The 144,179-nt window shown below is 48.2% G+C and overlaps 1 protein-coding gene and 1 long non-coding RNA gene across 3 annotated transcripts in view; one reads left to right on the top strand and one right to left on the bottom strand.

Annotated features, from left to right (window-relative positions):
• Window positions 1-2,486, bottom strand: part of LOC144148867 (uncharacterized) — a 3,263-nt gene extending 777 nt beyond the window's left edge. The window contains exons 1-3 of one of the 2 annotated variants that reach the window (XR_013318086.1): window positions 1,957-2,486; window positions 834-915; window positions 275-361 (exon numbers count right to left, since the gene is read on the bottom strand). This is a non-coding gene — a long non-coding RNA (uncharacterized LOC144148867). Of the gene's footprint in view, window positions 1-274; window positions 362-833; window positions 916-1,619; window positions 1,697-1,956 lie in introns of those variants that run through there. The other variant, XR_013318087.1, reaches the window with a different exon arrangement.
• A 45,265-nt stretch (window positions 2,487-47,751) lies between these two features.
• LOC144148770 (homeobox protein SIX6-like) lies at window positions 47,752-135,991 on the top strand. The gene is made up of 2 exons (XM_077680282.1): window positions 47,752-48,650; window positions 135,586-135,991. Exons 1-2 carry the CDS (start codon window positions 48,010-48,012, stop codon window positions 135,989-135,991), a joined length of 1,047 nt encoding a protein of 348 aa, XP_077536408.1. The 5' UTR covers window positions 47,752-48,009.
• The last annotated feature ends 8,188 nt before the right edge of the window (window positions 135,992-144,179 follow it).

The raw sequence follows: 144,179 nt of genomic DNA, 5'->3' as shown, positions 1-144,179 counted from the left end.
AAACGTTTCCGCGCCTTCATGTGGAATCACTAGTACACGCAACAGAGCGAACGTCGCACTAAACCCAGGAAACGTGCTTTCACGATGCTGACGCCACCTACGTCACATTTTTGGCTGTACTTAAACATCCTCCTCCCCCCCCCCCCCCCTTGTACTGGCAGTTTCATTTTGAACAAGGATCCCACGTGGAAGCCGAAACGTTTTTCATTTAAGCAAAGTGTTCTTATCGGTGGTTTCTTCCTCGGCTATCAGTAAAAAGGAATCGCCAACTTACATTTTTTCTTCGTCCAGATGTGTTGTGGGAGAGGATACATCTAGAACTTGCACCGATCTTCAAGTGGCATTCCCAGGAGGTCTGTACCTGTAATGACTCGAAGGGTTATTTGGGTTAAAATGTAATAGGCTTTAGAGCTGGGCAGTTGGTATACATTCATAATGAAAGAACACTTCAAACTTGACAAGACGAAAAAAAGAACACAGCACAAGCACTCACTAACAACTGGAGATTTCTTACAGAGATATTTTAGAAAAAGAGTTCTTCTTGTTGGCTCTGCAAAACCACGCATCTTATAGAATAGCTAGAGTTGCTGAAAAACTACAAAGCTCCATGCTGAGGAAATCGTTATGTGAATTCATAACGTTCATGTAGTAACGAACTGATAGAAAGAGTCACTAAACATGAGGCAAAATAAGATGCGAAATATAACATCATAACACTTGAAGAAAGGCCTCGCATTTTTACAAGTGACTCATACTTTTGTCTGTGCAGGCCTGGGTGCCTTCTTTACAAAGAATATTTGGATGAATGTGTTTTAGTTATCGCATTTTCATACCGTTGTTTCCGCTGAAATCAGACTTCATTTCAACTTGTGTCATACGCAGGGGAGTCCTGGTTGTCAGCTCAAGGAACACTGCCTGCAAGAAAAAACAGTAGTGCTGAGAAGTCATAGCATAGGTAGCCAGATGCAACCACACTTTTTGAACAGCCAGGATCCGATGGGGGGGCAGAACCCATTTTTACACCTGCACCTGTCTCTGTGTAATTCGTCACAATTTCTGTATCATCAAAAAACAACAATCAAGCAGCCTGCATGCTGGCTCATACATACCACCATTCTGTAAAGTCGCTTTACTGCACTACACTAGGATCACGCGAGACAATCATTTTCCCTGCAATACCATGCGAATAAATAAACGACTGATTTGTGCGAATGAGAATAATGAACCGCTTAACATGGTGGAAATGGCCCGCTGTCTCAAAATATCTAACACCAAATTTACCCACTCAAGGAAAAGAATGAAAAAAATGAGGAGTGTTGTACATACGAAAACGTTTTATTGTGCCGTAAGGCAAACTTTCACAAAAAAGAGGCTTGTGCTGGACAAAAGTGAGTTTAGAAATTTCGGGCAGCATTAAGTGGACTACTCTTCTGTAGCACACACCTTGTGTTTATCCGGATATATTACTACAAGACCAATAAACTAGACACCATTCCGAATATATGCAGCGAGAAAAATGAACATTTCCCGACGGCTGAAACAAAATGATAATACCCAGAGAATAGCGCGATAATATAAGACTTTAATGGGAAAAAGTTCAATTATTCAAATAGAGCTACCTGACAATTACATGGGCCAATAACTCGTCAAGTGCGCCCGATGCAGCGAACAGCGTAAACAAAACGCTCAACACACGACGAAGGCGCGCAAACAGAGCAGAAAGCAGGTCACGGGCGCCGTTATCTGTGCTTTCCCGATCGTCCGCTCTAGTCTGACGCAACGAACGCAAGCCAGTGAGTTCATTCAATTGCCGTCGCGGACAACAGAAAACGTCCAGCGAAGCAACCAGTCAGGTAACGAAAATCCCCCTCGAATGCTGCAATTTCAAATTGAAAAGTCCCCAGCGAAAAGATACATCCAATGAAAGCACGGAAACCGTTAAGGGAATTTACTCACCGAGTTCGCTTTCACTGGCGCCGGGACATTGGTCCAACATGCGAACTTGATACTGGTCGTAGAAGAACGGGCCGTGAAGCGCTGCCAGTCACAAATGGGCTCGCCGCAGCCTCCGCGACTCACGCCGACAAATGAGTCTTGTAACAGCAATCCTCGCTTCATCGTAGGGGTATCACAGCGGTTAAAAGGCTCGAGTGGCGCGAAAACGCGGCCACCGGGCCTGCCGGCGCCGCCATTTCTCTATATCCCGTCATGCAACGGAGAAATCAACGGCCGCCGGGAGAGAAGGCGCGACGAGCATCTCTTAGAGGTTACAGGGCGTTTTATAGGTTACAACGTAGAGGTTACATGTCAGATTTTGTTGATGTAACCTATAAATCATTATTGTAACCTATAAATCGCTTTTAACCTCACGCTTGTAACCCTTAGAACGGACTGGGATAAAGAAAACATCAAAATGAATCCATTGTAACCTTTATTTTATAGGTTACTTCCGTTTAGAAGTTACATTATGGGTTACCAGGATTAGAGTGTAGGCCAGGCCGTCCGAGACGATCACGGTCATTCGAGGCCCGGGAGCACGTTGGAGTCCTCCAGGGCGCGGGTCGCCGATGGTGTGATGTACAACTTGGCAGGTGCCGTTGTCAATCACGACGTCCAAACGTAGCTGGTTTTCTTAGGCGCGGCTTCTCTTTTTATAACCGTGCCGGCGCGGAGGGGGAGAGCACAACACACAACGCGCCTGCCGCCGTCAGCGAATAACTTCACTCTTCTCCCTTCTAGAATCATCGCCGCTCTTTAGCACTGGCAAGGCCACGCGCACCTCCTCGAAAGTACTGGAAGCTTCGACGAAACCGGAGCGGCGGGGGTTTTATTTTTGTTGTTTTCTGGCCGGCCAGCCGGCGTGAGATCGTGTTACCGCCTCTTCGTTCGAGAAACCTCCAGCCTTGTCTCGGGCGAATAGAACCGAGTGTAAGAAGAATTAGGCGCTGTACAATAAAAATGAAAAATTTATAAGGTACTTTTAGACGTCGTACGCTCGAGTTTGTGACACAGCCCCCCAGTTTCAGAATATTATGCAATAATATTCCCAAAACTCGCAAAGTCGTGCGTACGCGTCGTTCACAGTTAGTGAACAAAAGAGGCTGTGCCTACTAACACAGAATCGAGTACAGCCCAATGTTCTTCATAAGAATAATGACAGGTACAGAATTCGCGTACAGAACCGTGGTTTGGCGCAGATTTCTCAACAAATAAACATCCTATAGGGACAACTCATAAGTTTGAGAACAATAAAGTTCTAGCATTCGAATTAGCCAGTGCCCATAATAAATGTCTGGCCAGTAGTCCTTACAAGTGCGAAACTCATGAAAATACAGCGTGCACTCCAGTGCAAAAGTCTCGTAGTCTCAAATACAGTGAGTGTACGTCAGTACACAGCATACAATGCACTGGTACAATGAAACACGTAAGAACCATAACTAATATGTTGTTCACAAACAATAACATGCACCCGCAACGTTCACGAATGTCGCGCACTAATAACGTCAATAATACACAGCAAGTGTACTGTAGAACAGTGAAAGTAAAATTTACGCAGAACGCAAGTAGTACGTGAATATACACTGTACAGCCAAAGTGACAAAATAAGTACAAGTTTCGCGCACAGTACGACAGAGAAACAATGAAAAATGTTCAGGTATACAGTAGTCGACGTGAAAATACAACTCTGTCTTACACAATTCCACTCACATCCCACGTGCATACCTAAATTGGCATTCTTCATGCTTAGCCCGTGTCTATCGGGCGCTTCCGCAACTGCGCCTGCGGAATTCTTCTCTTCGGAGATCCTTGCCAAATGTCGCGCGAAGCGACAAACTCTTTCGTGACCGCCGTGATAGCGGTCTCGTGAAAACGTTTCACTGCCTGGGCCTTCACCTGGTGAACGACCGAGTGGCTAATAACGGCTTGGCGCTTCTTCCCACCTGTCCGCTGTCTGCAATGCCGGCGCACACGTTTGCTCCTAAGCCTGCGCCCAAACCTGCACTCTTTGTTTCGGCAGCTCAGCTGCTTGCACAATTTTGGGAGGCCGGTTTTCATTGACTTGCTTTTTACAGGCCCTTCGGCACTCCTTTTCCTTCTGTGCGGCTCCATCCCAGGGGCCGCAGACTTTGGGCGCCGGAAATGTGCTGGCTTCGGTTTTGTAGGTGCTCGAGTTGCGACGGGCACGGCTTCGTCTCGATCCGAGGCATCGAATCGGGGTTCTTCTTTCGAAACAGCGGGTGGTTCCTCTCCCACCGCTGAAGTCACAGGATCGTCGCCGACGCTTATGTACGGCGAGTTCCCTCCGCGGAGTGCGGCTCCGCTTCGCACGGGGGTTTCAAACTTGACCTTAGGGTCAGTCTCTTTGCTCCTCGAGCTGTCAGTTACGCACGCGGCGCTAGTCTGCCCAGAGAGTTCATAGTCTCGAACTAGGTCTTCCTGCACAACGAACGTGCAACTACCCCTGTCTTTCGGAAAGACAACGGTTTTCTCGGGCACTCTCCCCGCAATATTGGGTACCCCTTCGTCTAGAGGGTTCGGCCCCGACGTAGTGATGACATCCACAACCGGGATGTTATCTCCATCCTCAAGCTCCGCATCACCTGTAGGATCATCGTCCTTCCAGGTCTGAAGTGGTGCGCTTTCGCACAATTCTGGAGGTATTTCCTCCCTGATTGCGGATACTTCCGCCTCTTCGCCTCCGGAGCTATCCTGGCATTCTTTTGCCTTCTCACGGTTAGTACTTTGGCCACTATTCTCATCTCTCGAATTTTCATCATTGAGTTCATCTTTCCGATGGAACTCATTTCGCACAATCTCTGTGCTCCTATTCATGTCTTGAGACACGGCAGCCACAGCTGCCTCTCCAGCCGACTCATCGGGGTGTGGCTCCTCAATAAGTGGCTCTTCCACCTCCACGGGTGGCGGTTCTTCTGGGGCAGTTAAGGTTATCGGTTCGTCGGGATCTCTGGCTCGGTCGATGTTGCCGAGGATGAGGTCGTACATAGACCTCTCCATGCAAAGGGCGGTTACGCTTCCCGTGTAGTAGGGAGTCTCCACCTCGATCTGAGCTACCGGCAACTCTCGCATTGAGCCATCCATAAAGAACACTGGGTTTGTTTCCCCAGTGAACTCCTGTTCTCGGACTAAGTCCGTTCGCACAATAACTGTGCTGGTGCCGGTGGAGCGCAAAACGGTAATGGTTTTGCCTGACAATTTTCCATCAGCCACCGGCACTGTCTTCGACCCGAATGCCGTAATGGCACCCACGACTTGAATTTTCGTGCCCCTTTTCCGCTCCTCAGAGCCATCAGTAACATCGTACTGTCTGGATGCCTTGGGAGGTGCGCATTTGCGCAAATCTTGGCGCCTTTCATCGTTGCTGCTCCTGCATGTCGCAGCCTGATGTCCAGCCCGCCCGCACTTAAAACATCTGGAAGCACTACTTCTCTTAAAGCTGCTCCAGCAGTCCTTGGCAATGTGCCCAAACTTGTTACAAGAGTAACATTTCAGCACGGGTTTTTGGCTGGTCCTACTTCGGTCCGCTACCGCGTTTCCGAAATTTACCTTAACCTTTTCAAGGTTGGTACTGAGACACAGGCGCCTATTCTCTCCTCTCATGCTCCGATCTGCTGATGAGCAGTCGAGCTTCAAACGTTGAGCATCAACATCTGCTCCTGTTAGCTCCTCTTTGCTTGCTTTCTCCTCTCGTTCCAACCGAAGTTGTCTCCGAAATTGTTTCTCTCTTTTCCTCTCAGCCTCTTCTCGTGCTGCCTGTCTTGCTCTCTCAGCCTCTTCTCGTGCTTTTTCTGCCTCTTCTCGCGCTGCCTGCCTTGCTCTCTCAGCCTCTTCTCGTGCTGCCTGTCTTGCTCTCTCAGCCTTCTCATTTTCTTCTTTTTCTTTCTGCGCAACCCACTTTCGTAGTTCGGCCCCTGACAGGCCCAGCTGACAGCCCAACGATACGATTTTCTCTAAATCCATGATTGCAGATGTATCGCAATCTAGCCACAATACTCTATCGTTTATCTAGGTATGTCTACGCCGAGAAAGTGAACAAGAGCCACCGCTTATAAAGGTAGTAGCAACCTATGCGAAAAAATTTCCAGGCTCTTTCTCCTCCCTACCGCTCACATCAGACGTCCTGTCGCGGACGCCAGAAATTGTCACCCGCTGCCTTAAATTTAGGGTGAACTGTCGGAAGATATGGGGAGTCGACTCAAGAGAGCCAACAAACCCCACCGAATCGACAGGGCACAGGTGACAAAGGGGGTGGCCGTCTGATGTGCGGCTTTCGCCGAACAGAGCGGCAAGAATGAGCAAGAGCCTTGATCGGAAAACAGCACAAAGACTTATATTCAGACAGGCAAGTTACAAACACAAGCACGAGGTAACGGATCGATAATTACAGGCAACTTAGACGGAATTCAAATACAAGAAACAGTCCAATTAGACAAAATGATACAAACAGGGGCGCTAAAAAATGAATATTACGAATCGGAGCAGTTAACTAAAAAGAAACGAACAGTTCGATGCATATGAGAGACAGAGTCCCAGCATATTCACCGACCGGGCCGGACGATGCGCCGCTGTCGGAGGCGAGTCGGCTACCTGGGAAGCGTGGCTTCGCTGTAGGCCAGGCCGTCCGAGACGATCACGGTCATTCGAGGCCCGGGAGCACGTTGGAGTCCTCCAGGGCGCGGGTCGCCGATGGTGTGATGTACAACTTGGACGGTGCCGTTGTCAATCACGACGTCCAAACCTAGCTGGTTTTCTTAGGCGCGGCTTCTCTTTTTATAACCGTGCCGGCGCGGAGGGGGAGAGCACAACACACAACGCGCCTGCCGCCGTCAGCGAATAACTTCACTCTTCTCCCTTCTAGAATCATCGCCGCTCTTTAGCACTGGCAAGGCCACGCGCACCTCCTCGAAAGTACTGGAAGCTTCGACGAAACCGGAGCGGCGGAGGTTTTATTTTTGTTGTTTTCTGGCCGGCCAGCCGGCGTGAGATCGTGTTACCGCCTCTTCGTTCGAGAAACCTCCAGCCTTGTCTCGGGCGAATAGAACCGAGTGTAATAAGAATTAGGCGCTGTACAATAAAAATGAAAAATTTATAAGGTACTTTTAGACGTCGTACGCTCGAGTTTGTGACAGCGGCCGTTGATTTCTCCGTTGCATGACGGGATATAGAGAAATGGCGGCGCCCGCAAGCCCGGTGGCCGCGTTTTCGCGCCACTCGAGCCTTTTTACCGCTGTGATACCCCTACGATGAAGCGAGGATTGCTGTTACAAGACTTATTTGTCGGCGTGAGTCGCGGAGGCTGCGGCGAGCCCATTTGTGACTGGCAGCGCTACACGGCCCGTTCTTCTGCGACCATCATCAACTTCGCATGTTGTACCAATGCCCCGGCGCCACTGAAAGCGAACTCGGTGAGTATGTAACGGTTTCCGTGTTTTCATTGGATGTATCTTTTCGCTGGGGGCTTTTCCATTTGAAATTGCAGCATTCGAGAGGCATTTTCGTTACCCGACTGGTTGCTTCGCTTGACGTTTTCTGTTGCCCGCGACGGCAATTGAATGAAATCGCGGGCTTGCGTTCGTTGCGTCAGACTAGAGCGGACGATCGGGAAAGCCCGTACGTAACGGCGCTCGTGACCTGCTTTCTGCTCTGCGCGCCTTCGTGATGTGTTGAGCGTTTTGTTTACGCTGTTGGCTGCATCGGGCGCACTTGACGAGTTATTGTCCCATGTAATTGTCAGGTAGCTCTGCATGAATATTTGATTTTTTTTCCCATAAAGTCTTATATTATCGCGCTATTCTCTGGGTATTATCATTTTGTTTCAGCCGTAGGGAAATATTCATTTTTCTCGCTGCGTATATTCGGAATGGTGTCTAGTTTATTGGTCTTGTAGTAATATATCCGGATAAACACAAGGTGTGTGCTGCAGAAAAGTAGTCCACTAAATGCTGCCCGAAATTTCTAAACTCACTTTTGTCCAGCACAAGCCTCTTTTTTGTGAAAGTTTGCCCTACCGCACAATACAAAGTTTTAATGTGTACAACAATTCATTTTTGTCATTCTTTTCCTTGAGTGGATAAATTTGGTGTTAGTCATTTTGAGGTAGCGGAGCATTTTTACCATGTTAAGTGGGTTTATCATTCTCATCCGCACAAATCAGTCGTTTATTTATTCGCATGGTATTGCAGGGCAAATGGTTGTCTCGCGTGATACTAGTGTACCGCAGTAAAGCGACTTTACAGAATGGTGGTATGTATGAGCCAGCATGCAGGCTGCTTGATTGTTGTTGTTTTTTGATGATACATAAATTGTGACGAATTACACAGAGACAAGTGCAGGTGTAAAAATGGATGCTGCACCCTCATCGGTTCCTGGCTGTTCGAAAAGTGTGGTTGCATCTGGCTACCTATGCTATGACTTATGAGCACTACTGCTTTTCTTTCAGGCAGTGTTCCTTGAGCTGACAACCAGGACTCCCCTGCGTATGACACAAGTTGAAATGAAGTCTGATTTCCGTGGAAACAACGGTATGAAAATGCAATAACTAAAACACATTCATTCAAATATTCTTTGTAAAGATGGCACCCAGGCCTGCACAGACAAAAGTATGATTCACTTGTAAAAATGCGAGGCCTTACTTCAAGTGTTATGATGTTATATTTCGTCTCTTATTTTGTTTCATGTTTAGTGACTCTTTCTATCATTTCATTACTACATGAACGTTATGAATTCACATAACGATTTCCTCAGCATGGAGCTTTGTAGTTTTTCAGCAACTCTACCTATTCTATATGATGCGTGGTTTTGCAGAGCCAACAAGAAGAACTCTTTTTCGAAAAGAGCTCTCTAAGAAAGCTCCAGTTGTTTGTGAGGGCTTGTGCTGTGTTCTTTTCTTCATCTTGTCAAGTTTGAGGTGGTTTTTCATTATGAATGTATACCAACTGCCCAGCTCTAAAGCCTATTACATTTTAACCCAAATAACCCTTTGAGTCATTACAGGTACAGACCTCCCGGTAATGCCACTTGATCGGTGCAAGTTCTAGATGTATCCTCTCCCACAACACATTTGGACGAAGAAAAAATGTAAGTTGGCGATTCCTTTTTACGAATAGCCGAGGAAGAAACCACCGGTAGAAGAACACTTTCCTGAAATGAAAAACGTTTCGGCTTCCACGTGGGATCCTCGTTCAAAATGAAACTGCCAGTACAAGGGGGGGGGAGATGTTTAAGTACAGCCAAAAATGTGACGCAGTCGGCGTCAGCATCGTGAAAGCACGTTTCCTGGGTTTAGTGCGACGTTCGCTCTGTTGCGTGTACTAGTTATTCCACGTGAAGGATTGGAAATGTTTTTGCTTTCTCTTTTGCAAATGTATGTCAGTTTATCTCGTAGCCCAAAGTTGCTGCCTGTTCTGGGTGAGCATGCAGAAACATTTCGCGAGATAAACAGGAACACGGCACGATTCAAATTCGGGAAGGTTGGCCGGTATGACTATAGTGGCTTCGCATTGTTCTGAACAATGCGGCCAAATTACTCTGTGTAAGGATTACTGAAATGATGTGGAGTTATTTGAAAGGCCATCAATCACTCCTTCTCTGGTGTGGCCTTTCATTTCATTCTCTGGTCTCCGTCTTCATTTTCGTGCAATATATTTTTCGTACTTCACATGCCTGTGGTTTGGTGTGAGGGGCTTATGATTGCACTGGCTTTTGTTCTTTTTCTTAAATTTTCTGTAGATGGCTCTTCAAGGTGGGGAAATCCAAGTGACGGCCCCTCACATATATACGTCCATCTGCGGCAGCAGGGGACAAGTTATTCAGATGACCTCAGGAAATCATCAGCGTGCCCTGATTTTGTGCCTGCTTATGTACTACGCAAATTGCGAAGGTTATCTCTGAATTTTTTCAAGCGCCTTTTTTCATGCAGGAAATTATAGATCCCATTTAAAGTTTGTCCAAAAGACAGATTGCAATCGGCCTAGAAACTTGTTAGTTCTGCATAAAAAACGATAACTTGGCGTGGGAATCACAACTCAGGTGGAACTGTAAAGAGGAACCTAAGAGGGAAGTATAAAGATGGATTCGTAAAGACAAGTGAATTTCAAGTGTAATATTAGACTCTGAGTGAAACAGAGAATGTAGGGAACATAGCCATAAACACTGCTTTGTTTGAAACAGTGACTTTGTAATTATTGTTCTTTGTACTTTCCCACATTCTGCGTTTTTTTTTTCTCTGGGGAACCATGACAATAACACTGTACTGAGGAAATGCACCTCTGAGAACCATCTTATAAATGTAGCTCAAACTTGAATTCGTCTGAAATTGTTCAATTGCAGCACCAAACAATTCGAAATACTTTGCATACATCCGTGAAAATATTGAGTTAAAGAATCTGTATATTTGGCCATGTTTGTGAAGCTGTTCACGCAACATTTATTAAATAGGTTTAATAACGATATATGAATAAACCGAGTTTTACCTGGAAGTCTAAAGCAATATAGGAAACACCAGTTCGCCCAGGAATCCACACTCGTCTAATACTCATTAAGGAACGATAATTACATTGGGGTGGTTCACAGCTTTGCTTTTTAATAAATAGCCCACAGGTGTTTCATAGTAATAAATGTGAATGTTCAAAACTACTGATGCCGAACTTCTGGAAATGTGCTCCTGTTAAATGCGCAAATATGTGTGCATGTACTGCAATTCTCTTTTGATAATCATGGCCTAATTTGTCAGATAAGAATTTTTGGCTTAAGGCTACGTTATCATAACTTTGGCGTCCTTTTGAAGTATGCTATCAAGTGCATCTTTCCACTCAAGCTTGGTTTCACTAAAGCCTAATGTTGTTTAACTAAAGCTCAATTTAGCAAAAAACCTATCATGCATGTTTGATACCGGTTTCTTAAACGGCACAAAGCTGATGCAAACATCAAATTTAGTTATGCCTGTTTATAGGACTTAAGCGTTGCCAATACTCACGAAGATTTTTGGGTGACAACCTGGGTAACGATTATCGAACAGGTAATGCAATGCATATATATTAAGAGAACATTTTCAAGCTTTTTAGCACCGCAATTTTAGGAATTATTAAATTAACTTCTCTTTTAGCCCCAGACGTGTGGCCGGCAGTTTATTCAAGGGAAGATCAAAAGACACCCGACGCAAAAGTTTAGACGACGCAATGGACAGGATGGTTGCACATATCGCCTTACAATAACGCGATATTTGCTTACCACGCGGGAAAGGCGCCTTCGGGGCGTCGCCACAGCGGCGCCGGCAACAGCCCGCCTAGCGCGCAACATGACACCTTCCAGGTGTATGGCCTTGGACGGCGGTAGATGTAACTTATATAAAGGTATACATGCTGAAAGCGGCAAAGTAACCCATAACTGAGTAACCCTTACGTGTATACGTATATGAGGGTTACGAAGATATAGGTTACATTTGTACCTTATAAATTATAGGTTACAAAAATTCGAAAATGTATGCCTCTATTAAGGGTTACCCAGCTTAGAGTGTAGGGCGTAAGGGAACCGCCCCAGTGAAACAGCACTGCAAGTGCAGATATTTCTCGCAGTCCGTGCGGTCTCCTCCATTTGTTTTCTCCAGTTATAAGTGATACACTTGTACTCGGCTAATAACGTCAGCTACAAAATCATAGGAAAATTAATAGAAATTCTTGATTTTTGTAAACAAAAATTTTCAAACTAAAAGACGGAAAGCAATAAAAATGAAACAAAAAGCGCAACCTATTTGTCCTAAACCAGTGGTTTGTTCAATACGATTATAATAGCATTTTAGATGAAAACTTTTTTAAGGTTATGCAATTTTGTGAGACATATATTGATAGCTATGGTGAAATTTCGACGACCATATTTCTCTTGCGAAGCATTTCCATGTGTTATTTCCCTGCAGTGTGTGCAAGAGCGAATGATGGAGAATTGTTGAGGTAACTGTGAGAGTTGTCAAGTGAGAAATGGAGTGTGTTTGGTTAAGGCGACCCGTATAGTATTTAGCACACATCTTTGTATCGCCTATTAATAAATGTTTTTCTAACTCCTAATTGCAGTTTTAAATGCAGAGCATTTCTTTAACTCACGATGTCACCCGTTCTACTTGTCCATCGTCGTCTGCACCCCTCCCCCTACACTATATAAAGAAAAATAATAATTACCGGCGCCTGGTTTCGATCCCACGACCGTGCGGGCGGAACGCAAGGTACATGGTGCTCTACTCACTGCGCCACAAAGCCGACACAGAATGGAGGGCTACGAACGCGCCTTATATCCTTGACTCATTCAAACTACGTCAAGAAGCTGCTGATACAACGCATTCACTACCTGTGGGCGGAACGCGAGGTACATGGGGCTCTTCCCACTGCGCCACAATAATCATACCCACCTAGTAATAAATGATGTCATCCCACCTACTAATAAATGATGTCACGTGACAACGTAATTACGTCTCCTCCTTTAATTACAATACAACAACCAACAGCAACAAGTGCAACAACATTAACGTAACGCAAACTACTTCACGTCGTGCGCCCCCGGAAATGCTCTGCATTTGATCGTGCCCCTCGCGAGGGGGATGTTTAGTTTCCTGCCGCAGCAAGAACCAGGCGGCCTCCTGCGCAGTTTGTGGCACATACCCATTTGGGGGATTGGCCAGGATCGTTTCACTTACTACATGCGCTCATTGGGCGTACAAAGCACAATCATGAAAACTGATCGGCTTCGCATTAGGGGCATTTTTTTGTGGTGCTGGGTTGCTTGATGAGGTGCAAAGTCAATCGCTGCTGTACTGGCCCGCCAACGGTTTACCTCGTGCGCGAAAATTCCCGCTGCAGTTTAGTGCATATCCAATATGGCCGGTTGGTTTTTTTTTTTTTTTTCAAATCAGACTCGCAGCAGGAACCACACTGCGGCGTATGGGCAATAAGGCTTCGAGCTAGCATGGACTGTTACTGGACAGCATAGACACTTACAAGTAATATACAGGGTGGTCAAAATAAAATAGACAGGTTTTTTTTTTAAATTACGCGCTTAGATTTACGTGTAGGCCACCTCTACAGTGAGTTTATGCTTCCACGGGGACACCTAATTATTTGGTAAATACTACTGATGTCGGGGGCTTAATTAACTGAAATTTAATACGTAACTTTTTAGTGGCTGCAGTATGCAGGCATGTTTGTATTGGAAAGTTAGAGGCAATCGTGTTTCTAAGCAGTTTCATTTGGCAAAAGTCTGCTCTCGCATCCGTACTCCGAGACATCGCATTGCGAGGTTTGATTGCCGTTCGCATGATTACGCATTCTAAACAGCGAAGACCAGCACAAAGCTCCTCCCTTTTGGGACGTGCCTGCTGTGTACAGTGTTTAGATTGACAATGGGGTGGAGGCACAGGAAAAAGTTATAACTGGCACCCTTTCAGTCTTGGCTGGCGCTATCGCAACGCTATCGAAACACACAACAAAAGGGAGGAGCTTTACGCCCGTCTTCACTGTCTTGCATGCGTAATCATGCGAACGGGAATTAAACTTTGCAGTTCGATATCTCGGAGTACGGATGCGCTAGAAAAATTCTGCGAAATGAAACTGCGTGGATACGCGATTGTGTCCAACTTTTCAATACAATAATACCTGCTTACTTCAGCCTCTAAAAAGTTAATTATTAGGTTTTAGTTAATTAAGCCCCCTACGTCAATAATTACCACCTACTCCTGCGACGCCCTGGGCGCAAAACCTCACTGCAGAGGTGGTGTTCACGTAAATCTAATCACCTTATTTAGAAAAAACCTGCGACCTAATTTTGGTCTCCCTGTATGCGGTTCCGTAAGCTCCTCAGCGGCACCACGTGCACCGTTCCACATGATCAGGGGCCCATCTGCAGGTGGTTGTGTTTATGTGCACCCAACGCATGCTTCTAGGCACCCATTAAAGAGAACCGGTGAACGCGGAAGCTGCTTCCAGTTACCAAAGCCGCGATGACGACGCAGCGCGCTCTTGTCCGTCGGTGTAGGCTGAAGCTCATGACAAACCTTTAACGGCCGACCTTGGAGGTAATGAAATCACCGGATGTGAAGCGTTTGAGTCCGCTTGCACGATGCAAAGGTGGCGTAAGCCACTGCTGCATTTCGTAGCGTTTGAGTGTCCAGGAGTTCATATATAATAAGGCGTGCCATCTCTCCGGGATACTCGGAGACGAAACGCTGTTCAAATCGAAGTCAGCGGGATTGAGGATGGTAGGCAGGCTGAATAAAAGCGCCGCCAGTTTTGTTTAACAGAAGATGCGTTCTGTTCCTTTGTTGAGTTTTCAGTGGTTACTTTTTTTACAATATTTGCGCCGAAATATCATGTGCAAGTCCCTTGTAGTGACAAAAGCACCGTTTGGAAAGGCACAGCGTTTCGCTTTGGAGCTATTCGGTTGACGACAATCGTCTGCCTATACTCGAGAACAAGTTAAGAACAGCAATAGCTGATGTATGGTATCACTCCGCCTAAGCGACGGATCCTGACGTCACCAGGCGCGCGCGTTTGGACAGGATATTGCCGTGAACGCGTGGTATCACCTGCCTTTTCCCACGTAGTTTATTTTTCGTCACTGCAGAAGTTTTGAAACTTAGTCCACAATGTGGTGCACAAAATCCGGGAAACGGCGCCTGCCGTGTACAAATTATTCGAAGTAACGCACTACTTGCGCCTCACGGAATAGCATCCTGCTGCGGCGACGAGCCACAGCGGAAAATTCCGTTGCTGTCCTTAAGTTGCAACCGAGTCTAGTCAATTTAGTGTTCCAGCACCGCACTGAGTGCAGGCCGACTAAAGCCTGTAGAGTTGTGACAACCTTGTTGATGCATATAAAAAACTAAAACATGTCCCGCCACATGTATTCGGGAATCAACATGAAATGAAGGTAGCACGTGTTCTGAATTGAAGTCAAGTAATGACACAGGTAGTACGTAGATACCGGGGCTGCTTTGGTGTTTTTGTGCTAAGGACAAAATAACACTCCCTCAAGATTCTCCCATACGTCACTTTGCACCATGGATGCGTATATCACAAAGGAAATATTAGGCATACCCGAAAAATAACTTTATTTTGGCAGGTTGCCAGAGTGAAACAGCCGGAAAATGTTCTCGACATTGTGTCGTGCGTCACCAGCAAGTACAGTGCAATGACCTGCAGCGTTAAAGAAGCCATGAAGAGAAAATGCAAGTTGGTTTTTTCCAAAGATTTCATGTTTTATAGTGCCCCCAGCGCTTGTCCGGATACAAACGGTGCTTTATTCACTGAGGAATTAAACTATTTAGGTTAAAATTTTGATTTTCCAGCTCAATCATGCGTTTTCGTGGTCCCAAATGACATAACAGGAACCGACCGCTCTGCAGCGTATACCTTCATTCACGCATCCGCCGTACAGGGTAGAGATGGTAGAGACATGTATACGCTGGCGCCGCCATTTTCGGTTGCTCGCTCGCCGCCGAAGCAAGTCATTGTGTCAAAACCGCGCTAAAATTATCGCCGCAACGTGGTTTTCTGAAGAAGTTTGAATCATATTGTCTGTTTCGCGTTGCTAGGTCTCGTGGGAAACGAAAAGAATAACGCGTTGAGCCCGTTGGCCCAATTGCGGCGGCACGGGACCGTTCAAAGGTTGTCTCCACCCTGTACAGCGATGTTGATTTGTTCCCGCGTTTCTTTACGTTCTGTAACCTAGATGGCGCCACCATACCATGGAAAGCGTTTGGTTTGTTTTTGCCCGCATTTAAACCTGGCTTGCTTTTGTTCTGGGAGAAAATATTCGTTCCCTGAAACAGTGCTCGCTCGACAAATGGGGTCACGTAAGACACCTTTGCTTGCGTCAATCGGCCGGTGTCGTCTGAGACAACCCCAAGCCCCGTAGTGCTGTGCAGCTAAACCAAGCATGTTGTGCGCAATACAAACAGCAGAACGCATCAGTACTTCTATGTTTACATGTGATTTCGTAACTTCCACTGTTTGTCCCATCATTCTTATTGCTTTGTAAAGAATGTGCCCTAAATTTAAGCGCAAATCGCTCGTTCGTCTAGTTTGTATAAGCTCTACCTAAGTTGCGTCTGCTTTTGCCAGCCTCCGCCAATCGCAGAGCTTAGCTCATGTAACATCATAGGTTCTGTTGTGGGAAATGAGCTGGTGGGTCGCATGACCATTCCCGTTTTTCCTAATTATGTAGCTTATTTGAGCGAAGTTTACGTTAAAAGTGGTGTCAGTATGATTCTAACGAGACAATCTTTTGAATGAACTAAACTTGTGTTTTCTCTTCATGGCTCCTTTAAATGTCGGCGCGTTGTTTACGACGTTTATCGATTCTGCAAACTAGTTTTTAACTGATTGGCACTCATCGCTATTCACGTGACTAGACATCTCTGAATATTGCAGTAAAATAGCAGTTACCGTCTTTTTCCGTAACCACACTGTTGCTCTAGGGATCCATATTCTGAGACGTTTACAACAACACTGTGAACTAACTGCAGTTTATCACCACTAAACAATAGCGAAAGGATAGAATGGTCCCAGCAACCAATTCTACGACTATCATTTTTTTCCGATATAGCAACATTAGATCAGGGTACTCGTGTTCGCGACAAACTTGGCTCTGCCGCCAGAATAATCTGCTAACTGACCACAAGACAAAATTCTGAGAAGCGTTTTCTTCTGGAAGATTTTGTTTTGAGGGGGGAATTGCATTACCCGCATTACGAACCCGCTGTAATGCGGATAAAGGGTGCGGAATGGGGTAAGTGGGCAATTATCCTGATGTCGCTTGTGGTGGGCAAGTTCCTGTTTTGTTCATTCAAAAAGTAGTTCATTCGAGTGTGGTTCGCCATTTGGTGATGTGCCAAACATTTCTCTTTATTTTGCAGGTTGCACCGACATAAGCGACGCTCTAGTTTGGGCGCATGTCCAGGAAAAAAGGGTTCGCCTCCTCAACCCCGCCTCCGTTTGCACGCCGGGCTGCTCCTGTAAAAGAGCGAGAAAACGGATAGCATGTCAGCATCCTGTGTGTCTTCATAGGGCGTACAAAAATGTGTACTCCTCGGTTAATTAAAATACGCCGGTCACCTAGAAAGCTGAAACTAAAGAAAAGCAATTGTATTTTTATTTTATTGCTCATTTTCAGTACTCATTTTGCGTTATCATGTATCTTGGTGCTAAAAATGCTTCACTTTTTTTTTTTCATTGAACCCAGAACATGAAAAGTACGCAATGACGCCACTAGAGCCAAATACGTTCTTCCGAACTCAACCGAAGCTCATGTTCCCCACGTAGGGTAAACTTCTCTCAGGCTTGCATGCCCAACGTAACAGAGGCTCCAGTCCCATAATTAGGTTATCGACTCCAGTCTCGAGCAGAATTAACATCTTCCTTCAAGTGCGTTATGCACTTCCTTGGCAAAGTAAAACCGACACGGTGGCTGCTTGGTATTACGTGCGAACATTTTCCGGACTTCTATAACCAGTGAGTGATCTGCTAAATTCGTTTAGTCATTTTCGACATGATTTGATTTTTTATGGGGTTTCTAACCCAGCTGGAAGTCCCGCTTACCCTTTCAAAAAAACAATATTAGGGAATAAAAAATAATAAGCAACAGAGGAAGTTTAATTGCGGCGTTGTCGGATTACAATTAACTTGTTTGCGAATTGAAGGTAGCAGGCAAATTTGGAAGTCAGCTAAAATTATTTAAGGGGGACTTCTGTGTGACGGTTTTAATATAGTCAAGCTGGAAAGCCACTGCAGCGATGTGAAATACTGTCTCTGAGTTCGGACTTGCATCGAGATCGAAAATGCCGTGGGATCGAACTTGAACCTCACCAAAGTCCGCACATTCACTCAAACTTTTCGCCCCTCAACCAACCCAATCGGCAAATCCCCAGCATCTGCAGTCCGCGCATCTGACCCTTATCACGTGGTACAAATAAGGTCCCCTGGCGATTGACTTTCCCGTCACGAGGTGGAAATCTGTTGCGTACATGCATCGTATCCATATGTTTAGGAGCGCCTGCAACCACAGGTGTACTTTTAAAAACCACACGGAGTCTGAGTCCCCGAGCCTGAGCCTAAGTCTCCAAAATCCAGCTAAGACTCAGGTTACGACCTGCGTGCTGAGCGATGTCGAAGAATTTCAATTTGTCTTCATAGATGCTGATTTAGCCGGCCAATAACGATGTTGTTCTCTCTCTCTCTCTCTCTCTCTCTCTCTCTCTCTCTCTCTCTCTCTCTCTCTCTCTCTCTCTCTCTCCCCTCACTTAGCGATTTCAGATTAGGGGATGTTATACACGTCACTCGCTTGAACGCGTTCAAACCTTTAGTTTGCTAGCCGTGGAGGAAATTTACAAACGGCTACTCTGTAGGCTAAAGTCTCTCGCATCGCATGCTTCGAGGGTAGACATTGAATCGAGCTTTCACTTGGATTTGTTGAAACAGCCTGAAGTTCCAAAATAAACGGCTCCGTGTTGACCAACGAATAAGAATGCGCGCCAGACCAAAAATAACGTGAGTAATTGTTCCGCGGTTACCATACTTTGGTTATGGCATTCTTGTGTCTTCAAGGCGAAGCAATGTACAATACATTGCAACACGCGCAAAGGACTTCGAGCGGTGAATTGTTATCCGCATTCGAGGTTGCCTCGACAGATGGCGGTAACGTGCCTTTGGAACTGCGTTTCTCTTCGGACAGAATTTCTCGTAAAATAGCAATGCCGGATGCGTGATACCAAGTCCAGAGGAACAGATCCTCTGTTCACCTTAGCGTCATCTTTTTTTTTTTTTTCGGTAACTCAACAGGTGATCTGAGGTGACTGCGAGAGGGAAAGAGGTTCCCAGCCTGCACCACATATGTATCGCAGGTGGCTCAAGAGGTGCAGTGCAGTATGTTCGGTTTCAAGCTTACCTGGTTTAAGCTTTGAACAACTTAAAACTGCCTTGTGAAAACAGAACGAATAAAAATTTCGTCAATCGCTATGATCCGCACTTTCTAGAGGGTGCAAAATGACAAAAAAAAAACATTTTACAGTCTCCACAGTCAAAACAAGAAACTTCGCGAGCCAACTGTGTGCGACTGCCCGAACACGCTGGAAATTGTTTGAATGCATTGTATTCAGATTACTCAGCCCAAGCGGGTTGTTCAATGCGCTCAACACAGCCTATCCTTTCATATTAACTATGTATTTGCTCCCGAGGCGCGTTCTAACAAAGATTTATTTTAGGTGTAAAAAAATGTTACCGCATTGTGTAAAACCCTTGATGTAGCTTCAAGAAAGCCGATGACATAGCTATAGCCTGTTAGATTTTTAGTGCGGAGGCATTAAAGGCCAACACGTCTTGGTTGGCCATCACGGTTGTTAGCGCGATCCGCCGGCAGGTGTAGCGTGGAATCTTGCGGAGATGTTTGAAACGCTTTTGCATGACTAAAGCTTAAGGCGTTTCACCTGGATACCAGCCCTGTACCAGTTGATTTGGTTGTCGGTACTGCGCGTTGAAAACACATTTGGCGACGGGGAAATTTTGGTGCAGGCGGTCTATAAATTGCAAATTGAGCGAAACTGAGTTGGCGTCGGCGTAAGAATCAGAGAAGCGGCTCCTCCCACATGACTGCGAAACGTTAAGTTAGCGCTACTTTTCGCAATAATAATAATAATAATAATAATAATAATAAAACTGTGGTTGATTCATTTGCCACAGGAGTCGGTACAACACGAAAGTGAAATGTGCAGCGAAATCTGCAGCGATAGGAGCATAATTTGTGGGTCGGCGGCTGTCTTGTGGGTGTGCTTGGTGATCGACGTCCTGCTGGCGGGTCGCTTCGGCAAAGGTGCGAGCACTTTGGTCCTGCTTCGTGGTGTGTACGGCAGACAGTTGCGTTGCGACGAGCTCTGCTTGTGGAACGCGAGAGGCAACGTGCGAACGCGTTCCGCTTCCCGCTGGCGTTTCTATTCGGACCAAATCAGTCACGTTCGCGGCATTCACCCATCGGCTCCGTCGTCATTTTCGTCGCACAATGCAAGCTTTTTTTACAAGGAGCCATCGCACTGAGTAACAACGCAGCTTACGCTGCCCGATCAAGGCGCCAACTGTCGGCGCTCGTTAGCGTCATGGTGCACTACTTCGCTTCACCTCTCCTAGACGGCAGCATCATCCGCGTCAATGAAACTTTTTCTGCCGTTTCTCCTGTGTTCATTGTGCGGGCGTCTTTTCCGTGACGGATATGACGTCAGTGAGATCTTGGTTTCGTTCTAGCGCGAGGCGTAAACGGGTCTCACGGTGTTTTTTACTACGCATGACGTTCTGTCGCGAGGCGCAAGTGGGTGTCCTGGTGTTTTAGTACCGTGACTACGTGACACGACGGTTACGACGACCACGACATAAGATGTCGACAGCCTGAGACCCCAAGGGCTTCGCCCATAAAAAATTCGAGCCCTCCGCCCACTGTAAAGATGAAAGACCAGCGAAGGTGTATTGGTGGGAAAATATATTATATTGACTTGTGTATGGTGACTTACAACATTGATCGAATAAAGACATGCACATAACTTTCTTGCACTTAATTCTAAATCAATTCTCATATAATTTGTTTGGGGATTTTATCGATAAGACAAGCTGTGATGCGGGTTGTTGTGTGGATGAGGAGGTCAAGTTTAACTGGCAGAGAAGAAGGGAAGCACGTGACGTCAGACAAGGACAGACTCTATTCACGGGGCAGAATTAGAAAAAATACCCAAATTAGAAAACTACACAAATTAACTAGGGGCTAATGTAATCCAATGACTAGATGTCCGCCAAGACAATGTTCTTAACTAAAAAAAGTTCCCGCTCACGGCTGGCAGTACTTGGTGGCAAGGAGCTGTGGCGGTACACTTGACTGGTGTGATGTCTGCAGGCGCTGTCCCCTTGACGTTGGCGCTGTCCGCCGCAAAGTCGGGTCCCGTGCGCTAGGCTCGGGGCGCTGCCGCGGTGCCCTTGTCAATGCCGGTGCTGCGACTGATGAGCGCTTCGACCCGGGTGCTCCGTGGCCAGTCTCGGCTGAGCTGCCTCGATGTCCGCGGGGAAGATGCGGCTCGCAACGTAGGTTCCCCGAACGTTCTCGGGCTCGTAACGGAGGTTCCCCGAACGTTCTCGTCCGGCAGGTCGCTCCTCGAACCTCGTTCCTTCCGCTCTCGTGCCACGATCCTCTTCCTCCTCCTCCTCCTTCTCCCTCGCCCCCTTCTTCCGCCTCCGCACACCTCGTCTTCTTCGCTTCCACCTGCCGACCCCTGTCCGGTGAGCAGCGCCTCCTCACACAAGCGCAGAGCCGTTTTCTAACCTACATATGCTGAGCTTCATGCCATTAAACAAGCGCTTCGCTGCATTCTCCGCAAGTAGCTAGCACAGTGGGTTGTCTTCACAGATTCGAAGACTGCGCTACGAACTCTTCGACGTTCCCGCTGCTTCAACATTCACGAACATATATTCCGTGATGTCTCCTACCTAAATCATCTAGTCTGCGTCGCCGGGCACCGCGTGATACTGCAATGGATCCCTGCACACTGCGGCATCATAGATGAGGCAGCCAAGAGAGGATTACGACTGTGGAACGTGACGAACATGTTCTTCACGAAGCACGATGCCTCGAGACTAGCAAAAGAGCTTGTTTTCGGGGAAAGAAGCACCTTTTGGTCTCTCCCGGAAAAACAGCACCCATTCCTGCATCATGTCGACGGGTCTGGGATCGATCAATCCGGGTGAGAGAACCTACAATTACATCAGGGACTTTTTGTCAAACCGGACAGCCGCCATACATCTAGACAGCCTTGTCTCAGATACATTCCCGCTAGGCAGTCGTGGCACTCCGCAAGGAGCCGTACTGTCACCATTACTCTTTAACCTTGCAATCATAGACATGCCGAAGAAATTAGCACGGATCCCCCACCTGTACCACAGCCTCTACGCAGACGATATTACCCTCTGGATGAACCAGGGGAGTGATGGGAACATTGAAGAAACACTGCAAAGAGGCATAGAGGTAGTGGTGGAGGAGGCCAGGAGAGCGGGTTTGGCCTGCTCTCCGGCAAAGTCTGAGCTACTTGTTATTCCCCCGAACCAGAAAAAACGGCTTCGCTCCAGCATCAAACTCCATATTGAAGGTAGAGAGATCCCGGAGGTCCCGGTCGTCAAAGTCCTAGGGCTGCACATACAATCCACTAGACTAAATCACAAATTTATCCAAACAATAGAACGGCACATAAACCAAACCATTGGTTTGCTCAAAAGGGTCACCAATAGGAACTCAGGTTTGACCGAGCAGAACAGGGTTCGCCTAATCCAAGCCTTCGTCGTGAGCAGAATACTTTACTCGATTCCATACCTTAAACTAACAGCTGCCGAAACCAACAAAATTGATGCCCTCATTAGACGCGCCTACAAGGCAGCAGTAAATGATGTTGAGGTTCGATGTTGATGATGATCTGCGTTGGTGCCTGATGGTTGCGGCACTGATGACACGACGACGATGGTTGATGGAGGGTTTTCAAAAAAACTGTATATTTACACAGAAGATATATACAGAATATTGACAGACTGAGTTGACAAACAGAGTAAGAAATAAAATGGGGTTCTTAGGTCAGCTAAAACTTTGTGCACGCGGCACCCCCGTCAGCGACGGACCCTGACCTTAAAACTACCCAAGTGGTGAGATCCTCCCTAGCCTGACCTGGCTAGCCCGGCAATACGCCGGCCGTGCATAGCACATTAAAACCTTGAGGATTCGACCCCGAGACCTCGTGTCTCGTGGTTTTAATGGGTTACTTAGGCCCCACCCCCGATACACGGGCCAATCAGTATCTCCTGGACACCTCATAGGATGGATTAGTAAATCCGGGCCTAAACCACGGTGGGCAACGCCCCCCGCAACCTTCAAACGCTGGTCACTCTCTCCCACCAGAAAACAAGGAGGAGATCAAAAGTAAACCAAACAAACACAACCACTCAAAAACCCGAGGAAACACGTGCATGCGCCCGGGGCACGCTTCCACGAACGCTGGTCTGCATCGCCTGTTCCCACGCATCTCGTCCGAGACCGGACAGCTACTCAAGCCAGCTGAAACCCATAAACATCCGTCTTAACGGCCCGGCGCGTCCCCAAGATTCTCCGCCGTTGACAGGCGATGCCCCGTTAATTGGACCGTGGGCCAGAAACAGCGCGTACGGACAAAAGGACGCGGCGGCCGGCTCAGGCGTCGCCTCTGCCGCGCCCATCCCGGGCCGCAACGCGTGCTCCCTCGCCCGCCTCCGCTCCGAGCGCGCACTGGCCAACAAAAGGAAAGCTATCGCCGTAAATCGGCCACTGTCTAACCCCAGTTGACAGCTCCCCGCTCCCCGTCTCCAGCCGCTCGACGGACTAAATGGTTTTACAACCTGCTAATGGAAACCGCGGTGAGCCCCGAGCCAGCGGCCGCCATGCCCCCGGGGTGCCATTTGAGCCGCCAGGCTACCAATGTTTTCCTACGGCTACACCACGCACTTCGGCCAAAACAACGCGACCGCGCAGCTGCGACCCCAGAAAATGTGTCTTTCCGCGAACGGCATGACCCAGAGACCGCTTGCTCCTAACGAGCTGGCTGCCATAAAGTCATTCATTCCACCTTCCCGGAACCGCCGCTTCCCACGCGTTCGACAGATTCCGCGTCGCTGACGCCTGGATCCCTTACACGCCCGTCACAAGATTCACGTAGGGGCCCACTGGTCACTACGTGAATAACACAAACAGGATCCAGGCGTGCAAAGTGACAGTGAAAACAGTTCACATACTTGTACCCGGAAAACACGCTAACCCGAGCTTGCATGCACACACCAACCCTTCGACAAGGACAACCCCCAAAATAATTAGAGTTCCAAGCGAAGGCAAAAAGTGTCCGGTGTAGCACCACGTTCGCTACACAGCGTACAGTTCGCTGTGCTCCGCTAGCGAAACACACACACAGCCGGTGCCAGTCCGCAACGTCTCGTTTGCTGTCTTCTTCAGCAGCACGACCAGTCATTGTTGCGACACGAAGCTCTCGATTGCACAGTAGGGGTCCCCCGCCATGCACCCGCATGCGAACACTGCCACTCCCTTAAGAACAGCGCAGAAAAATCGACACCCTTCCGTCCTCGTCTAGAGCTGCCCCTCGGCGCAACTCTGCCTCGAGCTCAACCTGGCCACCGAAAAGCCACACCTCACCGAAATACCCCCAGGCCACCCAAAATGAGCGCCTGACAGCCGCTGGGTATTCCACCTGCGCCGGAGAAAACTCCCCGCGCTTGTGCATGAAGCTACCCCTGCCTCGACAATGCGAAACCTCGCGTGGAAAGCCCTTGCAAGCGAACAAACGCTTGCCCGCACTGAAGCTGTCGGTCTCTCCTTCACTGCAAGAACAGCTGAGCTCGCTTGCCCGTTCACGCGATCTTACCGGCGCGACACGATGCTCAGTTTCGAGCGGCTTGTGCCCTTGCTCCGCCGAGCCCTGTACGCGCCTCTCGTCTGCTTGCTGCAGAACAATGCCCGAGGGGCATTTTGCACATACCCGCGCGTCCTGCTCGACCCTGTCGCTCTGTTTCTCTCGCGGAACCGCGACAGCTGGCTCCTCCCGACACTCCGTGTCGTCGAGATCATCTCGCGGGCGAAGCGCTACCGAAGCACACTGCCTGCCCACCGCGTCGCTCTGCGAGCGGTGATGGCGATCACTACGCTTCGCGGCCTCAGATACGGCGACCGCGCCGTTAGTCTGCCCCTTCTGCTCGATTACCTGGATTACAGCCTCATGGTTGTGTATGTCTACACCCTCGTTAGCGTACTCCTGAGATTGCCCGTGGTCTGGATTTACTGACCGGTCCGAGCCAGCATCGGGCGGCGACTCCTGAAGCCGTGGTGCGACTGCACCAACTGCGGCGCATTCGCATCCCGCCTCTGCCGCTGGGACAGCAACAGCCGCTGCTCCATTGGCACTCGGCAGGCAATGCTGCGTCGCGTCACCCTTCTCTTTTACGGCCTCGTCGGCCGGCCCTGGCTCCTGAGCATTCGCCAACTGACCTGAAGGCTCCGCTCCCGGGATCGCAATCCCGCACCGGCGTGAGACCAGACACTCGCGTGCGGTCGCTCTATCCTTTTCGCAGTCTGAATTAACTGACCACCCCGCGGCGGGGTCGGGCGGCGGCTCGTGAACCCCTGCGGCGGCCGCAACGGGTACGACGCACGCGCGTCCCCCCGCCTCTGACACGGCCGCCTCATCGGTGCTCGGCTGACAATGCGGCGTCGCCTCACACAGCTTTTGTTCCGCCGCTCCCCGCCGCGGCAACTGCCGGGCTCTTTCGCGCTGTTCCATTAGCTCAAGCTCCCGCTCTAAATGCCTAATGTTTTCCCGAACAGCCCTGAGCTCTGCTTCCATCGCTTCGACTGAGCGATTATTGCTCGCCATGATTAGCTATACGAACTGAATCGTTAATTACGCTAATTCATGCCCTGACTTAACGGCAGTGATCGCACACGGGTGGAGGCAAAAGGGACTCACCCCACGACGCGCTGAGACAGACGCCGTCGTCTTCCAGGTGGCCTCTCTCCGCTAATGCTCCTCACCGCAAGATCACGGCGTTCAGTCAGTGTCCGCAGTCACACACCTGGTGCGCTGCTTCCCCAGTAGTAGCTCCGACGCCGGCGTTGTGTCGACGCCTTCGTTGCTCCTGCTGGTCTTCTCCGGCAAGTTGACAACTCGCCGTCCCGCTGTCTGCACGGGCTTCCGGTAGACGATGTCTTCCCCCGGTTGCAGATGCGCCCCTTACTTGTTGATCTTCAGTCGTCGCCCTCCTTGTCGTCGCGCCTCGCAGATCCTGTCGGCTGCGCCAGTAAATGATGTTGAGGTTCGATGTTGATGATGATCTGCGTTGGTGCCTGATGGTTGCGGCACTGATGACACGACGACGATGGTTGATGGAGGGTTTTCAAAAAAACTGTATATTTACACAGAAGATATATACAGAATATTGACAGACTGAGTTGACAAACAGAGTAAGAAATAAAATGGGGTTCTTAGGTCAGCTAAAACTTTGTGCACGCGGCACCCCCGTCAGCGACGGACCCTGACCTTAAAACTACCCAAGTGGTGAGATCCTCCCTAGCCTGACCTGGCTAGCCCGGCAATACGCCGGCCGTGCATAGCACATTAAAACCTTGAGGATTCGACCCCGAGACCTCGTGTCTCGTGGTTTTAATGGGTTACTTAGGCCCCACCCCCGATACACGGGCCAATCAGTATCTCCTGGACACCTGATAGGATGGATTAGTAAATCCGGGCCTAAACCACGGTGGGCAACGCCCCCCGCAACCTTCAAACGCTGGTCACTCTCTCCCACCAGAAAACAAGGAGGAGATCAAAAGTAAACCAAACAAACACAACCACTCAAAAACCCGAGGAAACACGTGCATGCGCCCGGGGCACGCTTCCACGAACGCTGGTCTGCATCGCCTGTTCCCACGCATCTCGTCCGAGACCGGACAGCTACTCAAGCCAGCTGAAACCCATAAACATCCGTCTTAACGGCCCGGCGCGTCCCCAAGATTCTCCGCCGTTGACAGGCGATGCCCCGTTAATTGGACCGTGGGCCAGAAACAGCGCGTACGGACAAAAGGACGCGGCGGCCGGCTCAGGCGTCGCCTCTGCCGCGCCCATCCCGGGCCGCAACGCGCGCTCCCTCGCCCGCCTCCGCTCCGAGCGCGCACTGGCCAACAAAAGGAAAGCTATCGCCGTAAATCGGCCACTGTCTAACCCCAGTTGACAGCTCCCCGCTCCCCGTCTCCAGCCGCTCGACGGACTAAATGGTTTTACAACCTGCTAATGGAAACCGCGGTGAGCCCCGAGCCAGCGGCCGCCATGCCCCCGGGGTGCCATTTGAGCCGCCAGGCTACCAATGTTTTCCTACGGCTACACCACGCACTTCGGCCAAAACAACGCGACCGCGCAGCTGCGACCCCAGAAAATGTGTCTTTCCGCGAACGGCATGACCCAGAGACCGCTTGCTCCTAACGAGCTGGCTGCCATAAAGTCATTCATTCCACCTTCCCGGAACCGCCGCTTCCCACGCGTTCGACAGATTCCGCGTCGCTGACGCCTGGATCCCTTACAGCAGCATTACGTCTTCCCCCCGGCACGTCCACTGCCAAACTGGAAGGGTTAGGCCTTCACAGCAAGGCCAGCGAACTAGTTGAAGCCCACCTAATGGGACAGTACGAACGCCTCGCTCGCACACCCACAGGGAGATACATACTCAGCAAACTAGGAATAGGATATCACACACTATATCAGGACGCGAAAACAGTTCCCCCTAGTATTCACTCTCATATTGTAGCCAAACCGCTTCCCCGCAACATGCACCCCACGTACCACTCCGAGCGCAGGAAACAACGAGCCCGCGCCCTGCACAAGAAGTATAAAAATGATCCGCAAGTCGTGTACGTCGACGCGGCAGAGTACAGACACAAGGAGGCTTTCACCGCAATCGCCGTACAAAATTACCCCAACACCAGCATTCTCGATTCTATAACAGTCCGAACGCCCATCCCAGAACCGGCGGAAGAGGCAGCAATAGCGCTCGCCCTTTCACTCACCCCCACACCCGCAACGATCATTACCGATTCTAAAACTGCTCTCCAAAATTTTGCCGCTGGTCGTATATCCCCAACGGCGCTCAAAATTTTGCTCAGGAACCCCCCGCAATCCCCAGTACAACTGATCTGGACCCCCGCGCATTCTGGGCTCGAGGGAAACGAGGCGGCCCATGACCTAGCCCGAGGATTTACTATCCGGGCAGGGCCGAACCCGTATCCTTACCACGGAGCCCGGTCCGCGCGGGACCGTCTGATCGGTTTTCACGATATTACCACCTACTACCTCCTCTCCCGCCGGATCTATCCTCGGGCGGACAAATCCCTGACATTAGAGCAAAGCCACGTCTGGCGCCAACTCCAGACGGGAGTCTTTCCCAATCCGGCCACCATGACCCATGTCCACCCCAGCCTCTATCCAACCTCGGCGTGCCCCTTATGTGGCGCCCATGCCAACCTGGCCCACATTATGTGGGCATGCCCCCAGGACCCCTTCCCCGAAATACCCTCTGAGGATAGGTGGGAGGCCTCGCTTCGCAGCCCCGACCCGGACCTACAGGTCCGCCTGGTCAAGAGGGCGGAAGAGGTCGCCAGAAGGCGCCAGCCTATGACCACCACGGGACCACCAACCTAAGACAAGGAGAAGACGTCCAGGACGGGGCGGACCTTCGGCCCGTTACCTGCCACCATTCGGACTTCGATTCTCCTCGAGACACTTCCTCAAAATAAAGTTTATCTATCTCTCTCTCTCTGGCACTGAGGTTACCGGAGCGACTTCCACGTCGGCTAGAGAGTTTACTCCATCGATTACGTCTCAACGTAGCGCTCACAAATACCTACCGGCATCGCCTTGGCCTAACTTCGAACACGTACTGCGACTAATGCGGTTCACCGGAAACAGTCGCGCATATTTTACTGGACTGCCCTACATACGGTCAAGCCAGAAACGACATTGTACAGAAGATCGAGTGCCTCAACCAGAGAATTCCCCAACTTTAAATGCACTTCTCGGACCATGGCCATCACCCTCGTCTCAGAGTAAAGTGCTAACCGCATTATTTTCATACCTCAATGACATCGGTGTCACTGAGATGATATAGGACCAGAACATCCTTGCATTGTGCAACCGTCTATAGACTTTTCACGTGTCGCACTGACGGTCCCCAGCACACACGCTACCTCCTTTTTTTACTTCTATTTCCTTCTTTCTTCTCTGTCTTCCTCCTCACTTCCTACTGCAACTTTGTTCCCTCCTGCCCAACCCGCCGAGTAGCATGCGGCCACAGCCAATGAGAGTCCGAAGGTGTCGTCATAATGGCCTCACTACGAAAGATTCTTTCAAAGCCCCGACGAGGCGCTAGTGGCAGCTGTTGTAGGGCCGAGAATTTCGAGGGCCGCAGCGCGGGGCGTGCTCGCGCGTCTCCGTCGAGCGCTCCTGCGAAGAAGTTTCTTCCTCCTCCTCATCTTCTGAAAAAAAAAAAAAAAACAGAAGGGAGGAAAAAATTGCGGTGCACAGACTTGTGGCGGGAGCCTCTTCTTTCTTTGCAGGAGCGCTCGACGGAGACGCGCGAGCACGCCCCGCGCTGCGGCCCTCGAAATTCTCGGCCCTACAACAGCTGCCACTAGCACCTCGTCGGGGCTTTGAAAGAATCTTTCGTAGTGAGGCCATTATGACGACACCTTCGGACTCTCATTGGCTGTGGCCGCACGATGGTCGCAGCTATCGTCCGATTGCATCTAGTTCGCCAGTCGCATGTCGTGAAGCGGTGGACACATGTCCGTCCGAGCCATCTGGTTTCCGCCGCGGCGCGTCAAAATATCTAGCAGGTTGGATGGGTGCGGGAGCGCGGCGGGTCATCCGGCAGCCAAACTAGTTCTCGTGGCGGAGACGCATGCGGGGACGTGTGCTTTTCCGCTCCCGTGTTCGACCCTTAAAGGAGCCATGCAGACCCAACACAAAGGTTTGGGTTATTCGAAAGATTTCGTGTTTTATAGTGCCCCCACCACTTGTCCGAATGCAAACGATGCTTTATTCACTGAGAAATTGATTAATTTAGGCTAAAATTGTGATTTTCCCGTTAAATCGTGCGTTTTCGTTGTCTGCAATGACATCACCGGGCCTTGTTTACCGTTAGTGAACCTAGATGGCACCACCAGACTGCGGCAAGCCGTTTTCTGCCTTTGGTTCGTTTGTGAACGTATTTGTACCTGGCTTGTCTTGTTCATGGAGACAATCGTTTCGTGAAACATGGTGCTCGCCCGACAAATACGGTCACGTAACACATCGTCGCTTGCGTCAATCGGTCAGTGTCGTCTGAAACAACCCCAAAGCCCCGCAGTCCTGTGCAGCTAAACCAAGCATAGTGCGCGCAGTACCAACAGCATCATACGCATCGGTACTTCTATGTTTACGTGTGCTTTCGTAACTTCCGCTGTTTGTCCCACCATTCTTATGGCTTTTAAAAAAATGTCCTAAATTTAAGCGCCAACAGCTCGTTCGGCAAGCTTATAAGCTCTGCCTAATTTGCGTTTGCTTTTGCCGCCCTCCGCCAATCGCAGAGCTGTCTGGTATGACATCATCGGTTCTGTTGCGGGAAATGAGCTAGTGGGTCGCATGGCCATTCCCTTTTTTCCTACATATGTAGCTTATTTGAGCGAAGTTTACGTTAAAAATGGTGTCAGTATGATTCTAACGAGGCAATCATTTGAATGAACCAAACTGGTGTTTTCTCTTCGTGGCTCCTTTAAGCCTCCTCCGACGCGGATACGACGCCAAAACCGGTCCTGTACGACCGTCATAACGATCAGTCGCGCGCCAATCGCGTGCTCTATAGTCATGCATGCATCTCGCGCTTTGATCATTCAGCAACATCAATCATCGTCGTCGCCTCTCTAACGGTGTTGACTGCAGGACGAAAATTATCACCTCCACGGTCTTAGCCATGGGTCTTCCCTTAAAACCCCATGCCACAACGTAACGTCTTCTGAAGCCAATGTCAGCCCTCTCGCACCACTCGCACGTCGCCGTTGCATGGGGAATGCTGTGTGCGTGAGCATAAAAGAAGCGCGATGAAACGGACTGGAGAGGTCGTCTGCATATGCGCACAGCAGACCAAACAGGATGCGCCTGATGCCATGCATGGTTACTCGTAATGAAAAGTTGCATACACTCCACGCCTAATGAACCCATTGGTCAGTTTCCAAAAGCATTTCTTCGTCAAAGCGCGTACCATGGGTCGTGCTCACAAAGCTAAATAACGTACGGAATCGGTTTCTTTTAGGAATAACCGTTCATCATCTGAGTATAGCCAAAAGATGCAACAGTGTTTCTCCAGATACTGTTAGCATTTCCGGTAATAATCTGTTTTGTGAAATACTCCAAAAGAAATGCGACCTCATTCTAAAATCAGGGAATGCGAATCAAGAAGTTAGCGCCCGTTGAATTCTGTTCTTGCTGCCTTGTTCCTAAGCAACCTGCCTCAGCCTCCAAAAGCAAAGCACTGTCCTGGGAATTTTCCTTTCTGATGTTCAATTTCTCAGCCTTGTACATCTCTAACGACGTTTTAGCTTCCATTTTTTTCTCTCCATTCTTCAGTTTCAACAGAGTCCTTCAATGCTCTGGTTTCAATATGTCTTGCCTCTTTTTTGGTTCCCTTGGCTGTTTTGGATTCTCCACTGTTCTTTCCGTATTTCATCGTTAGCCTTCTGTTCTTCCTTAACTACTGCGCGTCCACGCTGTGTCCAGCGGCAACTATGATGATGATGATTGCTATTGGTTTCCCCTTTGAAGCGGGGTGATGACATGTCATCTTACCATAAAGGACTAATATACCCATGTTTTACACTCTTGGTTTAATACTAGCGCTGCTTACGGCAGGCACAAAAAGCTTATTAGGCGCAAAATACTTGCTTTCCCGTTACAGGTGGTAACTGTCTTAGGCTATGTTCCCCTATCTGCTTTTCGCCCACCAGCATTCTAATCTTCTTTTCGTCCCCTCGACAGCCTTGAAGTTAACTTCCTCTGTGATTCCCTTAAATCCTAACTTCCTCTGGGATACCCTTAAATACTACGTCAATGGTAGCGTCATTGAAAACCATTATTCCTGATTTTCCTGCACTTAAATTTAACCCGAGGTCAGTGGCTTCCTCGCCGCTAATATTTATTAGCCGCTGCATATCGGTTTGGTTATCTGCTAAAAGAACAACGATAATGAGGCACAGCGGCAACTTCCGTTGCCGCTGTGCCTCATCACTGCAGCCGGATGTTACTCCGCGTGGTTCAGTTAGTGCGTGACTGGGAATATTTTGAACGTGGCACGAGACGCTTCCATGATTTTTTTTTGGCTTAATATTGTCGCGAGAAGACGATGAAGAGGGCGACGCAGCGTGGATCGGTAATCCCAGCCTACGACGACGAAGAAGATCTGTCTGTGCGCTCTGCCTGCGCGGGCTCTGGCTTGGCCGCCATGTAAATAATCTGTAAATAGATCGTTCGACTGTCTCATCGTTCATGTCGTCTGTCCTGCCGCCACGTTACAATATGCGTATAAATTAGTGTAGTGCAGCGACGACAAGCAAACTACGTGAGAAAAGGCAGACGATATCACGTATTCACAGCAATTTCCTTTCATAACGCGCGCGCCCGTTGACATCCGGGTCCATCGCATAGGCGGAGTGATACCGTACATGAGCTGCCGCCGTTCCTAACTTGTTCCCGAGTATATAAATATTACCTATACTAAATAGCGCCCATAGTTTCGAGTAACCTGCACTCACACCCATTTGAAGAACAAAAAAAATAATAACGAGATTAAACTCTGTGATGATGATGATGATGATGATTTCTATTGGTTTCCCCTTTGTATCGGGGTGATGACATGTCATCTGACCAAAAAGGACTAATATACCTATGTTTTACACTTTTGGATCAATACTAGCGCTGCTTAGGGCAGGCACAAAAAGCTTATTAGGCACAAAATACTTTTTTTTTCTGTTACAGGTGGTAACTGTCCTAGGCAATATTCCCCTCTCTGCTTTTCGTCCACCAGCACTCTAATCTTCTTTTCGTCCCCTCGACAGCCTTGAAGTTAACTTCCTCTGTGATACCCTTAAATCCTAGGGCTTCTGAAAGCCCAATATTCCCTTCAGGTAGATTTGGATGGATACCCTCACATTCTAACACGATGTGCCGCATAGTTTCTGTTTCTTTTCCGCAGACCACGCATACCCCATCATTTTGTGAATACTTCCCCACAAAACTCTTAGTTCGCAGGCAACCTGCTCTAGCCTCAAAAAGCAAAGCACTGCCCTGGGAATTATCGTAGAAATTTTCCTTTCTGATGTTCAATTTCTCAGCCCTGTACATCTCTAACGACGTTTTAGCTTCCATTTTTTCCCTCCATTTATTCGTTTCAATCTGCCTTGCCTCTTTTTTGGTTACCTTGGCTGTTTTGGATTCCCCACTGTTCTTTCCGTATTTCATCGTTAGCCTTCTAGTCTTTCTTAACCACTGCGTGTCCACGCTTTTCAAGTATAGGTACCTAAATACTTTAGCTGCCCACCTTCGTTGATCCATTGCCCTCAACCTCATCTCAAAGCATATTTTACTCTGAGCTTCTCCAACTTCAAACGACGCCCAGCCCATATCTCCCTGAACTGCTTCGTTAGTTGTTTTTCCATGCGCACCTAAGGCCAAACGTCCTACCGTTCTCTGGTTTACTTCAAGGCCTGATAGAACGTCTGATTTTAAGCAGAGTACAGCATTCGCAAACGTGAGACCCGGAACCATTACTCCTTTCCACATTCCTCTTACTACTTCATATTTGTTATACCCCCACAGAGCTCTATGCTTCATTATAGCTGCGTTTCGCTTTCCCTTAACCTTAAGTTGCTCCTCGTGAGTACTTAAGTAGTTATCCCCTTCGTTTATCCACACTCCCAAATATTTATATTCCTTCACTCTAGGTAATTCGCCTTGCTGGATAGACACTACGTCGGTGGTAGCGTCATTGAAAACCATTATTCCTGATTTTTCTGCACTGAAGTTTAATCCGAGGTCAGTGGCTTCCTGGCCGCAAATATTTATTAGCCGCTGCATATCGGTTTGGTTATCAGCTAAAAGAACAATGTCGTCTGCGTATAACATTCCCGGAATATGCTGTTGTACCACTTCGCCTTGCAGCATATGGGTTAGGCTAAACCCTACTTGACTTTCTTCCAGTTTCTTTTCTAACCCTGCCATGTAAAGCATGAACAGTATTGGGCTCAAAGGGCATCCCTGTTTCAGTCCCCGATGGATGTTGACCTGCTGGGCGCATTTCTGTCCTTTCCAAGTAAGGTGCACTCTATTGTCTTTATAGATTGCTATAAGGAACTGTACTAACTCGTCATCTAATCCCTGGAGTTTCAGCATACTCCACAGCCGTTCTCTGTTTACGTTGTCATATGCCCCTTTAATGTCCAAGAACGTAAGCCATAGTGGTCTCTTCTGTGCTTTCGCAATTTCAATGCATTGCGTTATCACTAACAGATTGTCATCCAGTCGCCTGTCTTGTCTAAATCCATTCTGCAGTTCCCCAAGTATTTCATTTTCTTCCATCCATGCTTCAATTTCTGATTTTATCGCCTGCATTACGAATCTATACACCACTGACGTTACTGTGAGTGGTCTGTATGAATCAATACTGGCTTTGTCTCCTCTGCCTTTATATATTAAATTCATCCTACTCAGTCCTCTGGTATTTGTTTGGTTTCTATCACCTTATCTATTGCCCTCATAAATGATTCCTTACTTTTAGGTCCAAGTAGGTTTATCAGTTGCATTGGTATTCCGTCCGGGCCCACTGCTGTCTGGGGGGAAACCTTTTGCTCTGCTTTTTTCCAATCAAGGTTGCTCAAACTTATTTCCCTTTCCGCAGTCTTTTGTGGCGCTGATGTTATCGGTGCAGGTTTCCCTACCACTATTGTCCTAAACTTCTCACTAATCACTCGATGAATATGCGCCAACGCGTGCTCTCCTTCTAAATGTTCCCCCTCCTCATCAACCAGGAATTTTTGATGGTTATCGTTTTTTGAGCTTAGTGATTTTACATGGTTCCAAAACTTCTTGGATGCGCTTTTGTCCTTCTTCCGTATTTCTGCCATCCATTGTTCGCTTTTCTGCTTGATCTTTGCTTGCACCATTTTCTGCACTTCTAGTTTTTTCCCACGGTAGACCTCCCACTTTTCCTTCACTACCTCCGGTTCCATACCAGTTCTTTTTGCTTCCCTATGTTCTCTCGACGCCTTTCTTCGCTGGTCAATAGCCTCTTTTATTTCCTTATTCCACCAGCTTCTCGGCTTTCTCTTCCCTTTCCATCGGTTTCGTTCCTTTGCTTCATTCATCTTACCCTTTATCAACGCAATCATTTCGTCGTAATCCCAATTGTTGCCTGGGTATTTATTGATTTCATCTTCCAATCTATCAGCGATGATCTTTAACTGCTCATTATTCAAATTATTTCCTCCTATTGTACCTATTTCTGCATTTGTCCGGGTTGCGCCTCCAAAGTGCAAGCTAAACCGCTTGTGGTCGCTTCCTAAGCTGTCTGTTCCATTTTCATCTATCCTCATTTCCCGCAGCCTTCCGTATACTGTCTCGGATACTAAACTGTAGTCTATGCTGGACTGTCTGTTACCGCTTTCCCACGTTATTTGTCCGTCACACTTGCTTTCCGTGTTTACTATTACAAGCCGGTATTCCTGGCATAGATCTATCACTAGAGAACCGTTGTGGTCTGTGTATCCATCCAAACCTTCTATATGGGCATTCATATCTCCAACTATGATTATTTCGCCCGAATCTTTGAACTCGTTTATATCTCTTCTCAAACAGTTTACCATTTCCTCATTTTCCTCCCTAGCACTACTTCCGGTCCACAGATACACCACTCCTAACCATGTATTTTTCCCCTCTATGGTGCCTCTAACCCATAGATGCTCTTTACACCTTTCATGCACTCTCTGCCAGTCGGTCCCTTGTTTAATGAGCATGCCAACACCTCCCCCTTTCTTCATTCCTGTGGTCCTGTTGCAACCTTCCCAGACATAATTGTCTATGATAGGTGGGGCTTCTAGGTCCCGGAGGTGAGTCTCGGCTAAAGCGTACACGTCTATTCCTCCCGTTCAAGTTGCTTTTGAATTTCCACCCACTTATCTGGCTTTCTGCCTCCCTGCATATTTATGTAGCTGATTAAATATTTATTGCATTTGTTTTTCCTTTTCCGCGTACGGGGCCTGTGTTTGTCTTTTACAGAATTGTTTGCTCCATTGTTTCCACCCAAATGGCTTCTGTCCAAGCTCTCAGTTACGTCCGTAGGTTCTCCGTTTAGCTCTAGGCCTGGGTGCCTCCCAGCGTTGAGTGTGCATGTGTCTCTTGCTTCCCCTTTGTCTCCTAGTTTGCCTTCCTTAGCTGCGCGGGGCCCCCTAAAAAAGCTACCGCTCTCCCCCCTAAGCGCCACCCCACCTTGTTTCCTAGCCTGGGGCTGAAGTGAATCCCGTCCCACTGAAAAGCTTGCCTATGTCCGATGCCGCTCACTACCCTGTTCACGTCTATCACTTCAAGCCCAAGTTCCCTGCCGCACCTCACGATCTCGCTGTTAGCAGCGAGTACTACCCGTTCGGTGTGCACGCCCTGCTTCATCACCTCCGGCACGGTGCAGACTGCAATGCGCACATTTGGGGCCATCGCCCGCAGGTCCTTTACCCCCTTCGCTATCTCCTGGCCAAGTTTTCCCTCCTCTCCCTTTAGAACATCGTTAAGCCCCGCGGCAATCACCACAAGGTTTCTAGCTTTACTAGACAAGGCCAGCTGCCCCTTCGCTGCAGTCATCACCGTCTGCATCGTTTGACCTGGGAAACACCCCCCCTTCACACGCTTATCCCCCTTTACCCTTTCCACTATGGCAGCGCTGCTCCTCTTCATGTTAGAGTCACCCGCAATGATTACCACGTTATCATCTGCCACGTGCCGCTCTTTACTGGTACCCGGGTTATCGACTGGTTTTGCTGTCCTATTTCGCAGCACGTGGGAGTAGCTGTTGCCTATTGTTGCTTCCACCCCCGGTGTCCCCTCGGCGCATGCCTCCGCTTCGCTGCATGGGCCGAGGTGGTCGTCATTTGTTGGCGAAATGACGCTCCTTTCTAGCTTCCTCTCAGCTGCTTCTAACTTTCCCTCAACGGCCCTCCGTACATCGCGTTCGTTACTTAGCGCTGCCTCCAGTTCTGCAACCCGCTTAGCTAACCCCGAGTTATCCGCTTCTACGCGTTCTAGCCGCGACACCACTACGCATAACCGACACGTACCTGCCCCTTCGTCTTCCTCGCCGCCATCCCGCTGAAACTCCTCTGCGTCTACGTGCCGCGGACAGCTACCACACTGTACCAGCTTTCTACGCGTCATCTCGGCTGCAACCCCGACACAACGAGAAAGAAACCGTGCAGGTAAATACTCAGCTTCGGCTGTCCTCCGCTGTCTCTGCCGTTTCGCTGTCCTTCACTGTAGAAACACGCTGTTGTCAGAGCACCAGAAAAGCACGTCCGAACAGGTCGACTGCGCACTTGCCGGCCCCCCCCTTCTGCCCCCCCCCTTCTCCTCCCCATCTCGTGGTGCTCGTATGGCAGGAAAACGGGTATACCTTAGACGTTCTTATAAAAACGTGGACAAGCCATGTGCAAAAAGGCTAAATATGTTGTCGACGAAATATCTGAACCTGACCGGGAAGAACCTAGCGGTAAAGACTATCCAAAATATGTCAAATTAGGCACAAGCCTGAAAGGGTTAAATGAAATTACGAAGAAATGAAAGTTGATCTCTCCCGGTCTTCCGGTGCGTGAGATGTGATAATGAACCTCCCGCGCAGTAATCCAACATAGCGCTGCCAACGAATAAAGTCGGCATTCATAAATAATGAGGAAGGCTTTTCAAAATGGCGAGAAGTCGTGTAGCCCGCGGTAAAAAAAAAAAAAAAGAGAGAAGTTCTTAGGCATAGCGATAATCGTTGAGATGGAGACCTCTGTCATCTTCAGGCGACGATATTTCATGACTATAAGCATTGGGTAAGTTGGAAGGCCGCGGGGTGACTAAGGAAGCATTACGTATACCGCTGAAGGGAAAACCGGGCCAAGAATAACATACAGCCACAGCCACCCTGCTAAGCGCAAGAAGAATTATCCATCCTTGAACTGCGCACTGTTTCGTCCAATATTGAACCTCCCACCCCAGCCAATACGCAGTTACTGTACCCACAAACACTTAATTAGCCTCCATTACACAACGGCCTCTTTAGTTTCGTAGGAATTTCTCGATTACACGGGCAGTGTAATCGAGATCGACACATACGCGACATCAGTCTATAATAAAGACCGAAGACCCAAAACTTCGCAACATACTACCCCTCCTACCCCCTTGACTCACTCGGCGTCTGGCCTTCGTTCTCCAATAAAGGTGCTACGACAACACAGACGTGTTATTTTTTTAAACAGCGAAGCTGTTTAGCCAATCGTAATTTTTCGTGTCCGCAGTCAAAAATACCAATTAACGGCATGCCGAGAGCGCGCACGCGAGCGCGGGCCTCGCGGCGACCGCCCGGCAGTTAAGCAAACCAAGAAAATGCCTCGCGCCAACTGCCTAGCGTCCCCTGCGCACGTTTGTCAATCCAAGTATACCCACTTAGGGAGATTGGCCAAAAAGAAAACTGCGGCGTTCACCGCAATTGTGGTAACCCTTGCTCGGAACGAGAAAGACTCCAGCATCCGCAGTAATAGTGGCAACATTTTCTCGAAACGAGAAAGACACGTCATAGCGCACGCCGCTCCAGGGTGGTGTCCCATGATTATCACTTCCAGAAAAATGAAAAAAGCTCACAAGAAGCAACAATAAAGAGTAAAGTTCGTTGCGGCAGCGAATAAGGAGAAATTCGGCTGCAGTCGTGGAGTTAAACATTCGCGATGGGCGTGAAGGTTGCGTAGAGCTTCGCTACATTCAAGTCTTACGCGTTAATGTGAGCTTAATTCATATTTTTTTCCTTTTATTATTACTACTAGCATTTAACCCTCCCCACGCATTCACCAACCATCTGAAGTAGCAAGCCCAACATTACGCAGGGCTGACCTCTCGAGTCTCATTAAAGAATTCCCTCTCTCGCTTTCTCTTTCTCAGCGCTGCCGTGAACAACTCAGGTGTATTCACGTGTCACTTTTACCAGTCCTTCATCTTCGTGAAGAAGAAATGGGGATTGCACACCACAACACGAGAAGGTTTCTATCTGTGAAGCTGCATTGAGCAGCAAGGCACCAAAAGCTGCGCGGAGGTTCACCACTGCCTCGACAGGTGGCGGTAGTGAACCGAACGCCTCAGGAGTACGGCGTTTGCTAGCAATGGATGGAAGCCGTTAAGAAACGTTGGCAAATATCTCATTCATGTTGATTTCACCCATCTTGTGGCCGCTGAAACGCGGGATTACTTCGCCGTTTACTAACGTTGCTCGCAATTAAATTTTCAGTCTCCTGCAGGATGCCTGTACCGGCTAGCGACATCGTTCGAGACTCTCGACTGCACACCGTATCACCTATCGTCTCACTTAGAAAGTCAGAGCCGTCGATCCCGATTGAACGTAAAGCCGTATACATCACAAAACCATGTGAGTACTGATTTACTTCGTACTTGTTGGCTCGAGAAACATCCACGCGCTGTTCCGAACGCTGTACTGCCTTACTGATCTACATAATAACCCACTACAGTGTTTACAAGAAACACAAGGAGAGTTTTTCGGCTTCACAGCCTGAATACACGTCACTTTTAATTCAACTTGTTTATTATTTATACGTTTACTTATTTGCAGGTTACTGCTACCCTGAGTGCCAAGCTTTGAGCAGGTGTGCGCGGTGAAAAAGAAGAAATAAATAATATGCAAGCACGAGAATACACTACTAGGAGAGCAGCGCTCTGAAGGGGAAAAAAATGGAGTAACGTGCTTAAGTAACGGCTGCAATATTCCTCGAAGTAAGAAAATATATCCAGCACTAAACGCGCTGCCTAATTCCCAAGGCTCGCTTTCGTTCTTGGGGCGCCAATACGAGCGGTCTGGTCCCAAGAAAACCCCTTTCAGTAATTGTATCAAAATATATATGCAAAATAATAACAAAATTCGTCCGTCCGATCAGTATCTTCTGATTACTTTGCAGGTTACTTCCTAACAATTCGTAAGGTAATGTAAACGATATATTAGCAGGCATTAGGTACCGCTAACCTCGTATGGGTCATTTTTTTACAGGGTTACCGCTCTTTTTTTCTTCTTTTTTTTTTTTTGACGCATTGCGCAGTGCAGTTTGCAACATGTTGGAACTTTCGATGACGACGAGGACGACGCGACAAGATGGCTGCTCACAGTACGGTTCTCTGTATATAATGTAAATATATTGGTTTTTCCCAGACGACGGCCTCCTCTCTTGCCTCCCTGGACGTTCTTTCACATGGTGCCGAAACCCGGGACGAGGAGCTGGCTTCAGTAGGTGTTGCCGTCGAGGAACTCACGACTGAAGCGCTTGAACCCTCATTTGCAGGTCGGTATGCGGTAATGAGATCTCCTGCAGACAGTATGCAGAACGACTTTTTCAAAAAATAAAATGTTGAACCCCGCGGAAAAGTAAGCAAAACTGCGTCCGACATTATTAGGTCATCATTACGAGACAAGCGCGCCCGTCTTTCACAGAGTTGTGGACGCGACAGGAGTGCGTACGGCGCTATACCCACGACCAAGACAACAAAACGGCAGCGTCTCCAACGCCACCAAGCTGCGGCCACAAAAACAAGCTGTTTGAACGCGTTGTTCGTAAAATCAGGGACACCTCGACAACCGTTCAGCTTCCCGTCGGCTTTATAGGGGAGCAGCAAAAGACCGCGCATCAAGGAAGAAGACCGATAAAATTGCTGCCGCCGATATGATGATAGATTAGGACGGCTACTAGATGTGTTCACAAATAGAAGAAACCTGCGGAGCGTGGTTCTGCGAAGGTTCGCACTGAGCAAGATGTAAACACTCACGGTTTCAACCGGGGCATCGAGTGGAAAGGCAAGACGTCAAAGAAACTGCATCTAAATTCAGTGCCTATATACCCTGAACTACACAGAAAGATACGACTGCGAACCGTCGCCAGATGTGATCATCATGAACAAACATTGGCCGAAGGAGGCGAAAGGGAAGACCGAAGATAAGGAAAAGGATAAAAACAGACATCAGCTGGATACGAAGGACCGGAAACCTAATACAGCATAATCGGCCTGCTTACCTCGCGGGCTTGCCTTTGCGCATTCTCCGCAGGTTACAAGTAAAATATTTCTGTTCGCGATTTTTTTAGTCGTATGTTCGTGCATTGTACCCACAACAGCCATACAAATGTTTTCATTGTTCACGGTAAAAATAAAATTCACTAAAGCTATTTTTGTGCAATATATGTAGAACGGCGCAGGCCCGCATAACAGCTTCAGATATGTCTCAACTGTATGATCAGAGGCATATAAGCGCGCTTTTTTTTTTCTTGGTAAGCTACCGCGTACGTTAAATCGAGCTAAAGAACAGCCGCACGTCGAAACTGTAACTGTATCCTTTCTTAAACTGTCAATGAAATCTTTCCGTCAGCCATTTTCCTAAACTCCGCTCCCGTGCTCTTATAAGGACGATGTTCTTCCTTGCGAAATTTTCAGCGGACAAGCTGCAATCCCAAAACGATGCTTCCCCAAGATATGGCAATTCCAGACGCGGGTATCCTAAAGCGTTGCTTCCCACATATTAACGTCTTTTTTCAAAGTTAAGGTACCCTCTTTGACAGCAATACGTGAAACAGCGAAAAATACACGTGCGACCGCGAAGAGGAAGCGCTTTACTACTGCACTCTTAAAAAAAAGGTCGGAGCATTCACTAATGGAATACTAACAAGTTACTTGTCCCAGTATACACTAGGTACTTAGTAACTGGAGGTAGTAAATGTAGCACTTGTCAAAATTACTAACCGAAGCAGGCAGTAAGCACCACTACCCCCACTACTAAAGTCCCAGCGATAGCACTTTTCTGAGCTACATGCGTTTACTAACTGGCCACGCACAACCTAGTCATAAGCACGACCTTAATCTAGTGCTACCACTTCCTATACTCAAGTTAATTTACTAACCATGCCGTTGTTAGTGCCAGAGACTACGTACAAAACCGCGGGGTAGTAAGTAAGGTTCGTAAGGAGTTAGTAAATACGGCCGTTACTACCTTTTTACGACCTTTTTTATTAAGAGTGTGGGTCACTTTTAGGACTGGAAAGATCACGCTGACGAGCGTTGGCGACAAAGGTTCTCTTGTCTTTTCTATATTACTTCGCACTGGCCGCGGTACTCGGGTCCCCGGATCGTTTCCCCCTGCTGTTGGTTCTTGCTACTCCCCATGGGGTTTTTTTTTGTTTTGTTTTGTTTTATCCTCCCTATTAGTTTTAACTCATCATTTCTTCTTTCCGTTTTACAGTAAAGCTGTCTATGTCTTCTTCATATTAATTTTCAGGCCCACGGTTCTATTCTGTTCGCCCAGTGCGGAAAGCATGCTTTGCCATTCGTCCCCCGAGTTACTTAGCAAGGCAACGTCATCAGCAAATCTGAGGTTACTGAGGTATTCTCCATTGACCCGTATACTCCCACCTGTTCCCAATACAACGTTCTGAATAACATTGAAGAGATTGTGTCTCCTTGTATGACACCCTTCCTTATAGGTATTTTACTGCTCTGCCTATGGAGGATGATGGTGGCTGTAGACCCATTGTAGATATCCTCTAGTATTCTTACATAATGCTCATCTACCCCCTGGTTCCGTAATGCCTGAATGACTGCTAGGGTTTCGACCGAGTCAAATGCTTTTTCATAATCTATGAAGGCTATATATAGGGGTTCAGTATACTCAGCGCACTTCTCTATCACCTGATTGATCGTGTGAATATGGTCCATTGTTGAATAACCTTTACGGAACTCTGCTTGTTCTTTAGACTGAAATCTAACGTTGCAGATATTCGGTTAGCGATTACCTTGGTAAGTACCTTGTAGACGACTGACAGTAAGCTGGTCGGCCTGTAATTTTTCAGGTCCTTCATGTCACCTTTCTTATGGATTAGGATGATGTTCGCGTTCTTCCAAGATTCCGGTACCTTTGCGGTCATTAGGCATTGCGTATATAGGTTTGCCAGTTTTTCAAGTACAATTCATCCGTCATCCTTCAAGTGGTCTGCTGTTATCTGATCCTCACCAGGTGCTTTGCCCCCTTTCATTTCTTTCAAAGCCTTCCTTACTTCTTCGGTCGTTACTGGTGGGATGTCTATCTCCTGTGAACTACTGTCTCGTTCGGCATTATCCTGGATGTCCCGGCTACTGTACAGATCCCTATAGAACTCCTCGGCCACTGTGACTATTTTATCCCTATTTGTGATGACATTGCCTTGCTTATCCTTAAGTGCATACATCTGATTTTCCCCACGCCAAGACGTCTCTTCACTGCTTTCAGGCTACCTCCGTTCTTTACAGCGTATTCGATCCTCCCCATATTATACTTCCGTATGTCAGCTGTCTTACGCTTATTGGTTAACTTCGAGAGCTCCGCTAGTTCTATTCTGTCAGCTGCGGTAGAGATTGTCATGGTTTGCCGTTTCCTGATTAGATCTTTCATCTCCTGTGAAAGTTTACCAATATCCTGTCTAGCCATAGTGCCCCGACTTCTACTGCAGACTCCGTGATAATGCGTGTAAGGTTGTCGCTGGCTTCCTGTGTCGTAAGCTCGGCTTCCTCGGTAAGAGCGGAATATCGGTTCTGAAGCGCGATCCTGAATTCTTCTACTTTACGTCTTACTGTTAGCTAATTTATCGGCTTCTTTCGTACTAGCTTGTTGCGGTCCCTCCTCAAATCTAGCCTAATTCGAGATCTTACCATACGGTGGTCACTACACCTTACCCTTCCGAGGACTTCCACATCCTGCACGACTCCAGAGTTATCAAATAATATAAAGTCTATTTCATTTTTGTGCTCCCCATTCGGGCTCTTCCAGGTCCACTTCCGACTCTCCCGTTTACAGAAGAAGGTATTCTTTATGCGTAGGTTATTCCGTTCTGCCAACTCAACCAGTAGGTCACCCCTGCTATTTCTACAGCCAGCCTGATTCTTGCCTACTTTAGCATTGAAGTCCCCCATAACTACGGTATACTGTGTTTACTTTAGCCATCGCCGATTCCACATCTTCATAGTAGCGTTTCACTACTTGGTCGTCGTGGCTGGATGTGGGCGCGTAGCCCTGCACCACCTTGAGCTTGTACCTCTTATTGAGCCTAATTACAAGACCTGCTGCCCTTTCGTTAATGCTATAGTATTCGTCTATGTTGCCAGCTATGCTTTTATTGACTACAAATCCCACTCCCAGTTCTCTTCTGTCCTCTAGACCACGGCAACATAGGACGTATCCATTTTTCAGCATCGTAAAGGCTTCGCCAGCCCTCCTAACCTCGCTAAGCCCTATTACATCCCATTTAATGCCCTCTAATTCCTCGAACAACACCTCGAGACTTGCTTCGCTAGATAAGGTTCGCGCGTTAAACGTTGCCAGGTTCAGATTCCATTGGCGGCCTGTCTATGTCTAGGAGCCGGCAGATCGTCTCCGGCAAAGATCGATGTTACAAGAAGAACACGCGGTCGTAGACCACGTTGCGGCGCCCACTCGAATCTCTGGCATCGTAAAACTGTACGCCACACCTCCATCCCATGGAAAAACTAATCAACATAAATGTCCCTCGGACTTCATATTTTAATATACGACGGCTTGTATTCCCCTTGAGAAGTGCTTCCTGGCAATGCAAATAGGTTTAGAGGTGAATCCCACATTAAGGGGATCGTTGTAAGCTTGGTCTTTGTAAGATGGCTTTCCACATTCAGTGTTGCGCAGTGAAGCACATCCATCTTCGATGGGAGCATCATTATGGAAAGTAGCTCTAACTCTTGTTTTATAGAAACAATTTATAATACAATTAGCGACTACATCGACCCTAATGTTAAGACGAGTTTTATTTCTTTCCAAAATTACACAGTTCGCAGTGAAGTTGAAAATATTGTGGAATTCTCGTCTGCTTCTAGGAAAAGACACGGGCATTCCCACGTTTGTCCGCCGGAATAAAACTCTAGTCCTTCCTATACTTTCATCCGGGTAATTAACCAGTAATTAACCAGGCAGTATGATCGGTCGGAAATGACAAACAAGCGTGTTTTGCTTCGTGCGACCCTTGGACTACGATCCGGCCAAAGCGTATTGTCGCTCACCTCGAGGATCGGCACCACAGATTATCCTTTTGTAGCGTAAGCTACACTGGCCGGGGTTGAGTAGTTTCGCGTGGACCCTGAAGGGCCGTGCTGCGCAAGCGCGGAGAACAGTGGATTGGATCGGATTGAATTAGATTAAATTTTTGCCAGAGTAGAAGGGCACTGTTTTTTTTTTTTTTTGTCGTGCCATTATATGCACACCTCCGGTCAGAAGTAGCAGGTCCAGGCGTAAGTGGGGCTAACCTATGCAGCATCCACTGAATTTTTATCCTTCTCTCTCTCTCTAGCGAACGTTCACGTTGCGAATACTGAGTCGGGTGTTCTTCGGGAATGGCTTGTGAACCCGAACGCAGGAGGAAGGTGGCGTAAAATGCAGACGTCAACGCTTTTTGCACGCCGCGTCGCACCTACAATCCTTGTACGTGCCAAATGTGACCCCCTCCACATTCTGCAGGACATCCAGACGTAATATGAGCGGACTGACTGGTTTGAAGACTCATTAATGTCACAAATTCACAAATCAACCCCGGGAAAATGTCGTTTGTGGCAAACTTTCGGAGAAAAAACAACGATGCACTGGATTTGTCTCTAATTATCTCATCAGATTAGGGTTGAGAATTCTGTGAGTCATTCCCGCATATTTTTCGTTTTTTTTTTCTCCCCCACGAGACGGGCGCGCTCTAAAGGGTCTCGTTGACTGTCCATCGTGCCATCTTCATCACATACAAGTCCTCAAAGCGGCATTTCATAAAATGTCGGCGGTTACAATTTGTGCACGTGGCGCGCAAAGAAGCCGAACGTGGATATTTACCACGAAATGGGCGAAATATTTAGATCTTTACGACTGAGATGGCAGTGTGACGTCACTAGTGTGATTCGATCGGACAGCAGCCGTTAGAGGTCGTACGACGTGTTTTTGTTTCTCTTGTTCTGAGGGGTACAGATGAAGTAAGGCTGGTTGGTGAAATAAATGACAACCGCGTCAGAAGTAGGAACTCAGAAACTTTGCTCGTGTGTGCCTGTAAGTTTACTGTTAACAACTCATCAACATAAAATGGAATTTTGCGACACCACTGGGATTGGGTGATCCGAATATAAAGAAATAACGGTAACGTATTAAACTGCAAACGTCTACTGTGCCCAATTCATGCTGTCATTGCAAATAATGCTGTCAGTATCAATTACCTCATTTGGGCACAATCCGTCTCGAACAAATTGCATTTAATGAACACCACAAAATAGCATTGAAGAATATCTCAATAATTGTTACGTTTCCAAATTTGGTCTCAAAAAAACTGTCCCTTGTTTCCTTATTCCCTCGCATAGCCAGGTTTCGATCACGCCCCGCACAGAATAATAAACAGCTCCGCCTAAACACAATTTCGGAAATACATGGAACAGGCCGCCTAACGCGATTTCGGACATATATGAACCAGGGGAAGGGCAATTGTGGACATATATGTAACACTTATACCTAACATAATTCTGGGCATGACTGCCCGATATTCGCAACTTATTTTCGATGTGCAATGCTGCATATCTGCTTAACATATATCTGCATACTCCGCGTAATGCATGCGAAATTAGCAAAACCTGATGTGTCACGCGTCATTCTCCTTTAAATCGCAGCCAAATAATCTGGTAGACCAATGTCATTAATTAACAGGCGGGGCTTATTTGTACAACTTTTCACGCTTAAAAAGTTACTTGCATTAATCACGAGTCGAGTCCCCAAATGCAGAGTTTATTTCAAGTGCCTACACGCAAGCTATATTTGAACGAGAATGTCTTCAAGTTGGACTAATGTGGGCGACGTTGACAAGAACACGCGGGTGGAAACGTCCGCACTATATATCCATCAGTCTCTACAATGTTTGCCGCATAATGTGACATATGAAAGGGAGAGCAGCAGTGTGCCGACATACTTCAGAAACGATTATGGACGAGTAATATTGTGTTGCGCACGGTGAAATGCATAGAAAAACCTCGATACTTACTATGCCACTAATGAAAGCGTTTGTTCTCTGGAACAATTAGTTACAAATGCTGAATGCTGACGGCACGCAAACACGAAGTCCCGATTTTTCACGAGTGTATTATGGACAAAATTATGTGAGAACGCGCTAAAACAGCTAAGTCTGCTTGGATGACACACGCCACACTTTTTCGTTTTTGTCCTGTCAGACTTTAGTTAGAGCGGAATGTGCTCGCAGATCGACATCGCACGCCGCTACGACCTCAAAATGAGTAAACTTACACGCAATAACTGAATATCCAACAGTGCTTACCTGCTTTACCAGCCGTTGTCGGCCAAGTTGTCGTTGAACATTACTTGCCGCAAGTAAGGGGCTCTGCGAACAGCCACCGCCTCAATTCCACCCACCACGTTCCGAAGAAACGCACGCTTCCAACGGCGCCAGCGTCGCCGCTACACCAGAGACATAACCGCTCACCCGCACGCCGAAGCACTCCCACCACCGGCCGAAAGCCGTCTGCGACGTTCCCGCGGCCGCGACTCTGAGCAGGCGAGAGCGACAGCGGTCACCCACCGCGCATGCGTCGTGAGCCGGCGACGCGCGCATGCGCACTGGGAACACCGTCTGCTCCGCGCGCAGCGGCGTTTTTTTTTGAGGCGGCCTCCCGAGCCTCCGCTCCCGGGGGGAGGGGGAGGCGGCCAGGAAAGAGGTATTTCTCGCACCGCGGGAAAGAAGGGGTCTCGCGCAGTGATATGCCATTGGCGGGGGGGACGGTATCCACGGCGACGCCGCGCGCTGAGGCTCGCCAAAGAGGGCGGCGCCACCGATCCCCGATGAGCCGGCTCGCCTCCCCAAGCCCGGCCCTATCATCGCCGGCACAGTGGAGCGCGCGCCAGCGGGCCGCCTGCATCGCCGCCGAGCGCGCCATGAGCTGATTGGCCCCGCCCGGTGCGTGTGGTGGCCGACGGCGGATCCCGCTCGAGTGCAGCAGTAGCAGACGACGAGGTCGCGATGGCGCTGGGGCCCGCGCCCGCTCCGGCCGCCGTGTTTCCCCCCGGCGCGGCCGTGGGCGGCCCCGCGATGCTGATGCTTCCGACGCTGAACTTCTCGGTGAGCCAGGTGGCGGCCGTGTGCGAGACGCTGGAGGAGAGCGGCGACGTGGAGCGGCTGGGCCGCTTCCTGTGGTCGCTCCCCGTGGCGCACCCAAACTGCGCCGAGCTGAACAAGAGCGAGGCGGTGCTGCGCGCCCGGGCGCTGGTAGCCTTCCACGCGGGCAACTTCCGCGAGCTGTATCGGATCCTGGAGGGCCATCGGTTCGCCAGAGGCTCGCACGCCAAGCTGCAGGCTATGTGGCTCGAGGCGCACTACCAAGAAGCCGAGAAGCTGCGCGGCAGGCCTCTGGGACCCGTGGACAAGTACCGGGTGCGCAAGAAGTTTCCGCTGCCCCGCACCATCTGGGACGGAGAGCAGAAGACGCACTGCTTCAAGGAGCGGACGCGGTCGCTGCTCCGCGAGTGGTACCTCCAGGACCCCTACCCGAACCCCACCAAGAAGCGGGAGCTCGCGCAGGCCACGGGGCTCACGCCCACCCAGGTGGGGAACTGGTTCAAGAACCGGCGCCAGAGAGACCGCGCCGCAGCCGCCAAGAACCGGTGAGTCGGTTCCCTTCGTAATATGGGCCCCGCGCGGAGCATTTGTATGCGCGGCCCGACTCGTTTCTCCAAGCAATAATCGCAAATTATGTCAGTGTCGCCTCCTCGCTGCAAAATGGAACGCACGTAAATTAGTTTCCGTGTGACGGCTAGCTTACGCAAGCCTCTTCTTTTTTTTTCGGAGCCGGGCGACATTTAGAATGTTAACACGTGGCCTTTTGACCACCGTTACCGCGGCGCACACAAATGCCGAGGAACGAGCAATTGCCGGATAACGGTGATGACATTGCTCAAGAATTATTGAGGATGACAAAAAAGAAAATGTCGCCACGAAAAAAAATATTATAAGGGTGACAAAACATTGTCGCCAGTAAAAGAAATGGTTTTGATGGACTATTTTGAGCGTCGCGGTCTATTGTTGCTTATTAAGTGAAATGTAAAAATACAAAACTCCTTCGCTCTCTCTCGGTTATTTGCAATTAGTTCGTAGAGACCTGGTTTAATTAGGAGCCTGAACATTCAACAAAAATTAAACACACACGAAGCCTTAGCACAGCATTATAACCATCACCAGTAAAGTACAACTTGTATTGCGGCAAAAATGTGAAATAGAGTATTGCCCGCCGCTCCAGTTGAAGAAACACAACCGTACCGAAGATATGGTGAATGGTGGAGCTAAATTAGGGTTGCATGCGACATTATCAAATACGTTGCGTTTCTTTTCTCTTTCTTTTCATGGTTCTGAAGTTATGGCATGTTGTATCGCGCGGCATGCTGAACGTTGTTGTACTCCGACTTGACGCAGTGTTCAAGTTGCTCAGCGACTCTTGCTGGGTATACCCCATTTTGAAACGTAAGCAACAGCCTCCTAAACCTTCAACGGAAGAAGCTCTTTCGTTTGTTAAAAGATCACGTTATCAACAAACCTAGTGTATAATCAGAAACGCGGGAAAAAAATGAGCTTCCTTATTCAACTTTTAGCACTGAAATCGAACTCAAGCCGTTTGTGTTATAAACGTGGAGCGGGATGTATGCGTTTCTTCTTTGACGTGTCGTGAATGACGGGCAGGACCAATGCAAGCATGAGTGCCGTTAGATTCGTTAATAGACCGACACCAAATAAATTGTGTCCGGCAAGCGAGAAACTATTTTGCTTTTCATTTTGTGACAGCTATCAGCATCAATGCCCGTACATCCTCTCTCCTTGGCTTATGTATCACACTGCCCGCGGATACTGCTACGTCTGTGGGCGCATGCGCAGTACTGTTTCGTAAATTGAGGAGACCCAAAGTGGGATCCTTTTTCGGAATTTCCGTATTGCATTAGCAAGAGAGGGGCTTCACACCGCTGAAGTATACGGGACCTGAAGTCAAAGCACAACTTTGCGCAGTTTAAGAGCAGTAGCCTTTTGTAACTCACTCCGCTTCGTTCCAGCCACAAAATACGTTTTTCAACAAAATAAAAACGCAAAATATATTCAAAATATTCAAATTTCGCGCTACAGTGGCGTATTATGTGCCCGCTCTGTATTAACTACACGTCGGAATTCAAAAGATACAATACAATGGAAACCGAGGCCCCCTACAATCGGCCAGCCATGTTTTTCGACACTGGAACTGGTAGGCAAACGCTATCGCGCAAATTTCAGTGACGTCATGTTTCTTGGCGATGGAATTTCAGGCAGCCGCGATCGCGCAAATTTCAATTACGTCATGTTTTGTGGCGCTGGATTTGGTAGGCAGCCGCGATCCCACAGATTTCAGTGACGGCATGTTTCTTGGCGCTGGTTTTACTAGGCAGCCGTGATCGCGCAAATTTCAGTGACGCCATAGGTAAACCACCCGGAGGTGTCTGGAGAGTCGCCGCTGCTTCACATCTCGCTGCTTAACGTCTCGGTTAATTGTTGCAAGTTGGCGGTAAAATTTATGTCGTTGTTACCGGGACAAGGCAGTCTTTTTAATAACTCAGACTTAAATTTCGTCTCCGTGGCCCCTTCGTCTCCGTGGCTCCGTGGCCCCTTCGAATGCTTTCGATAGGCCACCTCCGTCGATTGTCGGTGCGAAAGGGGAATCGATGGAAGCGCCGAAACTGCAACAGGTGTTAGCCACCCCATGTGTCCCGAGAAAGGTTTTTAAAGCGAAGCTTTCCATGTCCCACTCATGGCGCATGGCGCGTCGTAAACGCACTGCACGAAAGCCAACTTTCACTGACGACGATGATGATCGCGGAATAATTGGAAGGAAAAAGCGCTTTCCGCGGTCGGTGTAGAATCTGGGTCTCTCGCGTTGTGAAGCTGTCGTCTAGCCGACGTCTATTCCAACACGGTCGAAGCAGTTTGGATTCGGAGAGGTGTGCATGGACGCGCATAAGTACAAAAATTGTGTACCCCTCCGTCACACGACGACGGGACTTAAACGCGAAGCTTTCTTCGTGAGAAATTAATTGGCAAAGGGTTGAAGTCAAAGCCGATGCGATCCAAACTCCAAACTTTGGGTGATTCAAAGTTTAACTAGTCAAAGTCGAAGCCGTACGCGGGTCAAGGAACAAACTCAGACGACAGCCACGGAATCCCTCACTGGAAAGCTTCGCGTTCAACCATAGACGGAGCCAGGCGTACGATTTTTGTCCCTCTCTCTCGAACCCAGTTTTTGTTAGAAGGTTATCGTCGTCGTGCAGTCGTTTTCACCTTCCCCCAGTCTCATACCGCTGTCAAACGGCAAATCTAATGACTTTTAGAACGAATAACTTTAGCTGTGAGTGCCATGAGTTCGGCGCCACACGAGAATACTAAATGACATCCATGCGAATGATATTCGGTGATTGAATGTCTTCGGGGAGGGCATTTGCAGTAGTATTTGAGCCTAATAATGGAGAGTGCCTTAGCAACCTCAGATTTGCTGATGACGTTGCCTTGCTAAGTAACTTCGGGGACGAATTCCAAAGCATGCTTTCCACACTGGACAAACAGAGTAGAACCATGCATAATTATTATACAGAAAACAAAAGTAATGATCAATAATCTCGGGACAGCACAGCGGTTTGAGATAAGTGGCGAGGCAGTGGAAGTGGTTAACGAATATCTACTTAGGCCAAGTTGTGACCCTGGATCCCACCCATGAGGCAGAGATAATTAGAAGGGTAAGAACGGGCTGAAGTGCATTCAGCAGGTATTGCCAGATAATGAATGGCAGCCTACCATTGTCCCAGAAGAAGAAAGTGTACGACAGCTGCATCTTACCGGCACTCATGTACGGGGCAGAAACTTGGACGCTGACTAAGAGGGTTCAACTTAAATTGAGGACGACTCAGCGAGCAATGGAACGGAATATGATAGGAGTAACATTAAAGGACAACAAGAGAGCGGAGTGTGTCAGGGAACAAACAGGTGTCAATGACATATAATTAGTAGAAATTAAGTAGAAGAAATAGACGTAGGCAGGGCACGTAATGCGAGGGCAAGGTATAACCGTTGGTCATTAAGGGTAACAGAGTGTATCCCTACAGAGAAGGCAAGCATGGCAGGGGGCGGCAGAAAGTTAGATGGGCAGATGAGATCAAGAAGTTTGCTTGGATAAATTGGTCGCAATTAGCTCAAGACCGGGGTAATTGGAGATTAATGGGGGACGCCTTTGCCCTGCAGTGGGTGTAGATAGGCTGGTGATGACGATGATGAATAGCCTCAGCGGCAGTGGTTTTTCACTAAATAAGCTTGTTTCATGACAAACCGTGAGGCGATGTGTCCAAAGCCTACCGCTATTATTCCTTGCATGTTGTTTTATACAGACGAATAAAGAACACCTTTGCAAAGCTCCGCCATGTTTTATGCTAGATGCGGATTTGTTACCTGTCTCGGCTTGTGATGTTAATTCACCTAAAAGAAATCTAAACTTAATAAATCTAAAAAGAAAACTTGTTTCGTTTTATGAAGTTAAAGGTTTCAAAACAGCATAGACTGTTTACATTGTTATCCCGCACTTCTGAGACTTTCCCAATCGTCACTACGAGGGGTGTTGTTTCGGCGTCAGAACACCCCCCGAGATTTTTTTAACGCTGTACCGCCCCACTTCCCCCTTTCGAGCCTTTTTTTTTTTTTACCCCTGCTATCACACTCCGCACACATATATACTTAAATGTGAAACGAAAATAAGAAATGAGATTGTCGGTAAGTTGACAGACATGGTTCTAATTCTGCAAACCAGACGGCGTCGCTAAGCTGAAGATATATCGTTGCGTCTCCGTTTGCATGCACCGGACTAAGAGCGCGGATATAGCGCGGTAAATTCCTGCAAGACGCTATCATTTACGTAATAAAGCAATGAGACGCAAACAGGTTCAGCAACAACACCTCCGGGTCATATCAGAAAACGCTTTCGTGCCTTCGCTCAGCATTTTGATATCCATAAGTCTCAAAGCCTACAATTTTGTTCGAATTTCGTTAGAATTCTGTTGATTTTGATATATACGGCGCCGCTTCATTTCTGCTTCTCAGTCTACTTTCTGTCTCGTGCTTATTTTGTGCGGGTAAGCGCCCATACCTCGACGCTTTAAAAATGCGCTCGAAGAAGCGACCCAGGTTTACCTGTGCGGGTTTTCCTGAAAAAAAATTAATATTTTATTACTAGCAATTAATTATTACGTTATAACTGTTTTCTAATAATTAGGCATAATCCCCCGTTTCGAAAAATATTTTTCACTGTGCCACTGCTCACTGCTGTCATTACCAAACGAATCTTCGCCTTATGGACACGCACGGCCAAAGTGAACGTCATTTACGTCTAGTGAAATTCGCTTTGAATGAGATTAGATTTGGCGCGTGACTGGGTGCATTCAGTTACCGCTTAACAGCATGGGTGGGGCGCCCAAAAGACCGAGCGACTTATACAGAACACTAAGAAAACGACCGATCTATTCTGTCCAGTACTTGCAGCATATTGTACACTTCTCGTATACAGCAAAATTATTCGTGAATTCAGACTCAGACACTCAAAGGCAAAGACACTCAGATGTGTCTTTATTTATCTGTTTTATATTTTAAGTGTAGATCACTTTAGGGGCTCCCATTGTCGTCGTAGCTTGCTGTAACGGTCGATGTCAAACGATTATGATGCTTAGCGCGCCGACGCAACGCAGGCAAAGAGGCGCGCCGTAGTGGAGCGCTCCGGATTAATTTTGACCCCTGAGCAGGGCCGGATTAAGGTGGGGGCTACGGGGGCTGCAGCCCCGGGCCCCCAGCTGTCAGGGGTCCCGCTTGATCGTATGAAAAAAAAATATCTTGAGTGTGCTCGCTCCCCGTATTGAAAGTTGAAGGTAGGAGCTTCAACCTCAAGTTTACACGGAAGCTGACTAACTCGTGACAGGTGGGAAAGATTGGGGGGCACCTCACCTTACGGTTGACAACCTACGAGTTCATTTCAATTTAATTTATTTATTCCTACTCCTCCTCCTTGTTTCCCCGAGGTTTACGACAAGATGTCTTGGACGAAAAGTCGTGGGTACACAGCTTGACCTGGCCTAAAAAGCCACATAAAAAAGGCCCCGAGCTCGGCTCTGGTTTTTTTCGGCACAGGTCGTTTTGGTGGTATTTTTTGGGTACACGCACATTTAAGCACGCGGATGTTTCGGCGAGCGCACGTTTCGGTATAAGACAGGGTCACGCAAGCGAATATTCAAATAATGTCTGAAGAACATTGTAAACTGTTTAAGCCTGAGGGACGTTATATGTAATTATTGACAAATTAAGCACTGCCCTATGGGCTCATACACAGTTTCTGCCAGAAATTTCAATGTATAGCGCTTGGCAAGGAAGTTCATTGCGATTACTACCCGTTCAATAAAGCTTGGATTAGTTAAATCGGATAAGCGTGATTGATATCGACTCGATATTTCTCGCTGAATGGTCAGCGTATATATGGTTATTTATATGTTCAAAGGTTGTGTAGGCCACTCGCGGGGTCATTGGGCTACAGCCCGAACCTCTGTTCTGTAGCCTCTGCAGGCTGTCTGAGCAACAAGCGTCGCGGGGACTACATATCCACGCGACTTCATTCGTAGCGTAATTCTCTAGGCGTCACTCCGTGTGGGCGCAGAGGCCGCCGGGCCAGCCCGACCCCCTAGCGGCTCACTTCGAGCTGGGGAATCAGCTGGCCCAGGCGGTGTGAAGAGCTTAGGCGTGGACGTCAAACAAAGCAACAACAACGTATGTTTCCTTTCGGGATGACGAAAGCTGTGCCCACTTAAAAATGCATCCTGCGTGCGGTCCCTTCGATGCTGTCTTAAATACGGACCTCCGCCGCGACTCGGGGACTGTAAGCTGTTTGTCCCCGTGGGCGCTTTTCGCTTTGGAATGAGCCGGTGGACGGCAGGGACCAAAGGGCGGCCCGCAGCTTGGGCGCGGCGGCAGGAGTAGATGAACCGCCGAAGGAGCGCGGGAGAAACAGTGGACGCAGCAGACGTGTTGAGGACTCGAAAACAAGAGGTCCACCCATACTCGCCTCTGTCGTAGACCCCGAATCTAGACGAGAAGCTTCAGCGTGTTTCCACTGCCAGTTACGACCGAACAACGACCCGACCGATCGACAACGAACTAATGCTGGAACTGTTGCGCGGCACCGACGGGAACAGCAGCGCAGGGGTGAGCAGAGACATTATATCCCCATTAAACGGTTGTCTGATACCATATCTCGTTCTTTGGGTCTCCAACCCAAAGGGGACCTGTTAATGGGTAACGGCTTGCAGACTAGCAAGATCATCACAGCTGGGCAACAGGAGTTCATCGCTGCTGAAAGCTCGACGGCCATGCGCAAATCCGCGCACGAAGCGGACCGCTCCTAGCCCCAAAAAGCGACATTTTTCTGCTTATTCTGCTTTTCGTCTTTCTGCTAATCGTGCTGCGATAGGAAGGTTGCGTGGCGCGACACGTCCGAGCCCCCCGCCTCCCAACCTCCTTAAAACGCGGCGCGTGTTCTAATCACCGCGTGCTTTCCCGTCTGTGCGGGTAACCTACAGGCTTTCGGCCCGTAAGATGTGGCGGCTAACTGTTTGGCAGATGTCTTTGAGTGACAGCTGCCTGTGCGGAATTTGAGCCCGCCCATAAGTGCAGGTGAAGAACTTTACAATAAAACTAAAACCTTACAGGGTTAATTAAATATGCTTCTTGTAAGAAAATACTCTTCTGTACCATGGCGTGGGCAGGCCGACACGGCGCTTCGAATAATCGTGAATCTGTGATGGACCGGCAATCAAACCATAGTAACTTTTACGCCTGATAAAATCCGTTATATAAAACTAGGCATCAAGCCAAGAAATTAGTTTCCGGAAAGCGTAAAATTATGTATAATTTATCACTGATCAGATAGCATAACATGGGCTTCAAAATTTTCACATAATAAAGCAGAATCATTATCATCATAATCGTCATCATCATCATAATAATCATCATTAGGGCCCCAAAGGACGCAGTAGCCCCGAGCCCCAAAGTTTCCTAATCCGGCACTGCCCCTGAGGATATTTATCGTGGGCCGAAATCTCGAACACCCATTTTTTTTTTTTTATCTCAAGAGCTTGTATGGAGCAGAGGAAGTTTTCTTTCAAATAAAACGAAGCCGCCGCTGCTACGCCACTCAAGCCACATCACAGAACCGCAGTGGACCGTTCTACCGATGCCTGTCTGCTAGCATAAAACTGTACTCCGTCCTAAGTTCATTGAGGTAATTAGTAAAGACTCTAGCCTTTCTAGGGCTACGTGATCCCGAAAACTTTGGCATGTCTGTCTGCATGTCCCTAGATTCACCCGCCCAGCCAAAAATATAAAAGAACGTTGGACCGAGTAGTTCGCACAGGCAAAAACTTTCTTGAAGCACCAAATCTGTAACCACACTGTACACACATGTCAACCTTGCCGAGCAAAAAAGAAAACGATAGGCATACCTGAGGTAAAACAGCCATACATAAGTGATACTTGTACTGTTCTTTTAATTAAAATTGCATGTGTGCTCGATTGTTGCTGCAGCAAATTGAGAAATACGCGTTGAAAACAATATTTCTACCCGAGGTATAGAAAAAGAGCTTGCGGAATCGCTAGCAGGAACAGAATTTTCACCAAGTGTCAAGGAAGGCAGGTGGGGTGTGACCTTCTGACTTGAACTTCAGTGGAAATCATGCATTTAGAAGTGATAGGATTAATTACTAATTGGTTCATTTTGCAGAGTTTTGGTTCATTAATTACTAATTGGTTCAAGACATTGCAGAGAGCGAGACTAAGTTTAGATGTTAAAGAGAATATGAACTTGTCCGATGCTGTGATAGTGGCATCATCCGCATATAAGACACAGTGGGCTGACTGCAGGGTGTCGGTAAGGTCATTTCTATAAATCAAGAAGAGTAGGGGGCCAAAAATTGACCCCTGGAGCACCCCTTTGCTACAAATTCTTGTTTCACCAAACGTACCTGCTGAATATGCTACGTATTCCATATATCAAGCAAGAGTTTTTCAAGAATTTTAGTGACGGACCAGTTATGCCGTACGCTTCGAACTTACTGAATAAAATGTTGTGTAAAATGGACCTTTTTCCAGTAGCGTAGCCCTCTTGCGGCGGCCGCCCGAACCACAATTGGGGGATTATAGAAGAACACACCCTATTTTTTCCGCCTGCCCTGCGCAGTTGACGAGGCCGTCTCGCGCTCTACGCATGGTTTTGGTGGCAGAGAAAATTTTCGTTGGCAGCCGTAGCGCCTACCTGTCGGCTGCTTTCAGGGCTCAAAAAACGGAGCAGCACTTAGCTTAGTCGGCGTTTGCAACTTTCGAATCAAATATGGCGTCGTTTCGTTTACAACCCCCCAATAATGGCGGATCGGTCGCTGGGAGCGAGCAGCGCATGCGCACAGCGCTACTGGAAAAACGTCCATTGTATCGAAGGCTTTCGTAAAATCTAAAAAAAAAAACGGAGCCAACGAGCTGAGAATTACCTGTTGATCGTTTGTTATAGTCTATTAAAGAAATCAGGGCCAAGTTAGTAGAGCTTCCAGGTCGAAAGCCGGACTGGCAAGGCTTCAATGAGCCAAATTTGTTTACATAGGTGTTGAATCTATTTTTATATATTTCTTCAATTATTTTGATGAGCGAAGGAAGAACAGCAATCGGCCTGTAATAAGTGGTACTTTCTTTGACACCGTTTTTTGAATACGGGAATAATCATGGATTGGTCCAGCTGTTTGCGAATGACCCGGATTCGATGACGAGGTTTATTATATGACATATCGGAACGGAAAGGAATCTATAGCAGCTGCTTTCAAGTGGCGCATAGAAATGCGATCTAAACGTGGGCTGGTGTCTTGAGGATGCGAAATTGTCAAATGCACTTCTTCCGGGGTGGCAGGAAGGAGATGCAATGATTGGATTTTTTTTTTTTGACGTCGTTGACTTACGAAAAGACGGAGGTTAACGCAAACGGGAAGTGTTCAATGTTGATGGTTGAGGAAAAATGATGACAGAAGGCGTTGGCAGTGTCAACGGGCTGGTGATACACGATGTAATCGAACTTGATTTTAGAAATGGGAGAGTGTTGTTTAGATTTCTTCAAGAAATCATTGAAAAGTGTCCACTGTTTCTTCGAATCATGTTTAGATTGTGAAAAGGAGTTTTAGTAGAACCGTTTCTAAGCCTGTCTTAATAGGGCGTTGAAAAGTTCTTGTAACGCAAGCCATGGCTTGCGTTATAAGGTTGTTATTAAAGGGTTTACTTTTAATTTTTTTGTACAGATTATCTGTCTTGCGTATGCTTTTGAAGAGGCCCTTAGTCAGGGAAACTTGTATTTTTTTTACACATCGTGCGGTTGTAGTGCAAATTTTAACTGCGTGGAAGAAAGATGAGCAGAAAGAATTAAAAGCTTCGACTGGATCACGCACATGACTGATAACCGGCTAATCAGTACCACTGATGGTTTCTATTAATTTTTCTTCGTTGAACCCTGAAGTGAAGTAACGTACCTTAGAAAAACACGGTTGAGTGTCAAAAGTAACTGAGATTGGAAACTGGCCGAAAATATCAATTTGTATTACCCCAGTTATTGGAATAGGTGGCAAGTTCGACAAAACATGGTCTAAGGGCTTCGGTTCCACGGTTCGCGTGACCAGTGGGTAAGCTAATGAATGGTTCGTACGCAAAGCCTGTAAAACAGCCCGTGTAGGTGGCGTATGCATTAATAGAATAAACGTCCAGTGAGTTAATATTCATATCACCCATAATTGTCACCTTGTTATTTTCCATGGACAATTTATCGAGTGTGGCACCAAGGGCATTAATGAAATCAGAAAGCGGAGATGAGGGGGACCGATAGCTACAACAAAATTGACGTCGTCGACAGCAAGTTTCAACTTAAACCAATTCACATTTACTAACATCAATCGATAGGTGGTATCTTCGTGTGTGCAGTCGATATTTGGACAAATGGAAATGGCATGCTCGCTGAAGCCCCGCTCGTTTAGACAGAGTAACGCCAGATTGGTGTCAAGTGCAAGTATGAAACTCTGTCGCGAGCCCATGCTTCCTGGATTTGGAGAGAGAGAGAGAGAGAGAGAGAGAGAGAGAGAGAGAGAGATAGATAGATAGATAGATAGAGAGAGAGAGAGAGAGAGAGAGAGAGAGAGAGAGAGAGAGAGAGAGAGAGAGAGAGAGAGAGAGAGAGAGAGAGAGAGCAACTTTTATTATGAGCGTTGATCAGAACATCATGTGGAAGAATGAAAGGGGCTAGACAGCAATGTCTCCCACTACACTTGTGGGTGGGAGAAGGGAATAGTAGCCGTGGTGATCCCGTTCCTGCCAGTTCTCCCGGATGGCCCGGGAGACTCCCGAATTTTGATGGTTTTGTACGAGTTTATTGCCGAAACAAGAATCTCCCGAATACGCATCCCGTGTTTGTCCAAACCTTTCCCTGGTCTGGACACATCGCTCCGGAGCTACCTGACAATCCATGATGCAATCGTGCACCAATGGACATCGTAATCTGTGAAGAGCTTAAAAAGCATAGTTGGCCACGCGCCCACGTTCAACTCGTAAGTACCATAGTCAGCACCACAGAAACGCTGAATGCGAGAGGCAGCTCAGCATGCTCAAGAAAAATTGCGCCCAGTTCCCAGCATACGTGTCTGACACAACCCTCAATCACGTTGTTTTGTGAAGGGTCGCCGAAGCGAACATTGTTACTCTCGACAGTATTCCGAGGACTTCCTAAAAAGGGCGTCGTCAGCCACGTCGAAGATTTATCAATCGGCCCGTGGTGTCGCTTGTTTGTAGTTTGGACGAAACAGTTCAGTTCCTGCTCTGTTGTGACTAAATTAAAAATTCGTGTAAATTATTCCATTCTGCTGCTACAAATTTTTCTACGTGCCCGGTCAGATCTCCCTACTGCCATCCCGGCGAACGCGGCAGGTATAGCTCCTGACGCGAGAATTTATCGAAGCGTTGTTAATCCAGAAAGCGGGCGATGAGTGCATCAGTAAACCATATATTGCTCTTTCAGTAAGAGGGACTGAATTCCGGGTAAGCGGACCAGGACGCCATGTGTGGCGTCATGCGTGAATAACACGCGCCTTTAAACCTTTTCAGTCGTGTCGAACCAACTGGCACACAGCACGCTTTCACTAGTCCGGTTGAGTATCATCAGCCTCATCGTTACAACGCGTGCCAAGGACAAAGAGTTTCGTACTAATATATAATAGAGGGTAATCTGGCGCTTCAGCCAAGGAGGTTAAAAAAAAAAGAAAGGGCCCATCTCCCCGCGAGGGGGACTCGAGTAAATGCGTCGCATAGGGGGTGGGTGTATTGCGTTAACGTTTAGTGTTTGGGGAGTTGGTGGTAGTGAATGCGTTGTATCAGCAACTTCTTGACGTAGTTTGAATGAGTCAAGGATATAAGGCGCGTTCGTAGCCTTTCATTCTGTGTCGGTTTTGTGGCGCAGTGGGAAGAGCACCATGTACCTCGCGTTCCACCCACAGGTAGTGAATGCGTTGTATCAGCAGCTTCTTGACGTAGTTTGAATGAGTCAAGGCGCGTTCGTAGCCTTCCATTCTGTGTCGGCTTTGTGGCGCAGTGGGTAGAGCACCATGTACCTTGCGTTCCGCCCGCAGGGTCGTGGGATCGAAACCAGGCGCCGGTAAGTATTATTTTTTTATATAGTGTAGGGGGAGGGGTGCGGACCTGTTGTTGAGAGCGAGGAGGGTAGCGTGATGCGGGAGAGGAGGAGTGGGGGAGAGGGCGCACCTGGAACGGTTGTTGCGGACGCCGAGGCACGCCGACAACGCCGGGTGACATCGTGAGTTAAAGAAATGCTCTGCATTTAAAATTGCGAGGCTTCATCCGGTCTCCAGCGGGCGTGGCGTTGTGTATACAAGGGAGCGTTCCACTTGTCCTTGCCGTGCAGCCCGTGACCAGGCATAAAAATTTCTGTGGATACAAAAAAAAAAGCGATATTATTCTGAAAGATTATTTGAAGTTATTTTATGAATAGAAAAGTGGAGCTCCGGGAGATTTATTTGTCAGCGATTATTTAGAAGCCTTATAAAAAAGAACGAGAAAAACAATGTTGATCTTTTTGGTCGACGTTTAGTTGGCTTCAAGAGCAAAAAGAAGCCTTTTGGCAAGCCAAGCCAAGTGAGAGAGATGCATGTATGGCGGCATCCACAACGGAACGCGATTTCAACGGCAGATCTACGTCTATTCGCTGCCCTTTGTGAGCTCTTCCCAAATCGTGCCCGATATGTCCAATCCGCCGTTCATTACGACCGACGCGAGTGTAAGTCCTCCCAAAGCACACGTCCGGGCACCACCAGCGGTGCTCCTGCAGGCCGATTTGTATTCGGAGTCTCTCATGTATAGATTGTTCATCCAAGTCACGCTAAGCCCCCCCTTCCTAACACGCGGTCGCACATCAACGTTATCCCACCCTCCCTTTCCGTCCTTTTGTGTACTCTATTCGGTCCATATGCGAATCCCTCTATCGACTTCGTCTTTTCTATTCGTTTTTGCTCTTTGTCTTGCCTTCTTTTGTGCTCTTGCAATACCCGCACGCGGGTGTTCTTCAACGGGGAATCCGCGGCGCGTTGCTTCCAACGGATTTTCGATTCGCTTTCCTCCGCCTTCTCCGCTAAACGAGAGAGATATGCTTCGATGCACGTCGCGTGGCGAAATTTCCGCCGCGCTTGGCGCTCGCAACGAACTGGCGTGAAATATGAGCGTTTTTAAAGCGAAGGTGTCGTGCGCTATGTAGGCTCTGACCGAAATCTCGCGCGTATATCAGGTCACGTGGGTCAAAAAATCGCACGTGCTAGCTCCTGACTTGGTGTAAAATGCTCTAATGTGAGTACATTGAAAAAAAAAAATCCCAGCTGAAAATCCCAGGGTACTTATACTATGGTATTAAACATGCGTGAAAATGTTGTTTAAATGTTGTACAATGCGCATACCTTGTTTATGTTACGCGATAATATGTGTGTATACCTTTTTTTTTTTTGTTTACAGTGGATTTATGTACGACTGCTGTACATCCGTGCATGCACAAAAAGTTGCATCTCCTTCCCACTCCTGCTATAGCATCACAGGGGCTGCACTATGTTCAAATAAATAGATAAAATGAATTGGCGGAGTTGACAACACTATTATTACGTTGAGTTCCATTTACTTCTCATAGTTAAAGGGTAAGTCTTAAACGTAACAAAATACCGTTACAGAAAATGGCTGTAACTGTTCCTTGTTTGTCGAAACTGTCCCGAAACAAATTATACGAGAATTCGTTTAGGACGAATTCTAAGGCAGCTACAGTTGCCGACCGATTAACAAAAAATAGTACGAATATAAGAGCATTGCGTAAAATGCGCGAGTCGCTAAAACGAACTTTATTTCATTTAAATACGATTGAAGAAGCCGCGAATAATTGCCTTAAATTCCTCCTTCGTGCGAGAACGTCCACTTGTATCTCTGCAAGCGTCACGTTTTCTTCGTAAACGTTGGTCAACAACGCCAAAGCGTTGGCTATGTCTTTCGTCGATGGTTGCGACATCGCCTTTGGCCTTTGCGACTACAAAATTATGTCCTCCGGGATCAAAGTTTGTTACCCCGGCGGAAGTCATGCCACGCCCTATCCAATCCGAAGCTAACCAGGTGGATTATGATTCAAAATCCATGGCGTCGTCCTGGAGTTGCACCGAGGCTCTGTCGCGGAAAAGTTTCTCCGAAAAAAAATCGAACTCTTGGCTTTATTTCGTCTGAAAAAATTAGCAGTGGCTTAGCTCGGATATGCCAGGATATACGTAGCGTGAGCTAAGTTTCAGCAATCCAGTCGAATCCAATCCAGTCCAGTCCAGTCCAGTCCGGTCCGGTCCAGTCGAGTCCAGTCACTGCTCTTCGCGCATGCGCAGCACGGCTCTCCAGGAGCCACGCGAAGCGGCTATAAAGCGGCTCCGGCGCCGCGTCAGACTTGGCTACTGCACAGCGGAGGCGCACAGCTGGGCACGCACCGGCGCCAGTGCGTCTGCCGCGGCTATGACGTCACTCCTCTGGAATGCGCAGACCGGTGAATGTGCAGACCCGATTCTCTACACACCCGTACTCCAATTAGATTGGATTTCCATTCCAATCCAATACAATTCAATTTAATCCAATCCAGTCCAATACAATCCAATGCTCCTCGCATTTGTGCACCACAGCCCTTCAAGGTCCACGCGAAACTGGTCAACCTCGGCCAGTGTAGCTTACGCTGCAATATCTGTTGTTCCTATACATTGCTCCTATGGGAGAACTGGAGGTTCCTCGCTAAATTCCGAAATATCCAGGAAGTACGAATTTTTGGAGTCCGGAAAAACGGTCGGCTACTGTATGTGTATGTCTTTTTCGATCGACAGAGTGAGTCACCATACATAAAACACTGGTAGCCGCCAACATCTTCGTTAGACTTCCCTCTTCACAGTAGTGGAAGAGCTATAAATTTTTTTAATGCGATAGCGTTAGGGGCTCATTGAGGGACAAAGGGCGCTGTCACGCATAAACGTGGCACACAAATTATCATTGGCTGCGCCGTGTTTCGGAGCGCGTGGCTTAGAAATAGAGCACAGAAAGATAAAGCGCACAGCAACGCCACGGCAACGCCACGGCGACGCACATTTCAACACTGGCCGAGCTTACCTCTCCGGCAGCATTTTCTGTTTCTCGTCGCCGATTGTCCCAGAAGATAATGATCACTCAATTTACCCTCAGTTATATCACCGAAAATGAATGGCAGAACATGCCATTGTCCCTGAAGAAGAAAGTGTATGACAGCTGCATCTTACCGGTACTTACCTACGGGGCAGAAACTTGGAGGCTCACTATAGGTTCAACTTAAATTGAGAACGACTCAGCGGGCAATGGAGCGTAAGATGATAGGTGTAATATTAAGGAACAAGAAGAGAGAGGAGTGGGTCAGGGAACAAACGCGTGTTAAGGACATATTAGTAGAAATTAAGAAGAAATTGGTGTGGGCAGGGCATGTGATGCGAAGGCAAGATAACCGTTGGTCATTAAGGGTAACAGAGTGGATCCCTAGAGAAGGCAAGCGTTGCGGGGGGCGGCAAAGTGTTAGGTGGGCAGATGAGATCAAGAAGACTGCGGGGATAAATTGGTCACAGTTGGCACAGCACCGGGATAATTGGAGATTAATGGGAGAGGGCTTTACCCTGCCGTGGGTGTAAATATGATGATGATGATGATGACATCACCGAACCGTTAGATTTAAGTAAAGGTGAATCAGCAATGTGGTCCGAATGTATCAGGTTCGTGGCCACCGGACGCGCGTAAGAATAAACTTCAATCACGGCGAAACGCGAACGAGGAGAGCGGAAAACCCGTTCCAGTATGATACCCGGTACACCTGCGCATATCCCGTTTTTTTCTTGCTCTGCGCACGCGCAGTAGCGCCGGTCATCTACCGGGTATACACCGCACCGAAACCGGTTCTCCGCTGTGCTATAACTCTCTAATGAGACGCCAATACTTTCGCGTTCTGTGCGTTAGGTACAAAAAATACTTAGATGCGCACACTTTTTGTGTTATCGCACATAGTGCATTCCTGCCCTCCTTTTTTTTTGCTTTTGGGGACGAAAATCTGTATCCCCCTCCGTGGCGCCTTTCAGGGGCGAAGCCCCTTAGGGGCTGGGGCAGGCTGTAGGCGTCTCCTGTCGTCGTCGTAATCATCGTCTGATGTAGTCACGATACTAAAACACCGGGACATTCATTTATGCCTCGCGCTAGAGAGCTTCGGGCTTCAAAGACACGAGACTTCCACAGCAAAGCTGTATACCTCTACCCCCACTGGTTTCATCTCCGTGGGCAAAAAGGGCAAGGCGCCAAGAATATTATACACTGCATGCTTCGCCCCTCCCCAGGTTTCACGTTAGTGGAGATGGCCAGGGTTTTTTCTTTTTTTTTTTGCGCTACGTTAAAGGAGCCATGAAGACAAAATACGAGTTTGCTTTATTAGAAAGAGCTGCTTTGTAGCGGTAACAATGATTCTAGTTTTATCGCAAACTTCAGACGAATAATGGAGATGTTAAAGAAAACGTGAAGTATTTGCGACTCCCTGTTTCTGGCAATTTTACCATGACGTCACAGAATCCTACTTGTGCGATTGGCCCCGCCGAACTAACCCATCGCTATAAGACAGATGACTGGACGATTGCTGTGGTGCCTCCAGTTCGGTTTGATCGCATCCCTTGAATGCTAACGGGCATCTTTAACACACTTAGTGTTTTTAGTGCTGGCCAATATTAGGTTACTCTTGCCCACAACGCGTCACTGAAGCGCGAAATTCCGAAGTCAACTTCGTCTTGCGTTGTTTTTTTTTTATCAGCGAAGCTGTTTACCAAATCGTAATTTTTCGTGTCCGCAGTCAAAAAATACCAAGAAATTGCCGGGTGCGCGCATGCGAGCGCGGGCCTCGCTGCGACCGCCCGGCAGTTAACAAAACCAAGAAAATGCCTAATTCTCGTGTGGACGTGCCTCACTCCGACCGCCCAGCGTCCCCTGCGCATGTTTGTCCAGCCAAGCATTCCCACTTAGGGATGTTGGCCAAGATTGCCAAAAAAACTCCAGCGTTCGCCGTAATCTTGGCAACACTTGCTCGGAACGAGAAAGACACGTCATAGCGTACGCCCATACAAGGTGATGTCCAATGATTATCGCTTCCAAAAAATTAAATAAGCTCACACTTATAGCAACAACGATGGAGTAAAGGTCGTTGCGGTAGCGAACAAGAAGCAAATTGGTTTAAACCTTCGCGATGGTCGTGAAGGATGCGCACAGCTTCGCTACTTTCAAGTTTTACGCGTTTGTGTGAGCTTCCTTCAATTGTTTAGTTAAAAAACGTATTTCCCGGCTGGTATGGAGGTCAGTGATGAACTACAGAAAAGTTCGTTTAAATTAAACAGCGCAGCTTTTTTTATTCATGGCCCCTTCGATAGGGAAAGAGGAACACAGAAGAGAGTTGTCTGACACGCATTTCGAGTCGAAAAGGCAGGCATTAGAATGAAGCTATCACGAAAGACCACATGCACGCATCTATGGGGAACGAAATGTGCATGCTTGCAAAATACTTAAAATGACGCAAAAAAAAACAAAAACAAAAAACGGAGCCTTACCAGGCGCCTTTTCGAGAGGTCTGTTGCTGTGCGTTTGAGTCGTGCGTAAATATATCTTCGAATACACGCGAATTTCTCGGTATCGGGCGCCCATTGTAATGCACGATCCGCTGGCACAAGCCTGGAGGCGCATAAAATATTCGCCGGATATTTACGCGTGTACGGTTGAATGCCGTAGGAGAACCGCTAAAAGCTGTATAGAGGGCGCGTGCACGTATACTGAAATGTTCGTCTCCTTTATGGCTACACGCGCGATATCAACTACTAGCATGTATATACGGATCGCGCTCACGCACCTTTTCAAGGAAAAGTGACAGATGGAGGGAAAAAAAGAAAAAGGAAAACTACCGTGTTTTGAATAGCGCGCGCTCGCGTTCAAACACTTGGTGCGCGCCGGTGTCACCTGGGGCTCATTAAATATACGCCGCTCCGGGCTCATTTTAGCCGCAAGATAGAATGTTGGAGATACGGTATAGACGTGTGAAGCGGGCCGTTTCAACGAGTCCAAGCGTAAAACCGCTCTAACTCCCTTTTCACCCGCTTTTTTTTTTCTTATTGTACTTTTCGACATCTGCTTCGTAGTTTCCCCTGTCGCCTTTTCATACGACGGCGTTCCGCCTTAATACGCCATTAATTTCACGTTTTGTTATTGTTTATTTTTTTGTTGTTGTTATCTGGGACGGTGACGTGCCCGCGGGGAAAGGACGTTGTACATCTCTGAACTAGACACTTCATAGCGCCTGTGATAATTGTTTATTAAATTAGATGCGACACCCTTATGTGTCACATCTGCGAAAGCTACAGCTATCGCCTGCACGGAGCGGCACTGCGTGATTTGCTCGTCGCCGCAGATACGCCTTCTGTTTCTGCGTTGTTTTGTGGCTTTCTTTTTAAAGGGACCCTGCAACAGCTTTTTCAACTTTTATAGAAATCTTAAATTCTTGCAGAACGTAGTCACCCAACACACCCAGTACTTAGATTAGGGTGTAGCAAAGTACTTCAGACAAAAATTACTGCTCTGTGCCCATCGGATAACTTGTAAACTCGCTCAAAAGATTTTTCTGTCTCTGGTGGTCTTGTCGTTCTTCGACGGCCCGAATTACGTCACTAAGGCCATCTAGCGGCTGTTGTCCGGTTTTCCTTCAGTTGTAGCAATGAACGCTTTTCGATAGCAACTTAAAAAATAGCCGCAAAAGTAAAGCAGAAATGGCCGGCGTGCGTGCGACGAGGAAATCACGCAGTGCCGCTTCGTGCTGGCGATAGCTATAGCTTTCGCAGTGGTTCCAGACGCGAAGGAAAGAGTGAAAGCGCTTATCGAAAGTGTTGCAGGGCCCCTTTAAAGTGGCTGTCATCGAACGCGTTCATTGCTGCAACTGAAGAAAAGCTGGCTAATAGCCGCTACACCGCTCTAATGACGTCATTTCACCGCTCAAAGATCTCCAAGACCGGGAAAGAAGACAAATATTTTGAGCCAGTTTCTAAGTTATCTGACGGGCATAGAGAAGCAATTTTGGGCTAAGGTACTTCTTGACCCCTTATTCTAAGTACTGGATGTGTTGGTTGAGTACGTTGTGAAAGCATTTAAGATTTCGAAACACGTTGAAAAAAGTGTTGCAGGGTCCCTTGAATGTTAAGACAATGTGAAGGCGGCAGGGATGCAGTGACGTATACATGCCGCCGCACAAATGGATGAATGTTTTCTTGGGACAGGGCATTCCGTGACGAAGTAATTATTCAGGCCGTGCTCAAACATCTCAAAGTCGAGGCGCGTTGTGCGATTATCCCGGGACTCCAAAGTGTCGCCGACAGCCGGCCCTCGGGAGTGTGAGTAAAGTGCGTGCAATTAAGTTGTCATCCGCCCGGCTCGCGCAGTCAGACGAGAATGGATGTAAATGCGGGAGACGGAGATAGCCGCAAAGTGCGCATGCGCATGCTTTGACGCAACGCATGTGATGTGACACCAAGGACGTGCACTCTTGTCCCGTGGGCAACGTCTGCGTATACACACGAAGCAATCTTGGTACCGCCCGCGTGCTTCGGTCGTACACGTCTTCCCTGCGTCATGATGGGCTTCATTCCTTGAACCGCCACAGCCGCACAGTCATGGACAAGTGGAACGCGAACACAAAAATATGAACCAGAACGCGTAAAATCGAAGATTATGGTTCGTGAAGACCGATTATTGGCGCGGTACTGGTATACGCCCATTTTGCAACTTTGTTTCTGTAATGAACGCACGCGACAATCTGAATTGCATGCAAAGAAATCGCGCTATTTGTGTGTTCCGATTCATATTTTGGCCAGACGTCTACATGGTATTCACCAAGGTAATCGCTAACAGAATTTCTGCCACCTTCGGTTTCAGTCAACCTAAAGATCAAGCAGGCTTTTGTAAAGGCTATTAAACAATGGACCACGTTCACACGATCGATCAGGTGATAGAGAAATGCGTGGAGTATACTCAACCCGTATATATAGCCTTCATAGATTATGAGAAAGCATTTGACTCGGTCGGCAGTCATGCAGATAATGCGGAATCAGGCTGTAGACGAGCATTACGTAAGAATACTGGAGGATATCTACAATAGGTCCTCAGATATATCATCGTCCTCCATAAGGAGAGCAGTAACATACCGATAAGGAAGGGCGTCAGACAGGGAGACACAGTCTCTTCAGCGTTATTCGCAGCATGCTTACAATTACAGCATATTCACAGCATGTTAAGAACATAGGATTGGGAACAGCTGAGCGTAAGGGTTAATGAGTTAATAGAGAATGCCTCAGTAACCTCAGATTTGCTGATGGCGTTGCCTTGCTAAGTAACTCGGGGGACGAATTGCAAAACATGCTTACCGCACTGGACAAGCACAGTAGAATCGTGTGCCTGAAAATTAGTATGCAGAAAACTAAAGTAATGCTCAACAGCCTCGGGGCAGCACATCGGTTTGATATAGGTGGAGAGGCAGTGGAAGTGGTAAGCGAATATATCTACTTACGCCAAGTAGTGACCCCGCATCCCAACCACGAGGCAGATATAATTAGAAGGATAAGAATATATGATAAAGTGCATTCGGCAGGCATTCTCACATAATGAATGGTAGGCTATCATTGTCCCTGAAGAGGAAGGTGTATAATAGCTGCATCTTACCAATACTCACCTACGGGGAGTATTGGAGGCTCACTCAGAGGGTTCAACTTAAATTGAGGTCGACTCAGCGAGCTATAGTGTAGCGTTAAGGGACAACAAGAGAGCGGAGTGTGTCAGGGAACAAACGCGCGTTAAGGGTATATGACTAGAAATTAGGAAGAAGAAATGGGCGTGCGTAGGGCACGTAATGCGAAGGCAAGAGAACCGTTGGTTGTTAACGGTAACAGAGTGAATCCCTACAGAGAAGGCAAGCGTGGCGGTATGTTACATGGGCAGATAGGATTAAGAAGTCTGCGAGAATAAATTGATCGCTGTTAGCACAGGACCGGGATTTTTGGACATCTTTGGGAGAGGCCCCTGCCCAGCAGTGGGCGTAAAAAGGCTGCTGATGATTTAATTTCGATCACAGGCACAGTATATCTCGATCGGGCACAGATTTTTATTCGTGACGCACCGGGACATGTCGCAAAAGACGTATACGTTTAGTTAGGTAATTCGTTTAATTAATTGGTGCCCTTGAAGGCGGTGGCTTCTCTCGGTATATGGAATTCGAGGCGAACGCCCTAACGAAATCATTCATTTTCTGCCTGATCTGGACAAGCTAGTTGACACCATGTAGAAAGTATAAACAGAAGTAACCGCGCACTGTTCGGGCACACTTGAAATACTAAGCGAAGTCGCTCGAGAAATGTCAAAACGCATGAGGTGACTGGTCGCACTCGTGCAAAACACAGCCAGCCGAGACCGGTGTTTTTCCTTCGCCGCCGTAGCAGGAAAAAGTGTCCTGCCCACCGCAAATACCGCTGGGCCCGTCACTGTCCCTGCATGTTCGCGCCGCCGCGTATTGGCGCCATCTAGGCGGTGTGAATAGAATTAACCTCTGATTTCTCTGGCTGACTTGTCGTACTGGACCGACACAGTGGAAAAGGGACAAAATAAGCGAATAGAACCAAAATGGCGCCGTTAGGTGATGCATAGGTGAACTGCTTGAGCTTCCAAGGACTTGCGCATACATTCTCAGACAGTGCCAGTTAACTGCCTTCACGGTTGCCTAATTGTATACAATGTATACTTACGCTGACGGCGCCCGGCGACGGTGCAATACGCAAGTGATTCGCTACCGCTTACTACCGGCGCATGCATAAAACACGAGCCGATAAATCGCGCGCCCTTGATCCCTTCTCTTTAGCCATTGTTTGGAGCTCGTTCCGTGGGCGTAATCTGGATTACGCGCTCACGCGCTAAGAGCGAGAGTTGTTTGAGCGCAAACAGAACCTCGTTTACACACTGCAAGCCTCGCACAATCTCGCGAGACGAGACTGCCGGCTTGTTAGCGCTCGCAACCTTCGCCCCGTGCGGATATTCGCTGCTTGAACGGTGAACTATTGTTGCCTGTATGGCTGCAGCCGTAGTTCGATCAATCGTATACATGCGCGCGGCTCTGCGGATCGCACGGACGTGGGCAACTGAGTGAACGCACCAATGACGTCTCGTTCATTTCTTTACTCACGAAGCGCGTCTCGTCTACGCATCAAGGACGTGAGACTATATGGGTGTGCCTTGACATACATTGCGTCAACGCGAGGATGTGCGGCGCGCGTACGCAGAACAAATTACTTAGCCAATCCGTCTCTGGAATAGTTGCGAATATGTGGTCCCGTTGTCTGAATAGAGATAATAAGGACGGTATTGATTAGACGAGCGCAGCAATGCGGAATTGGGTTGACTCCCGCAGAGCCTTTGGAGTAATCAGGTGCGTTTCATTGTGCCTTATACAAGCGATAGAATGGGTTCACGTTGTACACGAAACAGAGAAGGACCGTGAGATTTTAAATGAGAATTTCGTGTTTACAAGATGACCTTTTCGCTAACGGAAATTTCGTCGGTGTTCGCAGAAACACCGAAGACACGAGTTGTTTCGAGTAATACAATAATAGGGGTACAAGAAAGAGCCCGCGCTTTGAAGGAAACGCGGCGGACCCCATCGACCGGCGAATTGAGCGCGAAATTCAAATCTTGCGCGTTTCCGAACTGTGTCTGTCTGCTCTCTTAATTTAAGCACGGAAAATACTCAACTTAGCCCATCAGGATAGGCTTGCGCTTGTAGCCGGAATTTCAGGTTGCTCCGTGGCTTTAGTGTTTTACTTCGACAGTTGTACTTAACTTCGTACAAATTTATAGTGGCCTATGAGAAAAGGGTGTAGCAATTTTCAAATCCAAATTTTGCAGATTTAACGCGCCGAAGCTACAACTTGGCTATGAGGCCTCCTGATTAATTTTGACCCCCTGCTGATCCTTAACGTGCAAGGAAACCCCGAGCACGCGGGCCTCCTCGCCTTTCCTCTCCATGTGAAAATTAGTCACCACAGCCGGGATTTTAAATCCACCTCATTCGGCGCACCAGCATGACGCCTACGCCGCTGACACACCGTAGCGGTTTAGGGCAACAGTTTCAATTCTGAAAGCTTCAAAACACGTTTAGGATACACCCAGCTCTGACGGCGTCTCTCCTTGACGGAGGATCGCCAATCGCATTTGCAACACCGTCGCGCACCGCTGTTCTCTCCATCGAACCGGCTCTCGTTTCTGTATGCATGCACGAGTATGCATGCACGAGTACCGATTAGTTTGCTGACAATAAAAAGAAAAGATAAAACGTGCATTTTTTAAACATGATACAACATATAAGTAAGAATGAGATGCAGAAAATTAAGCGTCAAAGGAATTTAAGTTAGACTTCCCATTATATTCTTCTAACTACCGTAATTTCGAGTATGCTGCAGGCTTCTTTATTTGCGTAAACCTTTTCAGAAGCGTGTAAGTAGAAGTATACTCGGCAACAAAACGGTGGTTAAGGCCCGCACGACTTCAACAAAACCGAGAACATAGCTGTACGTCGAAAGAGGTTGTAAATTTCATCTGCTATCAAATTCGGGTAAAAGCCGTTTCATTGTAATTTATATCGGCTCATTTTACCGAAAATTTTAAGAGACACCAAATGAGTTGCAAACTTTGCCAACGTATACCTACCCGCAATGATGTATGTGTGCGTGTGTGTATGTATGTATGTTTGTATGCATGTATGTATGTATGTATGTATGTATGTGTGTATGTATGTATGTATGTATGTATGTATGTATGTATGTATGTATGTATGTAGTGATCGGATCTAAACCTGTAACGTTACTCTGATACAGGCAAGTCCCTTGCCGATACGTAAGTAAACGTCATAGTTATTGTTTTTCCCGTGCGTTTGAATTTTTACTGATACCATTTTTAATTTTACTTCTTACGTTTACTTTCTACTCATACTATATATATATATATATATATATATATATATATATATATATATATATATATATAGAAATAAGGGTTGGCAGTCGAGAAAACCTCGGAAAGCAAAGGGGAGGATGTGGTAGATCATTGAAACAGATTAAGAATTTGGAAAGAAAGAAAGAAAGTGAAGAAATATATATATATATATATATATATATATATATATATATAGCGGGCATTTTTTCTTCACTTTCTTTCTTTCTTTCCAAATTCTTAATCTGTTTCAATGATCTACCACATCCTCCCCTTTGCTTTCCGAGGTTTTCTCGACTGCCAACCCTTATTTCTGTGTTATATATATATATATATATATATATATAAACGAGCGCTCTCTCTGCCTAGCCGTGCGCGTCTCAGCTCTGACGGCGTCTCTCCTTGACGGTGGATCGCCAATCGCATTTGCAACACCGTCGCGCGCCGCTGTTCTCTCCATCGAACCGGCTCTCGTTTCTGTTCGAGGACACCGTGTAAGCCGGCGACGATACGAACAAGGTGTCGAGGTGGCGGCGAGGCACACACGGCGGGTATAAGTGCGCTCCAATCTATCCACACCTCGCACGAACGTACGCGGGCCAGAGCCATATAGCCCGGGCGCGTTCTATATATTACGGCCTTTAGAGGACGGAGTCTGCAGCTCCTCTAATGGCCAAACTCGATTGTCGCCCAGCTGACAACGTTTCCGCCGCTTTCATCGTGAGCCGGCCCTGTGATGCGACGCAATATCGAGACGCATCGGGTGGAACGATGCTCGGGCTGGATGCGGAAATGCAGAAAAGAAAAACAGGGCCAACAGGAAGACACGGGGTGCTGGTTTCACATTGCTTCTGCCTTTATACGGAGATAGAAAGAAAGGTACGCTAGACAGTCAGTTTATCTATCTATCTATCTATCTATCTATCTATCTATCTATCTATCTATCTATCTATCTATCTATCTATCTATCTATCTATCTATCTATCTATCTATCTATCTATCTATCTATCTATCTATCTTCTATCTGTGTCTGTCTCTCTGTCATTCTTCCTGTCCGCCCGTCCGTCTCTCTCTCTCCCCCTCTCTCTCCTTTTCCCTTCTGTGTCTGTCCGTCTGCGTGCCTGGTACCCTTCCCTCTCTTCCTCCCTGCCTCCCGCCCTCCTTCTTTCTTTCTTTCTTTCTTTCTTTCTTTCTTTCTTTCTTGCGTTGTTTCTGTCTCTGTCTTTCTCTCTCTCTCTGTTTCCTCTGCGTGTCATTTGCTCACTTGGCAGAGCTTAAAAACTCAATTACGCGTGTCCCCCACTTCCCGCCGTCTCACGCCCTCCCCTGCCGAGTGCAGCTCTGATGCCACCTGAAAGCTTCTCCGCTCTTCCAAAGGGTGTATACACGAGCGCCATGAACCGAGATCTCCGCCCTCATAGTCCCGGGCGTACATATACACTTACACGCCCGGACGGTGTCGCGGAAAAGGTTTGCGGGCCGCTTTTTAACGTCAAACTCAATTTCTGACGGGAGCGCTGCAGCCGCCGCGCGCGGCTCAAAAAGCCCGCCCCCGCCGAGTCGTATATAGCTCGAGACGCGCTCGTTTGAACGAGTCTCGCCGTGTACGACTACACTTTAGTGCCGCGGCGGATACATAGCTCTTTGGGGAGAGCGACTCCGCTGCGCGAATAAGTGCGGCGTCGCTTTGACGTTAAGTGGGTCGCCCTGGGCGCGGGCCTTAAGTGGCGCGCGGCCGGAGCAACGATTCGCGCCTTTTATTTCGCCCGCTATCGTGGACGACGGTGCGTGCGTGCGTGCGTGTGCTGCTCATCTTGGTCGTCTGCAGACGATCCAGACTTCGTTTACCGTTCATTTCGCTGTTTAGGAGTTCTTCGTCGCATTATTGCAACTCGCTGTAGAGGTCTTCGGCTTAAACCGAACACGCCCAAAGTATAGGTATACGTGTACATACGTGAAGAAAGGAATGGATTCGACAGTGAAGGATAGCAGCGGCTGGAAGTCAATTGGAGGGGACATACATGATGATGATGGTTGACAACGACGACGGCGGCGGCGTTGTATATGCCCTTGCTTTAAAGGAAAATCCAGTCGCACGTGTACAAACACCGGACTCTCACGCCAGTCTGGTGTCGCCGTTCTTTGTTCGGGTGTGGTTTAATGGTCGTGAATGGTGAAGGCAAACCACGGTTGAAGTCGTTTCCAGTGGCGTTAGGCCTGGACCGTAGGGTGGCCGCCCGCTGCCATTGGTTTGCTCGACCCCGCCTACGCAGTGGGCAGCAGCGCATCTTTAATTCTACGCCAGCTTACGCCGGTGCGCGACTCTGTCGATATTAAGCGCCCATGTTGTTGGGCCTTAAAGGCCCTCGAACGCGCCGGTGGCTGCGGCTCCGCGCCCTAATCGTCGCCGATCAAGTTTACGGGAAAACAGTTACCAGCGCTTACAAAAGTAGCCATAGCCTCTCCGTGGGCGCCGTAGCCTCGTTTGTAACTTCAGCCACCGCCTCCTGTATTTTTTCAATGCCAAACGCGTCCCCCCCTTCACAATTGGAGCGAGTGGGACACCTGTTTCGCCCACATGCCGTAAGATGGGGCCCCGAGCTTAACAGCGGGGATCACCCGAACGTAACTGAATTCGAGAGCGGCTTGTGCCTGGTTGCCAAGGCAACTGATGCTCAACATTGCAGAAGTAGCAAGTAGCAGCGCTCTGGCCAGCGATAGAAAACTCAGCGTCAGAGCGGAGTACGTTTTGCAACGTTGCCGCTTTACACCACGCGTCGCCTCGAGATTAACCGGTCACGTGACTAAAGCGCTGCGAAGGCTATAGAAATTGGGGGAGAGTGGCAGGAGTGAAAGGAAAGGGCTTGGTGCGCCGCTTGGGGCTGATGCGTTTGACTTTGGAAAATACAGGCCGTCGACGACGTGGCGTTCGTAATGGCGCGGGTGCTCATACGAGTCACGCGCACATGCATACGTATTGCGACGAAAACGCCGCGTCGGACATAAACACGCTTTAATCAGCGTTGTCCCGTCCAAACACTCACTTTCGTTCAGGACGGCATTAAACAAGTTAGGGATCCGGACTCTCGCAATTGATTCCATCGAACCGGATTTCCTCCCCTCCTGCCGCTATATCTTATTAATTTGCTTGTCAATTTCGCGAGGACGGACTCGCATGCAATGCGTACAGCATTGAGGCTGCGAGCGCGCCTCACTGGTTCCGACGTGCACATTACATTTACTCCGAGAACGCCTTTAGATATGCCCGACTGCCGCCAGATATCGCTGCTTGATATCGCTGGGGACGAGCTGGCCTTCAATTCAACTTTCTTCTCGCTACCCCCCTCCATTTTGTTCCCCCTGTATGCGTTTCTGTTACGCAGTTTGAAGCTAGAAAGGGGGAGGGGGGAGGGTAATGCTACCTTCTACCTTCCCTTTGCTTTTTCTTCTTGCCGTTCGTTTATCTCGCCATCGGGCGGCTCAGGGGACCCGTCTTGGCGCGCGAAAGCGAACGCCTCGGCCGAAGGTGCGCACGACGAGGGGCTTGCCTCTGTTGACACTGAATCCATTTTTCTTCTTCAGTTATAATCTCACTCGACGTTCGACCTGCGCTATCTTCCTTTTTTTTTTTTACTTTCCCCCCCCACACTGGCTTGCGTAAAAGGTACCGGCGGGGGTAAGGCGGGCGCAGGGCACCAGACGGTGTGCGAGAGAGCGAAGGGAATAAGCCCGCAAAGCCTCCAAAGGCTTCGGCGACTTTCTCTTCGCCGAGCGTCTAAGCTTCGGCTGACGCAAGGATGTGCGCTCGTTCGTCCTTCGATCGCTATTGTCTCTTCTCGGAACTCGCACTCCGTCTTTCCTTTTCTTTCTTTCTTTCTTTCTTCTTTCTTTCTTTCTTTCTTTCTTTCTTTCTTTCGTCTTCTCTGTCCCGTCTCGCCTCGTATCGTCGCAATCGCTTGTTCCTATTTTACGCGTTTAAAAAGCCCGCCTTGGGCGTGCGTGTGTGTGCATTAGCACCCGTCGCGGCGTCTCTTCAAGGTGCTGCACGCAGAGCTTGTTGCCCCAGCAGCGGTGAGCCGCGCGGGAGAAAAACGTGTGTCCGCGTGCATCCTTCTCGCCGGTCTGTCCAGCGATGTGTGCGCAGCTTTCTTTCTTTCTTTCTTTCTTTCTTTCTTTCTTTCTTTCTTTCTTTCCTTCTTTCTTTTTTTGAACACGTGATCTTGAGCACACAGACACACTTGTGCGTACGTATGTACGTTCATACCCGACGATACTCGAGAAGGGGTGTGTACATACGCATATACACGCGATGGCTTTTAATGAAGACGGCAACTGCGGTGACGTGTCTTCGTCTTCGCGATCCGCGCGTTTGTCTATATGCGCAGCTCCTGGCGAGTCGTTTCGAGAAAGACGATAATGAAGACATGTGTTGCGCGCTCCCGAAGCTCGGCCCCCTAAAATAAAGACTTGACTGTAGGGTTTAACGCGCCGACGCAACGCAGGCGATGAGGCGCGCCGTAGTGGAGGGCTCCGGATTAATTTTGACCACCTGGGGATCTTTAACGTGCGCCGAAATCTCGTACACATGGGCGTTTTTGCTTTTCGACTCCATCAGAAAAGCGGCCGCCGCGGCCGGGAATCGAACCCGCGACCTCGTGCTCAGCAGCGCAACGCCTTAGCCACTGAGCCACCGCGGCGGGTTGTGAGTGAGTGAGTGAGTGAGTGAGTGAGTGAGTGAGTGAGTGAGTGAGTGAGTGAGTGAGTGAGTGAGTGAGTGAGTGAGTGAGTGAGTGAGTGCTGAGTGAGTAACGACTCCTGGTAACGACTCCAGCTCTTCGAACATCGGTTTCAACGCATCACCCGCGAAAGATTCTGTTAAAAAAGGGAAATTGTACGTACCATGGAGGCGGCGTTAAAATCCGCGTTCGTTCGTTAATTCGGGAAATTCGTGAAATCAGAGTTCGTAAAAGTAGGGGTATACCGCACAAATTGTGAAGCCTGTATGGCTTCTGTTTTGTTGCAAGCACTTTTCGGCCTTCAGCACGCTTGAATAAAAATATTGTTCACGTCACGTAGCAGGTTTAACAGCGGAGATGTGCTAGCGCCGGCCTTGACGACAGTATGTGCTAGTATCGCGTCACGCTCTTTGTCCGCCGCGCGAAAGCCAGTTCCTCGTATAGTAAAAAAAAAGTAATAAAAGAATGAAATAAAGTCCCAGGACATTCGTATTTTGATATAAACCAGCTTATATTGCCCCTGAAAGCAATGTCTCTCCAGCAACGCATTCCTGTTCAGAGGTGAAGCCGACTTTAAGGAAATCAGGGTAAGCTTGGGCTTTGTAGGCTGGATTTTCTACATTGCGTGTTATACAGCGAAGTATAACCATTTATGGATGGGATATGATTACGGAAGACTGCTCTAAGTATTGTGTTATAAAAAAAAAACACGAAGGAAACTCACACTAACGCGTAAGACTTGAAGGTAGCGAAGCTGTACGCGACCTTCACAACCATGACAAAGGTTTAAGTCCATGATTGAATTGAATTGAATTGAATTGTTTATTTCGGCAGCAAAAGGAGGTTTGCCTGGGGCTATGCCAAAAGGCAACATTTAAAGTCGCCGACTAGCCGATTGCAGCCGATTTGCTTCCTCTTCGCAGCCGCAATGTCTTTTACTTCCATCATTGTTTGTATAAAAGTTAGTTTGATTTTTACTTCCATCATTGTTTCAATAAAAGTTAGCTTCTCTCATTTTTTTTTTTTTTTGAAGTGATAATCATTGGAGATCGCCTTGGAGAGGCGTATGCTATGACGTGTCTTTTTTTTTTATTTCGAGCAAGTGTTGCCACTATTATGGGGAACGCTGAAGTTTCTTTTTTTTTACCAATCTTGGCCAATCTATTTAAGTGGGTATGCTTGGCTTGACATATGTGCACAGGGGACGCTGGGCGGTTGTCGCGAGGCACGCACACACGAGCGCTAAGTACTTTCTTGGTTTTGTTAACTACAGGGCCGTCGCCGCGAGGCCTCCGCTCACTTGCGCGCGCTCAGCAATTTCTTTGTATTTTTAACAACGGACAATAAAAATTACGATGTTCTCAACAGGTTAGGTGCTAAAGTATCCCGAAACAAATTATATAGCATTTAGCCGGTAAGACGAGTCCACAATTGCGCCAAGTTTGACTTGTCGTGATTAGTTATACTTCGCAGCGAAGTTGTAAACGTTGTAGAATTACTGTCTGTTGTCAGGACATGGCCATCTACGGAGGGAGTATTGTTAGCAACAAAAAAAGGCCGTAACTGCTGTTTTACCGGAACCATCCGGGAACAAATTATATCACGACCAGCCGCTAACACTGCTCCAACATTATGCAGAAGAAAGAAGCCAAATCTAAACGTACCGTATTTACCCGATTCTAACGCGCACTTGTTTTCCGTAAAAATAGGTCGAAAAATCGCATGCGCGTTAGAATCGGATACGAAACCGAAACTGCCGAAACAGCGGAAATTTCGTCCCACCCATCGCCATCGCAATCTCAAGATGGCGCCAAAGCTTCTAGTCTTTTAGCAACGATTTTTCGGACGCAGAAAGCATAGGCGCCTAGGCTTTTCTAACCGCGTTCACACAAATCGTCAAATCGTTCCACTTGCACGCTTGATAACAGCAGTGGCAGCAGCGGCTCTCACGCGTTCAAAACGAGCGGCGTGCGCCTCTGAAGAAGCTCGCGGGGTGGGCGTGCGAGGTGCGGGCCACGATCCCAGCGACCATGATTGAACGTTCGCTCAGAAGTGTGGCATCGCGAACGCGCTTGACGGCACCGAGGACGAGATGTTGTGGTCAGCGGAGAGCGACGAGGAGTGAGATGAGTGAGATTACTTCGGGAAATCAATCGCCTGTTTCTCTCTCACAAAGTTCCGTGCGCGTTACAGTTGGAGGTTCAAGTTTCTTCGTTTTTTTGTTTTTTTTTTTGCCAGAAAATTCGGGTGCGCGTTAGAATCGGGGGCGCATTAGAATCGAGTAATTACGGTATATCTTTCGAAAAGATAACACACAGCTCCGCTGTTTCTGCAGATTTCACGCTGGGTGGAATCGGGTTTACTTTTTTGCGTTTATTTCATTCGGTTACAGTTACACGCAAACTTCAGTTGAGGACAGTGCGCTAAGCATCAACGAATCAGGCCCAAACATTCATGGCAGTGAGTAAAGTCGAATCGTGCATCAACAGTGCCGCTCTTTCCGAAGTACATATACCAATACGGGAATGCCTCGTATACAAAGCTATACGGTTTACGCGCAAATTTAAAGTTTGAGAATCAAGACCCACATCGTTTGTTAGTAAGAGACGTAAACAAGCTAAACTGGAGGAAGCACAATTCACGTTTGCATTTCTGCAATAGGTCCTCCGACACTGGTTAGCTCAGACCAGGAGATCCAGATCTTTCTGGCCACGAGAGCCGCCAACTTCGCTGTCGGGCTCAAACCGGCAGCCACAACAGCTTTCTAATCTCTCTCTCTCTCCTCTCTCTCTCTCTCTCTCTCTCTCTCTCTCTCTCTCTATATATATATATATATATATATATATATATATATATATATATCTCTTTCTCTCTCTCTCTCTCTCTCTCTCTCTCTCTCTCTCTCTCTCTCTCTCTCATCAAAAGGCCGCCCTCCCCCTCCCACTCTACAAGCACACACGTTTACTCTTTAATGCCCACAAAGGTTGTCTGACCTGCAAACGAGAAATTGAGACACAGGAACGACTTGTTGCGGGAATTAATCGGACGAAGATGGGGAAGCGGTAGTGTGCTCGTCGCAGTAGGCGTTTCGAGGGGGAGGAGTTCCCAGAAGTTTTAGGCGCAAGAGAGTTGCGACGGAGGTCGCGCCACCGCCACGTTCTTTTTTATCTCTGTTGGCTGTACGACAACGCTGGCTGTTAAGTGAGAGGAAAAAAGTTTCGTCGCAGTCCCTTCCCCTTCCCCCATTCATTTATTTAGACCGGGACCATGGCTACTCGAAAAGGGAGATATGGATTTCAGGGCACCGGGAATTTGTACACAATGATGATGATGATGATTAGTTCGCCCCCGGCGGGAAATTAAACAACTTTAGAGGCTACACCGGGCACAGCGGACCGGACGCGGCGCAACAGATGGCCGAGCGGAACAGCCCGACCACCGCTACCGCGGGTCGTTCTCATTTCGTATTCAGCGCGGTCGCGCACGCACGCTATGTTGTCGCTGATCTCGGTGTAATTATTTCCTCTAGAAGCTGAGGGACGATAAGAGGATGTGGGGGAAAAGGGGGAGGGGCATAAACGCGGGGTGTGAAACGCTTCGGATCGAATATCCCGCAACGCGTGTGGATCTCTCTTTTTTTTTTTCTTGCGCCCATCATCGGCTTGTCTCGCCGGATTAACACTGAGAGACATTCAGTGGCCGCGGTTCTCGCAGCCGTGATGTGGAGAGGAGTTATTTGCGCGCTGGTATGTCACCAATCTGACGAAAGGGATTCGGGTAGTGTCCAAGTGATGATTTGGGGTCACAAAGTCGTGGTCTGTTCAATTTAAAATAGCCGCGATATCACGAAAAAAAAAAATAAGGAAAGAAAAAAAAGACGAGGATTTCTGAAATGCCGAGAATTGTCTCTCGGACGACGCTTTTAACCATTTTGAGCTGTTTGCTATGGACCGCATGCCCTATTTATTTATTTATTTATTTATTTATTTATTTATTTATTTATTTATTTATTTATTTATTTAATACTGCCAGCATGAGTGCCACGGCTTCGACAGGAGTGGGAATACAGGTTTACATGCACAAGAACGCAATACTTTACACGATTCATGTTAAAAAAACAACGCAGAAAAAAAAAACTCGAAACACATTGACAATATTTGTCAAAGAAAATTAAAGCAAAAGAAAACACAACGCAAAAGCGCATACCTACACAGAATTGCACGCCCACGACACTTTTTTAACGCGCCACTGCAGAAAATTGGACTATTAACACATGGGTGAAGAAAAACATTATAGTATTTACGGCATTATAACGACTGAATGGGTTAACATTGCCAATTATGTACATTTGTACTGATGAAGGGCGTAGTTAGATGGTTGGTTCTTTTTCACGGCTTTTGTTATTATTTTTTTCGTACAGATTTGTGTTTCAAGATCTTGTCGTCATCTTTCGAGAGTGTTGTGTAGTAGAGGCGCTTTTGATTTCGCTAGTTCAGTCCTATCATGCTGTTATTTTTTCTGTTTTTTTTTTGAGTTTCATTCGACCAATAATCTCTCTATAGCATAAGGATAAAGCGTGCTAACTTCGCCACTCACGCCTTTTTGTGCAGATACAGGGCATTACGCGGTTTGTGCTTCGGGCTACTCGGCCAAGCACGCTCAAACAGAAAAAAAAAACTCTACTAAAAAGAGAACTGGACGTTCAGCTTACAGCGCTGCCCCAGTGCTTCTGTCTCTGACTTCTTTGTACGCGCGGGTTCACGCGACATTTTCATTTTTGTGTTTTCTCGCGGCAAGGATCAGATACGCCCACCGATTAAGCGCAGTCCGAGCGCAAATTGACATCTCTTATCGGGCGTGCCAATCTAATGCGCGCTTGCTACAAGCAGACTGCGCACCGCGCCGCCTCCGAGCCCTATCATCTACTAATGACGGCGACAGGCCGTCATTAGGGCTTCTTCGACAAGTAATACTTCTGGACGACACCACATTGAAGGCGATGGCCCCCACGATACTCCTTGGTTCCCTCTCGCCATCTCCTATAGGGTCGCCGCCATTTTTGAGCACTTTACTCATCCGTTATGAAGAAAACTGACAAGTTGATAGCGACGAAAAACGACGAAAAGAAGAAAATCGTTGGCCACGCCATCTCTATTAGCTCGGGGTCCAGTTCGCGTTGCCATCAATTCATTTACCCAGCTAGCTATACGTTCCGTCAGGTTCGCGCAACTTTATTATTATTTGCTCAGTGTTAATTTTTGTTACAAGGTGGAGGATTATCGGCCGTGTTTGCCTTTCATTAAAATGTCGCCTGTCGGGATCTATTACGTAACAAATGGGCCACGCGAAATTTGCAATACGCCCCAAGCACGCTGTATGTATCCTTGCGTGTATTACGTGCCTTTTTTTTTTAGTGACAAGGTATGGTAGCAGGATGTGTTCCACTTAGGTGACTTCCTCTCGCAGCTGCCTATATAAATGTGAGCGATTAGTAGGAAAAGTACTTTGATGGATTTTGTAAGAAAAAGAAAGAAAAAAAAAGAAATACCAATCTACTAACAAAGCTGTTCCTCTTATAAGGGGAACAGCTTTGTTGAAGGTTGAAGGTTGTGGTGGACAGCGTAACCGGTTGACGTGTGCAGTAGACAAGTACAGTAACCCGCCGCGGTGGCTCAGTGGCTAAGGCGTTGCGCTGCTGAGCACGAGGTCGCGGGTTCGGTTCCCGGCCGCGGCGGCCGCTTTTCTGATGGAGGCGAAAAGCAAAAACGCCCGTGTGTACGAGATTTCGGCGCACGTTAAAGATCCCCAGGTGGTCGAAATTAATCCGGAGCCCTCCACTACGGCGCGCCTCATCGCCTGCGTTGCGTCGGCGCGTTAAAGCCTACAATCATCATCATCAGACAAATACAGTATCTACGCCACTGCGCATGCGTGAGACTGGTTTTGTTGCTCGCAGTGACTATCCAACGCGCCGGCTTGTTTGCAATACATGTTCTGTCAAAAACACGTTTGTTGTTGTTGTTGTTGCTGTTGTTATTGTAGTTGTGGTTGTAATCGAAAGTCACTGCACTAGGCTAATTTTTAAACGTGGTGAGGGACTCGCTGTCCAAACGGACACTGGCCCGGCCCGGTTAGATGGCCTGCACGCAGACCCAGCCTCGGCGTCGGCAGAGGTGTATTTGTTTAAAGCGATAGCTTTTTTTAGTGGCACCGATGGCGTCCTATCAAAAACTAATGCATTTCACCATCGACCGGTTGGTACACCGGAAATCTCTCATAAGATCTCTGGACACACAAAGCGCGTGCCTGAAACCGGGATTTTATTGTGTCAAAGCAGTTATATACTTGACAATCGCCAAAAAGGAACGGTTCTCCATAGATAAGACAATATGCGCATCGACCATGAAGAAAGAGTACAATTGTATATCTGTATAGCATAAAAAAACCGCATCGATATACATTTAGGTTTTTCGTAGTGCGTTTAGTTCGTGCGCCAAAAATTCTCGCGTGGCTTCGTTAACTCCTCGTTTATGATATGGGTCTTCAAAGGCTTTACGATCGATGGAACGCGCTTTCAGTGAAGGTTGCACCAGTAACGGTCCCAGAGATTGGTTTCGGAGGGGGCAAATTTCGGGAGGGGGGGGGAGAATTTATTTTTTCGGGGGGGGGGGAGGATGGGGGGGGGCGAATAAAGCACCGCTCACCTCCACGCACCAGTTTTTCGGTGGAGGGTGGAGATGATAACCACGCCGGCGTGCACGCGTATGCGGAGTAACCCGCTTGCGCACAATCACTTAGCGGCACCGGTACAACGGCTGGCTCGAGCCCGCATTTATGACGGTCGCAACACATTTGCGACGTCGCACAAGTGGGATGCTTAAAAAAAAGTAAAAAGCGGAAGACCTCTTTAGGGAGGGCGATCGCCCCCCCCCCCCCCCCCTTCCCGTCTATTTCCCCCCACCTTAAAGGGTTCTGGCGGAGTCGGGCGTCACGTCAGTCCATGCGAGTCTCAACATCTCAATCGCCGCTCCGAGACCCCATGCATTTTGGTGGCAGTTGTACGCGCCCCAAGTTCGATATATCCCATGTTAACTTCGTTGTAAGGAATAAGTTTAGCATGCATTTTCGTAACAGATTTGGTTTTGTTCGATATATAGCATAATTCGCTCTATGCGGGTTTGTTATACTCGGGTTTGACGGTATAGAAGAACACGCCCCCTTTTTTCTCGCCTGCCCTGCGCAGTTGAGGAAGCCGTCTCAGGCGCAACGCATGGTTTCGGTGGCAGAGAAATTTTTCGTTGGCACACGTAGCGCCTACCTTGCGGCCGCTTTCAGGGCTCAGAAAAAGGAGCAGCACTTCGCTGGCTCGGCGTTCGCAACTGGCGAATCCAATATGGCGTCGTTTCGTTTACATTATGCCCCCCAATAATGGAGGATCGGTGACTGGGAGCGAGAGTAGCGCATGCGCGGAGCGCTACTGCAAAAAGGTTCATTCCTTTAGCGGTTTAGAGCAACACCAAGTGCAGCTATATCCAAATGCAAGGTTGGCGAGCACACGGACCGGCAACGCAAACTCACACGCGTGGGCTCCTCCGCCATTGTGACGACACATAATTGCGCGCTCATTTCATATAGCTGCGATTTCGCCGTGCGATTGAGAATCATTAGTACGCCGCAAGGGCCCGGTGGTATCGCTTCTCCTTTTTCTTTCGCCCGTCCGCACTTCTGGCATATCGCTGTCGCGCGTCTTATGCCCGCTCGAGGAGGGCACGCAACAGCGGTGCTTTCCGCGAAACACAATGGCGTGTGCGCGATATACGTGCAACGAATTCACGCGGGAATCCTACGCGAAGGACGAAGGATGAAACCGTTTTTTTTTCTTTCGATTGCACGGGGGTGCATGCAGAAGGGAAAGAAAGGGGCGCAAAAATTATGCCCCTCGCGCTACGCATGCGCATTATAGTATTTGTGTTGGAACCGAAGTAGTGTACTTGCGGTTTCTGATCGTATATGCATGTACATGTGCGCCCCCGCATCGCTCGAGCATCATGTGAGCAGTGTATATATATATATATATATATATATATATATATATATATATATATATATATATATATATATATATATATATATATATATATACAGAAAGAAATGCCGGCAGTCTACAACGCCAACGAAGGCATAGGGGAGTGGTTAGACTTTTTTTTTACCGTAATTGACGTTACATTATTTTTTTATATTAATTACGTGAGAAAGAAAGAAAGAAAAACACGCGCCCAGAGTGGGGACCGAACCCACGCCTTTCGATTACATCTCGAATGCCTTACCAATTCGGCTATCTGGGCGACTGTGTTCTGCTTCACATTATGGGGTATTTATATTTACTACAACTGTATCTGACGCTTGAGGGTGGCAGCCAGCTCCACTCAGACTACACGGGGAGAAGGGGACCTTCTTTTTCAACCCCCGGGGCGTGACGCGAACGTCTACAGCCTGTCATGAGCGGTTAACTGGCGGGAAACCCTCTTATGCTACCTTGGCATCAAGGCTGCCAGAACCGAGGCCCTCGCTAAGCTTTCGCACGATAATAGGGTTTGGAAATGAGGGGCTCGTTAGGAAAATACAGAAAGAAATGCCGGCAGTCTACAACGCCCAAGAAGGCATAGGGGAGTGGTTAGACTTTTTTTACCGCCATTTTTTACACACACACACACACACACACACACACACACACACACACACACACACACACATATATATATATATATATATATATATATATATATATATATATATATATATATATATATATATATATATATATATATATATATATATATATATATATATATATATATATATATATATTGCCGCGACTTTATTATTGCGCGCGCAAACCCCGACCGGCTAACGGGGCTGTTTCTTGTTACGGGTATGCGCCCACTGGTGAGCAGAGGAGGAAAAAGTAGTCCGAGCTCGCTTGTTCTAGCTGTGGCATCGCCAGTGCTTGCCGGCACAAGTTCACCCTTTTAATAAACGTCTTTTACTCTCCTTACTGGAGTTCATCGCTACATGAGTGGTGGAGGTGCTGGGTAACGATCCCAGTACCTCTCGCATCTCCACCAAAATGTTCGATGTAATGGGGTGGAACGATCTGTTTACAGTATTTACAAGCGGCCATAGCCGAGTCCGCTAAGTCTGCACGCGCCCTCTTCCACGTCGTCTTCGATGCCGAGCTATGCCGCCATGGGGCATTGTCCACTCGTCCCGTGACTATATATATATATATATATATATATATATATATATATATATATATATATATATATATATATATATATATATATATATATATATATAAACAGCGGATTTTTTCTCGACTTATATTTTCGCTTATTTATCAAAGAAACGTGACAAGCACACGTCATTCGGCCCTATTAAATATTTCGAAAAAAGGCGAATAGCACTGGCAATGACGACTGCAACCTTGATATGTATCTTTACCGAGTCCCTCGTCCCTATCTCTCTGTTCTGCTATATATATATATATATATATATATATATATATATATATACGTGTGTGTGTGTGTGTGCCATGGAGAAATTAAATGCACACACGAAAGAAGTATGAATCAAACTACGAAGAATTGAAAAATACTGTTCATGAAGTTCAAATACTGGCGTACTATTGGTATGTTTGGATAGCCATATTTCTCAACTTCTTGCAATTTCCCAACTTACTGTAATCACTGTACTTAGGCCACGCATCAGTTTGACCTGCATGACAAAAAAAGATCGCACTATTTGTATGCTCACGTTCAGAATTTTTGATCGCGTTTCATTTGTCGATGAGTGTATACTACACCGTGTGAGTTCTCTTTGACAGTCCCGCGACCGTCGTCTCCTCTTCGCATTTATGGAGTCCCTATCCTGCGTTGGCCACGCGTGGTTTACTTCTCGGGTACATCGGTGACGCACTCAGGCGTGTGTGCGCGCTGCTTAAACGGGCGAAGAAAACCGGCTTAATGAGCCAGCATCACTGATGGTGCGATTCCGAGGCATACACTAAAACACGCACGCACGCACGCCAGGGGAACCACTCGAATGCACTCGTTGTCACACAGGCGTTCCCGTATGCGGCTTGGCCCCCCCGTCTCACTTTCCAGGGCTGGCGTCATTGTTTGCGAGTCATGGCCTCGGAGGCGAAACTAACCGTCCCCTCTCTCTCCCTCTCCCTCTCCCAGGCTATCTTTCTATCCGTCACACTGCCCTCAAACGCACTTGAGCCTCCCCTGCCTTGATTACGGCGCTTGAGAAGCTGCAGGTATAATGTATCATTAGCCGCGCCAGTTTGGATGCGTGCTCTATGCGGCCCGAACCGAGCTATAGGGCGTAATGACGACTGCGCCGCACGGGCCGAGATTCTCCCAGAGATGTGCGCTCGCTGTTGTTCCCATGACACACACACGGGGGCGCATCTCTTGCCGTCACGCACCTCACGCTCTGCAGACAAGATCAGTTTCTTTCGGGAGATGAGCGCTTCTGCTATGCTTGAAGCACCGAGACGGATGTTGACTGACTCAGACACACACGCACACCAAAGCACACACACGCACAGTAGGGAAATCCAAGTCAAGAACACCATTGAGGATATAGGAATAGAGGTCCGTCTCTCTTTTGTCGTTAAAATGAGAATTTCAGAATGGCAGTAAAGAAAAAAACTGGAGAAGAGTTTGCGCACGCCGAGTGCGACTCGAACCTGAAACCTTCGGTGAACGCGTCCAATCTGACTGATTTCCTCTCCATTTTCTGGCGCATGTACTTATGCGCGTCTAATATTTCTTGCGTTCAATCCTACAATACGCTCTGATGAAGGCAAGTACACTTGCCGAAACGTAAGCGATAAACTTCGTTGTTATTCCGTTCCCCGTGCGTCCCACTTGTTAGTCATCGCATTCTTCACGCCCTCTTTGCGAGTTTTCTCTGCTATCGGCGTCACCAATGGTTTGTTGAGCAGCCGCAACTGGAGATGCTGGAGTGTGGATTTACAGCCAATATGAGTCGGTTCGAATTAATTTTCGCTTGCTAAATCCCGACCCCGCAATTAGAATCAATTGAGGATTAAAATGCTCCGGAGTGAGGCGCGTTTTGCGGCCATATCGCAAGCGCCATTTTATTCTTGCGTTACGTCACTTCCGCCGGAGACATCCGCTCATCGCTGCCTGGGTAGCGAACCCGCAACCTTGTGAAGGGGCATCACAACGATCGCTCTATAAACACATGGCAAAAGCCGCTGCCAGTCGAATGGTCTCCGGGGGGTCACCAAGAGAGAGAAAGATAGAGAGAGAGAGAAAAAGAAAGAAAGAAAGAAAGAAAACCTTTAATAAAAGCTGAAGAGGTGAGCCCAAGTAACCAAGGAAGTAGTCTCGTTTCCAGGCTGTCGCCCACGAAGGGCCGTTAGGCCTCGTTAAGGAACATTATCACCTGCCTTGCGAACCGCTTCCTCCTGCGTGCGTGTGTGACAGTAAAAGCTGCGGGGGCTTGTTCTGTGTCATTCTCTTCTCCGCCCAGCATTCCTTGCGCCGAAAATGAAACCATGATAACCTTAACTAAGATGGAGGGAGACCAGAAGGTAGAGGAAAGGGTTTAACCGAGCTCGGCGGCCACCCGAGCGTATACCATTCCTCCGTGCACCGTTCGTGTGTGGCCGCAAACATATTAGGCGGCAAAGGGGAGTCCTGACGTCCGCGTCGACTGTATACGGTCGCTAATTTTGGGTTTCCCTCAGTGCAGCCAGATGGCGCCTTAGAAGAGTGCACCAGTTATTCCCGTGCGTGGCGGAGGGTTGGAATTCGTCCGGGATTCTCGTTCGAACCATTTAGTCGAGCGTGACTCTGGGTCGTCTTTGTAACGGCTGTGGCCGTCTGCAGCCTGGAAGGACACCCGCCGGCTCGGCAAATAAACGCATACCGCGATTGGTGGCCTGCAGAGTCAGCGTATGAGATAACGAGTGTTTATCTTTGCCCTAATTGTGTTGAAAACGTTGGCTCCGAAAAAAGAAATCCCAGATGACCACCCCGGGCAATGCAACGTATACGGCGACAGTTGTTGACTTACGGTTATGCGGCCATGATGATTCTTTACGGATTGTATATGTAGGGCAGTTTCCAGGGCAATATCTGGAGCAGAGAACTACGCACAATTGGTTATCTGCTGTTGGCGAGCTGAAGTGAGGGGCGAAGAAAAAAAAATGAAAGCCCCTTTCTTAATAAAGGAAAATTAATTAATTATATTTTCTCTTAATTAAGAAAAAAAACTGAAAAGGTTGTTTTTTTCTTTCGAAGCGTTTGATGTGTCTTTGTGGAAACCCTTCATCATCATCACGCCCTCCGATTCTGTAAAGTTGACACTCTTGCAACGAGTGTTTACGTACAGTCGCCATCAGAAAAGCAAAGAAAGCTTCGCTTTAAAAAACATGGCGCCTGTACTTTTAGCGTTTAATGTGCGAGAACTTGATGCGCCCGCTCCAACTTCACGCATACGAAACGTAAGCGTTAGATAGGCCCCCAGCTCGAGTGGAACTGCAAGGATTGCGACATCGTCGTGCCATGACCAAATTGTACCAGGCGTTAAGTTGCAATGGGAACACTTACTTACAATGTGAATACTCTTTGGGGAATGTCTGAGGCGGTGCGATTCAGAACATTAATTGAACCCGCTGATATGCCTCGCCCCACCTCTAAACCACCTTAAAATAGGCAGAAACACCCTTATTTACGAACAGAGTGCGTACATTTGAGCTACGCGAATTCATACAGTTAAAAAATATTAGTCCTGGCTCGGACCCTGGGCGTTCGCTCCAAGAACAACGATCATACACCTGGGCAGCAGCAGAGCTCTTTTAGAAGTTGCTCGAAAGAATAGGAGGAGTTTTTCAAGCGAAGCCGTAGATGACACTGTATGCGTACCGGATGTGCCGGGCTTGTACCCATGTGGGACCGGAAAGTTGCTGCCCATGGCGTCGGCGTAAAGTTTGCTTTCGCCGTAAAGCTCGAGCGTTTTGCCTCAGAGAGAACTAGAAAGTCGCATTTGCGGCAAAGCGATTTTGCAGGTGCTCTTGGGCTTTCGCGGCTCAGAGCATCAAGTACGTTACTGCTGAAATCTTGCCTCGTCGGCGGAAGCGCGCAGCCGACCGATTGACAGTTGTTGTTTCGCATCCAGCTCCTTGGCCGAGTTCTGGTGCCGAATATGCCGATGATTATGACACCTATTGCCGCTTTGTTTCTTCAAAGATTGGTAGAAGGTAAGCCAGGAATGTCGTATTAATTAATAGTTACCGCAGTTAAGAAAATGAGCGCTGTCACAAAACGTCCGGACGGATGCGACGAAATCGTTTGGCGTGGGTAAGATCGCGGACACCTGTGTGTCATCCTTGTTGCGATGCCTGAGTTTGAGGAAAAGGAAACATGAAACGCCTGCAGATCTAGTTACTCCTTCGTACTGTGTCTTTAGTCGTTTCTTATGAGCGTTGTTTCCAACGTGACGCGCCGTTTCGTACTTGCTATCGTCGGTCAGGCGCCATCTTAGGACGTTTTGGAGGGTAGCCAAGTGAAAATACAGGAATAGCAAGCACCCCCGCCCCCTTCTCACCAGCTGCACTTCTCTTATCATTTTCCCACTAACCTCCATAGCAGCTGTCAGTGAATCGACGTGCCGCGAATTTGCGGTGTGCCGCAGGGTCTCAACTTTTGACCAACGCTTTTCTTTCTCTTCTTAAAGTTCTGAGCCCTAAGTCCCTTGTCGGTGTAAACATTTCAGCCCCGAATCGCACTCATGTTGCTCCGAGTGTTCGTCACGCCGCAGTATGCGCGCAAAAGAGATTACTTAACGCACTGTTTCAGCGACTTTTCGAACACAAGTGTACAAGAGAAATTTGTTGATGCCTTTCGTATGCCGCTGTAAACAGTTCTAAATGAAGCTTCACCTGGATGGGTAAAACAAGCTGCGGCATCGGCTCAATTTCATGGCCAATAAAGCCATGGACTCACTTCTTCAAACGCGCTTTGCTACAAGAAACGCCTCTAGCTAAGACGCCGCCGATCCCTTCGTATTCAAGAATAAGGGCGAACGAAAAGACAAAAAGAAGAACGTCGCCTTGACCGAAACACCCAAGTGCGCTGTATTATGAACTCGTTGTTTGCCCTTGTCATCTTCATTAGCTGGCCACCTCTCCTTCTTTTCTTCACTGCGTATTTCTCTGTCCCTTTAATTTCCCTCGGCGTCTTTTACACATCCCGCGGGCACTCTTCCGAGTTCCGCAGCGCCTAATTCCCGCGCCCTCTTCCTTTTATTTTTCTTCTCCTCGAAGGCCCTTCTTCGTACGCGCGCATACATAGCCTCGGGTCGCCTTCCGAAGGGAGGTTCGTGAGCCCGCCCCGCAAAATGCCGGGATCGAGTGACCGCGGAGAGGTGATTTAACGTCACCCCCGGCACACGAACGCACGCGCGCGAACACCACGGCTCTCGGTCGAGCCGAGACGCTAATTGTGGCTTCCTCACACACCGGGTTACGCCCCCGTAGAGGTATCCGCAATTTGCGCGCTCTCCCCCCGCCTTCTTCGTCTCTGTCCCGAGCTTTTAATTGTCGACTCCCCGCCCCTACATTCGCCCGCGGTCAAAGAAACGCAGCAGGCGAAGCAAAATGACGTTCCTGAAGGAAAAAAAAAAAGAAAGGAGACGGCGAGAGGTCCGAACGTCGAACGACAACGAGGTGGAGGATACGCGTGGATATAATACCGCAAATTTCGCCCGCGGCTGGGCTCGTTGCCTGGACGTTAAGTAAGCGGACAAAAGCCAGCAGTCGACCGTTTAGGACGGGTGAATTTTTTGCGTTTTTTTTTCTCTTGATCTTTTGGTTGCTGCATTAGCGCACATATTTGGTGACAATTTGCGGGCGAGCGTGCAAGGAAGGAAAAAGGATGAGGGGACAAGTTGGCCTGTGTGGCCAAGCTTGTTATTATATACAACCATGGGTGCGGTGGCTTGGCTGCGGCTAAACTACGGGTATGTGGTTTGTCGCATGTGTTGTGACGACCGCGACGACGCCGCGGCGACCGTCAGGCGTCGTCTCTTTATTCTTTTTGTTCGTCTTTTTTTTTTTTTCCTTTTGAGCACCGCTGTCTCTGTCGTCTCGTTCCTCCGAAATGGACGGTCATTTGCGACTGTGTGCGCATTATGCCAGTCGTTGTCTGGCTTGTTCCCCCTCACCCTTGTTCGCGAATTCCTGGCTATGTTTGCCTACTTGGTCACACAGTAGACGTTCTTGCCGTGTCGCCGCGCCTCCAGCCTGCCCAGCCGCACAATTTAAACTCGCCTATGTAGAATGCGGTAGGTCATAGAAACAGATGAAGATTTTTTTTGAGTCAGAAAGAAAGTGGTGAAAAAATGCCCGCCAAAAAAATTCTTCAACTGTTTCTATGACCTACCGTATTCCCACCTTTGCTTACCGAGGTTTTCTTGACTGCTAACCCTTATTCTGTCTTAATTCACAGAGCCCCTCATTTCCCATTTTCTGATTCGCTACATGCATAGCGAGGGCCTCTACTCTGGCAGTCTTGGTGCCAAAGGTAGCTTAAAGGAGCCATGAAGGCAAAATACAAGTTGTGTTTATTAGAAAGACTGCTTAGTCCCGATAACAATGATACCATTATCATCGCAATCTTCGAACAATTAACGGGGATATTAAAGAAAACGTGTGAAGCAGTCGCGACCCCCTAGCCAATTTCCCGCAACTTTTCTATGACGTCACGGAACCTTGTTTGTGCGATTGGCGGCCGCCTAACTGACGTGTCGCGACGACACATGACTGGACGTCTGTAATGGGGCCTCTAGTTCCATTTGACCGCATCACTTGAATTCTAACGTGCAGTTAATGCACTGAAAATTATGTCTTATTGTTGGCCCGTATGACGTCATTCTTGCTCATAACACGTCACTGTGACGCAAAATTTGAAACTGTTTAAATGCTTCTTGCCTTTTTTTTCGTTAAAAAGCATCTTTTGTGGCTGTAATGGAGCTGAGTGAGATACTGAATCCTAGTTTTTTCAAATTAAATTAAGTCGTCTTTTCTCTTCATGGCTCCTTTAAGAGGGTTCAACGCTGGTCGACCACTCTCGACATGTCGTAGACAGTCGAGTCACGGCCCGGGGGTTAAAAAGAAGGTCCCTTTCACCCGAGCAGTCCAAGTGGCGCTGGCTACCATCCCCAAGTGCAGGAAACGAAAAATACCTGAACATAAATACCCAAGAAAGTGGTAAGGAAACAGCCTCGCTGGTAGCGTAGTGGTCATCGCACCAGACCGGTATTCTGGAGGTCGTGGGTTCGGATCCCACCCGGCGGGCATTTTTTCACCACTTTCTTTCTGGCTCAAAAAATTCTTCATCTGTTTCTATGACCTCCCGCATTCCCCCCTTTGCTTTCCGAGGTTTTCTTTACTGCCAACCCTTATTCTATATATATAGCGAAAAGAATAGGATATGAGGGGCTCGTAGAAAATAACACAGAAATAAGGGTTGGCAGCCAAGAAAACCTCGGAAAGCAAAGGGGAGGCTGTGGTAGGTCATTGAAACAGAGAAAGAATTTGGAAAGAATTTGGATCTTCCAAATTCTTTCTCTGTTTCAATGACCTACCACAGCCTCCCATTTGCTTTCCGAGGTTTTCTTGGCTGCCAACCCTTATATATGTGTTATATATCATCATCATCATCATCATCATCACCAGCCTATCTACGCCCACTGCAGGGCAAAGGCCTCTCCCATTATTCTCCAATTATCTCGGTCCTGTGTCAACTGCGACCAATTTATCCCCGCAAACTTCTTGATCTCATCTGCCCATCTAACTTTCTGCCGCCCCCTGCAACGCTTGCCTTCTCTATGGATCCACTCTGTTACCCTTAATGACCAGTGTTATATATATATATATATATATATATATATATATATATATATATATATATATATATATATATATATATATATATATATATATATATATATATATATATATATAGAGAGAGAGAGAGAGAGAGAGAGAGAGAGAGAGAAAGAGACATAGAGACATAGAGACAGAGAGAGTAGAAGAAACGTCTCGAGGAGCCAGAAGAAATAGTTGACAAAATGGTTGACTCACGATTAAAAAAAACAGTGGTTTACTGACGTCTCGTCTGCAGGACCAGTAAGTTGACGAAGAATGGCATATATAAGAATTGTATATACAAAATGTCAAACCCGTTCATAATGAACCCGGATAGAGCGAGTTATGCTGTATATCGAACACAAAAAAATCAGTTACGGAAGTACATGCGAAACATATTCCTTATAACGAAGTTCACATCTGATATATCGAACTCGGCGTGCCTAGAATGGCCGCCGAAATGCATGGTCTCTTAGTGGTGATTTAGATGTGGATTGGCCGCGAGCACGGAGAAAGAGCCGCGGCTGAGACGTTGCGCCTCGTACGGAGCGACGTGACGCCCGACACTTTCCGTAACTGTTTCCGACGCGCGGGACTCGGGACGAAATTCGCCCAGTCAGCGAGTCCGGACCAAGACGGCAGCATCGGTGAACTGCGGGAAGAGCTCGCCAACGTTCCCAATGCTGTGCCGAAAGAACTGTCCTTCGAAGATTTCCTGAGTGCCGACGACGACGTTTCCGTCACTGTCAGCCCCTCGGACGCGGACACCGTCGCCGATGCCATGCAAGCTGGTGCTGCTGAATAGAACCAAGAGGCGTAGTAGGTCGCGAGTAAAAGGCGTCCGACGCTTAATGAAGCGCTTTCGGCAGCGAATGTGCTCCGGCAATAGTTCTTCGATATTGAAGGACGCGGGCACAAACTGGTGCAAACAATGTTACGTGTAGAGAACGATGTGCTAGTGGACGCCGCCAAAACCAAAGCGAAAACAAAAATCACCGCTTTTTTTTTTTTAGAAGTAGGCACAGTTAAGGCGGAAAGTAGCTTTTTAACTTGCTATAAACGAATTGTTTTTGGTATGGTAATGGTTACTTTACTGTGTCCGTTTCTGCGTGCGGGGATGGCAGAGGTGGGGAGGAGGGATGGGCTCCCACGGATTGCGAGCTCGTAAAAATAAACTCCTTACAGGCTGGTTCGGCTATATCGAACTATTGGATATATCGAACGAATCGCGGCGCATATTACAGTTCGCTATAATCGGGTTTGACTGTATAGTGGAACCTCGTTATGACGAAATAGTATCGGGACACAGTTTAGTTCCTTATGTCCGATATTCGTTGTAAGAGTAGATCTAAAAATTTGTGCAAACCAGTCGGTAATCCGGTCCCGCAAAAATACTTGATACAAAAACGCATTATTTTAATCTCCGAGTCTACTATAAACGAGGTAACCTTTACCTTTCTCCTTGTGAAATTTCAGGCTCAATGAACCAGGACACGAAACGGGAAATTACAACAGAACAAAGTTAATTTGACAAAACAGGCCTGCGTTCCTATTTTCCCGAGGAAGGATGTGATCTCAGTCTGGTGGCTACTCAGCGCACTGAGCAGGATGAAGTTTTCCACAGTGTCCACGACCAAAGGGGCATTCTGTACTTCTGCAGCTTCGGATGCTAGGAGTTCTTCCAAGTATCTTATCAGCCTACTGGTCACATATTTCTTCGTTATACCCGATACTGCGCGTAACTCTCACAGTTTCACTTTCGTTATACAGTCAAACCCGGCTATAACGAACCCGGATAGAGCGAATTATGGTATATATCGAACAAAAATAATTCAGTTACGGAAATACATGGGAAACATATTCCTTATAACGAAGTTCACATCCCATATATCGAACTCTGGGCGCCTAGAATGGCCCCCGAAATGCACGATCTCGGAGTGGCGATTGAAATGTGGATTGGCCGCGACCACGGAGCAAGAGCCGCGGCTGAGACATTGCGCCTCGCACGGAGCGACGTGACGCCCAATACTTTCCGTAACTGTTTCCGATGCGAGGGACTCGCGGCGGGACCCACCCCGTCAGCGACCCCGGACCAAGACAGCAGCATCGGTGAACTGTGGGAAGAGCTCGCCAACGTTCCCGATGATGTCGCGAGTGAAATCCGTCCGACGCTTATAATGAAGCGCTTTCGGCAGTCGATGTGCTCCGCCAATGCCTCTTAGATTTTTGAGGACGCGGACTCGAACTGGTGCAAACAATGTTTCGTGTAGAGAATGCTATGCTAGTTGAAGCCGCCATAAGGAAAGTGAAAACAAAAATCACAATTATTTTGCAACGTGGGCAGTTAAGGCGGAAAATAGCTTTGATACTTGCAATAAATGGAACATTTGGTATGGTAATGGCTACTGTACTGTGTTCGTTTCTGCATACGCTGATGGTGGAGTTGGGGAGGGGGCGGGGGGCTCCCGCGGATTGCGAACTCGTAACAAGCTCGTTATAGGCGGGTTCGGCTATATCGAACTATTGGATATATCGAACTAATCGTGGTGCATATTGCAGTTCGCTATAAACGAGTTTGACTGTAAAAGAATAAGTGTCATTGAAATGAAGCGTGATCAACCAAAGTTTGTATTTTGTTCGCTATAGCCGATAATTCGCTATATGAATGCTCGTTATAACGAGGTTCAACTGTATAACATCACTAGAAAGTGGGACACACATCGCATCAAACGGACAGAGGACATGCTTCCATCATACCCTTACGACTGTCAGCACCTGGCCGCTATGTAAGAAAACCTTATTTCTGTTGTTTTAATGTGTGTCAGATCTTTTAGTCATTCTGTGTGTTGCGTGCGTGTGCGTGCGCACGTGTGTGTATGTGTTGGGTGTGTGTATGCGGTATATGTGTAGCTGAAGTATACGAAATGTGTGTCTCAAAAAGACTACAAAAACTGTGCTTTCTTCCTCTGCCATAGGAATCGGTAAAACATAATAGTGAAATGTGCAGCGAAATCTGCAGCTGAGCATAACTTGCGGGTCGGTGGCTGTCTTGTGGGGTGTGCTTGGCGAGCGACGCCCCGGTGGCGGGTAGCTTCGGAAAAGGTGCATTGGCGTCATTTCCGGGACGGATATGACGTCGGTGAAATCTTGGTGTTTCCCGGCATAAAACACTTTCGTGTTAAAATATAAAACCCAAAAACCAACAACACGAAGTATTACGTACTCAGTACTAAGGGTTGCTTCCCCACAAGAAGACTCTGTGCAGGGGTGCACCCTTTACAGGCCGCTTGCTTCGTTGTACTGGCGTCACTTCCGTGACGGATATGACGTAATGAAATCTTCGTGAATCCCGGAATAAAACACTGTCGTGATTAAAAGGCGCTGTATCGATGACAACAAGGAGACAAGGAATGAACTTCGCTCACGAACCAAGGAAACGCATACGTCATGGCGACGGGTCTCCCTACTCCGTCTTCTTCCGCTGTCGTCTGTCGTCTTCCGCTGAGGACGGCGACATTGGGCACGGAGACCATGATTTTGGTAATAATGAAGACCTCGTTTTGCAGCGTATGCTTTTGAATATATAGACAAAGTTTTGTTCTGAGTGGTCACATCAGGCCATAAAGCGATAGCGCCACAGGCGACCGTGCACGTATTTTGTTACATCGGCCTGATATAGAGCCGCGGAAACTCAAGTCTTCACCAGCCTGACGTGACTTCCAGTTACCTAGTGCATTGTAGTGAGGTCAGTGAAAATAGGCCGCTTGCCGGGGATAATACGGTTGAGGTCATAATCAAATGACGCCGCAGGCATTCACTCCGCGCATTAATAAAAATCATGTTGAAACTATTGTTAACCATGTACAAACATTTAGAAGTAAGTTTACATGTAGGGAAAGTTTTGCACACTGCGAAAGTTGCTCTCACCGCTGGATTTCAAGAGATCCAAGCAGTTAAGAAATCAATGGCGTGGCACGGACGTTAAATAGAGCGATCACTGTGTTTTAAAAAATGAATTCAATCCGCGAGGATTTAATTTCAGCCGCTTGTCGTGTGCATAGACTTTGCACCGGTCTAGCAAATGAGTATTTACATATGCAGCCTTTCAGCTATTTGTCGTGTATGTGCGCTTTGCACTCTTGTGAAAACTAATATCTGCGTAAGCACACGCAGGTGAACGTGTTGTACGCATGCTACGCTTTAACTTGTCGGGAAATCAGCTTTGACGTGTGTACTTCACAGTTTCGGCAATAGAAAAAGATGGAAATAAGAACAAAATTTTTCGCACGCAGTTTTCGGAGTTGTGACTGGAAGCGCACCCGAAGAGCGGGAGCCTTTCTAGTCATTTCTTATGAAAACAGCTTAGCTTACGACGGACAACACCTGGGCTCGTGCAATTGGCATGTTCGCGGCCAGGCCACGCCCACTGCCACACGTAACCCGCCGTTTTTCACGGCTGAAAGTGGGTCTTTTCGCACGCTCTCGAAATGCCCGGGGAGCACGTACGAAACAACTCCACAGCGCTGCCTACTTTAGTGGGCAGTGTTATTCCCGTGGTGCGTTGCGGAAGAGAGAAAGGAGAGAGGGGTGGAAATTGCAACCGACGTTGCCGAAGCGGCGCTCGCGTGGTCCTTGTACAAACACGAGCGCCTAACACCCTGCACGACACTCAATAACAGCGAACACGACAGATACAACTCGAACTAGGCACACACGTACGCAACGCCACTTCCTATATTTCCCGCGCGGGGATCGGGAATCAAGCAAACAACAATGGCCGCGCAGAAACGAAACCAAACGACCCGTTTCCGGTCGGAGCCCCGGCGTCGCGTGCAGACGACTTCCTGGCTCCCGGAGCGACAAACACGCCACCTCGCGGTCGCGCCCGCAAGAGTGGTTTCCATCTTGTTTGTTCCCCTTCGTTTTGCGCGTTTTTATTTATTCTTGTTCCTACATTTGCGCCGCGTTTGAGACCGATTGTGTCCGTTTGGGCTCGGAGAGTACAATACGCGTCCCGCAGCAGTCGTATCTGTTCGACCCAAATTGTGCAAGAGGGATATGAAAGAAAAAAAGTGGTAAAGCGCTATTTTACCGCAGCACAGGCAAATAAATGACGCACAATATGGTCGCTGGTGCTTCTCCTTCGAAAGAAATGATTTGTATGTCGCTCCGAAGTTGAAGAAGCGCTCGTAGGTTTCCTTATTTACTTACTGAGACGACGGGTGCGTCAGTGTGGGTAAAGACAGCATCTGGTACAGCTTTCCATAAAAGATAAAAAAGAAAGGAAGTAATAACTATTTCCAAAAAAAATGGCGCAACCTTAGAAGCTGATGCGCGCTGAACAGCAAAGCGTAGGAGAAATGAATGGGGGCGGAAACACCTTGTTTCGTTTGGTGCACTCTCATGCTGAGGGAATACGGTTAATGTTCGTTCAGACGCAGCCTTCTTCCGTGCTTGCACACGACACGGGCTGCCTGACATGATGCCAGAACGGCGAAAGCGTTCTAAAAATGTTTCAAATGTCACTTTACGCAGGGGTGCCGTGTGTGAAACTAGGGAGGAAATTTCGCTAGTTACATGAAAGGTAGTGAAACTAACGAAAAAGAAAAACCTGAGAGAACAGAAAAAAAGCGCGTTTTTTTTCTTCAAATTTTTGTTTTCCTGGCCACCTGATTCTCGCTTCTATTAGCCGATGCGCTCTAGCGGAGGGACCGTTTCCGTGCGCCGAGTGGAAGGGGAAGCCTAAGTGGCGTTCTTGAGGAGGGAGCCAGGGAAACGCGAGATGAAAGGTGAGTTAACGATCTGCGTACACTAATGCCAGGTTTACCGCGCTCTCGCGAGACGCCTAGGGAGAACAGTGGCGGCGCGAAGGGGGAGGGGGTGAGGTAATGCAACAAGGGCGCAGTGATGGTGACGACCGCGCACTGGGAGTTCTGCTCGTTCAATGAAAACGTAATGGCAGACGGCGGGTATCTTTGGGGGGACGAGAAATGGCGGCTGCAAGGGGCAGGGAGGGGGCGAGCGAGCAGTCGGCGTGTCCTAGCTTGTGCGCCGTGCTTCGGACGATTAGGAAAAAAGACAGCGCGGCGGTGGCGGCGACGGCACACACACATACACGCTTCGCATGTCAAAAGCTCATTAGCGGGGCCTGCGCTAATACAAGGATTGAGAGTCGGCGCTGAAACGGAGCCCTGCTCTGCAAACCATTGTCGTGGGGAAGACCTGTCGCTGCGCGGTCACTACTCTGGCCAAGAATAAACACCCGTTGCGCGCGCGCGCGGATGAATCCCGAGGAATGGAGAGGGTAGGGCAAACTACGCCGGCATCTTTCTTGCGCCGTCCTCTCTCGCTGGCGGGTTCTGTGGTTCATTGTGTGATGGCGCGTAATGTGGTTTTAGACGCACCGTTTGGCCCCGGCGTGTCTAAGAAGACGGGCGCAGTTGACGTGTCGTTGACACGGGAGAGAATTCGGGGCAGCTCTCTTTACCTGCCTAGGCGGTGGAGTTCGGACGCGTTGTTGTGTGCTGCGTATGCGACGTTTTATGTAAGTGACGACTGGGAGGTCCTGGAGATGGTGGCACGCATCGTTGGCTCTCCGTTTGTTCAGGGCACCCGTGTTGCCAAAATGTGGGAAGATTTCAGTCGCGTTTGTGAATATATTTCTTTCCTTCTCCCCAATACATTCTCACACTATAGCGAACAAGATTGACTCTGTGTTTGCCATTTAGTATTGACGCGGGAGTCAATGAGTTTCGGATGTCAGGGTTTAATAAAATGCGCGGTTACCTAACCTTCTCGTTTCACTGGCACATTGCGGAGCATTGAGCCCCACAGTATACCTTTGTGGGAGACGGCTTCGAGAAATTCGTGAAAGAAAACGGCCGCTGCACGTCGGAGCCCGATGATTTCGGCAGAAATTTCGCCGCCTGAATTGAGCGCGCTAAGTTTGGTTGTCTAACCCATATGATAATAGTAAATTAACTGCGATGTAATTATTAACATAAGTACACCTTTACAATCAAAATCGACCCGTAAATAGGATCGATTCCTTAATTTTTTAGTTTCGCAACTCAAGCATCTACACATGCCTAAGCGGTCTCAACGTCTGAACTAAAATATTCAGCGCTATAGCGAGTATTACTCCTACAATCTTTGCAACCACGTGCACCTGGCCACACCAACTGCGCTATGAGAAACACGCGTTGTTTACCCTAAAAGCGGCACTTAAATTTTTAAAGCAAGCACATGTGCTTCGTGCGGATCTAATGTTGCACTCTAAACATTGCATCGCTCAAGGGATGAGTGAGAGTGAAAGGGAGGAGAGTGAGGGGTGAAAGACGAGAGGGGAGAGGATTGTATGAAGGGGGCGACAGAAACATATGATCTTTCGACGTCATTCGCAGGGAATCAAGCACATATGCCGCCAACTATTTGTCATTCTTATTAAAGCGATAGCATTATGCATGATATTGTGACGGGGCAATCTCTGTTCGCGCCAAACATGCGGTGGTCGCTGCGCCGCTGATGGAAGACGACGAGAACGACAACGCTTGGCCCCGGACTCACGCTGCTGCCTTATCCAGTGCTTCCCTGTTTATTCTGATTTATAAATAAGTCCAACTTACGTGTCTTTGCCCCGTAACATAATTTTCCGCGTCCAATCATAATCACATGTGAACATAAGTCAACCGTTTTCATTTCAGGTTTATTACCTTTTGGCGATGGTTTATATATTTTCTTAGTGCTGTTTTCCCTACAGGATTCGCGATATATATAACGCCCAGCTATATACAAAATAAGTTTTCGTTTACGGAGCGGCCTCATATGGCGTGCTTTATGTCGTCATGATATAGCAACGCCTTCGTGGCTTTCATGCCACGGATTCCCCTTGTTGCTTCCTACCCGTATGGGGAAATTTCGTTTTTTTAACGCGAAAGCGTTACATGTTTTAAGACGCGAAAAAACCGGTGTTCTCCTGGCTCAAAAACAAGTATGCGTGCTGGGCGCTGTCACCTAACTCAGAACAATAAAACCATTGCAGAACTGGGAATCCAGCTAGGGACGCGCGTCATACCGTATTTGCACGATTCTACAAGTCCTCGGTTTTAACGCGCAGAGAAGTGTACTTATGGAAATCAGAAGAAAAATAATCTAATGCCGATTCTACCGCGCGGTTGTAAAAGACATGACACCACGTACCTGGCAGAAAATACTTTATTTGACGCACTCAACTGTGGCAGCAGGAACCCCTTGGGCTGCATCCATCTCATTCAGCTCCTGCTGGCAGCAAAACTAAAGCGGGCAACATTGAAAGCTGATTTCGCTTTTGAGGCCGACTGTAACGTGATCGTAAATTTTAAGACTACTTTCAGGGGGAAAAAATTGCACCCCTTCGTCTAACGCCAACGATGGTTGAACGCGAAGCTTTCTTGTGAGGGATTCCTCTGTTGATACGAAAACCTAAAGCAGGCTTCACCTGCGAAAGAGTGCATTTGAGGCAGAGCACGCTTTACAGGTGGAAGTTGGCTTTCCTGCACTGTGTTTTGAGGTGGACTACAGACGCCATCAGGGATACATAGAAAGCTTCGCTTTAAAAAGGTGTCCGTTAGAATCGTGCAAATGCGGTAGTAGGCAAGTGACATACCCTGCGCCAACGTCGTACTAAACATTGTTTTGAGGTTCTTCAAATACGAACGAATGGGCGCAAAGAGTAGAAATAAACCCCAAAGAAGTGTCATTACGTTTCTCGTGGCTCTATATCGTTTGCTTCGAAAGGGCGATAGAAGGCTATATAAAACACCAAACAATCGCGTGCCCCTCGCGGCTCTAAAGTACGCCAGGGGGAGCAACAACGCTTTCGGGTTCGAAGTACGCAGTGCTCGGAGGAATTTATACGCTGCACTCCCGTACTTCCATTTAGAGTTGTCGCCCCTGCATTAACGAGAGCAAACGCTAGTTGTGAAATCATTGGGATCATAGCTGTTTGATTTTTTAGTGGCACTGACATTAGATACGGTTAAAACATCCAGACTTGAAGTCAAAATCATGCCTGACGTCGCTGACGCGTTAAGTACAAACGAGTGCTTGTGAGGTGACACGCTAGTTTTGACGACCACGGTGACGCAAGCGCGAGAACATCACCATGAAGCGATTGCCCTCATCTGGCCTTGCGGATAAAGAAGAAGTAGCAATCCACACGAGCGGATGACGTGGGCCAATAAGAGGCGGCCACAACCGAAGAGCTGGGGAGGCCAGGCTGGAACGGGGGAGAACGTCGGGAGTGGACGGAGCAGTTTGGACGAGCGCAACTTCCAGGAGGAAGACGCGAAGCTCGTCGGGTTTTTGGGACCCGAGCTCGAGAAGGGTCTACCAGGCGCCTTGGCATCCTGGGGCCGAGGCGCCACTGACTCGTGGAGGCGCGCAATTGCGTTTGCGTGCTCCATTCTTCGACAACCCGCTCCCTGCTGCCCGTCGGCGACCGGTATTGCACGGTTGCTTCCTGCGGGGCGCCCAATCGCGAGCGGGTGCCGAGCCGACCATTGTCAGCGAGGGCAACGGTGCCTATTCCTCGTCAACGTTCCGGCGTGTGCGACGCCCTCGTCGTAGCCCCGCAACGCCACACCTCGCGTCGTCACTGGGACCCATGACGCAATGCGCACAGCGCCTCATCGCCCTGAACAGTTGGTGGGGACTTTTCTGGGTGTTTTCTTTAGGTTTAATATGTCTTAAGGTTATGTATGTGTTGGTTAACTTTGAGTTTTAATTTCTTGCCGTGTGTGTGTGTTGGTTTAAGAATATTGATTTTGGGCCGTTGTCAAGCATCCTCGTTTGATTATTGGCACTGTGGCCAGTCGCCAAAGAGTAACTGAAAGGAACCTGCGAGGGAGTTTCCCCTCACCACAATGCTATATTCCCTATTTCCCTCCGTCTTCGGAAAACAGTGTGTGTGTGTGTGCGTGTGTGTGTGTGTGTGTGTGTGTGTGTGTATTGTCGCGAAGCCCCCGTTCAGTTTGCTTGTTATATTTTGTAGCATCTTTCTGTAGTCACCAAGCACTGTTTTTTTTTTTTTTCTAAGGAGGGCATGAGGGGTGTGCGCTGACCAACCGGAAGACGCGGCTGTTAAAGGGAAGCATCGGCCCAGTTTGGGCTTCGGCGCGGCCGCGCCGTTCCATACCCTCCGTGGCGTGTGCGCTGGTCTCTTTCGGTCTTCGGGTCCTCGGTGTAGCTCAGACGACCTTTCTGTCTTTTACACTGTTTACTGTAGTGTTTTGTCTGAAATACTTTCTCTTCGTCAATAATTCTACAAGCGCGCGTTTTCGGGTTCAAACCTTGTGTCTGTGTGTGAATGGTCCTTTTCACTTTGGCGGGAACATGGCTGATTGCTGTTAGCAAGCGTCTCCCCGATTGGCTGCAGAAAGTGAGGCCAGAATGCGCTTTTTTCACACGAGTCCGCCTGAAGCGAATATAAACCCTCTCGGCCGGGTTCACGGAGAGTGCGGTGGGCGGTCTGCACCAGAACTCACTTCAGAAAGTTTGCCGCCCATCGTCGGGCTCTTTCGCCTGGAGACCGCGATCCAGTCAGACATGTCCCGTTAAGTATTCTTGTTGTCTTGATTGTCTTTCTCATGTATGTAACAACTGTGTTGTTTCAAGTTAGTGTGTGCTAAATGTCATCAATGTTACCAGTAAATTGAATCAGGTAACCGTAACGCTTCTTCAATGCCTCGACTATTTCACTGCGATCATCATGCTACCGTAGTTGCAGTATATATATATATATATATATATATATATATATATATATATATATATATATATATATATATATATAGTAGGCGGAACTTCTAGGCGTCTGCGTATGCGCAAGGCCCTGTCTTTCGAACCGTCGTAAGGACCGGCTTTCAGCCAAAGCAAATAATATGGCTTCCGGGCATTAGCATACTGTACGGTCCACACCAAGGTTTCTGGGAAGGAGCGCTCCCGAAGTGGGAACAAAAACGGAATAAAAACTTTCCGAACACTGCGAATTAACCGTCGCTAAATATTGCAGTGAGTACAAATGACTACGCGGAAACCTCTCGCCAAGTCCCTCGAAGAAGTGCGCAAGTGGTGCCCTATTCGTCGCATAATTTAGAATCGTCGGGCATCTGAAACTCGCCGCAGAAAAAGGAGTTGGGCAGTTTCTCTGTAGCTCAGAACGAGTCGTGTGGCTCAAAAGGGAGAGGAGAAGATGGGTTAAATAAGTTCGGAGGCACACCCCAGAGATGAGAAGGCCTCGTGAAGGCCTCGTGCGTTGAGTGTAACAGCGCCGTGAAGCGATGTCTCAAGAAAAACGCTTTTCTTACTTGCTGTCATGAGATGAACGCTACGTCACCGGCCGAAATGGGAACTGGCGAGTCGGGGGTTTGATGAGAAATGCACACGTACGAACCAGGCTTTTTCTGACTCTGGGCGGCGTTTCGCCCGGTATTGAAGGAGGAGAAAGAGGGAACGAACGGGATCTCAGCTCTCGAGAGGTGGTGCTTCACGAACGGACGGTCACTCCGCCGTTTGTGCGGAGCGGTTCGTCGAGCATCGTCGTTATATCTCCACTACCGGCGCCTTTTGTGTTAGGGAGGGGGGGGGGGGCGGAGTGTTCGAAGTTTTTTGAGTCTCGGCAACGGAGGAGTGCGTGGGTGACGAAGACAAGAGCGGCGAACTGCAGGCCCCTGCGGTGTTCCTGGAAGCGGTCGAGAAAATAGGCGAGGCGAATCAAGTAAAAATCGCCACACGAATTAATTCGATGTCGCTCCGAGATTCGGTCAACAGTCTCAAGTGAGCGCGGTGCGTGTCTGTGTCTATACGGGCTGTCTGCTATTGCGTGGGACGATGAAGTCGAAGTCTTGAGACCGGTGATGGCGACGTCGTGTAGTAAATGAGTTGCGAGAGAAGTTGGGCCTCATCCAAAACTTTGTTAGGCGCTGAAGTGTGCTGTCTTTCTTCGATACTCGGAGCCCGCCTATCCTTTCAGAGCTGCATTGGGCTGCTCGCCAAATGACTTGCCTGCTTGTCTGTGCTGGCTCTGCAACAAGTGGCGTTCGCGAGGGCTTTGAAAAACCTTGCTTACAGCGCCGCTAGATTTTGCGCAGGAATTCACGCATGTTATCAGCTCGAAAACATGAGCCGCAATCAATTTAAGGCAAGAAAAAAAACTCGCCCGTATCTGCTTGCTTCGATGAAATGTCGCCGAGAGACGATAGCCTTCTGTCGATTCTGCCACGCCAGTACCAGTCTTCTCTGCCCCGCCGACCTCTGACACTCTTCCCCTCCCGTCTCATTTTCCTATAAAAAAAAACAAAAAAAAACAGCGGAAATTTGCTAAACTCAATTCAATTTTCCCGCGTTCCACTGCTCGCGCCGTTCACTGGGACCATTCGTTAGCGTTTGAATTCTCGGAATGCCGCCAGGAAGGTTAGTGTCGCGCGAGCGCTTTTGGTATTTCTGGGTCAAAACATGATTTTCAAGGCCTATTCCTTTATTTCCTACGGCAGATATTGAGCAACCATGTAATTTTAATTAAAAGAACACTGCAAATATTTCTTATATATTGATCTATTGCGTCAAATATGCTCAATGTTATCTCTTTCATCAACAATGTTTATCCTTGTGCTTTGCTCTTTGTTGAATGCTTAAATTTTTCAGGGTATTTTTTTCTTAATGAATGTATAATGATGTTCTTATATTCTTGTGTATATTTCATTTTCCCGTGTGTTTGCTATATGACCTCAAGTGCCTTTTCTTTGTGTAGCCCCCCTTACCCCATGCTCCACCTGGAGCCTGTAAGGTTTTTTCTAAATTAAAAAAATAAAAAGTATGAAAATTGCCACCATACGTTGGTTCGGGAAGGTTATGCCTATATAAACGCCTCGAACTCGTGACCGGGTGGTTGAATCGGGTGACAGACAGAGGGACAGACAGACAGAAAGGCAGAAAGACATGTAGACAGACCAAAAATTTCGCGTTTAAGTAGCCCAAGAAAGACTATCGTTTTCTTTACAGCGAAGCTGTTAGCCTCTAGTTGGTCGGAAAATTTCGTGTCGTAAACAAAAAAACCCATGCAAGACCCTGTAGTTCTCGTCTAAGACGCCGAGCGCATGTGTCAGGCTAATGAGACTTAAAGCATAAAGCTCAGTATTCGTTTAGAAAAACCACAGAACAAGCATCGAAACCGTATTATGGATGATAAGGCGCTTAATCGGACCCCCCCAATCCATAGGTTCCCGGTAAAGATTATGCTTCCAGATTATCTTTGAAGGCTAGGCAGGACTAGTGTCACTAAATAGAGCAGTTCTTGCCCAAGACACCGAGCGCATGCGGAAGGCTAGGCAGGGCCCAGCATTTGCCGCCGGAGATGCCGAACAGGAAGCGACGAGCCCTCTCGGAGATGATGACAAAATTTCGTACCTTCCCCCATCAGCATTTCTAGGGGTTTACAACAGCTTCGCTGAACATCCGCTTTCGCAGCGCGAGATGGCGACAATTTTTTTTAAAAGTGCAACTCCTTGTGCACCTGTACTTCGTGAAGGCATACATTCAATGTGGTGTTTCCCACCATGGCAACTGCTGCTACAACAGACTGTTATTTGCGACTGTGCTTCTAAAAGCCAAGGTGAATTGCTCTTTCTGCAGATCATGGAACAAATATATATATATATATATATATATATATATAAATATATTATATATATATATATATATATATATATATATATTGTAAGCGCTGGTTAGCGCCCCGACACCAACCAGAGGAATATGCGTCCGGACAATCCCCCGCTAGTTTTACACAAACGCCAATTCCAAGTACTTGCAGAAGGGTATGCGCCAGTGGACTCGTACTTCCACATGGGATCATGCTTCATCATCATCATCTGAGGGCTATCATCATCAACGCCCGTCTTGGCTGTTCTCTGGGGCTCGCTCCCTGTCACGTAGGACAAGGCTCGCTTAATAAAGACGTTCCCCAAGACTCCTGGTGCGCACCTTATAATATATATATATATATATATATATATATATATATATATATATATATATATATATATATATATATATATATATATATATATATATATATATATATATATATATATATATATATATATATTTATATATATATATATATCCTGTGTCCTTGTATATATATCTTGTGTCCTTGTTCTACTTCGTGCCACGTGTCGTCACGTAGTCGGCAGCCCCGTCTTTAAGGCTGTACAATCGAAAGGAGACAATATTTCTCTCTTCTTTTCCTTTTTCATTTCCCTCTGAGTCCAGCGCATCTCATGCACGCGCTCATCGCCGCCGTGCGTGCCTGGACGGACCGACACGCGGCGCGCAGCTGACGCGCTCGCGTTGCTTCTTTCAACGCGATTCAGGGTCGCCGCCGACGCGTTCGTGCAAAGGGCGTTCGAAGCGCTCGACACCCGCTCACCGGTCGCCGCCGCATGCATGGCTGCGGAGGCAAAAGGCCGCTACCGCGGCATCACCTCCTTGGTTGCGAGTAAGGTCTACTTGTAGAGTCTCGTGGTCAGTTATGGCCGGATTTTACTGTTTGTGAGTGGCTGAGTTGTAAAAGTCGTCGTCCAGAGGCTTAAATGTTGTCGTTTTTATGCGTTCATTCGTCCGGGATAGAGCTATGGCGTCGAGGGTATTTATGGCCTTCTTGTATAGGTGGTGATGCTGAGCACGATGGGCTGATCATCACACGCTAGTCAATGCGGCTGAATACACCCTCGTACACAACGAATCAGAAGAGGAATACCAAGAGAACGAAAGAAAGGTAGGCGTGGCCTCGCGTGACTCGATGCCGCGGAAAACATCGCAGGCTTAGTTAGACTACTTCGCCTTGCTTTTTTCGATAGGCTTTCTCACTATCTTCTTTGTATCGTGTGTATGTAATGAATAAAGGTGTTGTCGCGAGAGTCGTGCCTTCATCGGACGTTATTTCTTTGCGTGATTCTGCCGCCACGAATGCCGGTGGTTAGAGAGCCACGACCTTCTTTTTCCAAAGCCGATTTTCGTTAGAACGCCTTCGAGGCAGATCACTTGATTTTAAGGCCTTGTCAGAGCAGCCCGACTGGTGGTGTCCTTTTTTACAGCGGAGCTGTTTAAACCTGAGCTCGGTCCGGTGGCGTTAGCAAAAAAAAATTCCAAGAAAAAAAAAGCCGTACCGCCTGTAAAGGTTGCGTCACCGCAGTTAGGGTTTTACAACAGTGAAGCCCGCTTCCGCGCCTGGTCGAGTGTGAGCACAAGGCGCAGATGCGTATGCGCAGCCCTTACGGTACCGTTTTAAAGGTGATAGTCCTTTTTGGGCTAGTAAAAGGCAAAAAAAAAGTGGCACAGCTTGAACTAGTGGTGCAAGGGCGGAGAAACAGCGGAGCTGGTGGTCGACCTAGCTTTTCCCCCTGGGGTTCGCTTTCACTGTGGGGGGAGAGACCGGAACGGCCTTGTAAAATCCGGCTAAACCTGGCCTAAACCCTCAACATTTCGCCCGGCCTGGCAAGGACATCGCAAAACCTAACAAGACTTAGCAAAGTCTAGCGAAACCTAGCAAAACGTAGCGAAAGCGGAAAGACCTAGGTCGACCCCCAGCTCCACTGTTTCTTAAGGAAAATCGAGCGCTACAAACGAGGACAGAAAAAAACGAAGGACGACGAGACAGATGCCTTGCACCACTAGTTCAAGCTGCGCCATTTTTTTGTTTGCAAGGCCGGTTTATCGATTAACTATTTAGCTTAATCGATTGATTTTTGGGTTCAGTTTGTGCGCGGGCGTATATATTTTAACCTTAAATTCGACGCGGATGGTCACGGGTGAAATTATGTTCGAAGCAAAATCCGAAATTTATGGGCACGCAACAAACACAGGGCTAAAAACGCAGCCACGATCGCGTTGAAATCTTAAATTTCGCGGTCTATACCCAACACCTGAGATATGCGGCGCGATGTGGGGAAGGACCGCGGACTCCCCACGTGTCACCACGTGCACATTTTCTCATTTTACTTCATTTTATTTGGTATTATCTAAACGCAACCAACTTCACTCGTGGCACTACTACCCCAGAATCAGCATTCTCCGTGAATGCGGTGGAAGGGGGTTGGGGAGGCCTTCTCACGTGCCGTCACGTGCTCTTTACATGCGCTGCACGCCGTGAGGTAGTTTGGTGGAGGGCGGTCCACTACACCTGATTTTTCGACTCGTGGGGCATTGTTTCTTTCGCACAAATAACTAAAATTTGCCATACCTTCACAAAGAAAGTAGACAGAAGAGCGAAAACTCTCTGACATCGAAACTGCGTCAAAAGTGAGTCACAACCTTCGCTGAAAGTGCCTCCAAACGATAGTCAAATCTTTGGAGACCCAAATCGCAAACTAAGAACGAACCCACGCTACGAGTTTTGGCGGAGTAACTAAACGCATCTACCAACGATCTAAATGCATACCTATACGTGGTTTATGAGATAAAGGTACGCTATTGTACTCCTTATTCATGATGAATCCGTGTAAGAAGCGTTCCTTTTTCGCGATTTTCAAGCAACCGTTTTTGACACAATGGAAGCCCCGTTTTTCACGCACGCGTCGTGTGTCCAGAGATCTCATCAGAAGGAACTTTTCGGTCGACCAGAAAGAGAGTGAATAAACTTTCTTTATGGGGAAAAATAAATTAAAATGGAGTCTTCGGGGTCGCTTCCCTAGTACAGGACGCCTTGAGCTCGGGCCGCGTCCACAGCCCTCTCGACCAGCTGACGCTGATCCTCGAGGTTGGAGCTCCCAAAGCTCATGGGTGGGATATGGATTGGGGCGGGGAAGCGGGGCTTGGTCGCATCCTCCTACAATGAGGTAGAGTGTCCCGGGGGCCTCGCAGAACCTATCTATGGGGAAATGCGTTAGTTTTTTGACACGACGCTATCGGTCCCAAAGCTATGGCTTCAATAAATGGCTGCCCGTTGTAACGCTTAGGTTCGTGTTCAACCCTGCACCGTCGCTGCGCGACCGTATGTCCAAGTAAAGTATTATCACGGGACGCTGCCGTCAGTCCCCATGGCGCCATGGCTGACCATCAATGTCGCTGACGACGAGGAGGAAGACGGGGAGGGGCGCAGCCTGCACGAGCTATGTAATGGCTGATATGTAAATAACGTAAATACCTAGATCGCTTCACCCCATCTCATCGTTCGCCTCATCTCTGTCCTATCACCACGTAACAGTATAAAGCACAATTTCAACAGGCACTCTCGGAGCACAGCGAGATGGACGCAGTTCCTTATTTTAAAAAAAATGGCCGCGTATATACTCGACTGGCGCCCCTGTCAAGTAAAGGCCACCCTTTTCTTTCCCGCTCACCTCTCATGCTGTTCCTCTCCCGTCTCATTCCTCCCAAGATAACATGCTATAGGTTTGCTCAAGTCAATTTAAATTAACTGCGTTCTACTCTCCCAAGTCGGGTGTCTCGATGCCAGCGCTGCCATACGGAGGAGACGAGCGTGAATTGAGGCACCGTACTACAACATTTATAAAACCACGATGCCCTACTGCACGAGCGTTCCAAGCGGAACGTGGTTCCCATTTAGTGGAACCTTCCGTTGCTATTGACGTTTGATTTTTTAAATGCCGCCAGGAGGTAGCACTGGCAACAGCAGGCGACGGTTTTCTGCCGTTGATGTAGTATTTCATTTGCTATCGCAAAAACCAAGCATTCATGGATTCCTTTAATAAAGGAACACTGCAAATATCACTTGGGTATTCATTTTCAGTCTATTTGTGTAATGTCTTGTTCTTGCTGAACAGTGTTGGCAAGTATGAACACTGACACCGGACTTATATACGTTTAGATTTGGCTGTGGGTATATAAGAACATTGCGCAGATTTCATTTCACTTTTCCCTGGTGGCTGATTCGAGTCAGACAGACAGACAGACAGACAGACAGACAGACAGACAGACAGACAGACAGACAGACAGACAGACAGACAGACAGACAGACAGACAGACAGACAGACAGACCAAAATTTCTGCGTTTAAGTAGGTCAAGAAAGACTATCGTCTTTAAAACCTTGGACCCCAAACAGCGCAGGCACACGTAACGCATCCTGGCCCAGGCAAAGACGTGTGCGCGGTCAGCAGAGCAAAAAAATTTGCTTCAACTCACCCGTCGCCATTGTATGAGGCGCTTCGAGACACGCGAGAAGTGCCCCGACAAGCGGCTCGTTCTCGACACCTTACATGCATTATGCGTTGCTGTAGCGTGAAGAGACATACGCCAACTCGAACATGCTTGTAGAAAGAATTGCGAGTGGGGTATACAGAAGCCCGGGTGAACGGCATGGGCTGCAGTGGTTATAGGGTCAGTGCGTCATAGATGCGCGTGCGTGGAGCGTTCACGTTAAGCAGGCCACGATTTTCGGTGCGAAGCACGTTAGGACGTCGCTTTGTCCGTACCTTGGAGTCCGTGTACACAATGTTCTGCGCATGCGCGAGGAGCATTGGATTGGATTGGATTTAATGGGATTTGTATTGCATTGGATTGGATTGAAATCGATTGGATTGGAATTGGATATGCTTGCACACGCGTTGGCACTCATTTACATGCGCGAGTGGGCAATGCCACGCGTGATTTACGGTACGAATGATCCCCAGTGCTTCACCCACTCGTCAGGATTCACTTCGTGGAGATGCGTGAACTTTTTTGTTGGCTTCTTTGCGTGCGTGTGGACGTTTACCGTTTTTTTTTTTTTTTTTTTCTCGCTTGGAGGTGTTTTGCTTACGTGTGGCCCTTATACTAGGCGGTCGTATACGTCTGTCGTGGACTCACCAGAGAAATGGTTTAATGTGTTAACGCCCCTATGTGGCACGTGACTTGGCTACGTGCTCTAGATTAGCTTCAGAACTAAGCTTCCAGGCAACTGATTTTGCCAAAATGGCAGCTGCGCTGCGGTGGGGACGTACCCCTCACTCTTTGCCCATGGCCATCCACGGGCGGATCGCTCTTAATGTTTCAGTGCGGAAGCACCATAGAATGGTCGACCACTTCGCGATGCGGTTCGGCCTTGACGCTTTCGAATGGCTTGGGTCTGTGGCCTACGCGGTGCGCCGCTGCTCGTTATTGGAGAGTCGGCGACAATGTTGAATTTCACACCCTGTCTGTCTGTTCTTGTTGCTGCGTTCGTCCGCTTTCTCATATGCGCTGTACAGGCGCGAGCGGCCACTGCAGAGCTTCAACTTGTGCTGCGGAACACCTCGCACAATGGAACGCTTCCCTGGCGTGCCGGTTACGAGCCGTTTTATGGCTTGCGAGGGCGACGTCTACGCAGACGGCGGCTTTTTTTCTGAATGGGCATGTAATGTTTTCCCATTACAAAATGGCGAGGGCAGGTTGAGAGAGAGAGAGAGAGAGAGAGAGAGAGAGAGAGAGAGAGAGAGAGAGAGAGAGAGAGAGAGAGAGAGAGAGAAGAAACTTTTATTGAGCTTGTACGGATTAGAGGAACGGGGTGGCCTCCGGCGTTGGCCTGGCGGCGACGATAGAGGTTCCAGCCATGAGGGAAGCTTGTACTCCTGGGTCAGGTCTACCAGAGCCCCGTACCCCTGGTAGTGTGATTGATAATTTAGAAAAACTGTGAGTTGGGCGAATTGATGAATATTCGTCATTGATGATCAGCGAAAAAAATAATAAGAAATTATTAATCACCGCCGTTTTCTCTCTCTCTCTCTCTCTCTATTTCTCTCTCTCTCTCTCACACACACACACACACACACTTTCTCGCTCGCTCGTCCTTTTTGCGCTCATCATTCATGATGATTAAAGGGACCCTGCAACACTCCTTGTCCAGTGCAAGAAAACCTGTGCGACGTCTAGATTACACTGCCAGGAATACCTGAGCCAAATATTACACGTGCACGTGAAGCCGTAGGCGCTCAAATCGCTGTGAAAGACGCGGAAAAACCAACCGCGCTCTGTTCAATTCTTATCAATATGCACACCTGGAATGGCCTAAACGACGTCATTTGGGCCATGGCTGTCCTATTGGCTGTCGCTGATCAACTTCGCCGCTTACTTCTCGCATTTCCTGTGACGATCCGCCGTCGTCCGTGCTGTGCACCAACCTCTTCTACGCCTGAACCTGTACGGATAGTTTTGGTGTTTCTTTTGTGTTTTGAGTGCGCGCAAATGAGTGACGAACTCAATACTGACCTTTCAACGAGACCACTCGACAACAAACGTTTATTGCTTCAAAAACGCCCTACCAGCCTGAGCGCTTGCTTGCGAGGAGGCAGCCATGCCTGCTTTTTTGTGCCACCAGACCGGAATAGACCCCTGCATGCTGCGGAGAAAAGCAGAAAACTCTCCGGCCTGTGATATATCGAAGGCCGCCAAAGAGAACGCCGCAAGCCGAACCCCTCTCCGGGAGAGAACGCACAGCTTTTGTCGCGTTGTCCCAACGCCACAAAGAATTTCCTCTAGGTGGCGTTGGTTGTCCGCGGTCGAGTTGAGAGGGAACAGTTATGCACGATTTCTCATCTTGCGTAGTTTCGGTGATAATGAACGGATTTTCATAATTCTTGCGGTAGGAGATTTCTGGGACAATAGACCTTACCCCAAAATACATTCCTACTAGTCGATGGTGAGTGTTGCAGGGTCCATTTAATGATTCGCTGTCTCTCCGAGTAGTTTCTCGCGTCAACCATAGCTAAGAGAAATCAAAAGGCGATGCTGTGTGCGCATACATTCAACCGCGGGTGGCGGCCATCGCGTCCGAGGAAACGCGCGTCGCAATGGAAAGGACCGCGGCGTCGGAAAAAAAAAATAGCAGTGGCTTAGCTCGGCTATGCCAGGATATACTCAGCGTGAGCTAAGGTTCAACAATCCATTACAATCCAGTCCAGTCCAGTCCAGTCCAGTCCAGTCCAATCCAATCCAATCCAATCTGGTCCAGGCCAGTCCAGTCACTGCTTCTCGCGCATGCGCAGCACGGATCTCTCCAGGAGCCACGCGAAACGGCTATCACGCGGCTCCGGCGCACCGTCAGACTTGGCTACGGCGCAACGGAGGCGCACAGCTGGGCACGCACCGGCGCCAGTGCGTCTGCCACGGTTATGACATCACTCATGTGGAATGCGCAGACCGGCGAATGTGCAGACCCAATTCTCTACACACCCATACGCCAACTGGATTGGATTTCCAATCCAATCCAATTCAATCCAATCCAATCCAATCCAATGCAATCCAATCCAAGTCCGATCCAATTCAATTCAATCCAATCCAATACAATCCTATCTGATGCTTCTCGCGCTTGCGGAGCATGGCCTTCAGGGTCCACGCGAAACTGCTCAACGTCGGCCAGTGTAGCTTACGCTACAAAAAAGGCGCGCGCATTTCCAGTCGCTTGCAAACGGCGCGTGTACGTGCGTTCGGCATTCCGCGCGAAATAAAAATATAAAAACGAGAGGACTAAAGAAAAGAGCGAGAAACGAGGGGAAGGGCGTGTCGAACGATTTAATAGCGGCCGAGACTTACAGCGGTACGCGCATATCCGTCGCCGACCGCTGAGAGGGATCCATCACCCCAAGTCTCCTTCGAGGTCGTCTCTGCAGGCCGCTCGTATCGAATCGAGTCGATTATTAGGCAAAACGAACGAGCGGCCTCGCACCTATCCGTTCTCGCCTCCATCTCCCCTTCTTGCTCAACGTAACAGGTTGCACAATGGCGGCTGTGCCGGCTGGTTGGTCCGTCTGGGCGAGCCAGACACCTGCCTCGCGCGTCTTGGGCGGTACAGACACGTGTCGAATATGCATGGGTGGCTGTATACGTATAGTTTTATCGCTTCTATGGACTCTTGTCGGTAATTGCGTGGCGTGGTGGAGGCCCCGCTGCGAAGAACAGGCACGCAGAGATACGTTACCGCTGTTGCGGGCGGCCACCTGCGGCAAAAGCCTTAGCCTAAGCCTTAACCTAAAGCCTTTGGGGTCTCATCAAACGTGAAAAGTGGTGGTAGCCATTGTCGTCAGCGTCAACATGAATGGTACAGAAATGGGCGCTCCTATGAAAAATAAAGGAAATGGACCTCTTTCCAATTGCGTAGCCCTCTAGCGGGGGCCACCCGAACCACACATGGGGGATTATGAAAGAACACGCCCTATTTTTTTTTTCTTTTTGTAGGTGTCCTAGGCGCCAAGCATGCTTATCTCAACCGCATGGTTCTCCCGCATTTTCCCATCACTCTTCCAACACTACTGACACACCTGCAAAATCCAATTCACTACGTAACACTTTGTGCACTCACGGCCAGACAACCCTAAACTTCTCCGTAACCCATCACCCGAGCAGTGGCAGTCAGCGCTGACCGGCTCGGCTCCGGAGCAACAAGCTGTGGTCGACGGGGTCCGTGAATGGGTGCGGGATCGGGGCATCCTAGACTTGGGAGGCTGACCCCTTGCCATCTGGCTCCTTTCCCTTTTTAGCCCAATTAACGCTTTACTACTACGCACGACCGCAACTTCAGGAGAAGAAGAAGATAAAAATAGGATGGCTCCTCTTAATCGCAGTGCACGGTGGAACGAAAGAGGACAAAAGGCAAATAGCTCTAGCTGAATTTCACCTTATATCCGTTGCTGCGTCCTGCCGTAAAACAAGCAAGAGAAGTTTTGGACGCGTTTGCGCCGGGAGAGCTTTATTTCTTTCACGTTATAAGTAATAAAGAAAGGTGAATCATGTCACGCCGGATACGTTTGCGAAAACGAATCGCGCACTAACGGAAGCTTCAATTGGCGGTCATCCATAAAAAAAAACGTAGCAGCGTGAATCATTATATCACGAAACAAACAGTGATGAAACGAAACTGGATGGTGCCGAATCCCCAAAGCTTTCTGGGTACATCTCAGGGTCATGCTGCCTGAAATTGTACAGCGTTTCCTTCCTAAGAATGAAGCGCGAAAATTGTCGGCGCATCTGCTCAGTGCTTCGCTGAAAATGTCTCCCAAAGGCGATCCTCCTCCTGTATTCCTCTCCCTAACGTCTCTAAATAAGCCACGATTAAGAGTACCGTCACTTCGTGCAACCGGAAGCGTCTGGGGGCCATTTTGTTTCTGGCTGGCAGTGTTGCCATCTCTCCAAACGAAACCGTCGCCGGTTGTGACGGGCAGAGTGTGACCGGCAGCTCTAGCGTCCGCGCAGAGAGAGAGAGAGAGAGAGAGAGAGAGAGAGAGAGAGAGAGAGAGAGAGAGAGAGAGAGAGAGAGAGAGAGAGAGAGAGAGCCGCCCAGAAACAAAATGGCTGCGCCCACATGTAAACAAATATCACGTGGTGCCGACCGACCAACGAAAATCATGGCGGCACATCACAATGTTAGAAAATAGTGCCGATATTCTAAATGCCTTTATTTAGTGACGCTACTCTCCCATTACTCACGCTCTTCCCCTTCCCCCCTCGCTCTTCCCATTGGCGAGTGCATGTGCATACGTTTGCCGAATTCCATTAAAATTTTCCGCGTTCACACTGCTCGCGCGACATCTTTTGGGAACTTTCATTTCCATTGTTCCTAGAACAACACGTACACGTCTTTTGTTTGAGTATTTGTGCTCATCTCGCCTCTTTTCCTCTATTCGAATCCGTTCTTACCCTCTTTTTTATTTCTTGTAGTGAAAGCCGCTTCCAAGCGTGTTTTTAAGTTAGAGAGCGTTGCTGTTCTGAGTTATGCGCTTTCTTGCTTCTTGAAGTATGCTTTATGTTTTCGTTGGGCTGAACAATGTTGGAATATGGGAGGCATGTCACCAGTGCGAGTACTTCGGAAGGAGCCTATATGTACTTCGTGTCCAAGAATTCTCCCACCCGTTCTTTCAAGTCAGACAGACAGACAGACAGACAGACAGACAGACAGACAGACAGACAGACAGACAGACAGACAGACAGACAGACAGACAGACAGACAGACAGACAGACAGACAGGCCAAAATTTTTGCGTGTTGTTAACCCAAGAAAAAATGGCAGCATCTCCACTCCCTGGATGATGGTGGGGGTGCGGAGTACGGGGACTCGAAATGACATCCAAGTTGCGCCCCGATTGACATCCGATTTGCACCCCGAACGTCATTCGATTTGAGCCGTGAGTTGCACCTTGATTATTCCCTAAATGAAACTGCAACTCACGGCTCAAATCGAATTTCGCTTGATTTTCGCTTGATGGTGAAGTGCGCACGGATGGACGCGGACGGACATTGGGAGGTCCCAAGGTACTCCGCACCGTTACAGGCGAGGGAGTACGCCGTTTGACTCCCGGGTACTATCTCACGGTCGTAGCCCAATGGGTAAGACGTCTAACACTAACTCTGCCTGGTTTAACAGACGCAGGCTCGAATCCTACCGGTGAGTGTGTGATTTTTTGCGATTGCAAATGCTATGCGCACGGACGCGGACGGACATTGGGCGGTCCTAAGGTCATCATCACCAGCCTGTCTACGCCCACTGCAGGGCAAAGGCCTCTCCCATTATTCTCCAATTACCTCGGTCCTGTGCCAACTGTGACCAATTTATCCCCGCAAACTTCTTGATCTCATCTGCCCATCTAACTTTCGGCCGCCCCCTACAGCGCTTGCCTTCTCTAGGGATCCACTCTGTTACCCTTAATGACCAGCGGTTATCTTGCCTTCGCATTACATGCCCTGCCCCCGTCCATTTCTTCTTCTTAATTTCTACTAATATGTCTTTAACACCAGTTTGCTCCCTGATCCACTCCGCTCTCTTCTTGTCCCTTAATGTTACACCTATCATTTTCCGCTCCATTGCCCGCTGAGTCGTTCTCAATTTAAGTTGAACCCTCTTAGTGAGCCTCCAAGTTTCTGCCCCGTAGGTGAGTACCGGTAAGATGCAGCTGTCATACACTTTCTTCTTCAACGACAATGGTAGGCTGCTATTCATTATCTGAGAATGTCTGCCATATGCACCCCACCCCATTCTGATCCTTCTAATTATCTCTGCCTCATGGTTGGGATCGGGGGTCACAACTTGGCCTAAGTAGATATATTCGCTTACCACTTCCACTGCCTCGCCATCTATCTCAAACTGCTGTGCAGTCCCGAGGTCCTAAGGTACTCCGCACCTAAAACTATCATCTCTAACAAGCCTGGCACATCCGGGTGCCGGAAATGCACAAGCCAACGTAAGACCACGATGAAGGCGGCTCATGCACACGTATAGCTGGTACACGTTCAATGATCCCGTCGATATGCCTTCCGCATATACCGAATCTGTGCACATACACACACACACACACACACACACGTTCCTTGACACGTTTTATTTCCCCGGTAGTGCGTACGCACTCACCGCAGCCGCGCCCTTGAGAAGAGAGTCCGACAGACGGGTGTGTCCTTGCGAGGCGGTCGTCGTGTGGGCAACAACTCTATTACAGCGCGGACAGGATGTGTGAGGCAATTTGTTTTCCCATTTATGGGCAGCCCATCTATACGTACCCACACGGCAGCGCTATCCCATGTCGCTTCTCGTTTTCGCCGGCGTGGTTTCGCCGACTGAGCGGCCGCCACCACCTCTCAGGGCGCCCCCTGGCGTGCGTGCGAGTATATATCATGTCACACCGTGGGAGGGCGCCGGGGTATCATCGTGTTCTCACCGGGGAGGCCGGAATCGGAATCGTGGGGAAACGAAGAGGGTGTTTGCGTCGCTCGATGTACACGCCTGCCTCGGAAGATTGTTCGTTGGCGAGTGCGCGGTATGCTGTGTGTGCCCAGTATATAGTGGAGAATGTTTGAGCCACGTAAGATTTCTCCCGTGCCATTGTCTTGTTCAATGACCATACGGGAGAAGACCTGTAAGGGATGCTTCTGGGACTGCATTCAGGAAGCCTCGTCGCAAGACTAAAGAGAAGTATGAGTAAGATGAAACTAATGTTACATATATACTCATATTTCAGTCTAGGCATACAGTCTAGTAACTAGAATACTGGAAGAGGTAGGGTAACTATCTAGGGCAAGTCGCAAACCGCGGGTGGAAAATCAGGCCTAGAATTACTACGGGCTGGAGGGAATTCGGTAAACACCACACAGCAATTAACGGTAGGTTACTCCCGGTGATGACTTCTGGAACTCGGGGACTTACCAAGACCCTTGAAAGGAAACGCGGGTCGGCCTAGCCGACCATGAAATGAGCAGCGATATGAGGTACGCTTTGATGCAGGAAGCGATCGTATGGAATAAGTCGCAAACTCAGGGGGAAGAAGACATCCATGCTTAAATCAAGAGGAAGAGGTGTGGTTCGGCCGGACATGCACTCGGCGAACTGACAACCAAACTCCCCATCCCGCGCGTGTGGAACGCCCGAGGAAGGTGTTTCCCACGTAATGTTAGACTTCCCATTATATTCCCCGCAAAGACGCGAACTTTGCAACACACTGCCATTAGATAACCGTCGTGTGGTGTGTTTAGCATCTTTACTAGGACCATGGCCTGTTGCGGGTCTTCAAAATGAGGTTGTTCGCGCCTTGGATGTGTTTTTTACCTCGACAGGAATAGCGTCAAAGATTTAGGCGGCTTATTAGCTTTTTTTTTTCAGCGAATCCGTGAATTCAGGAGGACATTTTATAGACAACTATTAGAACTCATGAAATTGTCCTGAACAGCTGATTTGTATAGCCTGGTCTATGACCCTTTATTGGTGAAATGGAGTAACCGGCCGCACATTCACTCCCTACCTCTCTAATCAATAAACCAGCTTGACCACAGACGATAAGTATACATTATCGTGTGCGGTCAGTACCTAGGCTTTTAAGGTAGGATATTGTTTCGGGAAACCTCTGTAACTCGTATGATATCAGAAATATCCCGAAATAAGCTACATTGTTTCGGACAGAACCTGGACCTCGATAGATGAGAGGTGAGGCCAGATGTTTAATAGACGCTCTCTGGTGAAGCAAAGCGGTTGCCGCGCTCGTCAATCACACTCCGTCTACGTCCTCCGCTTCTATCTCCTCGGTTATGGTTTGATGATGATCCGTGATGGGTTAGCGCTTCGCTGGCGTTAAGGGCTGCATTACAACGGAAATAATCGGCAATGGTGGCAATTAGGTCTCACCGCTGAAATGCCTACAAAATGGTTGGATGTTTTATCTCAACAAGTATCGTAGACAACAGTACTCGACAATGTCTATCGTCCATAGGACGCATAATGCACATTGCATCACGACCTATCACACGACGTTATCGAAACACACCTGCGTCGTCACAACGCAAAACTTTTTTTCCCTTCCACCAACGAAGAAATCGTTTCGTATGTCGTCGCAACGAAGGCGTTACTACGATCTAGCAGGTGTGTTACATACTCCTCTCGCCAACACCGAAATTGACCGCCAGAAATCCGGTCCGTGACTATGCCTCGTTTCGGCAACCATCCCTCCTGCGGTGGCGGACATCTTCATTAACTTTGGCGCGAGTTTTAGTGTTCTCTCGCGCGAGACGAAACGAGACTTGCGCCGCGCCGCCGCCGCTGAACGGGGAGGCAGCCGAGAATTCATGGGTTCATGTCGGTATCATGGCGCGTGAAAAATGAGTCCCCCCGCGCTTTTTTTTTTTTCTCCGCCGTCGCTGCAGGCGTGCGAACTATTCGCACCCGTGGAGCGCCGATGGAGTTGTTTCAAAGAGCCCTGCTTCACCGCTGCCTTCCCTTCTGCAACGGATACATTTTAGCGATGCAGGCGGTCTTGCTCGGCGTCTGTATTGCTTCGACGTTGCGCAACATGCGCTTCGTCTTCCAGAGACGCAGCGCTGCCGCAACACCGTTGCTGTGTCTCGATAATGGGGTCGAACGCAACTCGTTGAATTCATACGCGCGACTTTGTGGGCCGTATCCGAACAAGCTCGCAGAACCTGATTTTCCTCTAACGCTGGCTATCACCCTGCGTATAAATTTGAAGACAATACGGCTGGCTCTACCACGGCTCTTATGATTCAGCCCGAATTCTAATACGCTGTCATCGCCTTTCAAGTGACGTGTGACGACCATCACTGAAGCGCCCGCCATATATACACGAAAGCGGGCGTCCACTTACCGAGGCACGAAGCAGTATAGTACTAGCGCAGCGCGGCCGTGGTGAACGTATACGGCAATGAAGAGCTCCCAGTGGACTCTTTCCACTCCCATCGACAATGCAGATGAGTTCGGACTGACGGATATGGGGTCTGGTGTATCAGGCATGCCGGTTAGCGAGTAAGCATGGGGGAGGGGAGTGGGGAGGTGAAGGGGACTACTTTTTTTTTTCGTTTTTACTAAGAGCACCGTGCGGCTTCCCTTCACCCTCCTGTTTGAAAACGCGCTGTCGTCGTAACTCCGCGGATACGCGTCGCTAACGGGATTTAGCGGCTTCTCGTCATCGACACAGCGGCGGTGGCGCTGGTGGTGTTTACTCGAAAATTAAGCCCACCGGGCGACCTATACGGTCTACTGCCGCTCACCGCCGAACAGTGCCGTGAAGCGCGTGTAGCAAGCAGCAGGCGAATTCTAGCCCGACCCTGTTGCGTATACTACCTTCTTTTTTTTCTGTCGTCCGCTGCGCTCTCCTGAGCGGTATAGCAGATACGCGCTGTGCTGACAGCCGCTATAAAGCGTCAAGCGGCCTATATATATTCACGCACTTATTTTCTCTCCCCGCTAGCGCTGTCCCGGTGTTTAATTTGATTAGAGGAGTTTGCGCGCCGAACCTTTGCTCGGGGAAGAGTGCCGGTTTCGTTCGGTACTCGGCTCTGTGTCGTGTATGCAACCCTGTCGGTTCCCGCTATCTCGTTGTGGAGTGTAGGTCTGAGCTGGGGAACGGCCGCGTTTACCGGGCTTTGTGCGAGAGAGGGCGAATGAAAAAAGATAAAGATGCACGCACTTTCCCGTTTTTAGCCGACGTGAAGCTTCTTGGCAGGCTGACGGCCGCATCGTTGCGTCAGATGACGATGCGAGTGAGTGAAGGGAGTTCTAGCTGAGCGGACTCAATGTGTGCGAAGCACATACAACTTCTAAGGCTTCCCGGTACGAGCGGTGCAAGTGTATTGAGGATTGGGCTGTGAAGCCTTTCCGTGATGCTGAAATCTCAGAGTACCTCAGAAAGTGTGTGTGCTATCAAAAATTTACTGTCCCTTCCTGAGGTAAGTTGAGAGAACAGCGAAAGCTAAAAGTGCGTCCAACCGATCGTGAAACCATCAAAGACCGATATCACAAACAAAAATCGAACCAGTACGGAGATTTTTCGCGCACAGAGTGAATGCATCTATACGAACGATCTAAATGTATGCTGATACGGGGTTTACAAGGTGAACGTATACTATTGTACTCCTTCTTACGACTTTTCAAGTAACTCTTTTGATACAATGGAAGCCCGGATATTTAACGCACGCGTCGTGTGTCTAGACATCTTATCGGAGCTTTTCGGTCGACCAACTCGTCTATGGGAAAATGCATTAGTCTTTTAACAGTATGCCATCGATCCCAAGAAGACCACTTTTGCTTCAAAAAAAAAAAAAAAAAAAAAACCTCCCGAAGAATAGCGGGATCTGTGCCAAAGTAGGCACGGTATGAATAATGCGGATAAAGTAAATCAATTAGTTTGGGAATAAAAATGACTACATCGGACTCCATACGTGGATCGGACGCAGATCTCCCGAGTATAGCAGTCGAGTTCGTTGCGATCAGCATGTTCCGAGCGGCGGGACAAGCGTTGGCCCACAATACGTGAGGCGCTGACGTCATGTGTCACGTGACAGGTGGACGTGATGGTACGTGAGTAGAAAAGGCGCACGCGAGCCTCGGGGAAGTTGATTACGTGGGCGATGGGACGCGAAGTGTCGCTTGTCTACACGTTGAAGTAGTTCGGCCCAAAAGGCGAAGCAACAAAAACAATGAGAGGGACGCAAACACGATTTAGCAGTGAAGAAGTGTTAGATAAGTATCGCCATGGGAAAGCCGTAATGCTTTCCTCAGGGCACGTGGTTTGCCAAATTTTACCAGCCGTTGTGTCTACATAGCGAGTAATAGACCGAGTAGCCAACGTGATGTGCCGCTGAGCCTAGTTAAGGGCGCGGGCTTGGTCCCCGGCGCGGCTGCGTTTTTCCGATGGAGGCGAAGAATGAAAATGCCCGAACGTGCGAGATTACAGCCCACGTCAGTGGGCCGGGCGTCGGCTAAGTTGATTCTTAACATTGCTCTACGATCCATAAGAGATCCATGGAAGAGGCCTTTGCCCTGCAGTGGCCGTAGATAGGCTGCTGCTGCTGCTGCTGCTGATGATGATGATGATAATGACGATGATGATAATTCTCTACGGCCGGAGTCATATTGTATAGCCTTGGCGTGTGAATTGTCGACTTTATATTTGAACTTCAAGCAGGCAACGACGCCTGGAATAGCGGGCAGAAATTGTTATTTCCGATGTGGTATGCCGCAATGGAGCTTTGCCGTTTTGCCAAACACGTTTTGCCTTAGTATACGCTCAACCGCGCTTCACGTGGTAAAGAGGAAAGGGGGACGCGTGGGCACCGTGGCTTTCGAAACCAATTGAAGCGGCTGCCTCATCTTTTCGTTCGTCAATCCCATTACGCGGCTCCCGCGTTGTGTGTATAACCTGTTATCCTCCCCTCAATCCAATTGGGCAGCACGGGTTTCCCTTATAATGCAGACCTTTGCTTCCGGGGATTAGGCTTGCAAATCGCCGACCTATTCGCAACCGCCTATCATGTTCCACACCCGGACAAACCGCCTGTTTGTCCGGGTGCGGGTGCTTGCCTGGGCTTGTTCTTTGGCGTGTTCCATAGAGCTGCTTATAAGGAAGCAGCTATTTCCGGTTAATCCAATATGCTGCTTCTCAGGAATTTGCGGCAACATCTGATATGGAGCCCTATTGTCGACTGCATGAATTCACGGTGAATTCGCTGTTTTTTTGCGTAAGCAAAACGGAAGCATTCAGTCACGTGATGCACGTATAGCTACGATGACATTCAGTGTAATTTGATGCTTACCTTATAAAGATCACAACCAAGCTATGAAATATTGCGCATAAAAGATATGAAGCCATTTGGCATGTATTTTAAAAGATAGGAGCTCGCCAGCTAGAGAAACACAAGGTTGAAATTGGCGTCAACACCACATGGCGATGAAGTAACGCTCATTCAAAAGTGAGCGAAAGGCGGGTTTCGATCTGAAGAACATCACACAATGTTTTTTACCGATTCTATTTATTTCTTTCAATCGCTTTTAGCAACATATTTGAGCTCTAAAAAGCCACGCGACAATTTCACTTACACGGAAGGAAATCACGCTGCGTGTGTGTTATGGTTTAAATTTTCGTGTTCGCGTTTCGTGTGGCTACGAATGTATACATCCCAGAATATAACAAAAAAATTGCACCCAGTCGGAGCTTTCTTGTCGCACCGCTTAAGTTTGCAGGTATTTTTTGGTGTTATATATTTAAACGAATGGGACAGAAACAAGTTGTCGGGTTTCGGCCGTTACTCAGTGCTTAAAAAATCCCGGGACATCTCCACTAGCGTGAAGCCTGGGCAGGGGCAAAGCGTGCGGTGCATAAGTGTATTCTTTGCTCCTTGGCGTTTTAGGCAGCGGTGATGAAACCGTTGGGCGGTAGAGGTGTAGAGCTTTGTTGTAAGAGTTTATTGCCTTTGAAGCACGAAGCGCGAGGCGTAAACGAGTGTCCTGGTGTTTTTTAGTACGCGTTACGCTCTAGCGCGAGGCGTAAGTGAGTGCCCCGGTGTTTTGGTACTACCGCGACTACATGATACTACGATTACGACGACGACGATGACAGGAGACGCCAGCAGCACCAGCTTCTAAAGGGCTTTGCCCCTAAAAAAAAACGTTTCACCACCTAAAGCAGCGCTGAATCAATCCGTCTCACTGGAAGAGAAAGACTGAATACAACACAATTTAGAGAAGAAAAGGCGCTGCGCAACTATGCTTCACACTATAAAAACACACTTAAACGGTGCAATGAAACGGATGCTAGCTGCAACGCGTATATGATGAATTTCTTTCGGCGCACACAAATGTCTAGTGCGTAGGTAAAATCGCTGGCAAATAAACGGTGACACGAAGTCATGAACCATAAGTGCTTCGTGTGTAGGCGTGTACAGCAGACATATTACATCATCACTTTCCCAAACACATTGGACGCTAGGTGCCTCCTTAAAAGCCCTCGTATAACCTTTTCGTGAGGACGACACTTCTGTTGCAGCTGCTTTTACCTGAATAAGGCCAACTACGCACGAGAGCTTTTTAAAGATTACGCAACAGTTTCACGTCGTCGGTCATCGCCAGCCGTTGCCTGATTATTTCTGACTGCTGGATCCTACTATACCCGGGAACTAGTGAAGAACGGCAATAGCTCATGTGCGGTATCACTCCGCCTAAGCGACGGGCCCGGATGTCAACGGGCGCGCGCATTTTGAAAGCAGGTTGCTGTGAATGCGCAATACCGCCTGCCTTTTCTCACGTAGTTTGTTTGCCGTCACTGCAGTATAGTTTATGAGGAGATTATAAGTCCAAAACATCACGGAAACGGCTCCTGCTATGCTCAAAATATTCTCAGTAACGCACTACTTGCGCCGCGCGGAGTAACATCCGGCTGCGGTGATGAGGTAAAGCGGCAACTTCCGCTGCCGTTCTTAAGTTGTACCCGGGTATAGAACGTTCTCATATAAGTGACATTGCACAAGAAAGAAGCTTTCATTCTCAAAACTACCCACGCAAAAACAAAAAAAACAAAGAAACAAATAACTTCGGAGAAATAACCGAATAGCGCTTAAGTAGTTAATCCTACACAGTAAAATGAGTCACATCCATAAGGGTGTAAATCACTGTCTGTAACAGAAACCCTTACACCTTCACAGAAAAAAACAAAGAAAAACAAACCTTTGGGGTGCTCTGTCGCTTCTAACATTCTTACACGCCAGGAAAAACACAACGGTACAGCATTTCAAATGGTGTTCTTTTTTAATTTATTGATAGGGTGTAATAATATGGTTCTTAGAGACGAAACTGGTGTAAAAAACAAAATTTTGGGTTGTTTTGTCGCTTATAACACCCTGACACATTGGAAAAAATGGCAGCATCTCCACTCCGTGGATGATGTCGAGGGTGCGGAGTACGGGGACTCGAAATGACATCCACGTTGCGCCCCGAGTGACATCCGATTTGCGCCCCTACCGTCATTCTATTTGAACTGTTAGTTGAACTTGATTATTGCCTAAATGAAACTACAACTCACGGCTCAAATCGAATTTCACTTGATTTTCGCTCGATGGTGGTGTGCGCACGGACGGACATTGGGAAGTCCTAAGGTACTCCGCACCGTTACTGGCGAGGGGGTAAGCCGTTCGACTCCTGGGTACTAGCTCACGGTCGTAGCCCAATGGGTAAGACGACTAACACTAACTCTGTCTGGTCTACCAGACACAGGCTGGAATCCTGCCGGTGCGTGTGTGATTTTTTGCGATTATAAATGCTATGCGCACGGACGCGGACGGACATTGTGCGGTCCTAAGGCACTCGCAACTAAAACACAAGAATAAACCCTTTCAAAGGGTGTTTTACCTATAATTATACCTTTTCAAACGGTAACTTTCTTTATTTTTTAATAGGGTGTAAGGATCTTAGCGACAGACAACAGGGCTGTAAATCAATTCGCATTGCAAAGTGATGCAGACGATCTCTGCAGGTTTCACTGTCCGCGCAGGCGAGTTTTATCCGTCGCGTCGCTTTTCCATTCCTCTTGCCTGTACACGATTACATGCCGTTCATCGCCGCTCGCTCTGGCATAGACAGCCCCGGGACAAATGCAACCGTGGAACGGCGCAAGGTGAAAGTCGGGGGTAGGGTGCGGTGTGTGTGCATGCCGGGTTGGCAGACAATGCCCGCCAGGGTCATTTCCCCGGTGTATTCCGCGAAGGCCACTCGCTCGAATGTGTGTCTTCACGCCTGACTGAGAAGACCAACTGCTCGCAATATATCAAGCGGTGCGCCCGTGGAAGACGCCCGCGTAGTCCAGTCTACCCCCTAACGCATGCATGCGAGGCGCTCGGATCGCTGTGGGAAGCGGCACCTCGGGCGGTTTGTTCTCTGCTCCCGATGATTTGTCTTGTCTCTTTTTGTCGTACCCCTCGTGTGTTTGTCGAGTCGACACGGCATATAGTCGACGGTGGTGCTACTGACCGGCCTCCCGTGAACTTGAAATTAAGCGCTCAGCACCAGGCTTTCTCTTTCTTCGCCCCGGCGGAAACCCTTACGAGCTCTCTCGTTGTCTGGGAGTGTTTGCGTTTGCTTCGGCGATTTTGCTTTGGGGGTATTGCGTTTGCTTTGCGAGTTTGTGTCGGCCTCGCTTTATGGGAAAGGAGCGGCCATGGAGAACGTTCCTGAAGGTCTGGAGGCCATTATCGGAAATACAGAGGCGGCGATTGGTTCCCAGAACTAGGAATAAGATTCAATGAAGTGAGTGAGTGAGTGAGTGAGTGAGTGAGTGAGTGAGTGAGTGAGTGAGTGAGTGAGTGAGTGAGTGAGTGAGTGAGTGAGTGAGTGAGTGAGTGAGTGAGTGAGTGAGTGAGTGAGTGAGTGAGTGAGTGAGTGAGTAAGTGAGTGAGTGATGCATGTATACGTCCTAAGTAGTTGCCAGTCTCTGAAGGAGTTTGCGTGCTGCGAATAATTTGCAAAGAATTGTGTATCAAAGCATTTCTGCTCTAACCACGCGCGCACGTGTAACCACGTCACTTCCGTGATGGCGACGTCACTGAGATCTTGGTGTACCCGCGTATAAAAAACTTTCGTGTTAAAATGCTGTCAGGAGGGCTAGTGTAGCGGGTAACCGCTTTTTGGGATGTTCGCATTTTTCTGGGTGTATTTCTTCATTTTATGAAGCTGCCGTGTATTTTTAATTAAACTAACACCGCGAATATCACCGTTGTATCGATGTCCTGCCTCAAATATGCCTAATGTTTTATTTTTGCTCAACAATGTTCACAAGTAGGAACACTGACACCAGATTTAGAAGTTTAGAAATGTTCAGAGTAAAAATGCGTCTCGTTTACCAAATCTTTTGGCTTTCTTTGCCTGGGCGGCTTAATCGAGGGAGAGACAGACGTGCAAGCACGTCAAAATTTCCGCGTGTAAAAAATAGCCCGAGAAAGACTATCGTCTTTAAAACACTCAATAATACACATTCTAAAACGGCAACGGCACAAGGAACCACTTTTCAAGTAGCGAGCGAGATCGCGGCGACAATGGTTTACTCATGGTGAGGGTGACGAAATTTTAACTCCAACTAAAGCTGAAATAGTTCATCGCGAATGTGGACGTAAGTAAACTCTTGGTGAGGAAATGCGTGTAAGGGAGCTGACAGCCTACGAAATCCCTTTATATTCCAATGCCATTCCGGTGCTCTATTACTTCTTTTTAATTGAGATGACGGCGCGTAGGCTTCGGCACCATCAGCAACTTACATCGCCACGCATTTCGGACCACCTGGCAGGTAATGCTTTCTCAGTAATGTAAAGCGAGTAATACAACCGTCGAAATCTCCCGCAGTGGCTGGCGATTACAAGTGAAAACCCGGGGTGTACTTTCTGCTTCGGCGACTGTTCTTCTCACACGGGTGCGTGGTTGTCGAAATCCATCCGTAGCTCTCCCCTATAGTGCTCAGCTCATATCCCAGGTGTGGCTTCGGCGCGTTGGACGTCGATTTAAATATAACAACAACAAAAAAAAAAGCCTCAGCTAGACCTGAACGAAAAAAAAAATGGCAGCATCTCCACTGCGTGGATGATGGCGAGGTTGCGGAGTACGGGGACTCGAAATGGCATCCAAGTTGCACCCCGAGTGACATCGGATTTGTACCCCGACCGTCATTCGATTTGAGCCATGAGTTGCTCCTTGATTATTCCCTAAATGAGACTGCAACTCACGCCGTCACGGCACAAATAGAATCTCGCTTGATGGTGGTGCGCGTACGGATGGACGCGGAGAGACATTGGGAGGTCCTAATGTACTCCGCACCGTTGCAGGCGAGGGAGTAAGCCGTTTGACTCTCGGGTACTAACTCACGGTCGTAGCCCAATGAGCAAGACGGCTGACACTAACTCTGTCTGGTCTATACCAGACACAGGCTCGAATCCTGCTGGTGCCTGTGGGATTTTTTGCGATTGTAACTGCTATGCGCTCGGACGCGGACGGACATCGTGCGGTCCTAAGGTTCTCGGCACCTAAAAATGCCGATCAAAATCCCTTACTCAAAACCAAAAACCCTAATCACGCGTGTGGCTTAGGCCCAAAACTGGCATTCTCGCGTATACCAGTTGTCAGCAATCGCACTCCGGATATATAAGCCCGGCAAACGACGAGGAAAACGGCCGCCAACTTCAATGAACGCGCCGAATAATGCCCGCATGGCGGAGCGATACGCATGGGGACCCGGTGCGCCGACTGCGCGGTTAGTGTGCGCAAGGGCCATCTCAGCGTGATGTCAATCTGCTCCGGAGAGGATTTCCGCCGGAAGTCCGAGTGACCCGCCCCTGTCGCCCCCTCCCTCCTTCCAGTTAGGCTTTCCTCGTTACATCTGTCTCTAGGCTGGTACTCTCTCTCTCTCTCTCTCTCTCTCTCTCTATCTCTCTCTCTCTCTCGATCTCTCTCCATTTTACACGTTTATCGCAATTCTTTGCACAGCAGAAGCGGTAATGGATGGATTGTGGAAAGGGCCGAAAAGAAAAGAGAATAAGTTACAGAAAGATGAAAGGAGGAAGTTGATTCCAGAGAAAATACTAGTCACGCGCAAAGGAGGCGGAACAAGTCTAGCACGGGATGCGGATGCGTGCTGCTCCAAGGACCAATATGCCAGCCGACGAAATGAGCTTGTTGATAAATTCTCCGACAGAAAAAAGGATGAAGAGCAGGGAGGAGGAGGAGGAGGAGGAGGAGGAGGAGAAGGAGCAGCATTACGCGAGCATTACCCTCATCCCAGTGACCGGCTGGCTCTTATCTTGCCTCGCACGGAGCGCGCGTTTTGCAAATGAACTCAACGCACGGGCCACTCCGTCGGTGCTACGGGAAGCGCCTCTCCTCGGAGATGGCAGTGATTGACCGGAGGTGCCCAGTTCACGCAACGCGTGAGGCACGTGGACGGCGGATAGAGAGTCGTTTGTTGGGAAAAAATGGAGGCGCATCTGCTTGTTTCGTGGCAAACGTGGAAAGAAGATAGATTTCTGCTACCCCTGTCAAGTAACAACAATTGATGAATGCGATGGATGTTTACGTAATTGAATTCTACTTTACGGTGTTCGTAGCGGTCGCGAGCCATCGGTTGCGACCTTTTGTGTTTGTTGGGCTGAGAACAGCACTGGCCGAGATCCTCTGTACCAGTGTTGGCTTTTATATCGCGCCTCATCGACACCATTTCTAATGTGTTTTTTATTCGATGTTGTAAAGATAGCTCCCGCGTGTATTCCTAAATAACAAAATTAAAGCCGTTCCACTCAATGTGAAAGCTGTCGGAAGTGCAGAGCAGTGATTCGCCATAATGGGGTGTAGCGCCGTTATCCGCTCACTGTTACCACGCCATGCTTTTCAAATTTCCCGCCTTCAGAGTGCTCGCACACCCCCTTCCTGAAACTGTGCCATCTATTCTTTTTGTGCTTGCTTTAATTTCGTATGCTGGAGCTGTTTTGCGTCATTTCGAACGGTTAATTCTTGTCTTGCGGGGCTGGAGCCTTTCTGCGTCATTTCGAACGCCCTTTTTTTTTTTTCTTGCGCCACTGGAGCCTTTCTGCGTCAGTTCGAACGCGCCATTGTTTTCTTGCGCGGCCACCTTTTTCGCCTACTATCGTAAAAACCAATCCAACGAGCGTTCCTAACTAAATGAACGCGGGCGTTGCCGGTTAATCACGTATATTTTGCCTCAAATGTACCTGCAGTTTTCTTTGCGCTAAATAACGGGGAGATGTATGACAAGTGCCAGCGGTTCACGAGTTTCGAACGCTAATGACTATATAAACCGCTTGGCTTTCGAAGCCTCTGGGGTATTCCTTTAGGTCATAAACCACGTATCGGCGCAGAGTTAGATTATTTGGATAATTACTTAGTGCGAAAAAAATCGTCGCTGGGTCCTTTCTTCGTTTGCGATTTGGGACTGAAGGTTTGCCAATCGACTGGACGCGCTTTCAGCGGTGCTTTTGACGCACTTCTGACGAAGTTTTCATGTGAGAAACCTTTCGCCCCTCTCTCAACCTTCATTTTAAGGGATGGTAAAGTTTTGTTTTCATCGAGGACTGAATTCTGGAAAATGTAGATGGTGATAAAACGCTACGCTATGGGAGTAGAGCGTGCGTCCAAACATTGCTGTCTGTCCAGCTTCCGCAACCGAAATGTCGTTGTCCAGAAAAAAGGACAATTTTTTTTTCAGCCGCGTTCCTCCTGACTGAGCGATGGCATCGGGCGCTGATGCGGCGATATGTCCGAACCGGCTGCGCACAAAGCAAATTAGGCGCGAGCACGCCCGGCGAACGTTCGTCACCGCTTATGGCCTCACAGGCAGGTGCATCCATTCGTAGGGACCCGGAAACCCCGCGATCGGTTGGCCTCCGAAGACTTTATCTACGCGCGGAATCGGCGTAATCGGTTGTTGCCAACGGTTGGCCCAGGGAGGAAAAATAAACAGCCAGAGAGCGACAAAGCAGAGCTCACCCCGGACTGAGGAAAAGCGCCCATAGACGAGCCACGTCACGCAAATCAGCAGCTGAACTTTCCGCCGATGCCGCAATGTTGGGTCGGAATCCGAACGCTGCAGTATTCGGGCTGTTTATTCTCCCTCCCTCGTTTAGGTGCAGAGCACTTTAGGGGCTCGCCTTGTAGTCGCTACTCGCTCGCTGGACACGGCGTTCCGTCGTAGCGGCTATCGTCGCGGCGTATCCCAGAGGCTCCGAAAGCCAAGCGGTTTATATAGTCATAAGCGTTCGAAACTCGAAGCGTTCGAATAAGCGTTCGTGAACCGCTGGCGCTTGTCACACATCTACCCGTTGTTTAGCGCAAATTTAAGAAAACTGTAGGTACATTTGAGGCAAAATATACGTAGTTAACCAGCAGCGCCAGCGTTCACTTAGTTCGGAACGCTCGTTGGGTTGGTTTTTACAATAGTAAGCGAAAAAAAGTGGCAGTGAAATGCCAGCACGTGCGGGAGGAAAAGCAAGCACAAAAAGAACGGAACTCCCGCTGGCGCAGCGTAAAGCAGGGGGTGCGGGAGCACTGCGAAGGCGGAAAATTTGACTTTCATTGGGTGGTAGCCGTGACCGGATACAGTCCATTATGGCAAATCACTGCTCTGCACTTCCGACAGCTTTCACATTGAGTGGAACGGCATTAATTTCTTTTGGCGAGTTCGGCAAATGCGAAGTCTGAGAATCTTAAAGGGACCACGAAGACGAAATACAAGTTTGATTGATCAAAAATACTGCTCTGCTGCAATAGAACAGTCACGTCACTTTTACCGCAAACTTTAAGACATAAAGTAGATACGTCTTAAGAAAAACAGGTGTGGCAGAGGGTACTTACTCTCCGCATTCTCGCCGGGCCTTCATGACGTCACAGATTGTGGTTTGTACGATTGGTCGTCGCCGACCAAGGCCATCGCGAAGAAACTGGCCTCTGGTGCAGTCTGACCGTATCAGTGGAATTCTAAGGAGCAGTCGACACACTGATAGCTGTGTTTTTTAGCTTCCTCTATTACGTATTTACTGACATTATGCAGCTTGAAAACTGAAAGCTTTCCAATTTTCTGCGTTTTTTTAGTTAAAAATGTTTGTCGTGGCTGGGAGTGAGCTTCGTGCGTTACAAAATGCCAGTTCTTTCAGATTAAACGAGGTCGTATAATAATAATCCCTTAACCGACACGTCTGACCTTATTCGTTATCGCCCATTGTGGGGCAAACAAAGCGCTGTCGAATGCTGTTTTCCTTTCCGAACCCGGTAGGCTGAAGTGAAGTGTCTAGAGACTATAGAGCATGCGCTGTGTCGCTGCCCCGAATACTCGTGGGAGAGAAGCGTGCTTGCCACCGCGCTCAGCCGATTGGACAATCGACCATTTACAGTAGAAACTATCCTACGTCATCGGTCTTTACCATCGACCTCGCAGAGGGCGACGAAAGCCCTTTAAGTTTCCTGAGCGAAACGAACTTGCACGAAAGACTATAGGGCCCGAAACGGGACTAGAGTGCGCGTCTTCCAACTCCTATCTCTTCCTCTTCTCCCGCCCTCTCTTTTATACCCTGCGCACCATTCCCCCAGTGCAGGGTAGCAAACCGGGCTCTCCTCCCAGCGTTTCCGTCCTTTCTTCTTTATTCATTCCTACGATGACTGCAGTGGGCTCCTGCAAGTCGTTATATAACCACGGATGCATCAGCAAGGAATGCAGAGCGAACCTCCTTTCTACGGAAGAAATAAAGATGTGAAGCAGGGGCAGCCGTGGCAGGCCTGTTTAATTGTGGTATGCAAGGTATACACCCGGCTTCAAACATTTTTTTTGCTCGTGAATAAGGCACGGTGTGTTCATGGCCATCATCAGCGTGAAGCGCTCCTCACTAACGCCAAGCGCAGAATGACGTGTAAAATCATAACACGGTGGCTTGTGAAAGACAAAGACACTGAGCGACGATGTCATCCAGCCGCAGTGAGGACTGATGTTGACATTCGGCTCCACACGAGATTCAATGCGGCGTCGTCCGCTCTTCACTGATTTCCCGCATCACATCTTGGCGAGCTTTCGAACCCAAACATGATTTCGCTATTCTCCACTTATGCTACATACAATCACTACGCGACCGTGCCTAGCGCCGTGTGTCTCAGATAAGGAAGGAGGGCTTGAAAGCGAGCAGGCTGCCTGGTGTGTATGGCGTGTAGTAGTTTCGTGCGTAACGACAGTATGACCACAAATATGTACGTATGCATATTTTTTGCTCCAAAATTGAGATTTATAATGTCATAAATGCGAGATGTTCATTCGGAGGAACCGACGCTTAACAATGCACTCTGTACTCTTTGGACTGTCGCAGGTTGCTGCAGCAGCAGATGCAGCAGCAGCAGCAACTGGCCCAGCAGGGCTACGGCAGTTCGAGCAGTTCCAGCTCCACAGGCTCGAACAGGAACCACCACCACGGCCACCACGGTGGCAAGAACGGCACTTCGGGCTCCGGAGGCTCGCACCACCAGGGTGGTTCGAGCGGCGGAGGCAGTGGCGGCGGAACTGCGGGGAGCGGCGCCAACCACCACCACCACCGGTCCTCGTCATCCTCGGCGGCCACCACCCTGGCCGGCGGCGACTCGCGGCGCGCCAAGTCGCCCACGGACGACAACAGCTGCGGCAGCTACGGCGACAGCTCGGCGGCCCCGAGTTCGCCGACGCCGCTGTCGACAACCTCGGAGTCGAGCCGGAGTCCTAGCCCGCGGCAGCCTCAATGACATGAGGCCCCGCCCGCCCTCGTGGCGGGCGGTGGGCTTGCACTGAACCCCAACTGCCTCGGTCCCGCGGCGCCTGGCGTGCCGCTGCCTCCGGGACTGCCGCTGGCCACGGCCACCGTGCCCCTGGCCGACGCGCTGCCGTCGTTCGAACAGTACCTCCAGTACCTCTTCATGTCCCTGCCACCTCCTCCGCCGGCATTCTACGCGGCCGCGGCCCAACAGCAGGCGCAGCAGTTCCACCAGGAACAGCAGCAGCTACTGAAGAAGCAGGTCGAGGCGGCCGACGACGCGGAGGAACGGGTGGACGTGGTCTCGTCCACGCCCGAGCCGGCTTCCGACGAAGAGAAGTGAGCGCGGTTCGTGTGCCGCTGGAAGTGGATGCCAGTGTCTCTCGCCATAGACAAGCCGCTACCCTTCTGCGTGTTTCTCGAGCGAACAAGTCGCCGTGGTCTCGGGAGAGCACGCCATCCGTCCCGGAGCGACACGCACGTCTTGCACTCTGGGCGGCTCGAGTGAGAAGATATATATGCGCGGTGACGCTGTGAACGTTGCTTGGCGCCTGTCGCGTCGACAGCTGGCCGTATCGAGATCGTGAGGTGGGAGCTACTTGCTTTCGAGAGTGCAGCACGCGTGGCCATCGTGAATGCGAACCATGGCCTTCGAGGTGTTTGCGTCAGTTCCCTACAGCGAGCGAGAAATCAAGCGCCACTGCTCGACTGAACTCTTGAATGAGTGCGGGCAGCCAGTGCTATTCAAGTGCGTTCGACGGATGTTTATCCGTCGATTATCAGGGATGTTAATCCGTCGGACGTCATTTTCCCCACCGAAGCTAACCGACTAGATGAACTACTCTGCCAAAGCGTTATCACCGGTTTATAATAGAGCTTTCAAGGACGCGGGGAACGACAGCGTTACCAGCTATGCCAGGCATTCACGCAGCCAAGCTGCGGAAATCCCCGGCACTGAGCGCTCGAAGGAAATATTTTGCATTCTGAACACTTTGTGCACGCGTAAGATTTCCCCGCTCTCACAGGAAGTCGAAAGGGTCGCTGTATTTTCTTCTTGAAGGGGCAATTGGTGCGGCATTACATCTCAATCGTAGTTCTGTGCCCGCGCAGTTCCCTGAAATCCGGCCGAACAGCGATTTATCGCACCCCCAAGAAGGTTGGTTAGGAGATGTATGAAGACAGTTTAATGAAAACGGCTTGTCTGATAAAAAGTTAAAAGTTGTATTTCCCGGTAAAATCTTCAGCACGTACACAGAGCGCCCAGTAACTCGCAAAATAGCGTTGGAGATCGCGGAGAAGAATGCGAAGAAACAGGACTTCTTTTTTCCCTCTCTCTGAAGGTGCTCCCCAGCGTAATGAACACTACACGCGTGATGATGACTCTGTTGTGAAACCTGTGTAATACTTTGGACGATCCCGGATGACGACGGCACACGTAGAACTTTTGTGCGGACTCACCCACCCCATTCCCTTGGTGTATGCGCGTGTGTAAGCGACCCTTCACTGAACAATGCACTTTGATGTGGCACGCAGTGTTGGCGAGCTTGTGGTTTCAAGAGCGCGCGGCGCGCATGCGCGGAAGCGTGTCTGATTGTTCGAGCAGGCACCTGCGCTGTTTTTTTTCTCTTTGAGTGCTTTGCAAACTTGTATCATGATTTGAGAAGCTCGCACGTGTGTTGGGTGAGGCGTTGTTGTAGGGTGTTTATTTTTTCTTCTCAAACTATAGTGCAAGAGTGCACGTTTTTATTTTCGGTGCTATTTTCTGTTTCTTTTCCTATTGGCACATGATGCAATTACGTCTCGAAGTTGGCATGTTTTCTCCGTATCAGTTTTCCCGCGAAATTTTTTTTTTCTTTTTCAGTTTTGGGTACTTCAGAACCGACATTACTGCCCCCTCCCCCCCCCCCCTCCCGCTTTATGCGGTGTTTTTCGTCCAGATGATCACAGAGGTCGAAGACAAAAAAAAAATACGATTATTTTATATTATTTCGTCCTGCTGACTCGGGGACGGAATCAAGAACTTATCTGAAGCATCATAGGCAGGCAGGAAACATCCTTCGTGCACATGGAATCTGATTTGGTGGTGCACAGACCGTACCTGCGGCTGTCACTAACGTTCGCCCACAAGTTTTAGGAAGTGTTACATAAGGGCTTCATTTGAGCAAAAGCTTTGAATGCAGCTTAATAAAACGAAAAAAAAAACATCAGGGTCTGCAAGTTAAACGCGCCAGTTTAGAAAATCATTCCGATGCCGCTTTCAGGAGCCTTAGGCCGTATACGAAAAACATGAGCCTGCGTCTACCGGCTCACTTGTGCCACTTTGTGTGGCTTTTAAAGAAAAAATTCATTAACGGAGCGATCAGCGCAAAAAAATGGGACGTGACCCAACTGACAATGACGTATCGTAACGAGACTGGTGAGAGATACAGCTAAGGACACTCGTTAATATAACGTTTTAGTACCACGTGACCCCCCTCATCCTGGACTTACCAGCGACGCGATATGCAGGTCTTTGATTGCGACCCCCAAGAACGAAAGATAGAAAATAGAAAAATAGAAGCTCCCCCCAACAGATTACCGCTTACCAATGGCCTCGTACTTGATAGTAAGTTCTGAATGCGGTACTTTCAGTTTCACAGAGAAATTGAAAAAAAACATCGAAGCGTGTCGACTATTTCGTGGGATATCGTAGAGCAAGAAATCACTATCCCGTTAAAGAATGCGAGTAAGCTTGAACAAACGCAAACTACCAAGTACGTACCAAGCCAAAAAATAAGCCCGATATTTGCCCAATAGCCGGTATAGTTCGGAGAGAAGGAAGCAAATGAGTCCTGCCTTTCGTGCCTCGCCATGGTAGGCGGTCAAAGTTCTGGCATAAACGGCGAAGCGCCATAGAGTAAAACAGGTGCGGGCGCTTAGCAACGATGGCGCGGCGTGGTCGGGCTTACAGCGCAGTGCTATTTTTAGGCAGGGCCTTGCAATCAAATATCGCGAAAGGCCTGACAAACCTACGTTGTAATATATATTGCGTTCAAATTCAAATTCTTATACTGGTGGTGTTTTACGCGTCAAAGCTGAGCCTGGGCTATGAAAGGAACCGTAGCGAAGAGGTGCGGATTAATTTCCACCACCCGGGGATTTTTAACGTGTCCTGAAACCTCGACCCGCGGGCGTTTCTGCCTTTCGCCTCCATTTTAAATGCGGCCGCAGCGGTCGGTAGTCAGCCCGCGTCCATAAGATCAGTAGCGCAACGCCTTAGACACTGAGCCACCGCGGCGGGTATGCATATTTTGTCCTAAAACCCGGCACCTTTCCACCTTCGCATCACGGATACATGACCCCGACATCGACGTTAGACACAACGTACAGCAAGGGAAGTTTTGCACGGAGATAAGGGAAGGCACCTCTGATAACGCCTTATGAGTGAGAAAACGTATCATCCAGTAGCCCTGGTCGTCAGTTTCTGAGCGAAGCATGCATTGCCACTTTCCCTTTGCGAACTATGGAGAGAAAACACAACGAAAACGGCCTCTCTTCGTTTCTTTTTAATTTTGATTCTCGCAAAACCATTTCGTGGTGGGAAACGATAATGTGCAATAACTCAAATAGCGCGCGGATATGTGTCGCAGCGCATGTGTACAGGTGGGTGGACGAACGTGTAACCGAGCAATCATTTTTCGAGGAAAACATCGCATTCGTTGCGACCCTCCTCGCGCACTTTTTTTTAATGTTTGGATTTATTTATCTGCTGATCTTATATTTTCTTTCTCACGTTGTTTTCTCTGTGTACATTTTCCTCCTGCAATCTATCGACATGTATAAGCGTTGTACATTTTTAATTCGCCAGCTCGGAATTCTTACCTGTTTCACTTGTGTGGGGCGAATGAGTGCAGTATCGAGTTATCTTTACGCCAGCACCGCTGGCGAATGATGTGGAGTGTACATACAGAAAATATCGACTGACAGACACGCTGGATGCATTGGTAGAAGAAATGGGAACGAATTTTTCCCGTGTAAATATTTCTACCGTGTCGTATGTGCATGGACTTGTGCGTGGGAAGATTGCATTTTTTTTTTTGCTCGGGGATATTTTTCCAGAGGCGGCAAAGCCGCCCACGAAAAAAAGCAGGATAAAAAAAGGAGGGTACAACGGGGACTTAATGTTCCACCATACTTTCCGCGCCTTAAGAAACCGATCTTCTTTCGTAAGTTTCGAGCACAGCTCTGCATCAAAATAACCCTAAAGGGTGCTGACATGAAAAGTTTGTGTAACTATTTTTTGGATGCTACGGGTGCCTAGCGGCACAGTAATCATCAAATGGCACATTAAAGGGACTATCAAAGCGTAAATAATTATTTACAGCCGCGTTATTCCCGACAGTTCTAGTTTCGGCGAAACGAACTCTGAGGCGGCCGCCATGACAATGGGGTGCTCGTGACGTAACTGCTCTCGTCGCACGCGCACGAGAAGCATGACGTCAGTGCTAAAACTGTGACGTCATGATCAAGGCGGATCAGCGCGCGTCAACAGCAGCGAGCGACTTGTCTACGTCACGGGAGCCCTGACGTGGAAAGCGCGGGGCGAAGCGCTCAACGCGTCATGCTGATGCTGATGTCGCAAGGGCATCCGTTGTGAGCTTTCTCGTGCGTGCGAAGATTAAAATTGATTTGGAATATGTTGCACTGAACGGTTGCGGTTGAAACTTCCTGGGAGATATCTCCACATACAAAGGAAGCTATTTACAGAGTTATTTCAGTTTCAAATCTAGAGTCAGTATGTCTTTAAGGAGTGACGATTAAGATGGAATTCACACACGCAATTTTTTGGTCTCGACAGATACTGTTTGCTGATTAAAGGTTGCTGAGTGAGCTTTTCTACTATCTCTCTCTATCGCCGGCTCTCTCTGCACTTTTTTATGATAGGTGATAAGGGCAGTTCATTTTGGGAGGCAATGTCGAATGTAGCCCTGAATTAAGTTTACAAATAGACACCCTTCAATTTTTTTTATTTTTTTGGTCACCTAACTGGCCGCCCTTCTTCTTAAAGACAAGGCGCCAAGGTTTGTGTGTGCATTATAATTAGAATGGTTCATGCCGAAAGCATTTACGTTGCTATAAAATGTCGAAACACAGTATCCCTACAAACCTCTAACTGATTCGCAGGTGAGGCGCATTATAGACCTGCGGTGTCTTTTTGCGCACGGTAGAAAAACAGAGACGGTGCTCGTAATACGCGAAGAGTTCTTGCATTTCATTTCTTATTCTATCGCAAAAAAAGCGGCCCTCAATGTTATAGGGCCGCAAACTTTTTCAGTGGAATTATTTGACGTTCTTCTCTTAAGCTTCATTTCACGCGTTGTCGTCGTGAGCGCTTGTTGTGTTGTCGACCTCTAAACATTCACTTCAACATATGGATGTGGACCGGTTAGAAATCCTCTTGGCCATTGCTTCTCACTTGCAGCTTCAGTATTGTGGTTAAGGGTTTCCTATACATAATTAAAAAAATGACGATTCACACCCAGGAAAGTAAATTTTAAACGTTTTCTAATTTAGCATGTACGACTGCTCGCTAGAAAATTCCGCGCGTTGATGCGCTGCGCGGGAGTTATCGCCCAAAAAACAGAACTTTTGTTTCACCATGAAAACTCCCAGACACTTTGCGCACAAATGTACCAATTTGAAGAAACAGAGACTGACTAAATGCTTAAAATATTGAAAGTCAGTTTCTACCCTCGGGAAGGTATAGATTACGATTCTAAAATACAAAGCTTATGCGCAAGACGCATTCCCCCTGAAACTGAATTCGCGCAGAAGTTGTTTTTCGGAGGATTTTTAAGCCAAGGATAATTCGAAATAAATATTGCAGTGCTTCAGGAAAAAAAAGTTAACATTTCCAATCTCATGTGTTTTTTTCCTACGCCGCATGTATGCAGTTGCGTGCACGTGCGCAAAAGGTGTCTTCGACCTAGTCCGCACATGTTTCTAATTTCGTGATGTGAACTCCTTCTCAGAAACCAGAATCTAGCATCTGTTTCCTGTGTCTTTGCCAATCGAGAACCTGTACCTCTACTCCCAAACACCGGTCATTATACAAAAAGTGGGATCTCGACGAACGCATTTTTGGGCATACTCGTTACTTTTGTGTATTTGTAGAGAGACGAGGCAGTTATGTTCCCCATTTCTTCTTCTTCTTGCTTTTCTCGAAGAAAACATCTCCTGTGTGCGTCTGTGTTGGTGTGAAATGATGGTTGCTCGCCGTTCAAAAACGGGAAATGAAGGGAAAATGAAACGCGATGGACAGAACAGAAGAACAGATGTTATATAATAATTATTATTTAAATAAAAAGTGTTTCCTTTAGGTGCGCAGTTTTGTCATTTCTCTGGATCACGTGACACCACATCCGGGCAGTCGAGCAGACGAAAAAACGACAGCAAGGCTTCCTGAACAACGCTCCCTACTGAGTGTTTTTTCTTCAATCGTGCTTGAATGATACGGCACCTCCAAGGGGACAGTGCGCATTTTTAAAGACGCTAGTCTTTGTTGGGCTACCTGAACGCTGAAATTTCGGTCTGTCTTACCTTCTCTGTGGTGACGTTGGGAACAAAAAAGCGGATGAAATGGCCAAGAAAGCAGAAAAACGTGGCAAAAAAAAAAGACTGTCCTATTCCAATATAACTTAATAAAAAACAACTCGATATTACCCTAAGAAAACACTGGAACATTCAATTAAAAAAACGAGGTACAAGGTACACAATCGCGTGGGTAAACAATTTTCAGAGTTTTCCGGCCGACTTCTCTACAAACTACCACACCTCACAGGCTATTACAGAATATGACGGATTTTTACTTTTTGTTTAGACATTTGCCGTTACAAATAACAACAAATATAATGTAACCTCTCAATAAGCATCTTCAACCACTGCTTGCAAGGCTGCCTCATAACAAAAGAACATAATGAAGAGCATTTTGTCCTCTATAAAGGTCATCTCTCAACAAGGACACCCGAACTAACAAAGAATACGGAAAAATTAAAAATTCTGGTCGAAACGGCAATACTAATTAACGGTAACATGCAACAATATAGACCCCTGGAATATTTTAAGAAACAATTGCACGAACACAAATTTACGCGCATTTTTCATCGACAAAAAATGAGCGGCAATAAATGAAAGAATAATTCCGAGATAACGATACCGTGTAATCATCTAGTGTGTTTATCTTGTGTATACCTTTGTGTTTTTACAAAGCTGTAGAATGTGAAATCAAAACATTCAAATTCGATGCATTTTCCTGTTTTTTTAAGCCCATTATACCTCGGTTGCAAGCGAAAGATTTCTGACTGGATTAGACCGTTTATTCATTCGTTTATTTTGTATTTTCGTAACAACAACAACAGAAAATGCAGGAAGGAGGGCAAAAAGCTGGACGCAGCCAGCTTGACAGGGACCCAACTCCCTTTACAAAGCAGTGGGGCACATAGCGAACAATTCCAGAGTTTCTTATTTGCAGGTAAAAAATACAACACCAGGCAAAAAAAAAAAATTAATCTGAAAAAAAAAGTTTTTTTTTTTATCATGCTTTTCACGTTCACAAACAAAATCATGACACTGGACATTTGCAGTGCAATGTAAGAAAGGATAAAAGAAAAAGAAAGACTCATCTAGTACATAGTTACAACTTTGTAGGATTTCGGTGGAAAAAAAGTGCAGGATTCTACAGCACACAGAATATAGGGAAAAAGAACTGCAAAACATTGGGATCACGTTACAAACGCACAATGGCAATTACAAATGAAACAATGCATAGCAATTCAAAGAAAGGAAGAAAAAAAAAAACGCGGTGTTTACAAATGATTGTGAAGGTAATAAAGTTTCAGTTGAGTAGGTGTAATACTAAGTAAATTAATTCCTTTGGAGGCGAACTCATTTAAAATTCGTGGTACACGGTTGTTAACCATATCCAGGCCGTGGTTGGTCCTACAAAACGGAATCACCCAATTATCATTATTTCGAAAAGAATACCCGGTTTCAGGGACACTCTGCAAACTGGATAGAGATAAAAATGTTGTGTTATTATGCTTGAGGCTGTTTTTGTACCTGATGAGTAAATTGAAATTGTATAAAGAAGTAAACGGTAAAACCTTATAGGAATGGAAAAGATGGTCAACGGGTGAATGATA

This window comes from Haemaphysalis longicornis, unplaced genomic scaffold (assembly GCF_048455015.1).
Source record: "Haemaphysalis longicornis isolate Haplotype H1 unplaced genomic scaffold, Haemaphysalis longicornis Haplotype H1 scaffold_8, whole genome shotgun sequence".
Taxonomy (NCBI): domain Eukaryota; kingdom Metazoa; phylum Arthropoda; class Arachnida; order Ixodida; family Ixodidae; genus Haemaphysalis; species Haemaphysalis longicornis.
This window is presented reverse-complemented; position numbering and strand designations above follow the sequence as displayed.

Bases quoted from the DNA above. Each gene is read 5' to 3' on its own strand.
- LOC144148770 (XM_077680282.1), top strand. From the start codon at position 48,010: ATGGCGCTGGGGCCCGCGCCCGCTCCGGCCGCCGTGTTTCCCCCCGGC. The intron at 48,651-135,585 runs GTGAGTCGGTTC...GGACTGTCGCAG, and splicing joins GCCGCAGCCGCCAAGAACCG to GTTGCTGCAGCAGCAGATGC.